This window comes from Sus scrofa, chromosome 13, assembly GCF_000003025.6.
Source record: "Sus scrofa isolate TJ Tabasco breed Duroc chromosome 13, Sscrofa11.1, whole genome shotgun sequence".
NCBI lineage: Eukaryota > Metazoa > Chordata > Mammalia > Artiodactyla > Suidae > Sus > Sus scrofa.
Window position 1 is genome coordinate 203,383,700 of NC_010455.5, and position 144,179 is coordinate 203,527,878.

Below are 144,179 nucleotides of genomic sequence, written 5' to 3' on the forward strand. Positions count from 1 at the left end.
CTTCGATCAAAGCCGAGGAGTCGGTCAATAAACACTTACTGACTTTCCAAGGTTCCTTAGGACGCGGAGAATAAGATACAGTCCATATCGAGTTTTCAGGTCATTGGTTTGTCAAAGTCTTGTTTTAAGGTTGATGGCCACGTGCAATAGTCTCCCTGTGGCCTGTCTTTGTGTTCTAGCATGAGCTAACACTGCCTGAGAGGGAAAAACATCTTTGCTTCTTGGGTCTGTCTACTATGTATTTCTTCAAAGACTGGCTCTATCATAGCCAGGGCTTTTTGAGGCATTAGGGAAATTTTCAGATGACCCAAAGTTTTGTCACTGAACAAAATAGGCTCATAAATATCAAGAGAAGAATCTATTATAGTTCTATAAATGTCTTCAAAGACATGAATATGCTCACTTAAAATTATATGTGTGGCTCGATACAAGCATTTGCAGTATCTATGTGAAAAGATGTCTTTAATATGAAAGATGTACAATTTCATTAAAGGTCACTATTAGCAGATGGGGAAAAAAGGCTCATAAATTCGGTTACCTCCTCACCCAATTTCCCGACTGCACACATAGTAAAATTGAGGGGGGAGGCGAGTTTAAGTCTGAGACTCTCTGCCACCCCAACCCCTACCCCCCCCGCCACAGGAAGGTGATTCCAGGGGCCAGGAATTAGGGGTCAGGGATCAGGGATCAGGGAGAGGGAGGCAGGGAAGGGGAAAAGCCAACGTGTGGGCACGGATGTCACCAATCTCATTTATAAAATCAGCTAGGGTGCTGGCTGCTCCAGGCGGGGCTCCAGCCTGGGAGCTCCTTTGTGGACCATGGAGCATCCAGAAAGGGTCCCCTGAAGCATGGGAGGCTGCATCTCTCCTTTACCTGCTCCAGCCCCATGATGAGGACATCAATTTCCTCCTCCTTTCCTTGCAGCTACTGAGAAGACCCTGGAGCAGAAACAGGAAGAGACTCAAGGTGGCTGCCTGTGCTGGGGATGGGGGTGCAAAGTGCAAGATGAATCTAAGGGGCCCCCTGAACCCTCACACCCGTGCACAGTGGGTCCAGGCACTGCAAGGCATCTGCTTCAAGGAGCCTCATCTTCCTTTACCTTTTCCTGTCCATCCATTGACTGTACAATCAAACAAGCCATGCTCAAAAAGAAAAGAGGAGGACTGAAAAAAAATCTCAGCTTTGATGACTACAACTCTGATACCCAGGGCTGAACACTAACTCTTTCGGCTTTATTGGCAAACCGTGGAGAAATTGTGCAGAGCTTGCAGCTGCTCTTTGATTATGATAATTACAAGGAAACAAATTAAAGAAGACGTTGGGGGTATTGACGAGTATGCGTCCCTTGTCACCCATGTGATGTGTTTTCTCAAAGGCCTGTGGGAGTTACTAGATTTAACAATTAATGAATGTAACAGGCTTTAAACTCATCTATGGTTTCAATGTGGATAGGTGCAAGAGCCATCTGCAAAATGCGCAATTTGGATCCGCTCCTTGGAAAATGCTCGACTATATATTTTTTTTTCATTTTACAGCCACACCTGCGGCATCTGGAAATTCCTGAGCCAGAAGTTGAATTGGAGCTGCAGCTGAGGTCCACACCACCGCCATGGCAACACTGAATCTGAGCTGCCTCTGCGACCTACGCTGCAGCTTAGGCAACACCGGATCCCTAACCCACGGAGCAAGGCTGGGGATGGAAACTGCCATCTCACAGAGATAGCATGGGGTCCCCAACCCACTGAGTCACAACAGGAACTCCCAAAATGCACACCTCTGGGCTTCAATGACCAATGGCAGATTGCGGCAAGAGAGTCTTGGCTACAGTGGGCCATGTGGTAGGAGAGCCCCAATGAACTTGACTTTTTATTTGTCATTAAGATAAAAATACTTAACATCTGTCTGAATGTGACACTGCATGACATAAAGATGTGATTTACACCTTCTTAAAATCTTACCTCAGGGACTTCTCACATTTAGAAAAAGATAATGAGAAGAGAGGGGGTCAAGGGTAGCTGGATTGGGCCCCTAAAAGGCATCCGGAGATGGAACTGTGACCAGTGGTCCACTATACATGATTTCCCGAGAAGAACGTATCCTTTAGGCAATTTAGAAAGAGTTGATGTCAGAGGGGAGGCCGTTAATCATGCCCAGTGGATGAGTGGAGAGCTGGTGTGTGACGTGGGGAAGCCCATTGACAGAGACAGTGAGGCAGTGGGGTCTGCAGTGATTCACGGATGGAGGGCTGCAGGGGAGAAAGAGCCGGGAGAGGAAGAAGTGTACCAGTGGGTCAGGGTGCAGCCAAGAGATGCTCTAGCCACCGACAGCTGGTCCAGGGAGGAGCGGCTGCCACTGAGGAGCAGGAAGGAACCCAGAACGAGAAATCAGGAAACATTACAAAGGACCTGCCTTTGGGCTGGGTCTGCGGTGATTCATGGGGGCTGGGTTACCAAGGATCTTCTCAGGAAGGTGTTTTTTGTTTTTTTTAGTTTTTATTTTATTTTTTTTTTGTCTTTTTAGTGCCTCTCCCATGGCCTGTGGAGGTTCCCAGGCTAGGGGGTCCAATCGGAGCTGAAGCTGCTGGCCTACACCACAGCCACAGCAGTGTGGGATCCGAGCCACATCTGCAACCTACACCATAGCCCACTGCAACACCAGATCCTTAACCCACTGAGCGAGGCCAGGGATTGAACCTGTGTCCTCATGGATACCAGTCAGATTCGTTTGTGCTGAGCCATGACGGGAACTCCTGCAGTCATGTTCTTAACCCACTGTGCCACAGTAGGAACTTGCTACCTTATTTTTTTGACTTCAGTAGGCACGCCTACCCCTATGCCACGTGTTGACGTACCTACCGACGGGCACATCACGCTGCTGACTGCTTGGCATACTTGTTTTCATTGGTCAACTTTGTTTCCATCTCAGAGCCTTTGTACTTGCTGGTCCTCTGCCTTGAACATGGTTCCCATGCATCTTCCCATCATTCAAGTCTCAGATTTATGTCACCTCTTCCGCCGGGCCTTCCTTGCCGGGTGGGGAAGCTGGGGCCCAGAGAGGTCCCAGCACTCATGTGAGGTTGCTTCTCTGGGGATGAACACATGTGAGATCTGAGCGCTGGTGGTGGAACTCCACACCCTGTGTATTGCCCACTGTCTTCTCTTGTCTTTTGCTTTTGTTTTTTAGGGCTGAACCTACAGCATATGGAAATTCCCAGGCCGAGGGTTGAATCAGAGCTCGTGGGGCCCGAGCTGCCTCTGAGACCTATTCCTCAGCTCACAGCAATGCTGGATCCTTGACCCACTGAGCGAGGCCAGGGATCAAACCTGCCTTCTCATGGATCGTAGTTGGATTCTTTTCCACTGCGCCACAACAGGAAGTCCTGTCTTTTCTGTCTTTATTCTTTCATACTAGGAACAAGAGGCTTAGAAAGATGGTAATTACATAAACACATTGAGGCACCAGCATGACCTTCAGAGCTTGTTCTGAGTTTCGGGGTGTCCTCCCCAAGGTCATGTCCCTTTAGAACCTGTGAATGTGACCTTGTCTGGAAGTCACAGATATTATAGAGTTAAAATGAGGTCATTAGAATGCGCTCTAAACCCAATATGACCAAGTGTCCTTACCAAAGGGAACACTCAGACATGGAGAAACACACACATGGGGAGAAAGCCTTGTAAAGACAGACGAAGGGATTGGGGCGATGCATCTAAAAGTCAAGAAACATCAACAACTGCAGGGGACCCCCAGAAGCCAGAGGAGTCAGAAAAACCCTCCCCCCAGGGTCTTCAGAGAGTGCATGGCTCTGCCAATATTTTCATTTCAGACATCTGGGCTCTAGAACAGCTAATTTCTGTTTTTGCAAACATCCAGGTTTTGGTAATCTGTGACAGGAGCCCCAGGAAACCAATACAGAGCATCTAAATAACTGGACATCATCTGATGCTCAAAGAAGTAAAAAATATCTCATAATTACTTTTTTGGGGGGAGCGGTTGTTGAAATAGCTTATTTTTATTTGAAAAAGTGGCTTCTAGAAATCAAAGTAATGAGACAATGCATTTGCGTCGTTGTCAATAAAAACCGAAACAGGAAAGCATGAAAAGCCCCCCTCCTCCCCCTGCCCCCCTTTCCTTCTCTACTGGCAACAATTTTTACAGTTAGTTTCTCGTGTAATCTTCCAGGAGGAGTTTTGGTGCATCTACAACCAATTCAAGGGCATAGCCTCCCTCCTGTTTTAAAAGCAAACTATAGTATATTACACACTCCGCTCGGCACTTTTTTTCCCCACTCAATTATTTATCTTGGAAAGCTTTCCATACGAGTATGTAAAGAGCATCTTATTCATTTTTACAGTTGCAAAATTTTCCATTGCATGCTTGGGAAGATGATGTATTCAGCTGGTCCTGTCATGATGGCCATTTTTTTGATGTCTTTCAGCATTTTGCTGTTAGGAATAATGCTGCAAAAAGATAACTTTAGACAACTGTTTCATGCATTTTTGACCATATATGCAGGATAAAGGCCACTAAAGTAAAAGAGCATGATCCTGAGGGCCTGTGTACTTATTGGTTTTCAAAATTATTTATTTTACTGTGGTAAAACGTACATGACATAAAAGGTACTATTTTTCATTAAACATTACCCTTTTCCACGTTTTCCCCTTCTCCTAGCTCCTGGCAACGACCATCCTCCTTTTTCTATGAATTTGACCTCTCTAGATACCTTGTACAAGGGGAGTCATATAATATTGTCCCTTTGGAGTTCCTGCTGTGGCACAGTGGGTTAAGAATCTGGCTGCAACATCTCTGGTTGCTGCAGAGGCTCAGGTTCGATCCCTGGCCTCGGAACTTGCATATGCCATGGGTGCATCCATAAACAAACAAAAAAGCAAAAAAAAAAATTGTCCTTTCGAGTCTAGTGTAATTCACGTAACATGATGTCCTCAAGGTTTTTTCATTGTTAGAGCATGTGTCAGAATTTCCTTTCTTTTTAAGGCTGAAAAGATATTGCATTGTATGTACATATCACATTTTGTGTATTCATTCATCCATGAATGGGTGTTTGGGTTGTTTTCACCTCTGGTTATTGGAGATGCTGCTGTGAGCATCGGCACACAAATATGTGTTTACATACATGCGCCCCATCTCTGTTTTCAATTATTTTGGGTGTACACTCAGAAGTAGGATTACCTATGTTTAATTTTTTGAGGAAATGATATATTGTTTCCAGAGAAGCTACACCAATTTCTTTTTTCATTTTTGGCTGCCCCCATGGCCTATGAAGCTCCCAGGCCAGGGATCAAATCCGAGCTGCAGCTGTGACCTATGCTACAGCTGTGGCAATGCTGGAACCTTAATCCACTGCATCACAGTGAGAACGCCCAGTGGCACCATTTGCATTCCCAGCAACACTGCACAAGAGTTCCAGTTTCTCCACATCCTCGCCAGCACCTAATTATTTTCTGAATTTTTTTTTATAATGCCATCTTAGGGGTGATTAGTGATATTAAGCATCTTTCTATGTGCTTATTGGCTGTTCGTATATCTTCTTTGAAGAAACATATTTTCAAGTTCTTTGCCCACTCTTTAATTGGGTTTTAAATTTTTTTGTCCAGTTCCCTGTAATTGCATTTATAAATTAAACTTTGCAATATTATTATGCTCTTTTTGACAAAAAAAAAACATAACAGACAGTAGTTACAACATAACCACTTTTCAGTTCATTTATTTAATAACATTTCATAAGAACCTGGTATGGAGCAGGCACTATTCTTGGGGTTGATGAAAGAAAAATGAATTCGAAATCATCACTGTCTTTGCAGAACTTCCAGGTAAATAAACGAATGATTCTAACAGTGTTTGTTAAGGGCTGTCTGTCATGGGGGAACACAAGGAATTTTCTTGGGCATAAATTAAATCAAGAATGTCTTGGGGTTTACTCCATGAGTCCAGTAGAAAAAAATTACTCAGTGCAGCAGAAATGAATCCCTCTAGGAAGCATGAGGTTGCAGGTTCGATCCCTGGTCTCACACAGTGTGTTAAGGATCTGGCATTGCCATGGAGCTGTTGGAACCAAGGCCATTTGCAATGTCTCCATCCCAAAGTTCTCACCTTCCTATAGACGCTTCTGCTACAAAATGGCACAGAAAGTGTGGTATGAACCTCACCGAGTGAGCTCCTAGAGTAGAGACTTATCAATTGAATTAAATTTTCCTTGAGCACTTACTGTATGCCCAAAACTGTGCTCAGGTAGGGTCAGAGAAATGCTCCTCTGATCCTCTCCATGTTCCCATCCTAAGACAGGACTGACAAAAAGATGGCAAAGGACTGCCATGGTACCCACTGCATCACTAATTAATGGTGGCCTTTTTCTGCTTGGCATGTGGCCTCCATGTTTCCAAGCAAGACCCTGCCAGCCATTGGAAGTTGACACTCTAAACTAAACCCATATGCTATTTGGTTGTTGAGGGAAATAGGAAATTGGGGTGGGGGGGATATATATGCTGCTTGGATGGCAGAAAAATTGGGAGTCATAGAGAGTGAAAATCAGAGATCCTGTTCTCTCTGAGCCGAGATATTCGTGCGTCAAGGCAGCCACCTATTTTGCTTTTCTTCCTAAGTTTATAATTCCTCTGTTTTCATGTTGTATGTTAAGAGTGAAAAATGCCATGGCTTTACTCCCCGAAAGAAGTCATTGGTAGGCAGGCTTTGATTTGACCAATGAATTTACATGTTGGTTTGCATCTTGTTTATCTTTCTATCCCTAGTTCCTGCCCAGCACCTGGGACAAGACAGGGGCTCACAGAACATCAGCTGCATGAATGGCTGAATTTATGGGGAGTGTGGAGCCTCCCCATTCAGCAAAATAAACAATGTCTGCGCAAGAGGAAACCCCTGAGACACAGCAACGGCTCTTGGGGAACCATCGTGCATGCGTGCAAGCGTGCATTCATTCCACAAATGTTTACCCTCTAGACTGAGGCTAAAGGACCCAGCCCTGTGGATCCTCCAGTCCAGCGCTGGAGGCATACCTTAGATAAATAAACACAGAGCTATAATAAACCGATCAATGCCAGGAAAGAGAATGCAGGAAGGACACAGAGGAGGTGGTTCCAGAATTGGCTGGTGCAGAGGTGGGGCAGCCTCTGTACTCAGCCACTCACCTTGCTGACACAGGTCCCCAAAGGGAAGGACTAAGGGGCACGGTGGCCAGCTGACCGCAGTGCATTAGAGGCCCCGGGTTCTTAGCACAAACTGCTTTCTGCCAGTGAGAGGTCTGTTATCTAACACAGTCCACGGGCTTGGCTCGTGGTGACAACGGGGTTTTCCAACACCATTAAAATTTTATCTGCTGAGACTTCTGTTCTGGAGAGGCAATGAACTAAATATTTAAGAGAGTGCCGAATTAAAATTGACAGACCCAAAGAAGTCTCCTACTTTGTAATTATAAAAATTAGCATACTCGCCCCTTCATAAAAACGTACACTTACAGACTTTCTTGGTTTTCATTTTATGGTGGCGGAGCTAAATCTGAGCCCTTGGAGTTTGGATTTTTCAAAATTTCATGAAAATAGTGACTTCATTCTCTTCTTTTTAAAGCTCTAATTTCTTCTCTCCTTTTTTATGAAACGATGGCCAGTTTCCAAATTCTCATAAGACTGTGGGATGCTTATTCTGTTCTATTGGGCTTCCTTTTCCGAATGTTCTCTCTCTGCAAAATATAAAATTGGAAGCCTAAAATAAAACCCCTAAAATTAAACCCTAAAAAAAAAAAAAAATCAGAACCTGAATTCTCTTTACTAGCACATTCCATAAACTCTTTGGTGGGTTAGACAAAGGGGATCATTTAAAGCCCTCCCAAGCAATAAGGATATTATAAAGACAAAGAAGGTTTCAAGATTTAATTGTCAGTAAGGCTCCCTTCACGTGACCGTAACAATGATTTCAAGGACGCCAGTGTCGTCAGTTTTCCATCGCTGTTGTGGGGTTTGCCCAGCATCTATTTTTCCCCCCTGGTCTCTGACCTTTGCGGCCCCTCTTTGCTTCACTGTCTTCAGACAGTGTTTCCTGAATGTTCCCCACAGTTTGCTCTTTGCAGCAGAGAGAGTTGTGCATCCCCGTGGTTCTGGAGGATAACCCAGAATGACTTCCCGCAAGGACAGAATTTCTGTGTGATCTCCTGTTTTAGTTTCCCCTTGACCTCTGCAGTTTACACTCTTGGCATATCCCCACTTGTTTTAATATAAAAGTGTCTATTTTTCCAAACCCTCGAGTCATATGGCTGCTTGGGGATGCTGTGTCCAGCACGCCTGCCCTACGGCGGTGCGACTGAGGGACCGGATGGTGGGCCAGCAGAATGCACAGCTGACTGCAGGTGTATTGAGCTTTCCACGTAGCTGGGTGAAGACCAGAGCCAGACCTTCACTCGTGGTCCCAAGACGCCAGCAACTGGTTGTCCTGAGAGCTTTTTCAATCTCCTTTTGCATCTCCAAATGCCACGTCCTTCCTGAGGCCTCCTTTATGATCCTAGCTGGGGCAGAATCTCCCCCTCCCCCTTTAAATTCATGTGGTGAAAGCAGACAGAACAAAAGGAGGAGGCAGAATGTGATGGAAAATGATGGCAGGAGAAAAATCCTTATTTTGCCATTATCACTGTAACGAGTCGGGTGAAAGTCATGGGGCGGAAGGTGCTGGGGAACAGGAGAGCCACATGCCTCAGAGTTACACGCCCTGGATTATTCATTAATACGAGAGGAAACTTCCCGTGCCTGCCCCGCGGTCTGTCAGCACCAGGGTCACGGGAGAAGCTGACGTCATGAGCTCTTGCTCTGATGCAAGAGGAAAGGCACCACATCAAATATTTAGCATCCGGCCCAAATCGTTTTAACCTGACTCTAACGCCGAGGACACGGTCAGACCAAATCTGACCCTAGGACCGTCTATGAGAAAACTGGCCTGGATTCCAAAAATGTGTCGGCATCAAAACTAATAAAAACATAGGCAAGGGGGTTCCCATTGTGGTGCAGTAGAAATGTATCTGATTAGTATCCATGAGGATGTGTGTTCAATCCCTGGCTTTGCTCAGTGGGTTAAGGATCTGGCATTGCCATGAGCTGTGGTGTAGGTCGCAGACGCAGCTTGGATCCCGCGTTGCTGTGGCTGTGGGTATAGGCCAGCAGCTGCAGCTCTAATTTAACTCCTAGCCTGGGAACTTCCATATAATGCCGGTGTAGCCCTAAAAAGCAAAGCAAAAAAAAAAAAAAATAGGCAAAGGATCTGTTCTAGGTAAGTCAGGGCTAGAGGGGTCTGATGTTTAAACATATTGCCTGATCTTTGATGGGGTCTTGGATGACTGAGACATTTCAGTGGGGACTATTTATTTTATAATATTATTTTTCAGTGTTAAATTTCTTGGATGTGACCATAAGATTCAAGTTATGTAGGATGATATCATTTTGCTCAGATGAAATATTTGGGAATAAAACATCTGGGAATGAGGCATTATAATGACTTCAACTTACTCACAAACAATAGATAAATGGGGAGAGAGAAGGAGAGAGAGGACTCAAATGTTAGGAACATCGAATTGGTCAGTGGTGGCAAAAGTGTGTATATAGTTGTCGGTTGTAATCTTTGACTTTTTTTCTCTGTAGATTTGAAGTTTTGCAAGCTTCTGCAGAAAAGAAATCCATATAGCAACACATCCACCTACAACTCTCAATTTGGCAATCTTAACAGTGTGCGCTCCTTGTTTGTGGGGGTTCCACTGTCCCTAATGAGGTGATGAGATGTTGACTTTTTTGGGGGTGGTTTTAATAAAAAAAAAAACTTTTAGCTCATTCTAAGTAATTTATAAAACAAGCAATAGAATGGAAGGTTCTAGAAGATTTGAACACTTCCAGTCAACTTAAATTATTTCACATAAGAAGCCACCTAACTGTGTTGTAGAATAGAGGTTCCTTTCAACTGTGAGGTGTTGCCTTTCCTAGGATGAAGTCCCATCTCGTACATTCTATGGGCCCTGACAGAGGCTAACACCTGGCTTTCCACGCAATACGTGTTCAGCATAAGCATCACCATGAGAGAGCAGAGTACTGATTCCTTGTGCACTGAATGAATGAATGAACCTCTCTGCCACCCACCCTAGGGCACTAAAATGGTTCCGTCTTTGCAGCAGAGGGAAGGAGTTTTATTTTATTTATTTTTAAAATTTTTGTTATAGCTGATTAACAATGTTCTGTCAATTTCTGCTGTACAGAAAAGTGACCCAGTTTCATATACTCATAGTACTTACTAATATTAATAAGTATTTACTCGTATTATCTTCTACCATGTTCTATCACCAGTGATTGGATATGGCTCTCTGTGCTCTAAAGCAGGACCTCATTGCCTATCCATTCCAAATGGAATAGTTTGCACCTTCTAACCCCAAACTCCCCGCCCTTCCCACTCCCTCCCCCTCCCCTTTGGCAACCCCAAGTCTCTTCTCTATGTTCATGAGTTTGTTTCTGTTCTGTAGATAGGTTCCTCTGTGCCGTATTTTTATTATTTATTTATTTATTTATTTTATTTTTTTAGGGCCATACATATGGCATATGGAAGTTCCCAGGCTAGGGCTCGAATCGGAGCTGCAGCTGCCGGCCTACACCACAGCCATAGCAATGCCAGATCTGAGCCATGTCTGTGACCTTCACTGCAGCTCACAGAAATGCAGGATCCTTAACCCACGGAGCAATGCCAGGGATCAAACCCACATCCTTATGGATACTAGTCAGGTTCGGAACTCCTGTGCCATATTTTAGATTCCACATATAAGTGATATCATATGGTATTTATCTTTCTCTTTCTGACTTACTTCACTTAGTATGAGACTCTCTAGTTCTATCCATTGTTGCCGCAGATGGCATTATTGTGTTCTTTTTTATGGCTGAGTAGTATTCCATTGTGTACATGTACCACATTTCAATCCATTCATCTGTCTGTGGACATTTAGGTTGTTTCCATGTCTTGGTTGTTGTGAATAGTGCTGTAGTGAACATACAGGTGCATGTGTCTTTTTGAATGAAAGTTTTTTGCCTGGATGTATGCCCAGGAGTGGGATTGCTGGATCATCTGGTGGTTCTATATTTAGTTTTCTGAAAAACCACCATACTGTTTTCCATAGTGGTTGTACCAATTTACATTCCTACTGACAGTATAGGAGAGTTCGCATTTTTCCACAGAAGGTAAGGAATTTTAATCTTCATGGGTCACGAGGAGGTTGTGAGTGCTTCCAGGGTGCAAGCCCCACCTTTAGGATGCTGGATTTATTGGCCTTGAAAGCCTGGCCTTCATCTGTACAGATGATGGGACTCGTGTGTGTGTGTGTGTGTGTGTGTGTTGGGTTAGGGAACTGCCCAAATAAGTTGAGAGCTATGCAGCAATAATGCTTTTATAATCAAAGAGGATGGTCACAAAGTTTCAGATGATAAAGTTTTCATGAAGTGATGTTTTAAGGATTTAGGGCATGAACAAAAGAGAGGGAATGCATATTTAAGTTCGAGCAAACACACTTCCCAGAATTATGTATTTATCCAAGGTTTGGGAACGCTGTGAATTTTTCTCATGTTCAGTTGATGAGGGAAGCCCTGTTTTGTCTTCCAGAGGCGTCCAGGCCTTCACTTGGAGTTTACTGTGTTTTACTGAACCCATCCTGGATGGAGACGGAGGCACTGAAGGGTCTGGGCAATTTCCAGGGACTGAACCCTCTCCTTTAGAGGCTGGTTTTCTTCAGTGTGGTCCCTTCATGAGGCTTGGATGCTGAGAGCCTCGGGGTTGGTCTGGATGCTGGTGGAGACTATTTCTGCTGGTTCGGTCTGACCACCAGCCAGCCGGCCAGTTGACCTCCTTCCCAGCTCGCCGCAAAGCCAGCACCTTGCCAAGGTGAGTGTGTCGCTTCCTGGAAGATCACACAGCTGGTCTCACCCAGTGAAAACCTGTCTCTCCTATTGCATGACCTTGTCATCACCCCTTGCAAAACAATAAGCCCTGGCATCATTGTGCCCAGGATTGTTTGGCTTCTTCCCAGGACCAGCTCCTGTAACAGGTGCCTCCTCACTGGCCGTGAACCGGTCTGTCTTTGCCCAGAGGGAAGAAGACACTGTTCCAAAGAGATTGTTTGACATTCGTATCTTCCCCAGGGATTGTGCAGGGGCGGTGGGAGGGGATATAATAAAGGGAGACCCTAACCCCACACTATGTACCACTCTTTGCTTTTGGTTTTCCATTCTGGTCCCATTTGGATGTTTTGATTCTACTCCGGGCCCCAGAAATCTTCCTCCCTTCCCCACCCCTTTTGAGAACCAATAGCGGGAAAGGCGCAGGGGAGTGTGATTCCACATATGACACTCCCGTCTCTTTTATTCTGAGTCCTGTTGTGTCTCAATGATTGACTTACTTGAATATTTAAATTTTACTTCATGTCAGTAAATTTGAACAGGAAATGCATTTGTGTAACTTGAATGTCAAAGCAATAGCGAAGGGGTATGTTGAGATTTCTCCACCCGCCCGTTCCATGCCTTCCACTTGCCTCAGTGGCCACTCTCCACCCACCCTCTTCCACCTGCTCAGCCTGGAAGCTGCCCCATGGAGCAAGTGACCAGGCTTCTTGGCTCCATTTTGCCAGACAGAGAAGCTGATGGAGCTTCCTGAAATTGCTGGTCCTGGGTGATTAACTTCCTCTGCTGCTTCCTTCATCCTGTCTCCACGTGGGCACGTCGTCTCTACATTAAATCCTTTTCTCTTAAACCCACCTGAGTGGACCAACACCTTGAGTCAGACCCACCTGGACTAAAGGGAGCGAGAACAGGGCTCAATTCTCAAAGCCACACAGCAGACTTGTGGCACACAGGGCCCTGCTAGGGACGGAATGTGTCTGCCCTCATCCCCAATTCCTATGTTGAAGCCCAAACCCCACTGGGATGGTCTTGGGAGGTGGGGCCTTTGGGAGCTGATCAGGGTTAGGTGAGGTCATGAGGATGGGGCCCTGTGATGAGATCAGTGCCCTTGGAAGAAGAGGAAGACATTTGAGCTCACTCTCCACAGGCACGCATGGAGCGGAGGCCACAAGAGGATGTGAGAAGGAGGTGGGTCTGCACGCCAGGAAGAAGTTCTCACCAGAACAGAATTTGTCACCTCCTTGATCTTGAACTTCCAGCCCCCAGAACCATGAGGAATGAACATCTGTGGTTTAAGCCCACGAGTCTGGGGTAATTTGTTATAGTGACCCCAGGGATTAACGCAGTCCCCAAAGCCAGGAAGCCCTGTCATTTGCCTGACTTAGGACCCTCTGTCTTCCTGAGGAGGGCAGTGGACTCACCAGGGGCTTGGGGTTCAGAGTGAGAAGCTCTACAATCAGGAAGAAGCCCTCAGTCTGGCGGTGGCTCCGTGGAGAGGTGAGGATGTTGGCAGCAGGTTGCAAGGCAGATCCTCGGAGGAGGCAGCAGTGGAGGAGGTGGGGGGACCCCCGGGCGGGGCTTGAGAACAGCTGGACCAGGCTGGGGGCCGGCCCCAGGCTGAGGGACCCACTCATGGGCCTGGGTGAGGGTCTGTTTGGACGTGCGTTTTTCTGAGGAACAAGTGCCTTTGACCGTGGTCGAGGGACGCTCTTTGGCTTCAGCTTCGCAATGCTTCCTCCTCCGCCCTTTGTTCTGCAAGGCTCAAGCCCTGCGGGGGCGGGGGGGGGGCCTCAGTTCTGTGACCTCAAAATGTGCTGGGGGTCCAGCGTGAGGAGCTAAAAAAAAGTGACCTGCATTGGAGTCTCTCAAATGAAACAAAAAATGTTTTTGCTCTATTTGACCCAGGTTTTAACTGATGCACAGGGTGGCCGGCCCCCCAGCATGCTGCCCATCGGATATCGCCTCCTGGCAGGAGCTGAAAGCCTTTGAGCCCCTTCTGCTCTCTATTCGCAGTGACTTCCTCTTGTGGAGTAAAATTTAGCAGTTCAATTTTCCTCCCAAGGAAAGAAAGAGAGAAAAGAAAAGGCCAGTTCGGGGCTGGGGGAACGGAAGAGCACTTCAGAAGGAAATTTGGGAGAGAGAAAAAAAAATCATGTTATAAATAACTCAGGAAGAACAGTGAAGGCGTTTCCGTTGTGGCTTAATGGGTTAAGAACAACACTAGTATCCATGAGGATGCAGGTTCAATCCCTGGCCTCGCTCAGTGAGTTAAGGATCTGGCATAGTTGCTGCAGAGCTGAGGTGTAGGTTGCAGATGCGGCTCAGATCGGGTATACCTGTGGCAGTGTAGGGTGGCAGCTGCAGCTTTTATTCGCCCCCTAGCCTGGGCACTTCCATATGCTGCAGGTACGGCCCTAAAAAGGAAAAAAAAGGAAGAGCAGTAGAAAAGCACTATGTTTTTCTGTGACGTGAAATCTGGAAGGTGATGAGAGGAGAAATCTCATTTGCCTCCCTGGGGATGTTTTTCTTTGGGCTCTAGCAGTTTCTGAAGGGGGAGAAAATCCATCTTGATGTGTGGCGTTCCTTCCTGCATTTAGAAAGCCAAGCTCTGCAGGGGGTGAAGCAGGAATAAACTTGAGCTTGGTCTGGAGCGGGGTCTAGGGCAGGACCAACTTCCAAAGGTGACCAGCGCACCAACCGCTTCCCTCTCTGCTGGGGCAGTGCCCTTCCCCCTGACGTCACCTGTCACGAGGCCTGTGTGACTCTCCAGCCCTCCCATGGGGCTTGGTTTGGCCGCCCTGACATTCAAGTGTCCTGAAATCGAAAGGGAGGAGCGGGGGCAGAGGCGTCCTTTAATCATCACCCCTTTTCTAAGCGGCAAGAAATAATTATCGAGAACTTTTTGCAACATATTAATTCCCTTGTCTGAATAGAGATTGAAATTTGTTAACTGATAATTAATGTCTTGTTTACCTTTTAATTAAAAGTTAACTGCCAGTGGAAAGTGCCAAGGAAAATTCTCGGCCTGCACGCAGGGCAATTCAGGCTCCATGGGCGTTGCTGACCTGCCATCCAGTCGGAGGGCTGGCCAGCAGGTGGCTTGGGTGGGCAAGTGATTAGGGACTCGGGGACCTTGAAAGAGAAGTTACTTCTATTGTGCAAACTCATGCCCTAGGTAAGGCTGAAATGATTAAGAACAGAAATCATCTCCAAAGCCACTACCCCGTCAGCTGCCAACCCCAGCTCCACTTTGCTTCTGGAGAGGAGAGGAAGGCTTTGTTTTGTCTTTCTGGGGAAGGCTGGTGAATCATCGCAGATAATAGCTTTTTCCCAGGTCCTTCCATAAACGGAGGACAGCTGGCCACCAGGCTTTAAAGGCTCCGCTGGGATGGGTGCCTCCTTTCCGCTCTTCCGATTGGCATGCGCTGTCACAGATGGCGTTTAACTAAAATTTCCCCAAAGGAACCTTTCTTCCCAACATGGTTCGTACCTCAGTCCATGGCGTGTGTTAGGTTTTGTCCAAGTTGCAGGGGGCGGAGGGGGGCAGGTAAAAATAGTTTTACCAAGAAATTTTTTTAATTGTATTTTGCCCAAGTTTAACATCCATCCTTGTAGGATACATAGTGCCCATTTATTGAAATACTATTATGTGCCAGGCACTGTGCCTGAGTTTGGAGGTGTTGGTCTGAAGGCTATGAAATTTAGACATTCAATCGCAATTTGCCCTCCCCAACCCGACATTGCCCATGGCTTCACCTAATACCTAATTGTGCTTAATCCTCACACTCGGCCTATGGGGGGAGCATCATTTAATTAATTTTTTGGATGATGAGGCCCCGGAATTCAGGGATGTTAGGGTATTTGCTTAATCTTGCAGAGCCGGCAGGCAGGCAGAGACAGCTGTCTTAGGCTAAATAGCTTTTGCTACTTGGCGCCTTACTCGGGGCTTGGGAGCCTTATCTCTGTGTTTCAAGAAGTCTGGACTAAACCTCAGTGCTATTCATCAGGGGGTGGTGCTGTGCTCTGAAGGGGCACTTAAAGTGCGAAGGTTCAGAGTCACAGTGACTGGGGAGGGGACCCCTTTGGCACCTGCTGGGTGGGCCAGAGGTGCTAGGAATCCGGCAAAGTGTGGGGACATCCTGACCAGCCACCAGGCATTTTGTTCCAAGGGCCAGCAGCCTCCTCTTTAGGAATACAGGCTTGGGTGAACCCCAGGTTTCTTTGGCAATAGAATCCAATCATTCTGAGGCGTCAGACAGAGCGTTTCTTTCTGGGAATAGCTGACGGCTGCCCCTTTATGAGGATGTGCTGGTCCTGCCAGGCTCAGGGCAGAGGCTCCAGGGGAGCCTGGTTCTGGTATGTGACCACCTCCCAGGCATAGTCCATTCATTCCGGAGTGGACACCACGCTGGACTGATGTCTGGGAAACCTGATCACAAGTACACACGCAGACCCCATGTGGCTAGAGTCACGGCATGTGAACTTGGGCTTGTGGTGGTCATCTTCCATCCACATGGGCCTTGAGCATCGGGAAGCCCATTTGCAGTGAAAGAAGCAAGCATGCGTGCTTCCTGGTTCCCTAGCAACCGCCAGCCCTCGCATCCAGCCTTCCCTGTCCATCACCTGCCTTCTTGTCCTTGGCTTCTAGGGGGCAGCTTGCTTCCCTACAATCAATCCTCTTTGGCTTCAGCCAGTTGGATATGGGTACTGTTTTTCAAAACCAAAATAAGCCTAAGCAAGAGCCCTCTGTGGTCTACCTTTGCACACATGGTGTGTGTGTGTGTGTGTGTGTGTGTGTGTGTGTGTGTGTGTGAGAAAGATGAGAAAATAAAGTTAAACTTTATGAAAATGTGAAGATGCTGATCTTAATTTGACTCTATAGGAGGTTAATATTTTTAGAGTAGAAAAACGTAGCTTTCACGGACTGAGGTGAATTTTCCATTATTAAAAAGGCAAATTACCTGTGAAACAGAAAGCTGTTATTTATGAAAACAATTTATAAAGGGACAATTCTGATTTCCTAACTTAAACCCGTGTTTTTCCCCTTGAAATCCTTCTTTGACATCGGTCTTTTTATTTGTCTGGAAATGGATTCAATATTCATCTCTTTATTGTGGAGCTAATTTTAATAAAATGGACAAGCATTATTATAGTTTAACTACAGTTCGAAGTAAGAATACGTGCTTATTTCCACATCAAATAACTATTACCTGTGACGGGATGCTTGCTTTTTTCCTTTTTACGACTGCACTGCGGCATATGCAACTTCCCAGGCCAGGGATAAAATCAGAGCTGCAGCTGCCAGCCTACAGCACAGCCATAGCAACATGGGATCCCAGCCGCATCTCCAAGCTACACAACTTATGTGGATACCGGGATCCTTAACACACTGAGCCAGGCCGGGGATCCAACCTGTCCTCGCACAGACAATATTGGGTACTTACCCTGCTGAGCCACAATGGGAACTCTAACCTATGAATGCTTTTCATCTGTTGATTTTTTTGGCCACGCTCACAGCATGTGGACGTTCCTGGGCCAGGGATTGAACCTGCGTCCCAGCAGTGACCCAAGCCCCTGCAGTGACAATGCCACATCTTCAACCTGCTGCGCCACCAGGGAATTCCACCATCCTGTCAATTTCTTGTGGGCCCCTGGAGCAGTTATTTCCTTGTATTCAGATTACTACTGCCTAAGTTTTCCAGCTTAATTATCATCAAGGTTTTATCTTCATAAAAGTCACTGTACTACTTGGAAACAATCGTTTCAACGTCAATGAATACAATTGCATGTGAAAAAATTCCCTCCTGAGCTGCTGAGAGGTATGATGACAGCAGCAGGCAGCCACACCACACTTCTTTTATTTTCATAATTATAAGAGCCCATCATTATGAAAAATCATGTACTTGGTGTATTTTTTAAAAAATGCATTGTACCTGTTACACAATGGGAATCAGATTCTCAGGCATCAGACACTTTGGGAAATTCTTTGAGTTGTGAGAATTTTCTGGAACTTTTTTCCCAGAGGTGACTTCAAGCCCAAGCATCAGCATTCCAGATAACATCTAGAGTTTGGGAACCACACTCAGCTCCCGCAGAGACCCCGGCTCTACTCCAGGCCTTGGTCAGGGTCATTCACGTCTGAGTCCACATCATTCGTTTATTTCTCCTGAATCCTTGAGGGGTGGAGGGAGTTCGAGTCTGAACTTGTCACTTGTCACCTCATGATCGCAGCAGCTATAGGAAACACCAGGAAACCAACACAGACAGTCACTTCAATTCCCTGAGCCTCAGTAGTACTCATATTTATAATGGGCTATTTCTGCCTAGGTCAGGGTGGCATTCAATGTCGTAAGGCAGGTGAATATGCTTTAGAAGCTAAAATAACTCATCAGCCATTTGGCAGCTCAAACCTTGGCAATGCAATCTGTCTGTGACGTGAAGGGGCCGTCGGGGAGTGACCATGGAGTTAACGCAGGGGCTGTCCCTTGCTCGACTTCTGGTTCCCACACAGATGCCATCCCTTTGGTTTTGTGGGGCTCACCCTACTTTCAGAAGCCAAGCAGGTGAGGACAAGGGCTAGCACAGGCCCACAGACTATGGACATGAGACTGGCTGGCTGCCAAGGCCCCTGGGCTTAGGCAAAGTCACACGGCGGTGACTTAAGGCTTTGGAACAGACTGCTTGAAACCGACACCTGCTGGCTCTGGGGCCACGGGCTGTGCTCTGCGGTGGCGAGCCTCGTCTTTCTACCCTATGGTGCCACCCCCCTCATTAGGGTGTGCGGAGAGTAAATGGGAGTCTAGCAAATGCAGTGCAGGGGCCCAGCATGGGAGCTTGCCATCAATACCCACCCTGCCTAACTCCCGCTCCCTGGAACAACCTGCCACTCCCACCCTGGCCCAGATTACCTCGGGGGTGGGTGGGGGTTCGAGGGGGGGACTGTTTGGGTGGGAGATTCCTTTCCTCTGCTCTGCAAACTGTACTCTGCTGTTCCTGACTTCTGGAGGTGCGCGACCCCAGCCCTGTCCTGGCCCAATCCGATAACCGTCCATGCTTTCAAGTGGAAGGGCACAAGGGCTGGTAACAGAAAATGCCTTCCCAATGGGTGTCTACTGGGTCAGCGCTAAGGCAACCAGTATTTAGGACCCATGAATTCCCTCCCGGGCAACCCCTTAGATCAGCCCAGTTTTTATCTGCAAGCTTTCTTCACGCAGCAGAGGACAACCCAAGAGCTCCTAAAACCTCAGCTCCAGAATTGCCTCCCTTCTCTGTCTGGCATTGCAACCTGGCCGCCTGACTCCACGGGGCAGCCCTCACTGGCCCTGCCTAACTCCTCTCGTCTGAAGCACGATGCGCTTACACATAACCCGGACAATTCCCATTCCTTGGCTCTGCGCCCCCTTGCTCTCCCCCGAAGTCAGCGATTCTCTGGGAGACCCCTGGGGGAACTTCCGCTGGCTCCTCCCTTCCTGTGTCCTGACTCCTCCCCCTCCATCTCCCCATCTTTGGTTCTCCAGGATGAACTTTACAGGTGATGTGTGCCTCAGAGCCACGCCCCCTCCCACGCTGAGCCCCTCCCCTCTCCCAAGGGTAAAGCCCCTTCCTATAGCCCTTCAGCTGGTCCGCGTAGCTCTACCCACCTGGGCTTGTATCTCACAGGTTTCTGGCTGCTCTTGCAGTGGTTCCAGTACCTCGTGAAATTTTAAGTATTTTTTCCGTGGCCCTAGAGGTCCAAGGATGCACAGGCAGTACCTGGAGGTTTTCCTGGGGATCTTACTAAAGGAATTGCCATTATATGAAAGAGGGTGTGTTTATGAGGGGGAGCTGAGCAGCGAGGTCTTCCACATTTTTTTTTTTTTTTGTCTTTTTGCCTTTTCTAGGGCCGCTCCCTCGGCATATGGAGGTTCCCAGGTTAGGGGTCCAATCGGAGCTGTAGCCACCGGCCTATACCACAGCCACAGCAACAGCCAGATCCGAGCTGCATCTGCGACCTACACCACAGCTCACGGCAACGCCAGATCCTTAACCCCCTGAGCAAGGCCAGGAATCAAACCCGCAACCTCATAGTTCCCAGTCGGGTTCATTACCCACTGCGCCACGATAGGAACTCCATTCCACATTTTAACATTTTGGGGAAAGATGTCGCCTTTGCTGACACTCTGGCCCTTAAACGCTTCAGGCCAAGAGAGGGCCACAGAATAGAATGTTATCACGCAGAATATTTTTGACTTGTAGGTACTTATTTGCAAAAGCTCTTTTTCAGAAGATATATAAAAGCTTTTTTTTTTTTTTTCTGGTTAATTTTTCTCCATGATGAAAATGGCCTTGCCTTTGGGGATCCAAGTATATGATGGCATTTATGCATTTTCAAGCTTGCTTCCCCATAATTATACCTGGTCAAACCTCTCATTTATGAGGCTAGTGACTCCGTGGTCACTCTGGGGAGCACTGTCCTCTCCCCCTCCTTCCAGCTGGGAATTCAGTCAGGGAATTAAAATTTTTCTAAAGACTTTATTTCACTGAATTTGACTAAATTTTTTTTCTAATTTTACTGTAGCACTAATACGTTCTGCAGCACGATTTAGTATTTGGAGTTATTTAAAGTATTCCTATTACATCGAATGAACTTATTACTTTTTAGGCTAATGCCTGGCAATCTAGAATGACTAACGTGACATAAAGATTTTGCAGGAGATCATATTTGGACATCACTTTCGCTTTCATTTTGCAAGATTTCAGCACAATTTCCCAGCATCTGTGGACATAGGCATTAAGCCCAGATAAATGGGAACCATATATAATTCTTTCAGGATCCATTTAAACGCTGTTCATTATAGAAAGTGCCCCTGGGAACGTGTTATGGTTGTTTACTTTCTGTCTTCTCCTTTCTCCAGCCCCCACCCGTGAGACATGCAGACACAGATACACACACACCCACACCCCAAATCTTATTCCCGTGGGTTGGATCAACAGAAGCCCGAGTATATGGACGGGACTCTACTAAGTTCCAGCGAACAAGGCAGTGGTGTCCACCGTGTTATATATCCAAGAGGAAAAACCATAGTCAACTTAAAAAATGTACTACCATAGAAATTATTATTTTTTCTTGAGGGTAAACAGTTGATTGTCTGAATTCAGGGAATTGAAACTTATGTGGTGGATGAGAAATACCTAAATCACCTGCTGCCCAGGTATTTTCACTTCTGGGTCACTTGGGATTTCTCACACAGATGCTGTCTGAAATGCATTGCTTGTTTCATCCTGTGTGACCCGTGTGGCTTCTCCTGGGTGCCCCTGTGATCACGCACTGACCACAAATCCTACTGACCCTCTGTGGCCCCTGGTGGGCATTTGCCCTGATACCAGCGAGTCTGGGATTGTTATCACATGGGCCACTAGACAGTCAAGCACACAGATTTTGGAGTCAGGCTGATTGTTTCTAAAAACCAGACTTTAGGGAGACCCCAGTGTGGCTCAGTGGGTTACAAACCCAACTCGTATCCATGAGGATGCAGGTTCAATGCCTGGCCCTGATCAGTGGGTTAAGGATCTGGCATTGCTGTGGCTGTAGCATAGGCCAGCAGTGGCAGCTCTTACTCAACCCCTAGCCTGGGTACTTCCATATGCTGTGGGTGTGGCTGTAGAGAGAAAAAAAAATTGAATAGAGGACAAGACAGGTCCACAGGACTGTGGGCAGGAGGACTTGACCTCCATGGGTCCAGGGCCTGTGTAACCCTCCTTTCTCTCCTACTGGTGGTACCTTTTATAAAGACAGTGTGACCTCACCCAAGGTCATGTGGGTGGAGGTTTGGATAAGTGAACACAGTTATTTCAGGTGAGAGAGAGACATGGGGGCAGAGAGAGAAGAGAGAGGTCAAAGATAATACCTTCCAGAAATAATCCAACGTACACATCCCTTGTCCAGGCAGCCGGGTAGGGGTGCCCTCCCGAGAGCAGAAGGGAGGAACAACGCGGGGTGAAGGACCAGGAGCAGCAAGACAGCTATTCGCTAAAAGTGTGCAAAGCCACAGTTGAATGTTTCTTTAATTTATTTTTCTTTAAAAAGGCAGCCATGGAGGTTTCAAACAGGTCAGTCTTGCCAGCAATTTTTTTTTAAATATTTTAAAAAGTTGGCTTAAAATCTGGCAGCAGAGAGACTTTTGAAATATCCTTTTTTTTTTTTTTCCCATTTTTGCAAGGGAAAATTCTTCTGTTAGCTTTGGAAAGTGAATCTAATTTTATAGATGAGAAGACTTTATATGGCAGTGTTCCCACTTGGTGACTGATAGAATGCTTATTTGTTCGAGGGCAGTCTGGGGAGCGAACTCTACTGGGCGTGGGCAGCGGAAGCGTAAATGGAGTGGTGTGGTTTCAGCCTCTTTTAAGAGGCGTAAAGTCCAGGAGGGACTAGCGCTGTGTAAAAACACACACAAGAAGGACACATCACAATAAATAAATGCTTCCAGGAGAGGTTTGTAGAATTAGGGTGTATTTGGACATTTATGGATACACCAGGGTAGCCTTCTGGCTTTGGGCCCTGTGATGTCCAGGGGTTGGCAGAGGGATGGCATCTTAGGAGGGATTGAAATTCAAGGTAGCAGGAAATGAGGTGGGGGATAAAGACAGGAACCTACTGCCCGCCTGTAGGGTGGGCAGTGCTGAGACCCAGGGGAGGGACGGTACCATCACAAAGGGACGAGAGTGGGCTTCTGGTTGGGAGCAGTGAAGGCAGAAGGCAGGGGCATACCAGCCACTGATGCTGGATCATGAACCCTCTGTTGCGGGGGCGGGGGGAGCAGCAACCACAGTCTCTGTCCAGAAGCATCTTCCATGATCAGGGGTTAGGACAGCGCTGTGGCTGCAAGTGGTGGCTACCAAGAGCCACAAAGGACAAAGAAGTAAATAAGCAAAGATGGAGAAATGAAAGAACAGGTGGGGTTTTTTTACGTCCCGCCATTGGACACAAATGATGCATTGGGTATGAAAGTCTGATGAAAGGCTTTAGGTCATCCAGATAGAGTGTCCTTTAAATAAGGCCAAAGATAGAGTTTGAAAGATTACCTGGTCCAATTCTGCACCTTCAGGCAGGCTTATGCTTCCCAGAAGATGAAAATAATCTATCCATATTATATATTTTTTCATAAATTATAGAACCACATGCCTGTATTTTAATATGGCAAGGCTGAAGAATTCCCCCAAATCTAATATATGAAGCTGTAGATCTAATTCTCCTGAAGTTCCCTCAGAATTTATTTCCCAGCTCAATATATTTGGTGTATATATTTTTGCTTAGGTTGGCAGATACAGGGTTTTAATATTTCTGGATTACCAGAGGAGAAAATGAGACGCTGAGGAATGGAGAGGCTTGGCCAAAATCTGAGGGAAAACAATTGCTCACGTCAAGGATTCAAGTTCTAAGCTTCTGGTTGGTGACTCTGTCTGCCATGTAATACGGTATTTGGCTGATTGGAGAAGAGTGTTGAGGCTGTTTAAGTAGGATTGGACATGGCAGAACTGGCCATGACCATGCAGATCTTAGCAGGAGGTAGGGGGAGTGGGGCAGGGGGCAAGAGAGAGCCTGGAAAGTTTGGAAGGAGTGAGTGGACTCTGTGTGTGTGTGTGTGTGTGTGTGTGTGTGTGTGTGTGTGTGTGTGTGTCTGTGTCTGTGTCTGTGTCTATGTGTGTCCTACCATCACTCTAAGCAGTGATTCTCGGGAGTTCCTGTCGTGGCGCAGTGGTTAATGAATCCGACTAGGAACCATAAGGTTGCAGGTTCGATCCCTGCCCTTGCTCAGTGGGTTAATGATCCGGCGTTGCCATAAGCTGTGGTGTAGGTCGCAGACGCAGCTCGGATCCCGCGTTGCTGTGGCTCTGGCGTAGGCTTGGCAGCTACAGCTCCGATTCGACCCCTAGCCTGTGAACCTCCCATATGCCATGGAAGCGGCCCAAGAAATGGCAAAAAGATTAAAAAAAAAAAAAAGCAGTGATTCTCTAAATTGTCTGCTTGTCAGAACCACCTGGCCAGGTTTAAAGACCATCCATTTATTACCCTTGTTCCTGGGGATTCTTCAAGACCAGGGAGCCATGGAGTCTTTGCCGTCCTTGGTCTGATGGCTGGTTATGTTGGAATGCCAGTGCCCCAAGAGCGAGGATGGGGCTGGCTGGGAACTGTGGTCCAAGAGCCTATCTTACGGGTGAAGGTGGCAGGGACCCATGGTGGTGGCCAGCGAGCATCTGGGGCGCACACTCAGATGTGTGTAGCCCGTGGGCACTGATTTCTCATGGGCAGCTTGGTCCTCCCTCTGTGGCCATCCTCAGCATTGGCCTTGTGTTTTCTAAAACAGGCACCACCCCACAGCTTGTGAACAAGAGGTGACTGTTTGACTGAAGATGCCCTGGGACAGGGATAGGGTTCAGTTGTGTGCCGCGTGGCAAACACCAATGAAATTCCTCTTGAGATGCATTGAGTCTTTCCCCCAAAGTCAGCTCCAAGTGCTTTCTAGGTCATTTATAATTTTCCTGGAGCCCCCATAACGAAGTACCAGAGGTCCGGGGGCTTAACCGACTGAAACTTATTTTCTTTCATTTCTGGACGTCTTCTTCCTGTGTCCCCGCATCTTCTTCCCTCTGTGATGGGACCAGGACCAAATTTCCTCTTACACGACCCCAGTCCTCCTGGATGTGGGCCTACCCCTGTAACCTCATTTTATCTGAATTACCTCTGTTAAGACTCTATGTCCAACTACAGTCACATTTGGAGGTTCGATGGGCTAGATCTTTAATACATGAGTTCTTTAGGGGGGAGGGGATAAAATTCAGTTCATTTATTTATTTGTTTTTTGTTTTTTAGGGCCACACCTGCGGGATATGGAGGTTCCCAGGCTAGGGGTGGAATCAGAGCTATAGCTGCCGGCCTCCACCACAGCCACAGCAATGCTAGATCTGAGTAGTTTGCGACCTATAGCTTAGGGCAACCCCGGATCCTTAACCCGCTGAACCTGTGTCCTCATGGACACTGGTCGGGTTCATTACCACTGAACCACAATGGGAATGTCTGATACAATTCAGTTTATATCATCGTTCATCCTCTTTTTTTTATGGGTATAATACTACTTTATTAACACTTAAATTGCAAAAACAATGAGGGCCATACCTCCTGTTCAGATTCTTGAAAAGAAGACATACGGACAGGGCTTTCAGGATGCAGCATTAAACACAGCATCCTATGCTGACACAGTCTAAGGGGTGGTACGACTGTACCTTAGTCCACAAGTTTAGGGACAAGCCCTGCAATTGGAAAGGCCTGAGACTGAACAGAGAGGTCCCTGGTTGCAGGCAGAACCTCCCCCAACTTCAGACTTGAGACAAACCAAGGAGTCGGTCAGTTGACCAAAACCGCGGACTTCAGGACACACAGTAACAGGATAGACTGGACAGAGCCAGTTCAGATTGTGGGGGCCTGTCTGAAGTGAGCCAGTTCAGCTGGATGGAGCCTGTTGCAGGTCCAGGATCTGTATTAGAGCAGGTCCACGGACAGAAAGGTTCTTGTATTCTTCCGAAATCGCTTGTTTCCAAACAAGTGCATGAGCTGCTTTCCCACACAGCACATCTATCCTCTTTTCCATAAGCTTTATGCCCCCTGATTTGTCCTGAATGATTGCACGCTCTACTCGGCAAAAGCCCAGCCAACAATCCCAGCTCCTCTTCTTGGAAATTCCAGCACCACTGTTCTTACTGTTCCCCAACCCCAAGCTGTTGTGATGCTATTTGTGTGTCTGTGGTTAGAGAATATTCCTGTCTGCATCGGATCCAGGGCAGCAGAGCATAGAGGCTGGTTCTCAGTGTCCTTTCTCCTGTCCTCTGCCTGAACAGTCTGCAAAACCACAGGACTCCGTCAGCATTGCTGCTGGGAGCTCTGAGGCTCTACCTCCAGGCACTGGGTGCTCAGAATTCCCACCCACACAGACTCCCCTGCAGAGGTGAGGTTTTGCAGCTTAAGGGGAGCATGGAGACCTGCTGGCCCTCCCCTGGTCCGGGCTGCAGCCCCAGTTCTTGACTTTGACCTTCCTCTTCCTAACTCCCCTTTCTAACCACCTGGAGCATCCTAAGAGCATCCTGCCTGCTCTCCCATGGGTGAAGTTGGGGACAGGGGCCCCTGGGAGGGGAGTGAGAATTTAAGGAGCGTGCTGTCTGGATGTGCCAGTGGGCAGATGCTTTGAGAGTTTGCAAATGCTTTGTGTGGTTAGGCTATGTACGCAGTTGCATAATTTATACACTAAGTCCATTTCTGTTGCTCTGTGAAATATAAATTACTATAATGAATGCACCAATCTTCCCATCGAAGGGGCCCTTTCTGGAGTTCCCATCGTGGCTCAGTGGAAAAGAATCTGACTAGCATCCATGAGGATGCAGGTTCGATCCATGGCCTTGCTCACCGGGCAAGGATCCAGCATCACTGTGAGCTGTGATGTAGGTTGCAGACGTGGTTCGGATCTAGTGTTGTTGTGGCTGTAGTGTAGGCTGGCAGCTGCGGTTCTGATTCGACCCCTAGCCTGGGAACTTCCATATGCTGAAAGGGGCCTTTCTGTAGACACAATTCCTACATAAAGTGGCTATAAATTAAGAAGATGGATTCCCACAAGTCGTAGGAGACTCTCAATGCTTTGTGGTCCTGCTCACTGATGCCCAGATGAGGGCTCGGACCCAGAGCTTGCCTCTGCCTCCGCCTCCTCGGTCAGCCTATGCTTGTTGGTTTTCATTTTTTCTTTTTTGGGCACTGAACCTGCCATATATGGAAATTCCTGGGCCAGAGATTGAGTCTGAGCCCCCAGCTACAGCTATAGCCTATGCCTCAGCTGTAGCAATGCTGGCTCCTTAACCCACTGTACCATAGGAGGGACTCTGTGGTTCTCTTTGGTTTTGAAGTTTCCATCCAGGGCTCACACCATTGTTGATTGCACTGACCTGTCCTGGTTCCATCTTGAACTGTGCATTTTGGCTACAACATGCTACAAGAGCCATGTTCCAGCCTCTTCTTTGATGGCACCCAGAAGGGGCTTCTGTTCTTTCCCTTAGCAGGCTTTTGTTCTCTGGGATGAAGCTCACCAGCCCTCTCCTGGGAACTCAGGAGCTGCCAGCAAGGCCAGTACCAGGGTGGCACAATCCTGGCCCCTAGGGCCTACAATTTAAGGAGGCGCCAACTCTCAGGTTTGAGCAAGTGCAGCTTTGGCATTTGCATGAACCCAAGAATGAGTCCCTTCCTAAATCTTACCCCTGTTCTGCAGTCACCACTCCTCCTCTTCCCAACTCAGGGAAGTCACTTCTGTGGATCTGAGGGGTCAGGGTTTCAAATAGCAGGTCCCCCCGATAGTCCCAGGTCCCCCAGGGCATCTCCATCTCTTGGCAGCTGCGAGGCAGTGATGGTGGGACCCCATTCTGGAGCAGTGACTGTGGGCCACTCCTGGGCAGTGGGCAGACAATCAGGAAAGGACAGGGAACAGGGAGGCATTTGGAGTTGCCGGGACTGTTGGGGTGGGGGAGGTGTGGGTGCGGCTGGGGATAGGAGCCTGGAGAAGGAGGGTGTGGAGATGGCAGGAGAGCCCATGGGGTGTGGGGGAGAGAGGGCGGGGCCGTGAGGAGGAAACTGACAGGAGAGGCTGCCAAAGTGATGCCTGGGTAGAAGCCGAGGAGAAGGAGGAGGTCAGAGACAGGACCATGATTGTAATTACTGTTATTTCCTTGGCTGCTCCCACAGCATGGGGATGCTTCTGGGCCAGGGATGGTATGCACAGCACCCAGGTGCCCCGAGCCGCTGCAGTGACAACTCCAGATCCTTAACCCGCTGGGCCACCAGGGAACTCCCAGGGCTGTGCTCACCATCAATTCCACAAGCAGCCATTGATCCAGTGTCTGCGTGACAGGTGAGAGCATCTGAGGATCATATGTACCCAGTCCCTCAGTCACTTGTCCACACCAGCTATCCAGGAGCCACCACTTGGATGCGTTGGCATCTCCAGTTGGTCTTTGGCCCCTGAGGAGTGACTCTCATCCTTTGGAGTATTTGCCACCAGAGGACATCATTGTCGTCATGCTGAGGCTTCCGCTTGAATCTCGAAGCTGACAAGTTACACCCTGAGCAGCGACAGGCCAAGGAGACAGGCAGCCACACGCATCTCGATTCTGTGCACCGGCCCCATTCTGATGTGTGACGTCTGCCTCGTGAAGGTCAAGGGCTCTTCAAGATCCACGAATCCGAGGGGATCCAGAGGATCTCCATGGCCAGGTTGGACAGGCAGATTCCAGGATCCAAGCTGGGTCTTCCTCCCCGCGCTGGTGAGGCTGCGACACCCACGGGCAAAGTGGGGTGTGTGTGTGGGGGGGGCGTGCTCCTCTGAGATCACAGCGTGACCCTCCAAGTCCATGACTCCGACCTCTTACATCGTCCTGCCAGCAGAGGAGTCCCCAGGGTGCCAACAGGCTGGCAGAGTCGGGGTTGGAGGAGAAGGACTGGAAATGGCCAACTCTGAAGGTGGAAGCTTTGTGCTACAAAGGGGCGGTGGGGAACAGCAGCTCCTGAGCAAAAAAGGAGGCCAGCGAGACGCAGGTGCCCGTGTTTGCAGAATTGCTTTCCTTTGAAAAACAAACCTTCGGCTTTCAATGTCCACTGACATTGAAAATGCATTTCCCACATATCTAAACCCTGTGCCCCTTGGCATCATGACCTGTGGGCAATCTGAGATGATCTGTGTGCCTGCCTTCATCATGGCATCTGTGGTTTCCTTCTCTCCCTGGCAGGCTCGGAGCCCGCCTTCCTCCGATGCTCCACTAGGTGGCCCTGGGCGCTCTCAGATGCCTGCCAGGCGCGCAGACAGGTGAATGCATCTCATTGGCTCACAGGAGGCATGATGCCACCGGGCAGCCCTTTTTAAGAGAAAAGCCAGGACGGGGCGCAGCAATCCCAAGTAGTGCTCTCCGTGTGGCCGGTGGGGATCCCGGAGCTGCCGTTACAACATCATGAGTGAGGTGAGTGGGGCTTCCGCTCCGGGAGGGAAACTTGGGGATGAGAAGGGGCCCAGCCCCATCGTTAGGCTCAGAAAATGCAAAGGGTTTCCCGGTAGGGAGAGCATGTAAAGCCTGGATTGGTCTGCTTGGAGGATGGACCCTGTTCCTACCCAGGTTTGTGTGGCAAAGTGCAGAAACTGGTCAAGTTGGCAACTTTGAAAAAAATTCACCTTCAACAGAGAGAGGAATTCATCATTTGCTTCTGATTGAATTGTGACTTTGGAAAGTGCGTTGGGATTGAGAGCTCAGAAGAGGGAGCTGGGTGTTTTTAGTCACTTGGGAAGATCTGGGCCATTTGCAGCGTGCCTTCAGGGGTTCTTCTCCGTGGGGACCTTTCAGGATGGGGACAGGCAGGCCATCTGGCCAAAGTCAGCCTTGGAAGGGAAGGGGAGGAAAGGGTTGCATTGCGGGGCCGCGAGAAAGCCTTGCCTGTAAAACTGCAATTGCAGTTAATCAGAGTAAAGCCAGTGAGAGACGTGTACATCGGGTAAACCCCAAAATATCTGTGTGTGTGTGTGTGTGTGTGTATGTGTGTGTGTGTGTGTGTGTCTTGAAGATGGGAGAGACTCTGGCAGAAGACACTTTTCAGTGAAGAGTCACGTCTGTATCTGTTTATCCAGGAGATAGTTTGTTGGGGCGAGGTGATAGCTCACTGTTATTTTTTAAAAGATCATATTCTCTGTCTTTCTTCTCAAAAAGGCAGATTTAGGTTGTACCACGTCACCCTCTAGTTCCACCTGGTAACCAAGACAAACCTGCATTCATTTCCTGTTGGTTGGCATTTAAATAATGACTTTTTAAGATCGTTTATCTTCTCTGCCTTCTTTTTTTTTTGACACACAGGGATTTTTTTTTTTTGGAAATCTATAGTAAAATGAACAGCTTCAGAAATAAAATGCCTCTTCCCTGCTTTCATCTCTCTGCTGGGTTACTTCTGATGTACACATGACAGAGCAGGCAAAGACTTATGAAATTTAGAGACAGAGTCTGGGATGGAGCCAAGGGCTCAGGCGAGGAAGAGGGTGATGAGTTGGGGAGGAAATTCGAAGGCTGAAACCTTCCAGCAGCAACCAGGGTAGGCACCCCTGCCCAGCAGGGTGTCTAGTTACCTTAGCTGACCTTCCCCACAACCCCTGGGAGGTAGCGATCTGATTCTCCAGGTGACAGATGAGGAAACCGAGGCACAGAGACGTTCAAGGTGAGCTGGCTCAAAGCCGCCAGCTAGCGAAGGGCAGAGCCAAGACTTGGGTGGGTCTTGATGTCCGAATCGCCTATACATTCTCCGATCAGTGTCAACAGTGGATGCCAGGCCGAGGGCGGGAGGCGAGGGCAGGAACCTGGGGCCCTAGAGCAGAGGCAGGTCGATGAGGGCCAGGATGCTCAGAGGAGGGGCTTTCTGCAGGCTCCACGGAGAAGATTTCAGAAGCTTCTCTGTTAGTGGCAACTCACCTTGCTTGCAACTAGGAGGGAAGGCTGCGTGCAGCAGGTTTTTGTCTTTATACAACTTAACAGTTTCAGAGAGAGGAAGGACTTAAAACTAGGGTGGCCTAGAGGCCCCCTTTCTTCAGCCGAGTTCGCCAAAGGGGGCTCTTTGGTGGGGGCGGGGGCCTCCCGCTGGCTCTCCGCTCCGGCTGTCGCCCCATCTCCAGCACACGTCCTGCCCAGTGCCATCTCAGGAGCTGTCCCGAAGGCCTCGGCTTGGCAGGGTTCACGTCACTGTGGGTCCCCAGGGAGAGAGCAAGCCTCCCAGAGCCCACCCCGCATTAGGATCCCAACCTCATTTCTGCTGCACGCGTTAATTAGGGCAGCTCTGCCGCCCCGGCCCCGCCCCCAGCACCCAGATGCCTTCGCCGGCCCTTCTGGGAACTCGGCTCGCCGTTCTTTCCACGTTGCTAAAGCCCCGCAACACGAGCATCTCACACCTTTGCCTCCTTTTGCTTCCCCCCGCCCCGCCTCGCCCCGACCTCCCTTCGGCTCCCTCCACCCTTCCTCTCCTGTCCCTCTGCCCTCGTTGCCCCCTCATGTCACCTGCAACCCCGTGCTCTGGCCACCAGCTGGGTGACCAGCTCTTTGGCTCCTCTCTAGGTTTCTGAATACGGGTTCCTTGGAGAACGGGCATTTGTCCTTTTGACTCGAACTTAAATCTGCTTAAAACATTTAATAAAGTTGAACAGAGGCTCCTTTCTGGGTAGAGAACTGCCCCCCCAACCCCCCCCCCCCACGCCACGCACACAATTTTCCGTAATCTTTTTTTCCCGTTGGATGAATTCCCTGTGGCTTCTTGTTTAATAACTCTCAGGCAGGGAAGGATTTCAAATGATCATTTCCTTAGGCATCTAACTAATTACCCCCGAGGGCCAAAGCAATGGCTTTTTTCAGACTTTCCTCTGACTTCAGGATTTATTTGAGTCTGATGGGCAAGTGGCTGCTGCTCCAGCTGTTAGGGTTTAGTGACAGCAGCAGAAATTCCCAGGCTCCCAGGGCCCCCATGCTGCTTAGGGGGGGGATCTCTCTCTTGGAGTTCTTGGAGCCTTTGGTGGGGGGACTGAGCCTGGAGGTGGCTTTAAACCGGGTGACTTTATGACAACACAACGCCTTCTAAACCCTTTGACAATGCTTTTCGCAGGAGGGGATGGCATGTGTGATTGAAAAGAGCAGCTCACAAGTAGCGAGGAAAGTAAAGTCCAAATTTAGGGTGACGGGAGAGAGTGGAGGTGGTTTGTGGGGGTGTCTCATTTGCATTTCAGTATTAAAGTATGTCAGATGTGCCTGGAGCCATTTATGAGATGAGCTGAAAGATGATTTAGCAGGGATCCAGACGCAGGCTTTGGTGCCTTTGCTGGATCCAAAATCCTCACCACCCAGGTCAAAGTTTACAAAATGCATCCTCATCTCGTCCCACTGGACTCCCTACTCAAGAAGAAAAAGACTCCTTTTGTTGAGCAACCTAATACCATTTGGAAAAAAGTCCCACCAGCAATGATCACCAGTCCTGTTTGCTCACTCAGGTGTCTGTTTTCGAGTTGCTTTTCAAAAGAACTTTGTTTAGGAAAGCCGGCAACCAGATTTTCGTGCACAAAGGCACACATTTGGAGAGTGGATTTCAAAACTGACACCTTTCCTCTGACCTCAGGATTTATTTGAGTCTGATGGGCAACACCATCACCCTGTTTGTGAGGGGGTGCGGGGTTCCCACTTGCACAACGCACCCGTTGACAGCTGTTCATTAGACTGCAGACACCTCTGGGGACGCGTTCTTCTGATGCTTCTATGTTGCTGTCACAGCCTCTCTTCTTGCACCTGCTAGGATGGCTTGTTGCAAGTTGGTGCCATGGTTTTGGGTCTTTCTCTCATCCAGACGCTGGCCACCACAAAGGGACCACACCTGTCAAGAGGCATGGTTTGAACACACTGAGGCTATTTAGGGGCAGATCTTTAGACCTTAGCAGGGAATCAGAAGCTGCTTACCTGATACAGTCCATCCCTAAAGCAAGAAGAAAGCAGTGAACAGAATTGCTCTAGACAGAGATCTCAAGGAGAGGCTATGCCTTGCTTATATCTTGGAGTGGGGCATAGAAAAGACATGATTTTTTTTTTCTCTGAAAGTAGCCAATGGTTTAAAAATCACATATTACACTGGTTTAGGGCTTACCTAGTCAGCTCTCAGGGTAACCCTTTGGTGAGACAAATAGGAAGATGAAACAGACCTAAAATGAGAGTCATTATAGCTGTGTGCTTCCTATAATTAAGAGTGAGCTGAAACAAATGCTATCGGGGGGATAATAGGCTTGCAAGGAACCATAATTTAGACCAGTTAAGCACAGATTTTGAGGGTAACTGTGTAAAATGCAGATTTTGCAACTGGCCCAACGGGCTGAGCAAGAGAAGTTCAAACGGAAATTCAATTTCTTATGTAATTTAAACCTCCTTGGGCATGAGCTTGCAGTGGAGATACAGAAAGATCCAGCAAGATGCGTGTGGTTTCCTGGATCACATGATGATAGCTGTGGTCTCTACGCTCCCAGGGACTTTAGTTCTAGAAAGACACCGGTTACAGCTTGGGTTCGAAGTTCAACACTGCCGAAGAGGCAAGAGGCCCCTTGAAGCAAGAAAATGCGTTGCTAGGCTGATGAGGGCAGTAAGATGTCTTTTCACACTCCTGTTTTCATTAACGAATGCTATGGGTTTAAGCAGTCTCACTGTTTTTCTCTTTTGAATGCTAAGAATGACAGAATGCAAAATGTATTCTATTTTTTGGAGAGGAAAATTGAGTAAATGGCTCACAATTGATTTCGTTTGAGGTTTAGTGGAATAGCATGACCAAGATGGAGAGGAAGCCGGGGTTTTTGTAACGGGAAATGATGAACACATTCTTTGCTTTTTTGTTTTTTTGTCTTTTTTTTTTTTTTTTTTTTTTTTGCCATTTCTTGGGCCGCTCCTGCAGCATGTGGAGGTTCCCAGGCTAGGGGTCTAATCGGAGCTGTAGCCACTGGCTTACACCACAGCCACAGCAATGCGGAATCCGAGTTGCATCGGCGACCTACACCACATCTCACGGCAATGCTGGATCCATAACCCACTGAGCAAGGCCAGGGATCGAACCCGAAACCTCATGGTTCCTAGTCGGATTCTTTAACCACTACGCCACAATGGGAACTCCTCGTTTTCTTTTTCTTTTTTTTTTTTTTTTTTTTAAGGAAGTAAGAAAGTAGTTTTTATCCAGTCCTCTCTGCCCCTGCCCTTTCTGTGAAATTAAATCGGTAAATAAAGTTAAGACATTGAAAAGATGACATCATTATAGAATCATGAATAACAGTAGGGATTGATAGAGATATGAAGACAAAAAAATCAACACGTGGTTATACTAAAATGCTTACAAATCTCTAATACGTTTTTAGAATGAATTCTATTTGTAAAGAATGTTGTTCATCAAACCTGACCCTACATGATGCAGGAAATCTTAATTAAAAAAAAAAAGAGAACTGAAAAAACAATCTCTGTTCTTAAAATGTACCGTGTAGCTACCTACTCCTCAGTTAAAACATCAAGTTGGATTTTCTTCTTAATAAAAATTGCCATCCATTATTACATGTTGAATAGAATATGTGTCACAAAATTTTGACAGTTGCTTTTGGAAAAAACAAGTTAGGTGCATCTCGCGCAACTTTGAGCTTCTTTTTAAAAAGTTCTGCAAGAGAAAGTAACTTTTTTTGGTCTTTAGCAATTTTATTGAGGTGTAGTTGGTTTACAGTGTTGTGTTCATTTCTGCTGTGCAACAAAGCGATCCAGTTTTACATGTGCACACATCCATTCTTTTTCAGAGTCTCTTCCCATGTAAGTTATCACGGAATATTGAATAGAGTCCCCTGGGCTATACAGCAGGTCCCCACTGACCATTCATTCCAAATACAACACTGTGCATATCTGCTTTACTATTATGATTTTTTCTTCCTTGGCCACCCTGCAGCGTTTGGGGTTCCCAGGCCAGGGATCAGATCCAAGTCACAGCTGTGACCTACGTCCCACAGCTTTGGCAGTGCCAGATCCTTTAACCTACTGGGATCGAAACTTTTGACCTGGCACTGCAGAATGCCGCTGATCCCGTTGTGCCTGCATTTTTTTTTTTTTTTTTTAATGATAGTGGGAACTCCTGCCTTATTTTTTTAAATTCTAATTCTGCTCTCAGCGCTTTATCAGAGGTGTTGTCTTAGGTGGCAGGCATTCACAATTTGGGGTCTTCCTGTTCTTGGTCCACTGGGGCACATGGTACTGTTTGAACACCTGAATAATGTCATGAGCTCAAGCCAGGGACTTTCTTTAATTTAGAATGAATTTCTAGAAAGGACTTCATAGTGCAGGGAAAAGAAGAATTTTAGGTTTCTATTTGACTGATATTTTTATAAAACATGGCATTCAAGATCATGATGTTAACACATCATCTTACTCTGTCTGAGCTGCAATAACAAAGTACCAGAGACGGGGTGGCTTACAAACAATAGGAACGTGTTGCTCATAGTTCTGGAAGCTGGCAGTCCGAGATCAGGGTACAGCCTGGTCAGGTGATGGCTTGCTTCTGGGTTGCCAACGTCCTGCTGTATTCTGACCTTGTGGCAGGGGTGAGGGAGCTCGCTGGGGTCCCTTGATAAGGGCACTCGTCCTGTTCACGAGGGCTCCACTCCCACAACCTCATCACCTCCCAAAGGCCCCACCTCCTAATGGCATCTTCTTTGGGTGTGAGATTTCAGCATGTGTGTTGGGGGGATGGGGCGGGGGTGGGGTGGGCAAACATCTAGACCACAGCAAGTATTATGGATTGCCGTGTAGTTCTTAGAATTATCCTACCTAGACTGCGAACTTGTTGACATTGTCCACAGCCCTGGCTCTTGGTTTGACACTTGGTAATAACATCCAGGTACCAGATGGATCAAGAGATTTCCATACTGGATTTATCAGTTGACACATCAGTGGCCAGCAGACCGGCACTTTTCCTCTAAACGTTGAGATCTGGGTCTGGGTAGGAATGAGAGGCAAAGGTCTCTCTTTTGTTCTTTACCCCAGGTTTGAAAGCTGTGTTTGCCATTTAAAACCTTTTAGTTTAGTTTAGTTTAGTTTAGTTTTTAGTCTTTTGGGGGCCTCATGTGTGGCATATGGAAGTTCCTGGGCTCAGGGCTCTAATCAGAGCTGCAGCTGCCAGCCTACACCATAGTCACAGCAACATGAGACCTGAGCCGTGTCTGTGGCCTACACCACAGCTCACAGCCATGCCGGATCCTTAACCCACTGAGCGAGGCCATGGATCAAACCTGCGTCCTCATGGATACTAGTCAGGTTTGTTACTACTGAGCCACAATGGGAACTCCTAAATCCTTTTAAATTGGAAAGGGATGCCTCGTGATACGCACAGAATAAATGCTTTCACGACAGGCAAAGAAAAGGAGAAAAACTCAGAAGAATCTCAATAGAAAGAGCTCTTGACGTTTGGGAAAATGTCGAGGAAAATAGGGAGCTGATGGGGGGTGGAGAATTCTCGCATGCTTTAGTTTGGGGCTGTTCTCCACTGAGACACTTTTGTGTCAGGTAAGTTCTGTGAAAATCCAACCACAGGGACAGTAACCCTCGGGGCAGAGTCCATGATGACCTTGATAAACATTTGAAGTCGAAATCCAATTTGACCAGGGTTAGAGGCGAGTGGGAGAGAGTCCAAACTGAGCTTTAGAAAGTCAGCTCCACGGGCCCAATCATAGTCAGCCAAACTGCAAATTTTGGAGTATTATTATAGGCCCAATATATTTGGCAGGCAGAAAGCTAGTTGCATTTTTTTTTTTTCTTTGTAGGGCTGCCCCGTGGCATATGGAGGTTCCCAAGCTAGGGCTCAAAATTGGAGCTACAGCTGCCGGCCGACACCACAGCCACAGCAACACCAGATCTGAGCCTGGCAATGTCGGATCCTCAACCCACTGAGCAAGGCCAGGGATTGAACCTGCTTCTGCTGCGCCACAATGGGAACCCCCCAAGTTGCATATTTAAATGTTATAACTAATACTTAAAGGAGTTCCTGTTGTGGCACAGTGGGTTAGGAATCCGACTAGTATCCGTGAGGATGTGGGTTTGATCCCTGGCCTGAGGTTAAGGAGCCAGCGTTGCCGCAAACTGCAGTGTAGGTCGAAGATGCCACTTGGGCGGTGTTACTGTGGCTGTGGTGTAGGCCTGCAGCTGCACCTCGGATACGACCCCTACCCTGGGAACATCCATAGGCCCCAGGGACAGCCCTAAAAAGAAAAAAAAAAAAATAAACAACTTAAAAATGAAGCACCCAAGTTAATATTAATTAAAACAAATATTTTAATTATAGTCTCATATTAAAATATTATAATTAATAGAATATTAAGTAAAACAAATATTTATATTAGAGTTGCTTATTGAAATAGTTCAAATTAATTTATATTTGACATAGGATTATAGGACAATTCATATGCAAAAGGGCATGGATTCATATTTGTTCTCCTGGGAAATTGGACATTGATTGGCACATGCAGGCTGCTGTGAAGTCTAATGCGATCTTCTGCCTTCCTGCTATCCCCAGGCACAAACTATTTACCATTCTTCCAATCTTTGGAACAAAGAGAGGGATAAATAATGAATGGGAAAACATTTTCCATTCCATGTGGTACAGGTGCCTTTTGGGTACTTGGACATGAGAATGTTCTATAGCTCGTCGTTTTGTGTCATAAGCCAAGCAAGCTTGCCACACCCGTCTGTAGCCCAAACCTATAAATCCAGCTTCCATTTCTGGGCCGTCTTACATGAGCAATTTGCATCAGTGACACATTCCAGGCATCAATCTGCTTGAATATTGTTTGTGCCTTGCAAAGAGCCCTAAATTTATGCTTCAGAATCTCACTGAATGACTTCTCCTTTCATTTCTGAAAGGGAAATGCTTGGCCCCGTTTATAACATTGCCAGGGGAAAAAATCAATCACTCACTAAATGCTATTATTTTATATTTTACTCTTAAACTGCCATCTTATAAATAAAAGGAAGACAAATGAGAACCATAAAGTAGAAAGGCAATCACCCACCAATTGAAAATGCCCCTGCAGGACGTCTAAGGTGAAGAAGCCAAAAAGTGTGAGCTGGCAGAACTATTCAAATGAGACAATTTTCATATCATGACGGAGCTACCACAGAGAATGGGGTGGGGGTGGGGCTTTGCTCCACAGGTTTCTGCCTCCAGTTTGAGGACATTGGTGGACTCAAATAGCTCAAGTCACCCATACTTCAACCCTTCACCCAATGGCCTGGTTTGTCTTAAAAATTAGTTTTCAAATACTGTTTTATGACATTTTGATAATGGAGTTCGCGTCTAGATTGGCTTGAGATTATGCTTTTCCTACAATTATAACCCAAAGCTATTGTGGAGGTACAGGGCAAAAGAAGTAGTCATCCGTCCCCACAACACCACCCTGTGCTGTGGCCGAGGATCTAACAAAATGACGATTTTAATTTTATGCAATGACTGAAAAGAGGGTCCTGGCAATTGACGAAATCCATTGACACGGGTCTTAATCAAAGAAGAGAGTAAAAACGTAATAAGGAAATAAGTTCTCTCTTTTTCCCCCAAGGTCTTTTTTTTTTTTCTTTTCTTTTCTTTTTTTAGCCAATACGTTTTTCTGTCCATTATGTGGCTAAGTTCCAATATTTAACAATTAATTAAGAAATTACACTGTTTTAAAGTTTAAGACTTGTGTATATCGTTTCCTCATTAAGTAGTATCCATTGCTTCATCACGGTCGTTAGAAAAATATCGCTTAATTTTCTTGAGTCTGCCCACATTGCTAGTTGTACCTAGGCTTTGCTGTTTCACATTTCCCATGCTTGTTTGGTGTGCAAAAAGATCCCTGAAGCCATGAAGTGGTCAAATGGTGAGCCTGAGAGCACCCACTGTGATGCTCTCCTCATTTGGGAGAGGTGAGGGCTCATCAGGACGCTGGAGTGTTGACACAAACCTGCCCATATCTAAGATGACAGAGCGGGCGGAGCCCTCTTTGAAAATCCTGTCTCTTTGTGAGTCTCAAAGAGTTGTAAATGGAGATACAATAGGCAAAAAGTCAAACCATTATGCTGTAGGAACACCTCCTTGCAACAATTCAAAGTGGTTTGAAAAGATTCTGTTCCCTCTCTAGTGAAACTATCTCTGTCTTGACCCTTGCTTTCTTGGACTTTTTCACTATTAGCTGTCATTATTCTAATAATAACCATCCACGAGAATTTTAAAAACTGATTCAAAGCCTATCAACTTTGGGGGAAGCGTCTCCTCAGTTGTCCTGCAAATCCATGAAGAGCAATGGAATTGTGTTCACAGTGACCGTGGACATTGATCCTCAAGAAAAGTGGTCTTCAAAGGTGTTTGGGTTTTTTTTTGCTTTTTAGGGCTGCCCCGCGGCATATGGAAGTTTCCAAGTTTTCAGGCTAGGGGTCAAATTAGAGCTGCCATTGCCAGCCTATGCCACAGCCACAGCAATGTCAGATTCAACCAAGTCTGCGCCCTACACCACAGCTTAAGGCAACACCAGATCCTTAACCCACTGAGTGAGGCCAGGGATCGAACCCACATCCTCATGGATACTGGTCAGATTCGGTTCCACTGCGCCAAAACGGGAATTCCAGTCTTCAAGGTTTTTATAGTGCACCTTCTCAGGAGAAAAATTGGAGCATCCATGCACAATACTTTTTATTTTCTTATTTAAAAATTGTGTATACATGCTAATGTGCTCATATATTAAGTGCAGTTATAAAACATACAAAAAATAAACATTGAAAAGAACAAAAGAATGATGAAATAAACTATGCTTTAGATATCTTGCTAATTGGTATGGCGTTATTAACCCTAGTCAAAATTTCAAGGCACCGTATATACTTGTGAGAGGTAGTTGCTGATGGAAGAGCACAGAAATCTATAACTCCAATTGTTTTTGTAACTTGGCTTAAAAAAAACCAAATTTATGGCTACACCCACAGCCTTTAGAAGATTCCGGGCCAGAGACTAAATCAAAACCACAGCATTGACCTAGGCTACAGCTGTGGCAACACCAGGTCCTTTAACCCACTCTTCTGGACAGAGGATCAAACCTGCATCTCTGCAGCAACTTGAGCTGCTGCAGTGGGATTCTTAACCCATTGTGCTCTGGCCGGTGCTCTTGCACTTCTTTTTGAGCCAAATTTGTTGATTGTGGTTTTTAAGCTTTATCAGTGCTCCTGAAGGCAGTTTAATGGAAGAAGTGTTAAGAGGAATTCCATTGTTTTCTTGTTGTTTTGCTGGCAGTATTAGTACTATTTTCAATCCATGAAAATTTTATGCAGCAATTTTTTTATTCTTATAAAAAGGATATCATAAAATCTACCATCTTACTCATTTTAAAATGTGTCACTCAGTAGTGTTGTTTGTTTACTTTGATGTGAAACAGATCTCCAGAGCTTTTTAATCTTGCAAAACTGAAGTTCTATCCATTAAACAACAGTTCTCTTTTCCTCTGCTCCTGTCCCCTGCCAGCCGCCTTTCTGCTTTCTGTCTGGATGAATTTGACTACTTAGGTACCTCATGTAGGTCGAATTGTACAGTATTTCTCTTTTTGATGATGGTTTTGTTTTACATAGGATAATATCCTCCAGGTTTATCCATATGGTAACCTGTGACTATGCAGGAATGTTTTAGAGCCACTTAGCTACGGTGGGGAGTTAGGTTGGTTAAAGGTAGATTGTATGATCTATAACTCCTCTTAAAAGAGCACAAGGAGCTGCAGAGCAACACATAGTGATATTCTGAGAGCAAATTAAGAGTGAGTGTTATAGAAAACAAACTTATGGTTACCAAAGGGAAAGCAGGGGAGGTAAATTAAGAGTTTGGGATTAGCAGATACACACTACTATTTATAAAAGAGATAAACAGCAAGGATCATGCCTTGGGCATGGCCAAACAAAATTTTTGCCATAATAATATCACAGATCTCCGTGACAAAAATAATAATAATGAAAAAGTTGGAAGCATTGTGGAATTACCAAAATGTGACACAGAGATTCAAAGTGAGCAAACACTGCTGGAAAAGAGGAGCCAGTGGACTTGTTTGATTCAGGGCTGCTACAAAACTTGAATTTGTGAGAAATTCAATATTTGCAAAAAACGATAGAATGAAGTATGCCTGCAATCGGTCATCTTGTCAGTGACAGTTCAAAACAAAGACGGTCTTCCACACCTTTTCATCCCCCGGCACATACCCTTCAGCCCTCAGTGATGGAGAACACATTACATGCTGGACATTGTACTGGGTGAACCATCCCTACCCCTCAAAGAGCCCATAGGCTAGTGCGGGAGACAGAGTCATATCAAATGAACTGGAGGACAGGGTCTACACAGCATACAGGGCTACTCACTGTATAGGCCAAGTGCCAGGGAGTCATTGGTTAATGTCTTTGTGCAGGTGTGGCAAGGGGAAGAAGGAAGCCATCAGGAAAACCTTCCCAGAGTCAGTGCTTATGAAAGCAGGGGCTCAGGACATACTGGTTGAAGAATCACCACTGTAACTAATGGTTAACCTTAAAAGTCATATATTTTATTTATTTACTTATTTAAAAAAAATTTTTTTGGCTTTTTAGAGCCACACCTGCAGCATAAGGAAGTTCCCAGGCTAGGGGTCAAATTGGAGCTGCAGCTGCCAGCCTATGCCACAGCCACATCGATGTGGGATCCAGGCATTGTCTGTGAGCTACACCACAGCTCATGGCAACTCTGCATCCTTAACCCACTGGGTAAGGCCAGGGATCGAACCCATGCCCTCATGGATACTAGTCGGGTTTGTTACTGCTGAGCCACAATGGGAACTCCCAAAAGTCATATATTTTCTAACCACATGCAAATTTAGCAATCTTCAAGTCCAGTGAGTGGATACATATCAATTGGGACACTATTCAGTCATCTCTTGGGATCCAAGGGGTTGGGTTCCAGGACCACCCTGCCCATGGATGGGTACCAATCCAAAGATGCTAGAATGCCTTGTATAAAAGGGGATAGGAGTTCCCGTCGTGGCACAGTGGTTAACGAATCCAACTAAGAACCATGAGGTTGCGGGTTCGATCCCTGCCCTGTGGGTTAAGGATCTGGCATTGCCGTGAGCTGTGGTGTAGGTTGCAGACACAGCTCGGATCCCGAGTTGCTGTGGCTCTGGCGTAGGCTGGTGGCTACAGCTCCGATTAGACTCCTAGCCTGGGAATCTCCATATGCCGCGGGAGTGGCCCTAGAAAAGGCAAAAAGACAGAAAAACGGGGGATAATATTTGCATTTAACCTAAACATATCCTCCCATATACTTTAAATCATCCCTAGATTACTTGTAATGCCTAATACAATGTAAATGCTATGTAAATAGCTGTAAATAGAATGTAAATGTTATGTAAATATTTGCTGGCATGCAGCAAATTCAGATTTTGCTTTTTGGAAATTTCTGGAATTCTAAAAATTGTTTATGTATGTATTTACTTTTTTATGACCGCATCTGTGGTATATGGAAGTTCCCAGGTCAGGGATCAAATTGGAACTGCAGCTGCAGGCCTATGCTATAGCCATGGCAACACCAGATGCAAGCTGCATCTGTGACCTATGCTGCAGCTGCAACAATGCTGGATCCTTAACCTGCTGCGTGAGGCCAGGGATTGAACCCATATCCTCACAGAGACAACGTGGGGTCCTTAACCTGCTGAACCACAATGGGACCTCCTATTTTTAGAAATTTTTTGGCCACACCTGCGGCATGTGGAAGTTCCCCGGCTAGGGATAAAACCCACACCACAGCTGTGACCAGAGCCATATCTGTGGCAACATTGGATCCTTAACCAACTGTGCCACAGGGGAACCACCTGGAATTTTTTTTCTCTTAATATTTTTAATCTGCTGTTGGTTGAATCCCGGATTTGGAATAGTGGGATATGGAGGGTTGACCACAGTTGAGTTCTAAATCCTGCCTAGTGACATAAATTGCTTTAAACATGTCAAAAATTTCTCCATCCTTATCAATGAATAGCTGGGTTCCATTGACTTGTCATATCTTCCTTTGGAAGTGCTAAGTGAAAATAAATCTGTTCAGTACTTTGGAAACAGATTACATGAAGATAGACAATAAGATTTTTAGAACTGTGCATTGTGTTATTTTAAAATTTCTACATTCATGAGTTTCCGTCATGGCAGAGCAAAAATGTAGTACTAGGAACCATGAGGTTGTGGGTTTGATCCCTGGCCTTGCTCAATGTGTTAAGGATCTAGCGTTGCTGTGTGAGCTGTGGTGTAGGTCACAGACGTGGCTCGGATTTGGCGTTGCAATGGCTCTGACGTAGCCCGTTGGCTACAGCTCTGACTCAACCCTTAGCCTGGGAACCTCCATATTCCTCTGGTGCGGCCCTGAAAGGACAAAAGATGAAGTAAATAAATAAATAAATAAATAAATAAATAAATAAATAAATAAATAAATAAAAATAAAAGTTCTACATTCTAATTGTAAGAGATGCCTAAGTGAATTTAGAGATGCCTATAGCCTGCCTTCTGTGAGGCTATTAGCATTTGTCCCTGGCGGAATATCGTTGCACGCTCTGTGTCTCAGAGCCCCTGGTGGCTTCTTAGCCAATCTTATTATTTTCTCATTTTTGGAGTTTGTTCAAGGCAAGGGCTCATTCCTGTATTTATAGCTCAATTCCCACCTATGCATCAAGGCTGTCAAAATATCGAGATAATCCAGTGCCACATTGCAAATATTATTTCTGGCAATATTCTATATCTCAGAAACGTGGGTTATTTTACTTCTTCTTAAAGATATAATTTCTTAAAATAGATGTAACGATTTGTCAATTTATGCCTCCACCAAATACCTCCTGAAAGTGCTCTGTTATTTTTTCATCTAGATTTAATCTTTCCTGCCTTCAAAGCAGATTCGTATCATTTTGGGGTACTATCATGTGAATTTCCGTGTCATCATCTTTTTTTCCTTTTTGCTGAGTTCTTGCTGGGGGCCAGATTGGGCTGAGCTACCTGGGAGAGCTCCGCAGTTGAATTTTGGATGAGGATTTGGAATTCTCAGATGACAAAAATATAAGTGGTGATTCATATAACTACAGGGCTACAAGCAGTGCCCCCAGGGGACCTACTCTGCCCCGTGTTGCTTCAGTATTACAACCGGGAAGCAAACAGGAGCTGAAGAGTCAGGCTGGTCTCCATCAGAAATGAGGCAATTTAGAAACAAGCCACAGGGAGCTCCTGTCCTGGCTCAGCGGGTTGAGGACATGATGTTGTCTCCGTGAGGATGTGGGTTTGATCCCTGGCCTCGCTCAGTGGGTTAAGGATCCAACATTGCCGTGAGCTGTGGCGTAGGCTGGCAGCTGCAGCTCCGATTCGACCCCTAGCCTGGGAACCTGCATATGCTGCAGATTTGGCCATAAAAAGATAACAAACAAACAAAACCTCCCAAAGCCCCCAGACAACAGCTCTGTAATCTTTGGCTCCCACCCACCTCTGCCATAAACCTCCTTTTGAGGTGACACTCACTCAGAGTTGGGAAATCTCAGTGAGTCCACAGTTGGGTGGTGGGGTCAGGACCCGTGACACAATGTGGGGGGGACAGTGAAACATAGAAGTGTGACGTTCCATGTTGAACATGACTAAAAATTTCGAGAGCATGAAACCAAGTGTGGGCCCTTCTGAGCGAAGGACCTTGTATGACTGTGTGGGTCCCACGACTGCGAGGCTGGCCCGGGTCAGGTGGGGGCAGGGAGATGCCAAGGTGGGGGCTGCCTGATGGCTTTTTAGTGAAAAACAAACAAACAAACAAACACAGAGAGAGACAGAGCTGATGACACATATTTCCATGCCCCCTTCAACGCCTGCAGCCTTTTATATACGCGTCCACTGAAAAAAATGTACGGCCTAAAAGTCAGGAGGTTTGTTTTATTTGGTGGACATTCTCAGGACATCAAGCCCGGGACACAGCATCTCAGATAATGCAGAGAAACTCTTTCAAAGAAGCAAGGGAGAGTGGGAAGGAATCCGGGCTACATAGGAATTTTTTTTTTTTTTTTTTTTTTTTGTCTTTTTGCCATTTCTTGGGCCGCTCCCGAGGCATATGGAGGTTCCCAGGCGAGGGGTCTAATTGGAGCTGTAGCTGCCAGCCTATACCAGAGCCACAGCAACGCAGGATCCAAGCAGCGTCTGCAACCTACACCACAGCTCACGGCAACGCCGGATCCTTAACCCACTGAGCAAGGGCAGGAATCGAACTCGCAACCTCGTGGTTCCCAGTCGGATTCATTAACCACTGCGCCATGACGGGAACGCCTACATGGGAATTTTTGCAACAAAACATCAGGTAGTCAGAACATCAAAAGATTACTTAATCCAAGAAAACCAGACATCCCAAAGTGAATGAATCGAGGGCTTTTCTGTGTTTGGGAAGATGCAGTCTGGGCTCATTGAAAGCATGTCTTTGATGTCAGCTGTCTGGGGCCAGTATCCTGTGCTTTTTCGTCCTGAGTCCCCTCAAGATGCTCTGTTGGGGGTGGGCTGCAGCATTCTGTTTCTCTTCCCATCCTGAGTCACCTCCAAGCTCACTGTCCGGCAGCTGTACTGTGATGGCTGGATGGCTGGATGGCTGTCACCTCCTTGGTTTACTGATATGGCAGCAACATTTTTCACTCACGTATGTTTTTCCCTCTCCAATCGGAGGGTTCTGGAATAGCCCAGGCCTGACGGCAGCGGCAGGTGGCTCGAAGGTCTTAACTCACCAATTACATGGTGCTTTCAGGCCGGCTGGGAGGAAGGCCACCCAGTAACACATGCTTGACAAGGCATCAATGATGCTGGCTGACCCTGCAGGATGGTGCTGAGGGTGGCATAAGAAAATGGGTTCCAAAAACACCTGGAAAGCCTATATTCTTTAAAGGCCATGCAAAGGCAGCACCATAATCTCGAGGTGAAAAATTCTCCCAATTCGGATCCCAAGCATCTCTACTGAGTGTGGATGTTTAGTGGAAGAACATTTTAAGCCACCCACCTCATCCCGATCATTTTTCTACACGTAAACCTTCTTTCTGTTCTCACCCTTTTCTCCCTTGTGTGTGTGACATCAGGGGACACAAGACAGATGTGTTAGGCTTGTTCAATTCAAGAAACATTTCTGCTCTTGGGAAATAAAAGGTTCTTCCCCTAGTAACAAGCAGGTTCTGCATGTGCAGATATGAAACAGTTTGGTGGCGTGAGCTTCTGTTATTTGTAGCAACCCTGTCCCTAAAAGGCAACCTTTAAATTACCACTGACTTTGTCTTCTAGCAAATTAAGTCGTTCTGGATTTCAGAGGGATTCGAACATAAAATTTGGAGCAATATCGCTCGGGAAAGAGGCAGAGGCTTTAGACTGAGTTGGTCAGGGATGCTGGATGGTGCAGGGCTGTGTGTATTTTTTAATTTGTTTTTAGTTTTTCTTTATTGACCACACCCACAGCATAGAGAACTTGCCAGGCCAAGGATCAAATCCGAGCCGCAGCTTCGATCTACGCCACAGCTGCAATACCAGATCCTTAACCCACTGCGCTGCAGCGGGAACGCCTTGTGTATTTTGTTTTAAACAAAGAGAATGCTAGAATTTCCACTTCTAGGGATAGCTGATCAGATGGCCCCTCTAGCTCTTCTCCCGTCTTCTAATTTTTCTCAATTCCCTTCTTGAGCCGTGACAGTCAGGACAAAGCCTTCCCTCTCTTCTGAAAGTACACAACCTCAGACTTGCACTGTGTTCAGAAGCTATTTTTGTTTTCGTTGAGTGGGGGAAAAAACCTGGCTGCTTCTTTATGACCAAAAAAGAAAGTCCCTGGCTTCTGAAGCCTGGAACCCCCCTCCCCCAGAGAAGCACGTGGAGCGGTGCCTGGGGCCAAGTTACCATCTGTACTTCATCACGAGAAGTCAACGTTCGGGGGCCGGCCGAGCTTTGGCTTTTGTAGGCAGTGTGTTCCCACGGGAGCTCATGAAGCTGGTTAAACCTGAGAAGATAAATCAGGACACCCAGACAGAGGGAAGTACACAGAGAGCGTGAATGGCAGGGTCCCAGAGCCCTGTTCTGGCATCTTCCAGGTCCGCAGGGATTCCCAAGTCGACTGAGACCCGTTGAGTCAGCTGTGGCTGGATGCTGACCCACTCCTCCTTGACTCAATTTCCGACTCAGGGACAGTGTGCGGATTGGGTTAGAGGCACACAGGTGGTAAGGGGGTCCACCAGGTCCTTCTGCTTCCTCCCACCTTCCTCCTGGATCTACCCTCATCCTGCATCTTCTTTCTAGAAAAAAAAAAAAAAAAAAGCAGGGATTTATACCAAACACACAAATGCATCCACAGCAGAAAGAGAAGCCCAGAAAATTTCGACTGAAATTAACAACCACGAACAGTAGGGGCTGCATACGTGGGTCACGAATACTAATATTCGTGAGTCTCATCAAAAGCACGGGAGATCACGCTTAATATGAGTGTGTTCATTTCAATTCTCTACGAAGAAGAAAGTGAGCAGGTGACGAAGAAGCCAAGCGAAAGCCCTTCTTACGGGTCCTTCAGTCACAGGCGAGGGCTGGGCTTCCTCTTTCCGCAAAACCGCAGAGCCCAGGTCCCTCCTTTACCTTAACTGACTGCAAGTTGAATACGATGGAAAAGAAAGAGACATTCATCTTTTCAAGCCTCTCTTACCTTTACTTTGCAGCCTGAATTTTTCAAGGGACCACATCCAGGCAATGTGATTGTTTCTTTAGCTCCTTTAATTCTCACATGCTGATGAGGTAGGTGGCTTGTATCCTCATTTTTCACAAGTGGAAACTGAGGCTCAGAGAGGTTAAGTGTCCTGCACAAAGTCACACAGCTGCTGAGTGACAGAGCTGGAGACCCTGGACAGTCTCATCCCAGGACACTCTTTCTTTCCTTTCTTTCTTATTTTTTTAAGTCAGGTTTACTATGGTGTAATTTATACATAGTAAAAATGACCCTTTTTGGGTGCACTGTTGATGAGTTTCAAGACTTATAATTGAGACAGAAATGAGCTTTACGGTCGTTCAGTAAGATATTCAGACTAAAGCATAGAAAACAAAAGAAGGCAAGGTTAGCTGAATATTTTAAAATGAGTTCATGCAATTCAACACATTAATGGAATACCGGAGAATAATAATATGATCCATACAATACATGCAGAAAACACAGTTAATAAAAGTTTTAAAAAAAATCCTTGAGATAGAGACGATTCTATCAACCCTCCCCCAAGTTCTTTGGGGTCAGTCTTCTGACCCTTTGCGCCAGAACCCATATGGTCCACATCACACTTTAAATGAAAGTAAATCTGATTGGTGATGCAAAGCAGTTATATCGTCTAGAGAATCGCATGATCCCACAGGGTTGCAAATAAGTTAAGTCCTTGATGGTGACAGTTTCCAAACGGCGCTCTGGAGAGCTGAAGTGTAGAAGGTAGGAAAATGACCCAGGGGGCGGTGACCGTCCGGGGCAGCATCAGTCACCCAAGGGTCTCCCAGAGCAGACAGCTGGGCTGTAAAGTAAGGGGCCTCCGTTTCTGCACGGCAGCCCCAGCCCAGTCTCCACTCGAGTGTTTCTCATCCTCAAACTGACATTTAGCGAGATCACCCGATCTGGCTCATGGGGCTACTCAGCTGCATCCGGGAGACCGAGGGCTCCCGCCAGGCTCCAGTGGCCTGACAGTAACCAGTGCCGAGCTCCACCAGCAAGGTTCCTCTGCAGCCGCTCTGCCCTGCACCAAGCTCTGCCCTCGGGTAGCTGCAGAGAGAGGGGCGTGCCTGCCGCAGCTGGGAAAGCCGGGGGACCGGGATCCAGGACCCGCAGGGCAGTGCAGAGCTTTCTCTTACGTGCATCTGGTGCTCAACCCAAGCGGAGGGCTGGGTCCTTGGGTCCTTCCCCACGGTGCTCTCTGCATTATTTGTGCAGGGGCCGCCATAACTAACACCGAGGAGCAGGTGCATCAAACATAGAACTATACTCTTTCTCAATTCTGGAGGCCCCAAGTCTGAGATCCAGGTGTCCGCAGTTGGTTTTTACTAAGGCCGGTGCTGTGGGTCTCTGTCCTTGGCTTAGAGGACTGTCCCCCTGTGGCTTTCCTCCATGCATGTCTGTGTCTGAATTTCCCCTTCGTATAAGGACCCCCGCGTCCTGGAGGAGGTCTGGTCCTGATGACCTTGCTCTATCTCAACGACCTCTGTAAGGACCCCGTCTCCTAGGAAGCCTGCTTTCTGAGGTCCTGGGGTTAGGACTGCAATCCTGAGGACTCGCAGTTCAACAAGTACTGCTGTAAATGTAGTGTCGGCTCTCAGCTCATTTCAAGGACTGTTTAGAGGCTTCCGTGCTATTCATTTTCAAAGATAATTGACAGCCACATGTGTGTCATTGTGCCTCTTGGTTGAGCTAAGTGATTTTATTGGCATATTTGAGATCGGTGGATTTGAAACTTTAGAGGTATTTATTGTACGTGAACTTTTTAGGACCTGAACTCATCCTACAATGAACTCCAGGGACACTCGTCACATCTGTAAAATTAGAGGGTCCCACATGAAGCCATTAAAGAGAAACTATTTTTTGAACTGTGACATGTACCTGTGGTGAAACTGTGTGGGTGGCATAGACCACATTTATCAAAGAGCTGTGATTATGTGTGTCCACGCAGAAAAAAATAAGATGAAAGTATTTCTGAATAGTTCATGGAATATTAACCTGGATTAATTCTGACTAGTCGTGTTTTTTGCTTTCCTCCTTGTGTTTATTTTCCCAAATTTTCACCATGACCACATCCCACTTTTATAAATAGAAAGCAGTATTATTTAAAAAGAAAACTGGGAGTCCCTGCTGCGGCACATGGGTTGCGAATCCGACTGCAGTGGCTGGGATCACTGCAGAGGAGTGGGTTCCATCCCTGGCCTGGCACAGTGGGTTAAAGGATCCAGAGTTGCCACCACTGCAGAGTCCATCTCTGGCCCGGGAACCTCCATTAGCCGTGGGTGTGGCCATAAAAAAGACAAAGAAAAGAGAAAAATAAAAGTGGCATAGATAACTTTTTTAAGGGTAGAAAATAGTAATTTCAAATATGTGGCTATGGGATAAAATGGAAAGTGAATTTCAGTAAGACAAACCACACGGCTCGAAAAATGAGGGCTCTCTTATCGGTGGCCTGCCCCACTACAGCCGTGCTAATTACTTCTGTTACCATAAAGCAGGATAAAAATGCTAGGAGTTGAATATAGTATTTGAGGCAGAATTATTTGGGTCTTTCAGAGGTGAGGGCGGGAGGCAGAAGGCTTAGGAAGAATCGCAACGGTTAATGCATTCATCAGTGAAGGTCCCATCATTTTCTTTTAAACCAGCTTCTTTCCAGCTGAAGTTCTCTTCTGACAGTGGTTTCTCCACCTTTAGGAGTTAAATTAGTGGACTTTTTTAAATGCCCAGCTTTCGTAATCTTACTAGGAGAATTATCGACGATTTAATAATATCAGTGGCAAGAAATTAAACCTAGTCTGTCCTTATCACAAAATGTTGGCAGAAAAGTCTCTTCTGCTCTTCAGACAAATTCAGGGCCTTTGATTTGGAGGAGGGCTTTAAAGGTGTGCCTTTGATGTCACTGAGAAGCCACTAGTCTCATGATTGAGGTAGCCCCCAGCAACCCTCAGCTACCTGCTGGCTGACACAGCTGCTTATCCTGCTTCACGGGGCGACCGCTGTGGTTTCCCATCTCGGTTCATTTAAAGCCTGCCATTTCATCTAAGAGACTCACGGTCTTTCGTCAATAAAACATTAAAGATAATGCCATAGAAACACGCCTTAAGAGAATACCATAGAAACACGCCTTTTTGCTTCTTTATAAACACGGTGATCAAAAGCACAGGCGGGAAAAAAAAAAAAAAAAACCCTTAGAAGGATGGGCTGAGATCTCTGCTTGTCCATCATGACGTCTCTCCTGTGCAGGATGTTGATTTCGTGAAGGATATGCCATATCTGAACCTGCACGGTTCCTGAGTGCTGTCTACACCAAAGGCAGATTGGTATGTTTCCTTTTATTTATAACCCGTCTGAGGAAGCGCTTGTCACGATGTTACCGTTGCAGTGGCACCAGGATCCCCAAACCCATTAGCAATCTGAATATCAGGATGTAACAGCAGGAACGGAAGATAGAGCCACGGAGAAAAATAACTTAGAGAAAAATGCATCTCTAGGGGAGAGACGGCGAGGAGTCGTGCTTGCTGACAAGATCTTCCCAGCACCCCCCCCAAGGCTCCCCCAACCACAGGCATTTTTCTTTCTTTTGCCAGATCCCTGCAATGCTTTGAAGACAGAGGCCAGCAGAGGCCAGAAGTCAGGGGCAGAGGGGACAAGGCTAAAAAAAAGCCTTAAAACAAGAACTCTCCTTTCCTTTGTGCCATGCGCTTGATATTGCTAAATGATGCCTCTTCTGGACAAGGCTGTCATTGATGGGTAGGGGGGGCGCACACTTGCTGTGTGTCAGGTCCCTCTATGTGATCAGGAGAAGCCAGAGGTACCGCCTTTCCTTCTCAGGAGGGAGCAGAGACTCAAGGAGAGATTTCCCCAGCGGGGCACAGCTGGTGGGGGCGCTGTGACTCACGCTCCTCCCTCAAGACGCAGAAAACTTGCTTGAGCCCCGGCCTCCCCCGTGCGACTTGGGGTTCTTGTTGATGCACCTGATCTGGGCCATCTTGGGTCCAGCTCTTAGCCACCCAGTGTCTGACCCTGCAGGCTGTGAGCCAACCAAAGTCAGAAGATGTGTCCTTCTCCTGGGGACCCTCAGCCCCCCGCCCAGTCCCTGACGCATCCATTAGTCCAGGAGCGAGTCACGCCCCAGGTTGAGCCTGACACTCAGCCTTGGTCTGACACTGAATCCGTGACCTTCACCATGGATGGGTTTGCACATTGACAAACGCACCTCATTTTGCTAATCTGCTCTGGAAAAGAGTCTGAAAGTTCTCAGCCTGGGGGAGACTCTCAAAGCCCTCTAAGTGGGGAATTTTCCTTGTGCAGCCGTAGGGACAGGCTGGGCCTGGGACTGGGAGAAGCTTGTTCTCGTCCTCCCCTGCTGGCTTAGTAATAGGGCCGAGAAGAAATGTCTCTCTGAGCCTGGGCTTCTGTGAGACCCCCTGTCCTTTGTCCCCTGTGGACCCGGCTCCGTGAGGGCTGTCATCTTTTCTCCAGTGTGACAGCAGCAAACACATACAGAGAGGTCTTTCCGCAGTTGTGTGGCACAGGCAGCGAGTTGCCTGGGGAGATGCAGGGAGAAGGTGTGGAGAGTTGGGGGCTCTGGGGAGATGCTTACTGCTTCAAAGGCTCTTTGTTCCCCAGACCTGGGGGCCTTTGGAAGCAGTGACCCTCTTGTCGAGTCCTAGCTCAGAAAGTGAAGGACCAGGCCAAGTGCTTGTAGGGAAGGCTGGTTTAGCCCCTTAACTAGGACAAGTAAAGATTCAGAAAAATTTTTTTTTTCTTTCTTTCTTTCTTTCTTTTTTTTTTTTTTTAGTGGCCACACGTGTGGCATGTGCAAGTTCCAGGGCTAGGGGCCAAACTGGAGCTGCCACTATGGTCTACACTGCAGCCACAGCAACACCAGATCTGAGCTGTGACCTACACTGCTGTTCATGGCAACACTAGATCCTTAACCCACTGAGCAAGGCCAGGGATTGAACCTGCATCCTCACAAACACTATGTCAGGTTCTCAACCCGCTGAGCCACAACAGGAATGCCCAGAAAAAATTCTCGGACTGTCCTTTGTGCCCCAGATTTCACCTTCTGGAATTCATGTCACGTTTCATTCTCTCCATCCTTTTGGAATGAAAAGGAAATATCTTTTCATGGGAACCTGTGGTTTGTCCTAAAGATGAAACAGTGTGTCCTGACTGATTTTTCAAGTGCTTATGATCTGTCCAGAGTTCTGAGTCTGCTTTCACGAGGAAGCGGGCTTTTGTGATTCCACTTCCATCACGATGCATGATTGACATCCCCAATTTTACGGTGTCCGTGGCAAAGTATGGACGGTAGGTCCCTCCACTGCAGTGTTCTCAAAATCGTGCAATAAAAGCCCTCACAATGACAGCGCAGATTCATAGCCGACAGTCATGGCCCATGAGAAAGCAGCAGAGGAAAGGCTTCAAAGACCGTATTAGAGTAATTTTCCAGATCCTTGACACGACCCGACTTCTTGAATCTTTTACTTGCTTTAGGAAAACATGTGACCAGTGCCCGGGAGAGTCCCCAGGAGCCCAAGGGGGGAAGGAAATAGCGGTGACACAGTAGCTCTCTCATCTGTCTTGGTGAAAATGTTGGTATTTTGTTTCTCATGGCTTCTTGTAGTACTCTTGATTTTCTAAAGCATTGCATTAAAATATGATTTATCTTTTTTCCAACCTTACTGAGGTCTAACTGACAAATAAACCTGTAACATATGTAAATTGTAGAGCCGGATGAGCTGACCTATACGTACGTTGTGAAAAGATTCCCACCGCCAGGTTCATGACCAGAAGCATCACCTCCCGTATTTACCTTCTCGGTGGTGAAAGCCCTTAAGTTTCACTGTCGTGCAAATCTCAAATATACCACAGTATTGTCCACACGGCCATCAGGTTCACAGCCGAGCCTCAGGCCTTCCTCACAACCACACGTTTCGACACTCCCCAGCCCCTTCCGTTTCCCGCAGCCGGGCCCCCGCAACCACCGTTCTACCCTCTGCACCTGTGAGTCTCACTTTCTTTTTCTTCTTAAGATTCCACATATACGTGCTCCCAAGCAGCCTTTGTCTTTTTTTTTTTTTTTTTTTTTAGGTTTTATTGAAGTCTGGTTGATTTATAGTGTTGGGATAACTTCTGCTGTACAACAAAGTGATTCCGTTATCCATGTCCACATCCATTCTCCCAGATTCTTCCCCCACATAGATGATGACAGAATACCGGCTAGAGCTCTCTGTGCTGCACAGCAGGTCCCCACTGGCCAGTCCTTCCATGTACCTTAGGGTGTGTAGGCCAATCCCAAACCCTCCCCCTCCCTGTTCCCCTTTGGTAACCATAGTGTGTTTTCGAAGCCTGCGAGTGTTTCTAGTGTTTCTGTTCTGCACATAAGTTTATTTGTATCCTTTTTTTTTTCTCTTTGTAGAGCCACACCCCCGGCATATGGAAGTTCCCAGGCCAGCGATCAAATCAGAGCTACAGCTGCCAGCCTACGCCACAGCCATAGCAACTCCAGCTGCATCTGTGTCATACTCCACAGCTCATGGCAACACTGGATCCTTAACCTAATGAGCGAGACCAGGGATCGAACCCACATCCTCATGGATATTAGCTGTGTTCATTACCGCTGAGCCACAGCAGGAATTTCTGTATCCTTTTCTTTGTTCTTTTTTTAAAGATTCCACATATAGGTGATATCATGTGATGTTTGTCTTTCACTGTCTAACTTCACTTAGTATGATAATTTATAGGTCCAACCATGTTGCTTCAAATGGTATTATTTTGTTCTATTTTATGGCTGAGTAACGTTCTGTCATGTACGTGTACCACATCTTCTTTATCCACTCTTCCGTCAATGGACATTAAGGTTGTTTCCATGTCTTGGCTGTTGTCAATAGTGCTGCAATGCACATCGGGGTGCAAGTGTCTTTTTGAATGATGGTTTTGTCCAGATAGATGCTCAGGAGTGGGCTGGATCATATGGTAGTTCTATTTTTGTTTTTTTGCATTGGTCTTGATGAATGAGTTTCTTGCTGCCCTCTTTAGTTCTGTGCCGAGGTGAATGCCTCACTCGCTGTGCCCAAGAGAATACTCCAAGAACACTCACAGATTTTGTGATAGATTTCACAGGGAAGAAGAGCAGACTGGGAGGCAATGTAGTCACTCGTTTTCACAGGACGTGGAGACTTGTGGTGAACGTGCAGTAGGATTGTTTGTGTCTGTTTGCAATGGTCAGGACACCAACAAGCCTTCTATTCAAGCTGACAGTGTTAAGAGAGCTATTATGATGTCTATATGGCCCTAGAGACAGCCGAGAAGTGGTTGGACACATCATAATGCCTGTTCAGAGCTCAACACACAGGAAGTGGCTCCAAAGCCAGTTGTTTACCAGAAGACTGGTGTGGCCTATTCCAGTAGTGACGCATCTAATATGAAAGGATTGTCCGTGACTTTGCAACTTGGTTGAAAAGAGGCACCCAGCCAAACCTATGTGCTGAGTCAGACCCCTCTCTGGTGTCCCATCAGACCCTACCAGGGAGGCCTCTGTGGGTGGCTAGCTGGCATGGGCTCCGTAGCCTTCAGGCAGGTCTGAAGGGACAGCACATTGCCTCCTGCCTAAGCCATGTATCTCCGCCTCTTGCCCTGGGGCTTCCTCCTTTTCCCCCTGCAGGGGCCGGGTGGGAGATGTGGTCCTATCTAGAAGCTTCGGGAATTATGCTCTCTGGTGAACGTCTTGGGCCAGCAAGAGGCGGGAGCTAGTGGATCCCCTCCTTGACCCTGGGTCTGTCCTTGGACACGTTTGCACATCCCTGGGGGCGGTGCCAAAATGGGATTCTGGGTGCACCTGTCAGTGCCAGTGGGAGTTGTTGTGTGGGCTGTCTCGGCCCCACTCCCACCCTGGCCCCTCATTCTTGGCCCCTCCCTCTCCAACAAAGCTGTAGCACAGAGGGCTCTGCTTTTGGGAAACCAAACGAAGGCGTATTCCTGGTTACTTTCCAGTAGCCCTTGATGCAATGGGACTGTCGGGGTAAATTACTTCAAAAATCATACCTTTGGGGAGTTCCCGCTGCGGCTCAGTGAGTTAAGGATCTGGCACTGCTGCAGCTGAGGTATAGGTCGCAGCTGTAGCTTGGATTCAATCCCTGGCCCAGGAACATTTATGTGCTATGGATGTGGCCCAAAAAGAAATTTTTAAAAATCGTATCTTTAAGTACCAAGTCTGCCTTCTCACAAATAGTTGGCCCCTGCTGGATTATCAGAAGGAACTCTGTATGCTCACTCTTCATTTAGGCTCCTTTGAGTTGGGGTTTATCAAATGCTGAAATGCTGTCTTTTTATCAGTCCATATCACCGAGAAGGAAAACTCCGTCCTGAGACCCATGGGAGTTGCCAGGCAAGGGTTGAAGATCTGAGGGCCCAGAGGAGGCCACCCCCAGCGGGCTCTGTCTTGTCCCCTCTGATCTCCTTCCTGCTCCTCGGCAGTCTCCGCAGCATCACGAAGCCTCCGGCTTGTGCATCAGAAGACAGCGACCCCAAGGCTGTGATTTTAACTTTGTGCGCCATGTCCTTAGCTGGGGACCTAGCACTTTCTGAGGGTGAAGCGGGAAGTTAGAAGGAGGGGCTTTGGAGGACGGGCATCTGTGTTCTAAGGAGACCGGTGGTCCTCTCATCTGTGATAGCAAACGTAGGTTGAGTGGCGTACACTCCCTCACAGGACCCCCTGTCCTTTAAAGCGGTCCTGGGGACGGTGGCAGGGGTGCTGTCTTACACGTGTGGAGAGGAAACGCCAGTGTCCCGAGGATCACAGGCCCGGGGTTGGCTTGAGCAGTCGGCTGTCCCTCTTGACACTTAGCAAAGGAGGAAGACGGTTCTAGAAGCTTCCGAGACAGGAGGGTCCGTGGTGGGACAAGGAGTAGAGCAGGGTCCCCGCCCAGGACTCTTTAAGAACGTGTGACATCGTTAGGGCAGGGGTGGGGCTGAACTTGACTGGGAGTGGACCTGAAGGAGAACTTCTGTGCCAAGGGCCAGGATGAGGGTCAAGAACCACAGCCACGTTCCCCTGGGAGCCAAATCGTGAGGGGCTCTGGTCCAGTTTTGCTGTGATTAACATGGCTGCTGATTTTTTTTTTTTTTTTGCCTCAACTTTCTGCCCCGCTAAGGAAAAAATAAGCAAAAGCCCGTCTGTACCCACCACTACTGTTCTTGGTGGCCATGGACGATTGACTGTCCCAATGGGTCAGAAAACGTGGAAGCCAATTTCAGCTACTACACAGGCACTGCGGGCCCCTTGCAGGAAGCTCTTCAAAGACACCATGTTTGGGCTTCCAGATAATTTCCATGGTGTGTTTGACACATCTGTGTCTACCTGGTACTGGTGTATATCATCGGTCAGAGAGACCTTTTTCTGCCTTCTGCATGCACTAATCAACCAGGTTGTATTGAAAGGTAAACTAAGTGACGTAGTGGTGGTGTTGATGACGTCATGGATTTACTTCTGCAATTCCTAGGGAAGACCTGGGAATTCCAGGATTTCACATCAGGGTTTGCTCTGAAGACAATTTGCTTATGTTTTCCTTTCCTCCTTCTTCCTTCCTTCCTTCCTTCTTTTCTTTCACCACACCTGTAGCGTACTGAAGTTCCTGCGCTAGGGGGTCAAATTGGAGGTGCAGCTGTTGGTCTGCACCACAGCCACTGCAACGTGGGATCTGAGCTGCATCTATGACCTACACTGCAGCTTGCCGCAGCACTGAATCCTTAACCCACTGAGTGACACCAGGGATGGAACCCGCATCCTCATGGACACTACGTCAGGTTCTTAAGCTGCCGAGCCATGACAGGAATTCCATGTTCTATTCCTTGAACACTGGATCTTATTGTTAGTCTGATTAGAATAGATTCTGGTCTCTTGATGTGGCCACTTCTGTTCTTTGGGTAACACCGTTTCTCAGGGTGACGAACTCATGGCAGGGGCTAAGGATGGGGAGGTTGTCTTCTCTTGCTTTCGAACAAGAGTTGGTGTGGAGAAAGGGCAGCTTCTCCTCTCAGGGCCCTGATGTCCACCGTGAAAAGAACCTTCTCCTTACTGGTCTTTTGGAGAACAACATCCATCCAGTTGCTTATTTCGGCATAGCCTAGCCCCAAGTCCTTGTGTCATTTAAACGCTAGCAAAGCTCTAACAGCACTTCCACAATCAAGCCCTGGACTGTTGGTCTGCCTCAGCTTCTTCCCTAAGTCAAGTGTCCTTAAAACTCTTGCTTGGGGTGCTCACATAGTCACCCTGACCTCCACGCAGGCACCTCCCCACCTGTGGGGGCCTCAGAAGGATACTGGGAGATGCGAAACTGTGGTGGTTCAAAGGGAAACGCCAGAGCCAGCGCCTTGGGGTTGGAGCTCTGGCTCTGCCCCCTCCCAGCTGTGTGACCTTGAGCAAGTCCCTTGTGCCTTAGGATGCTGTCTGCAGAGTGATGCTGATGAGGACACTGATGGTATCTAGCCAGTCAGGGATGCAGCCAGAATTCAATGAACTGGTGATGCCCAGGACCACCTGTCTGGCCTCAGCATCCCAACACCCAGCCTGACCCAGACCCCCTCCAGGTACCAGTTCCTGGGCATTCTGGCCACCTCACCTGGTCATAAAACAAGCACAGATGAGGACTGCCATAGACCCCAGGAACAGGAAAGCTCTTGGATGGTTCTCCCACTGCTCTCAGCCTTGCCTTAAAAATGTCGCCGGGGAGGTCTGATTGCGGCACAGCAGAAACGAACCTGACTAGTATCCTTGAGGATGTGGGTTCAAACCCTGGCCTTGGTCAGTGGGTCGGGGATCTGGTGTTGCCATGAGCTGTGGTGTAGGTCCCGGATTCGGCTCAGATCCTGCATTGTTGTGGCTGTGGTGTAGGCTGGCAGCTGTAGCTCTGATTCGGCCCCTAGCTTGGGAACTTCCATATATGCCTTGGGCCCTAAAAAGCAAAAAAAAAAAAAAAAAAAAAAAGTCACCAGCTCTCAAAGATTTCTGAAGTTAGATGCTTTCAGTGACTAGCTCTTTTTGGTCGGGATAATCTTCCATCTGAGAAACCATCTCTTTATGACATCTAGCAGCTTCATTTTGCCTCCGGCAAATAAGACCTGACACAAAACCCCTGTCTTAGGAATCCTGCAAAAACGAGCCTCCTTTTCCCCTGTGCACATTTCATTTTGATTTTCTAAAGGTTTCTAGGAGGCGATCTTTCACGCCACGAAGTATAGAAGACATTTGAAAGGTGTCAGTGTTTAAGGAATTTAAAGATAATGGGGCTGAGTGCCTGTTTTGCACTTGTATCCTGCTTAATTTGACTTCATTCAAGTCTAAAACCCTATCATTCCATTCCATGGAATTTGCTTTGCTCTCTGAGTCATCCGTGAATTATGTGGGGAAGGATGGGGGGTTTAGACCCAGGACGGGGCTCAGCCTCCAGCGGTGGCTGCGTGCTGCTGGTTGAATGATCCGGTTTCCATCACAGGCAGTGAACTTACCAGTTTTGTGTTTGAAATGAGGGAACACAATAAGCCCAGGCAAGAAGAAAGTAGCCTTTTTTTTTTTTTTGCTTGCAAATTGACTGCATTTAGGAAATGTGTAATTTGGTTTTCATCAAGAGAAGAGGATGCAGGTTACAGGTTGAGGGCTTTTGATGGCGGGGCCACGATCTGGGGAGCTAGGTGGAGTTTATCAAAGAAGAGTCGATGGTTGGCTAGGGCTGCAGCCTCTGTGGGGAGGCGGGCAGGTCTGGATCCTGAAAACACAAGACCTTTCAAATTAAATAGGAAGGAGCCACTCACATTTATCGACTCTTTCCAATCTGTCACTTTCCCTTTCCCCTCTTGCCAGAGAGAAGTGCTTTTTCTTCTCTGAATGAAGCAACACACCCCCTGACCTGGGTGGGCGTTTGCACTTCATACTGACTGGGATGGGGTGTGTGTGTGTGTGTGTGTGTGTGTGTGTGTGTGTCTGTGTGTCTGTGTGTCTGTGTGTGTCTGTGTGTAGTGGGGTTGGTAATAAACGGAAAACTTGCGTTTGCCTCTTTTTCGAGTGACCATCTGCACCAGGCAGTAAGCGGGCACAGGCAAGATTAACTGTGTTCACTTAAGTCTATATCATGTATTCACTTACTTATTTACACTAATCAGATCTCAAAAGCAAGATTTTCCCCAGATGATCCAGCTGCTTAATCAAGGGTTGACGGAGGACCTGGGGATGTCTCACGACAACTTTGAGCAATAATGGGGACTGATGGTTATTATTATTGTTTTTCTTTTCTGGCCACCCTGTGGCCTATGGAAGTTCCCAGGCCAGGGGTCGAATCCGAGCCATAGTTGCAACCTACACCACACCTGCCGCAGTGCTGGATCCTTTAACCCACTGTGCTGGACCAGGGATGGAACTTGCATCCTGGCACTTCAGAGACACCACTGATCCCACTGAGCCACAATGGGAACTCCTTTTCTTTTTTGAAAGTTGAGAGTTAAGTTTTATTTGGGGCAAAATTAGGACTTAAGCCTGGGAGACAGTATCTCAGGTAGTCCTGAGAAATCTGCTCCCTCCACAGGGGGAACTCCTGATTATCATTTTTAGGTTGAATCCTTGAACTCAAATATAAATTTTAAGGGCACTCTGAACCCTGGTGGGTGTCACCTGTATTGATTTTCTCCTTCTTCAGTGCCTCGCTTCGCTTTCCAGGATCCTGTTCAGATGGTTTTGTGACAAAGATAATTTTTGCAAGACCAGCTTGGCAGGGAGATCCAGTCATCCGTCTAGACTCCGCCACCATCTAGCTATGTGACATTGGACAAGCGGGCTTCCTGCTCAGCTTCATTTCTTTCCCTGAGTGTTAGAAACTTGACAATGGCTTCATTTTTTTCCTCAACTTGAAGCATATTTTCTGATAATGACCAGAAAATTGGATTGACAAAGTATGTCTCTCCATGGACTAGAGCAATTCTGAACATCGTGTTATTTAAGGACAGTAGCTGGATAAGCTTTGAGGCAACGTGCTTCTATGTTTGCCCACATAATGTACTGCACACAGGTCCCCTGACACATAGCCAGAGACGCCTGCCCCAAGATTCAAAACTAACCATAAACAATTTATACTTCCGGTCAACCTGGTAAAATGAACATACAGAGGATAGGCACTAAAACAAACAGAAAAATAACTCAGCGATAGGAGAAACTCGACTATTGACCTAAGATATTTTTAGTTGATTAAAACGTATTTGAAGATAAGACATTGAGCATAGGAAAGGGATAAAAATAGAGCAGCGTAATCATTGACAAAAGTGACAGTTCTGATCTCGCGGTTGGCACAAACTCTTGGCTGATTCCCCTCTATTTTCGGTGACATTAGGCTCTATCAACAGTCTTCTGTCTGGTTTCTCTTGTGACCCGTGAACTGAGTCCAGGAGGGTGGTCTGGGGAATTTCAGCAGGTCCTTTCATGGGTTGATCTTTTCTTGGTCATCATGCTTTCCCCAGTTGAGCCAAAGTGACATGGAACTTGATACGATGCCAAGAGGTATCTGAAACAGTAAGGGCGATAAAAATAAATCCTGAAACGGTCTGATAACTGTTTCTTTCTCCCCCCCATGCCTTTAGCGACAAGGAGCTGGGGCCACCAATGGAAAAGACAAGACATCTGGCGAAAATGGTAAGACCCCCATGAATAGTCCCATTACGTACTTTTTTCTCATCTGCAGCCTTGGGCATGTGGCTTGTGTGGCTTCCATCCACATGGGCTACTCTCTATGCCTGCACTCAGCCTGAGAGTGGATTTTAGCAATTCCAAGCATCACTGTGGTCTGGTTTGACAAAGGCAACTGAGCTAAATGCAGTGATAAGAACAGTTCCTCTCCCAGAGGAGGACACCCGTTTTGGGCAAGATGATAATTACAGTGCAAATATAGTTCTCTGCTTTCTTCATTAGGGCTGGTGAGAATCCTCTGAGTTGTGGTGAGGATAACATGAGATCAAATGAGCAAAGTGCTTTGAAAACTGTGAAGCTCCAAGCTTCACGGGAAGGGAGGGCTTAATACCTGCTGTGAGCTGCCCCCCTCCCCAAACTCCCAGCCCCCATCCACAGAGCCCAGGGCTGGTCCCAAGGGAGGTCCTGGATCAGTGCCCCTGCGAGAGTCGCCAGCAGATAAACCTACTAGCGGAGACCAGAGCACTTGCGTCCCTGAGCCCAGTCTCCCCCGCAGCCTTCCACTGCAGGGACAAGCATCAGATTTTATGGATGGGGAAACAGCCTGGAAGTGGGGGTTGCTGGGATGAGGCCAGGAACGGGAAGGGCATGGACTCTGAAGGAGACAGAGCTGGGAGGAAGCCCAGCTGCCCCGTTTTAGAGGTTGTGATGGAGGATGTCTGGTAATGATAAAAAAATCCCCAGTAAGTGCCAAGGGTTCTGATGAGGCGAGGTTCTGGGCATCCTTATTTTTGGTTAATTGCAAAATGAACTCACTTTTTGTGGAAAGCTACTCTTGCTTCCTCCTGGATGAAATTCAGGCTGATGCCCACTCATCCAACTGCGAGTAAGGCCAGTCTCAAACATCAGCTGGGAAAATTCCTCAGGGGGCTGAAGACCACTTAGAATCCATGGCTGTGACTGAGTGGGGCCTGGGCAAGACCCATCCACCAGCTGGTGCCTTCAGCCCCGATCTGCTGACTCACCTACCCCTTTGGAGGCCTGCTGGGCAGGGTCTGGTTGGTGACCCCTGGGGTGCAAGGGTCATTGTGTCAATAAGCAGAGGTCTCAGTGCCTGAGAAAGTCCTGATCAGACCTGGGGGGTTGGGGAGGTAGGGAGGAAATAAGCTGTCGTAAGCCTTTCCCATCTTCTCTGTGTGTTTGGGGGCAGGGGGTGGCGTGGGCTATTAGCCAGGAGGTCAGAGAGCAGAGGAGGAGCAAAAGGAGAGCTCCTCAAACGCTCCTCTTGGCCAGGCTTCCAGATCTTCTGGGTTCACAGATTCACATCCCTCTTGGCATTGGAGTTCGTGTCACGGAACCTGCCAACTTTGGAATCTCTGAGAAGCTTCTCAGAGATCCCCTCCTGAAGCAGTTCTCAATTTCTTCTGCCCTCGCAACTTCATTCTTAAAAATTCTCAAAGACCCCAAGGGAATTTTGTTTTCCTCGATCTGTGATGCTCGTGTTAGAAATTAAAGTGGAGAAACTTTTGAAAGGTTTTCTTGTCCCTTCATTAGAAAAGAAGGTCAATCAAATAAAAATAAATAAGTACCTAAAAATAAAATAAAAATAACATACCTATGGCATATTAACATAAATAGCATTTTCAGAATAAAAAGTAATGATATTTTCCGAGACAGAAAATAATATTTAGTGAGTTTTGTAAAAAAAATTTTTTTAAGTTTTATTTTGATTAAAGTATAGTTGATTTGGAGTGTTGTGCTTGTTGTGCAGCATAATGACCCAGTCATACATATATATATATATACATTATATATAAGCATTCTTTTTTCTCATACTATCTGCCATCATGTTCTATTCCAAGAGATTGGACAGAGTTCCCTGTGCTGTACAGCAGGACCTTGTGGCTTATCCATTCTAAATGGAACCGTTTGCATCTACCACCCCCAGAGAAAGAGTTTTATGTTTCTGCAAATCACTTTCATGTCTGGCTGCAGAGATGACAGCTCCTTCTACATTCAGTCTGAGATAAAATCACGTGCTGTGTAGCCTCTGGAAAATTCTACTCAGCCCCTCTGAGAGGGTGAGACTTAAAAACGCAAATAGTACCTTAGCACGATGAAAAAATAATTTTGACCTTTGTGGGCTCCCTCGAAGGAAGGACATGCTCCCAGGATACCTGGTCTACGCTTTGAGAGCCGCTGATCCAGGTAACTCCAGGGCCGTGCAGGAGGAGCCGGGAGTCTGGGGTCAGGCAGGATGGTGGCCATGGCAGGACCAGGTCCCTTGTGTTTCCAGCCTGTCCGCCCGGCTTCACCCTGGAAGTCACAGGTCTTTCAAAGCACGTCTACACGCTCTGTGCTTTGCACCAGAGGGAATTGTCAGCTGTTACACGAGACACCGCTATCTTTTACATAAAAACCGATCCACTCTATTGAAAATTGCTTGTGTCTTTTGGGGAGGTATAAAAATTAACAGAAAGGAAACAATTCACGGTGCCATGGATAAAGCTTTTCTTTAATTCTAGATATTAGAAGGCTTTCACTTTTGAGTAGAAAAAGGTAGAGATTGCTTGATATAGACTCATGGTGTTGTGTAAATTCAAATTGTTGACATGTTCCATCTTAATTTTAGATAAAAGTGCTCATATGTGATATACATACATAGCGTTTTATTATAATATTAAGTTTGTGCTTTTGCCTCTAATCGTGGACGAAGCCAAAAGTTGATAACAACCCAAGAAAGATTGGGGTAAAGATTTCTAGAAGTGGTCTAACAGATGCTTCTCTAAACATCTAAGTGGCTTCACTCCTTGTTCTTAAATTCATAATATGAGAAGATCATCTTAGAGTGTCTATTTCAACATAAAATTACATTCCATTGAAAATTTAGGTTATTACCCTCTGTCATCATGGGCATCCTGAGAGATCTTTTATCTTCAGGTCTATTTCCTATTAATACAAATTAAGCTGCCTGCATATAAGGAACAGGGCCTCATGATAATAGAGCTCTGAGGCACAGACTATCAAAATGTTAGGAGGCTTGGATAGTCGTCTATTAATCATAAAATGAACATCCCCAAACTTCATGAGTTCACCACAAGTCTAAGTGTTTTTATTTTAAATATTGTAAATTTAGTTGAGGCCTCTCTGTAACACGAAGCAAGGAAGACAATGGGAGTGAATTACAGGTGCCTTGAGATTCTAACTTGGATCTCAGAGGACATAAGTCAGATACATTAAAACACCAGAGGGATCTAAATTCCGGGGATCTGCTAAATTATTGTCATATTAAGTATTTTCTCAAGACGGCCATCGGCTGGGCGTGTAGATTCTTCTACGATTTATTTTTGTGGCCTTGTTGTTGCCGCGGCATTTATTGATGTGCCATTTGAAATTTGACCTATATCCACCCCATCATATCCAGAACAACCTTAAAATGGTCTTACTCTCCAGAGCACCAACCTCTGGATTCACCACCCAGCAAATCCAGATGTTTCTCATCTGCAGTGTGAAGATAGCCCCCTCCCCACCCCGAAATACTAGGGTTATACTTATTTTTTAAATTAAAAAGACAAATTCATTAGAAGCTTGCTGTTTCAGAGTTTTTCATCCCTATAAGAACACAGTATAGGAGGTCCTGTCATGGTGCAGCGGAAATGAATCCGACTAGGAACCATGAGGTTGTGGGTTTGCTCCCTGGCCTTGCTCAGTGGGTTAAGGATCCGGCATTGCCGTGAGCTGTGGTGTAGGTTGCAGACATGGCTCGGATCCTGTGTTGCTGTGGCTGTGGTGTAGGCTGGCAGCTGCAGCTGCGATTAGACCCCTAGCCTGGGAACCTCCATATGCTGTGGGTGCAGCCCTAAAAGAAAAAAAAAAAAAAAAAAAAAAAGAACACAGTACATTTATGCTTTGATTAGTTTAGGCCGAGGACTTCATTTGTTTCTATTTTTTTATTTAAACTTTAATTAATTTTTTTATGGCTGAATCGGATGCATGTGGAAGTTCCTGGGCCAGGGATTGAATCTGAGCCACAGCTGTGACCCCGCGGCAGTGCTGGATCCTTTAACCACTGCACCGGGCCGGGGATTGAACCCACACCCCTGCACCCACCCAAGCGGCTGCAGTTGGATTCTTAGCCCACTGTGCCAGAGTGGGAACTCCCTATTTTTAGATATAATACACCTGAGTGAAACAACACTTCATAGCTCCTGCTACAATTTATCTGCCGCATTAAATTCAACTATGCTTATAAACAGACACAACCATCTGAATCTAGATTATTTATCACTGATTACCAGTTTGGACACCACCTAAAGATTTTTTTTGGGGAGCGGGGAGAAAATCATTTGGGCTATTTTGATCTGTCTGTTGATATCTATCGTCCAGAGAGACTCCAAGAGTTAGATTTCTTTATTTTCATACAAAAGCAGGAAAATATTGGAAAGAGATTGCCTGCTGGGAGACTTCCCATCCAAAGGAAAGATTTATGAGTAATACATCTCTGATGGAGCTTTCTTTCAGAGCTTGGACGCTTATCCCAGCTAAACTGAACTTCTCAAACTGGAATGGATTTCTCTTGACTTAGTGAGCTGTGATATATTTGTTCCCAAAAGTGTCTTTGGAGGTGAAAGACCTGTGGACACACCTGAGTTTGATAAGAGACTCCCCACCAGCCAATCCAGGATGTAGGTAGATGCCCAGAAGGAGGGTATCATTCTGAACTACCTGCAGGGCTCGCCGCAGTTTTCTTTCTTTTTTTTTTAAATTTTAAATACATTTCATTGGAGTATAGGACATTCAAGACTGTATCAGTCCCAGGTGTACAGCAAAGTGAATCACCCAACATATACATATATATATCCATTCTTTTTCAGATTCTTTCCCCATCTAGGCCATCTCAGAGAGTTGAATAGTTTTCCCCGAGCTAGGTAGTAGGTGTTTATTACAGATCGAATTTGTATATAGCAGCATGTATGTGCCAATCCCAGCTCCCAATTTGTCCCCCCCCCATGTTTCCCCTCAAACTTGGTTTTGAAATTTTTGCCTCTGTTTCTGTTTTGTGGATAAGATCTTTTGTATAATTTTTTATTAGCTTTCACATATTAGTGATCTCATTTCATATTTGTCTTTCTCTGTCTGACTTACTTCACTTGGTAGGATAATCTCTAGGCCCATCCATGTTGCTGCAAATGGCATTATCTTGTTCTTTTTAGTGGCTGAATAATATTCCATGGAGCAGCCCCCTGCCCTTAGGGTTACAGAGAGTGCGCCCTAGAGCTGCCAAACAAAGGGAGTAATGGGGCTCGGGGGAAGGCCCCTGCCCCCCATGGCGGCTACAAAGAGCCTCCTGGCAAAGGGAGGGACTGCAGGAGCAGCTGCTGACGTGGCCAGCTGTAGAAAATGGTCCTGTGAGCTGCTTGGTAGCAGGAGGGGTCACAGGAGCTACTACTGCTTTGCTCCCCCCACCACACACATTACAAGACTGAGAAATTGTAGTTTCTTTGAGGTGTAAGTAGCTACTCAGGCACCATCCTTGAACAGGTGCCTCTTCTTTGCAAAAGAGGTCGTGTCTTGAGAAATTTCTGGAAGGTGTGGGAATATGCTGGAAGCACCTAAGATTTAGCTTGCTTTGGTAGGATTATGCAATTACTAACAATGAATAAGATCAAATATTATATTGGGTACTCTCCTTGTTTTGTAAAAAAAAAAACCCAAATCATTAACATTTAAGTTTATCTCACCTTCGGATTTGAGGGAACACACAAACACAGTAATTTTACTCATTTTTCTGTCAAGTAGGTGGAGACAGGGATAAAGACCTGCATTCATAGACAAATAGATACACTTACCATTGATCTGAGCCTGGCTTCTCAAATAAAAAATAAACTTCAAGTATGTACTCCCAAAGCGCTTTACCACCGCCTCCCCCCCTCCCAGATCACCCAGCATGTACCCAAAGATTAAGTGCTCTCCTTAATCTTTCCACGCCCACACATCGCCTCCGGCACCTTTTGCCTGGGATGCATTTCATCTATCACCTGTCCTTGGTTTGGGAAGGCGCGTGGGGTGAGGTCTTGCGTGCAGGGGTGGAGAGCAGCCTGGAGTAAAAAGGGACCGCCTTTGGGGCCAGGTGCAAAAGGGGGCTGTGCATTTTCAACCGCACCCAAAAGAGAGGGTCGGTTCTGGCAGGAGGTGCGGTGGGGCTGATCTAGCTCCTGCTTACAAGAAGGTTGGGATGGAACGAGGAGGAGGAAAAGCAATTTCCAGAAAGTCCGCGGGGAGATCACGCTCTGTAACTGCATACAGAGCAGGTGGAGATGCGACTCCGTGTCCCTTCATATATGGGAGGCGGTGGATCAGCCTGGAGAGCATTTGTGCCCTTTCTGTAGGCTGGTGTGTGCAGGCGCCTGGAAGCCGGGCGCCGGGTGGAGCAGCGGGGAAGCTGCGCTCCACACGGGGGCTGTCATACACGCATCCTGCGTGACTCTCAATAGGAGTCCGGGTGGAAACGCCACGCTGGGTCTCTAAGCCTCTTCCATCGGGGAAAACGGGAACTTCGAATGTTGAGCTGCCATGCGACTCAGAAACGCGCTGTATAGACGTGCAGAGACTGCACCTGGCTGGTGGGAAAAGCATCTTCCTCAAGTAATCAATTTGTAAGTCATGCAACGATTCCCAGGCTGGAAAGCTCTCAGTCTCTTTCACGCTTCGAGCCATAAAGCCTGCGCCAAGCCGCGATTTCGCCCGTGCTGCTCTATTGCGTGCGCTGCCCTGAATGCCACAGACACACGGAGCTTTCAAGCTGAAAAATCAAAAGGCTCTGGTCTCCATTGGGGGCCGCTTGGCCCTCCTCTCCCTCTTTTTCTGGGTCTGATGTAGCCAGGAAAAAAACAAAATTGGAAACAAGAATGGGTAACATACTAACCCAGCTTTATTAGCTGGATGCGCCCTTTGAAAGGCACTAAAGAATCTCTATTCCAGAAGGAAGCAGTGGATACACACAAGGCTGCTTCTGATATTGATCCAGGTGGGGAAGGGGTGGGGAGGCTTGGAACTGCTTATGGAACCAGGCCTTTAAGCCATCAGGGTCTCCACACAAACCTGGTCAATGGGTAATATTTTTCAACAAGTGGACGGCTTCTTGGGATGGGTATTTTAGGGGTGAGTGCTGACAGGGTATTTATTACTGCCAATCTCAGTTGTAAGATTTAGGTCGAGCAGGGCCATAACGTCAGTGTGCTGATAATACCTTGGGGTTAATCAAGGATTCTAATTGGATCTGTCTTTAACTCAACACGGTTGAAGCGTTGTGCAAAGAAGTGGAGCTTTTCGCCTGATGCTGGTTTTAATTCTCTACATCTGTATGTGTTTGCAAAGTTCAAAACGTTCTCACGCACAACCGATTCTGCGGCAGCCTTGGGTGGCTGGGGCCGTGTCAGGCCACGCTCCTTGGGAAGTCAGGTGATAGGCTTGACATACATCGGAGGAAAGATGGGGTCTTCTGGCTTTCGGTCCAGACACAGCGGCTTGTCCCCTGACCGGGGGTCTCCGTTGGAAACTGGCAGTCAGGGCGGGCTGTGGTCTGAGCTCATAGAACTGAAGAGGTAACAGGAAACCATAATGCCCACATCACCATCCTCTCATGGTGAACCAGCCTCTGGCAGGTGGGTGTGCTCTCAGACCCACCGCAGCCACAGCCCTGTTCACTTTCCAAACTCCAATATTGAAGCACTATTCTGATTTGTGGGCTTAGCAGTGTTTTCTCTGTCCTTCCCTCCTTGCTTCCTTTGCTTCTTTGTTTTTGAGGTTAAACAGTAGGTGGCTTTAAACCAACTGACGTGGAATTTTCCTCCGCATCACATGGAGAAGGCCCGTGTGCTTTCGTGGAAAAACGAAGTTATGCTAAAAGAATTGCCACTTGGAGTTCCCTGGGGGCTCCGTGGGTTAAGGATCTGGCATTGTTACTGCTGTGGCTCGGGTTGGTGCTGTGGCTGGAGTTCCAGCCCTGGCCCAGAAATTTATACATGCCCCCCCCACCAAAGAATTGCCACTTAAGATCTTTTTAAGCCTATGCAGTGGCTTGTTCCAGGAAAGTGGTGATCCTTCTAGACTTTGCCCCAATCAATAGATAGGAATGTTTCCTATTATAATTATCACTTATTTGCATGGAGGTAATACCTCTCAAGTGCTTAAAAAAACTTCATTCTTTTTTTTTTTTCTTTTTAGGGCCACACCCACAACATATAGAAGTTCCCAGGCTAGGGGTCAAATCAGAGTTACAGCTGCCGGCCTACACCATGGCCACAGCAACGTGGGATCTGAGCCACGTCTGCAACCTATGCCATAGCTCACGGCAATGCTGGGTCCCCGACCCACTGAGTGAGGCCAGGGATCAAACCCATATCCTCATGGATACTAATCAGATTCTTTTCCACTGCACCAGAGTGGGAACTCCAAAACCTCATTCTTTTAAGGAGGTGATAATGCATAATTCTATAAATAACTTAATTTCACGGCAGGCAGCCTTTCAGAAGAGAGAATCGACTTGAATTTCAGCCTGAGCTGCATAGTAAGATGGCTTACATGTGTAGGGTTCTTATTAGTGGGGTGCATCTGTGGATACACTGGTACAGAGAAATCCCCTTTTCCCTTTTGAGAAAGAATGTTTTCAAGCAACAGAGTGGGCTGAATTGTCTTCAGAAGCTGGACTTTCTCTTAGACTGGACTCTGCTTTCGTATCTGGGTTGAGCAGGAAACGGAAGCCTCCGAGACCCTGTGAGTGCTTCCAGGCATCCTTGGCGCAACTGCAGACCTGGCACAAACCCGAGGGCCTTGGAGAAGCTCCCTGCCAGGGCTTCTAGAACACAGCTTTGGGGAGAGCACGCGGGGATGGTTGTGAGCTTAGGCAAATGCCACACAACACTGTGGATTGGTTTCTGCCAAAATTCTTAGTCAGTAAGCAGCTGGACTTTCCCATACTAATTAAAGGTGAAGATTTGGTTCAATTTGCACAATTCAGTCAAGAAATGGCACTATTTCATTCCAGGTACAAGTTTTTATTCCCTCTATTGAGCTCCTTGTGACTCCTTTTCCTAAACTTGGACAAATTGGGAACAGACGGGCTCTGAATCCTTTTTTTTTTTTTTTAAAGAATATTTTTATTGAAGTATACCTGGAGTATAATATTAGATAAGCTACAGGTGTACATTATAGCAATTCACATTTTTAAAGGTTTGACTCCATTTATCGTTGTAAACTAATGGCTATATTCCTACAATATATCCTTATAGCTTCATTTATACTTAACAGTTTTCACCTCTTAATTCTGTACCCCTGTCTTACCCCTCCCCGCTTGCTTCTCCCTGCTGGTAAACACTGGTTTGTTCTCTATATCACTGAGTCTGCTTCTTTCTTGTTATATTCACTAGTTTGTTCTATTTTTTAGATTCCACTTATAAGTGACATTATATAGTATTTGTCCTTCTCTGACTTATTTCATTTTGCATAATGCCCTCCAAGTCCATCCATGTTTCTGCAAATGGCAAAATTTCATTCTTTTTTTATGGCTGAGTAGTATTCCATTGTGTGTGTATCTCTATCTACCTAACTATCTATCTATCTATCTATCATCAATCATCTATCTCACATCTTCTTTATCCAGAACCCTCTTTTTAAGAGTGACTTCGCATCGTGGTGCAGCAGAAACAAATCCAACTAGGAACCATGAGGTTGTGGGTTCAATCCCTGGCCTCGCTCCATGGGTTAAGGATCCGGTGTTGCCATGAAATGTGGTGTAGGTCTCAGACATGGCTTGAATCCTGTGTTGCTGTGGGCCAGCAGCTGTAGCTCTGATTCATCCCCTAGCCTGGGAACCTCCATATGCCATGGGGGTGGCCCTAAAAAAGCATACACACACACACACACACACACAAAGAGTGACTTCGAAATGCAATAGGGAGTTTTGTAGGCCCTGCACTGAAATCTAGTCTAGTGGGCTGGCTGCATCAGTGCAGTGCGGCTTTGACTCATGGAAGCAGGTGCTTCCTTTTGGGGGAGGAGTCAGGAGAACAAAGGCTGTGGGTTGCCACACAGCAGAATTTGTCTTGAGGTTGGCACAGCGTCACCCAGCCATAGGTTCTTGAAGACTAGCCCCTATAAGCTTATCCTGAGCTGTTCTTTGATTTTCCCCTCACCTCTTTCCTCCTCTATGGAGGACGAGGTTGGCTGTATCAGTCGTAGGGTCCAGGGAAAATGGAAAACATGAGCTCCTATTAAAAATTTGTTTTGTCTTTTTTGTTTGTTTGTTTGTTTTTTGTTTTTTTTTCCTAGGGCCGCACCTGTGGCACATGGAGGTTCCCAGGCTAGGGGTCTAATCAGAGCTACAGCTGCTGGCCTAAACCACAGCCACAGCAATGTGGGATCCGAGCTGTGTCTGCGACCTACACCACAGCTCACGGCAACACCAGATCCTTAACCCACTGAGCAAGGCCAGGGATCAAACCCGCAGCCTCATTGTTCCTAGTCAGACTTGTTAACCGCTGAGCCACGACGGGAACTCCCTCCTGTTAAAAATTGTGAAGGAGAGCATTCAATCAAGCCCAGGCCCTTCCTCACACATGCAGCCGGCTTGAGGGTGACACATACAAACGCCTTTTTAAAAAACAATTCAGGGAGTTCCTGCCATGGTGCAGCAGAAATGAATCCGACTAGTATCCATGAGGATGCAGGTTCCATCCCTGGCCTCCATCAGTGGGTCATCAGTCTGCTGTTGCCGTGAGCTGAGGTCTAGTTCGTAGATGTGGCTCGGATCCCCTGTGGCTGTGGTGTAGGCTGGCAGCTGTAGCTGCAATTCAGCCCCTAGCCTCGGAACTTCCATATGTCACGGCTGCAGCCCTAAAAAGCAAAACAAAAAACAAACAAAAAAAAACCCAATGGACCAAAAAAAAAAAAAAAATTCAAAATATATCAACTCCTTTCACAGTGCTCCCTGCCCCCTAGCACTTTCTAATCTGCTTCTCTTAATCTGGAACTTTTTGGTATGAGAATTAATTTGCATTATTAATTTTCCAAGTCAGGCCCATGAAACTTCCTTTCTCTTTATCTCTTTCCTTACTTTTAAAGGACCGCGGCAAATACTCCTGGATCACTTTGTATACTAGTAGTGATTTTGTATGATTTCTGGTTTGGGGTCGGATGTCAAAGAGGATTAAAGGTGGCTGCAGAGTCTTTGGCTGGACAGGGAGTTCTAAGTGCCCTCTTCTTATTCAGGGCAGCTGGGACTGTCAGGCCAACAGCACACAGCAGAGGGGACCCCTGTGGATTTCTGGGCTTGGACCTTAAGAAGCTTTTCCCCTCTGGGAATGCTCGCCATGGGAGAAGTCAGTTGCCACTAAGACGTCCCAATACCTTGAGCTGCCATGCTGTGAGGAAGCCCGGCCATCCCTCAGGGGGGCCCCCATTTGCAGAGGTGCCCACACAGCCAGTGGCTGTGCCAGCTCCCCCAGCCTGGCTGGCAGACATGTGGGTGAAGGTCCTAGGGTGCGTCCGGCGCTTGGGCTACCTTGCTGCATCTGAGAGGGAGATTCCACCCAAGTGGTGCCCAGCTGAGCCCACCAACCTGCAAAACTAGGGGAGGGCATACTCAGTTCTGGTGTTGACACTGCTCATTGGGGGTGGTTCGTTCTGCAGGAATGGTTAACTGGGACACATAGAAACCATTGTCTTGGCTAACCGGTTGGTTAGCCGTTGGTTGTTTTCCATTCGTTCCCTCCACCCTCCTTCAAGAGCGTCCTGGGTTGTTTTCTAGTCTTTGCTGGTAAGAATGGAATCCCTTCAGGATGCAGAGCTTTGGGTCCTTAATAATCAGGAAAGGGATGCTGCAAAACGCTCTGGGCTCTAGCTTGGTTTTGTTTCCTTGTTCATTCATTCAGAAAATACGTGCTAAACACCTAACATGTGCTGGAGCTGGCTCTCAGAGCTGAGGATGGACTACTCTAGACGAGCACCGCTGGGGGAGTGAAGGTCTTTAGTGGCCAACGTATTAGCCATGGTCCTGGGAGGAGCTGGAGGGCATCTTCCCAGGGTTATTCAAGGAGAATTAAGGACAAAAGGACCATTTGCAAAGGTGCGTGCAGGGTTTAGGGGACCTGCAAAGAACACCGTAGTGCCTCAAACTAGCAATGGCAGGGCCTGCAGGGAGGCGCCAGAGTCCAGAGAAGGTGCTGGGTGGAGGGGCAGCCTAATGGGGGTACTGTTTTCCATTGGAGGACATTGCTGACCTTTGGGCAATTTGTCAACTTTTAGGGTTGACATATATAGCAAATAAAAATTCAGAATGACCAGTTAAATTACAGTGTCAGATAAACAAACAAATAAACAAAAATTAGTGTAAGTATATCCCATGGAGTATTTGGGCTATACTTATACTAAACGTTTGCGGTTTATCTGGAAATCAGATTTAACTGAACAATCTGTGTTTTATCTGACAACATTAGCAGAGAGGGAGGCAAAGGAATAAATAGCCTGATCTCTTTCATTTTGCCTTCCGATTGTTTCTCGTACTACCCATGGGAAGAATCCCACCAAATACACAGCACAGCGGCTGGGGAAAGGGTGGAGAGCGACTCAGGAGGGCCAAGAGGTGAGGAACTGCCTTGCATCTGGCCCCTGCACTTCTCTCCCTGGGCTCTGGGCCAGGTCACCCCTGCCTCTCACGGTCCTCCTTAATTAAAAATGTAGCCCATTATACTGTAAGTGATAGCAGCTTTGCAAAGACAGAGCAGGCATGATTTTTGTACCCCGGTTCTAGATTGGTTTCAGAAAAAAAAAAAAAAAAGGAAGACAGGAAAGCAGTCCATCAATATCATCCTTTAATTTTTATTGTAGTGTCATTGGTTGGCCTAATATTTTTCAAGGAAGGCAAACTGTCAGACCTTTTGGGAAAGATGACATATTTGACATTCTCAGAGCAATTAGGCTGTCCCTGTAAAGGTTAATGTGTGTTCCTGCAGTCAGTTTTAGTCCCCCCCTCACCTGCCCCAGTCCAACTCAGATGACATTCAGGAGCCAGGGGAGGTGGCCAGAGATGGGGGGTACTTGATAGACGGGATGCAGGTGAGGGTGGATGCCGGGCTGTGTACATCTCTGCCCGGGATGAAGGGAAACCCTGAGGGAGACAAAACAGCCAGGGAAGGGGGTGGGGGGCAGAGCAGGCTGGTTGCCCCCGAAGTCAGGTTTACTGGAGCAGGAGGGTGACAATGGCAGCTTCTAGCCCCCTGAGATTGGGACTACCCGGGACCAAACACGGTCATCATTGTCCACTCTAGTGAGCTGGGAGCTGGAGCCAGCCCCCCACATGTTGTGGGCTTCCAGCAAAAACGCTTTGGGGGGGGCACCGTGTCTGGGGACTCTCCTCCTGCCACCCTCCATCACAGGAAAGGTGGGGAGAAGGGGATTCACCAGGATGCCAGGAGTCCCCTGGGGCAGCCTGGACCAGCGGCTGCCTGGCGCCGGACAGAGCTGCCGGTCGGGGATGAACTGTTCAGTGCTCTTCCAGCCAAGGTCGCAGATAAGAGATGCCACCCTTGGCTTTCTCTGTCGTGGGGGTGAGGGCATCAGGGAGCAGATGCTTTTATTTTGCTTTTATTTGGGACCCTCTTGGATTCCTGGGTCTCCGAACTTTTAATTAAACTTCAGACTGTGACTTCGAGATCAACTGCTTTTAAAAAAAAGATGAGCCATGACCACCTCTTTTTTTTAGCTAAGTGCAAACCAGAACTCAAGTCTTTAACCGTCTCCTTCCCCCACCACCAGGGGAACTGTTCTTTCTGGCACCATGATAAAGATACTTCCCAAAGAAATGAGGATTTGAGTCCCTTTAACATAAGCCATCCTCTTGCAAGTTCAAGCGAAAAGAAGACTAACCAGGACTGTGGGGCCATTCAAATGTAATTATGAACTTTGCTTTTCCCAGCATTAATGTGGAGTATTTATTATTATTACCAATAGTATCATCAGCATTATTTTATAGAAATTGCCACTTGTCCTGCATGAAAAGGCTGATTATTTGTATATTACTAGATTTAATTTAATGAGACATTTAAAAAAATATATGCTTTTGATGATTAGCCCCTTTCTCTCAAAAAGCTAACTAAAGTGTAGGTACTTTTCTTACCAAACCTCTAGGCATCTTTTGGGTTCTTGCACAGCCATCCTGTTCCAGCTGCCACTTGCCTTCTTCCTGTTGGCATCTGGAATGGCATGGACCAAGAATCCGCTGAAATACGTCTTAACTCGATAGACGCAGATGGGTAGGCGTGCAGGAGAAGAACAGAAAATGGGCAATGAGATGGCCTCCTTCACAGTGTCTCTGAGGACACACCTTCCAGAAAGAGACGATTATGTGAAACGGAAGCTTGCTGCTGTTTTTGTGCTTGGCAAGGGGCTTCTTCAGTATTTCCAAAACACCTTCTTCTCTCTCTCCCCATCCCCCATCCCAGACCCTGAAGAGAACCGAAAACTGAACTGTGCCCTAGCATTCATTTAGAAAGCTACGTCTACCTGACCCCCTTGCTGTACAGTGGGAAAATTAAAAAAAAAAAAAAAAAAAAAAAAAAAAAAAAGAAAGCCACGTCTCAGTGAACATTGTAAATCAACTATACGTTAATAAAAAATTTTTTAAAAATAGATCATGGAGACAAGAAACACTCAAAATTGTCTTTTTAAAAAATCTAGACTACAGAGGATGCATAAACAAAGGAATTAAAAACATGAAAACAAAAAAGAAAGCCGAATTTCCCCTCATGTCAGAGAGATGCTTTAGTGGTTCTGGGCTGAAGTGAGTGGCGACATTCCCCTTAGACGCATCCAGTCCAGGCACGATTGGCTCACAGACCTGAGCCCAGCAGGCACAGCATCCTGCAGGGCCAAACCCCTTTCCCAGGGCACAGGGATAGCTAATTGTGCTCATCCCAGTGAGAAGGCGCCTGGTCCTGCCTCCAACCTTTTTTGGCCTTCACGGTTTTGGAGTTTCAGGGCAAACACAAACCTCTTGGCTGTTTGAATTGACATGGATGCTCCAAAAGTCCATTTCCCACCAGTCCATAAAGACTTTTTTTTTTTCTCCTAATAGTGCATTTTCCAAAGGGGCTGGGACAGCAGAAACAGCCCCTGAAGGTGCCTGCTGTGGGGCATAATGTGTTTTCTGGCCAAGAAAAGAGCACAAAATATTCCTCCTAGTTAGTTGCATCCAATACTTGTTTCCTAGAAATTTCAAAAGGAAATAGAGACATGTTTTAGCACCAGATTTTTTCTGGGTCTGTCCACGGAATAGCTGAAACCACACGGCTTCCACCGCAGTGCTTTTTTTTCGTTTTGGTGGATTGTTTTAAGGTTCTCTACGTTTTAGCCACCTTCCCCCCACCCCCTGGCGGCAGCGCCTCTGAGCCTGGCTTGGCTGCGTGATCTGTCCAGAAAACCCCTCCTGATGCTGGGTTTCCTTGTGAAGGGGTGGGGAATAGGTGACCCCCAATTTTCTGGTCCCTTCCACTCTGTGGTTTGACCATTGGCTGGCAGTTCACTCACGGAGAATCATTTCACTATTTTGATTCTTATGTCCTCTTTGTGGGACGTTGCTGTCTTTCAATTCTTGTCTGATTGAGACATTGTCGGATTCTGTTTCTCTCCTGGGACACTATAGGATGTTGGACTTGTTTTTGCTCTTGCTTTTTGGTTTGTTTTTGCTTTTTAGGGCAGGATTTGCAATATCGGGAAGTCCCCAGGCTAGGGGTCAAATCAGAGCTGCAGCTGCTGTCCTACACCACAGCCACAGCAACATGGAATCCGATTCTCATCTGCTACCTGCACCATAGCTCACAGCAAAGCCAAATCCTTAACCCCTGATCGAGGCCAGGGGTCGAACTCGCATCCTCATGGATACTCATCAGTATCCTCACGGATACTCGTAACCCACTGAGCTACGAGGGCAACTCCGTGGACTTCCTCTGATTTGACTTTCCTTACACATCAAAGGAATGGTCAAAGGAGAAATGAGACAGATGCTTTTTCTTGGAGGAGGCCATGGAGAGGAAAGAAGGTGCCATGGACCGAATCTGCTGTACACATGTGATAGCAAATGTTGTAACTATTTGGACAAAATGGGTGAAAGTGGAAAAATACGGGTTTTTATCTGGACAAAGTGCCTTTCCAGCTAGCTGACTGCTCAACGTGGAAGGAAAGCTTATTTCACTGGATGTTTCCATGGTGTGCATTCAGGCTGACAATGAGACTGCCCGGCAAGGTGTAGAAAACCATCCATGCATGTGTCAGGGACAAAAGAGGTGGGTGGCCTCCTAGGGCCGGAGTGGGCACATGTGTGCCCATAAAGAGGCTGCTCTCGGCGCTCCCTGTACCCCGCCAATTAAACTATTACTGTGATTTCGCAGCCAGAAGGGATTCCAATCTTCTTTTGAAACTTTATAACCACGTCCCTTGAGGGTCCAGGCAACACCACCAGGTGCATCATTGGGGTCAACCGTGAGCTTGCCAGCGGGTACACTCTCCAGCCCGGCAGCTACTTCTAGAAAATGTCTCATTGCGTTTTCTATAAATCCAGCCCACTGACATCCTAAATGACAGCCAGGCATGTAGGAGCGACACTGTAATTTTGAAATTATGAGCCAGATTAGTGTCGGGAAGGCTAGAGAAGGTCTCCGAAGACATGGTGAATGACCTTAAGATGTTTAGTCTTTTTCTGTTCACACACCTCAAATGTGAACAAAACAAAAACATATCCTGCCAATTACCTAGCTGGGCTGGAAGCAGCCTGTTAGGTGGCTCTGGCCATTCACAGCTGGAAAAACAGAGAAACTCCTGCTGTGTGGTTCCTCAGCTCAGCTTAAAATGACTTTAGCAAAAGGTCAGATGTTCCGGCTCTGGGGAGCCCTTCCGTTCTCTGACGGACTGGTGTTCTACGGTTTTTTCCCCTAACACTCTATCTAAATTGGTTTTCCTCATCACTCTTGTCATCAGCCTCTATTTAATGCTCCCTTGAGCTGCCGCAACCCAAAATGGATATTTTATCACTGCTTCAATTTTTGCTCTAGACAGTAATGCTTCTACGACCTCTGTTGATAATCAGAATCCTTCAAGGGGCGCTCTTTCAGGAGTTGTGGTGTGGCTCCGCGGGTTAAGGATCCGGCGTTGTTTGTCACGGCAGCGGTGCAAGGGGGCTTCTCTGGTTCAGGTTCGATCCCTGGCCTGGGAACTTGCACATGCTGTGGGTGCTGCCAAAAATAAAGGGCCGGGGGAGGGGGGGATGCTATTTCAATGCTGGTCCTTTAAATTATGTTTTATTAAAAAATTATTTCACAAGGAGTTCCCGTCGTGGCGCAGTGGTTAACGAATCCGACTGGGAACCATGAGGTTGCGGGTTCGATCCCTGGCCTTGCTCAGTGGGTTAAGGATCCGGCGTTGCCGTGAGCTGTGGTGTAGGTCGCAGACGCGGCTCGGATCCCGCGTTGCTGTGGCTCTGGCGTAGGCCGGTGGCTACAGCTCCGATTCAACCCCTAGCCTGGGAACCTCCATATGCCGCTGGAGCGGCCCAAGAAATAACTAAAAAGACAAAAAAAAAAAAAAAATTATTTCACAATGGAATAATACTTGTTGATCCTGTGGCCTGACACTGGAAATTACTTGGGGGAATTCTCGAAATACTTTGCTTTATTTTTAGTCTGGATAGGGGGCTTGATGGCCTGTACAAAGTATAGGGCTTCGTTCTCTTGTCACAGTGTCACATAAAGGCTCTGGTTAAACAGTCCTGATGGCTCGTGGGACCACGCACAGCCCACATCCAGATCCTTCCCAGGTGTTTTTCACCTGAACCAACAGGAGTCTGGAGCTCCAGTGCTTCTTCAGTGCTTACTGGAAAAGCACTGCTTATTCTGTTTCTTTTTGGATTAGTTGTCAGAATATTTTTATTAAATGATGCTTAAAACCAAAGCCCCAACTCTACTGGGAGCTAGTCCTCCCGAATCTGAGGTGCCCTCTGTGTTTGAGCTACCTGGCCCAGAAACCACATAATTTTATTCTTTCTTAGAAATGTATTTTATTCTCTTTTTACAAACATGTGAAGCCATTTTCCTGGTAGGTAGAGTAATAAAACCCAAAGCTTAAAATGACTCCTCTCTAAAAAGTTTTTGCCAACAAACCAGTGTGTCCTTGGCCCTGGGTTCTTCTTCTTCTTCTTCTTTTTCATGGCTGTACCTGCAGTTTACAGAAGTTCCTGGGCTAGGGGTCAAGCTGTAGCTGCTGGCCTATGCCACAGCCATGGTAATGCTGGATCCAAGCTGCATCTGCAACCCACACTGAAGCTTGTAGCAACACTGATCCTTAACCCACTGAGCAAGGCCAGGGATTGAACCTGCATCCTTACAGAGACAATGTCAGTTTCCTAACCCAATGAGCCACAGTGGGAACTCCAGGTAGTGTCACTTTAAAAAGCAATAGAAAAAAAAAGCAATGGAGAAGTTCCTGTTGTGGCTTAGTGGGTTAAGGACCTGATGTTGTCCCTGTGAGGATTTGGGTTTGATCCCTGGATTCACTTAGGGGGTTAAGGGTCTGGCTTGCTGCAAGCTTCAGTGTAGGCCACAGCTGCAGATCTGATTTAACCCCTGGCCTGGGAACTTCCATGTACTGCAGGTGCAGCCATTAAAAAATAATAATAACAAAAAAAGCAACAGAAGAGATGTGTTTTTGCCTGAAACCTACAAAAAGGAATGTAGAGAGAAGACCGAGGCAGAGGGGCAAGGGACCAGAGGGTGTGGAGTTGAAGCCCCCGGGCCGGCAGTTCCTGGAGCTAAGTGCATGTCTTTGTTGACATGTAAAGACATTTACGAGCAGAGGCACCCACCTCCGTGAAGAGCCCGTCCCTGGTTTTGGGACACTCATGAAGCGTAGGATGCGAGACCAGATGGGGAATCAAAGCTGACCAGACGGCCGCCTCGGGTTTGAGATGGTGGGCAGTAGCAGGCTTCCACCAGCCCGGCGGCAGCGGGGTCTGATTTTTGACCCCCTTTCAAAACGTCAGAGCTTTGCACCCAAAGTCAAATTCTATCTACACAATGAGCACATTTGCCCTATAGTCTTGGGTGTCTAAGAAAGCTTCTAATCCCTGAAAATCCGCAAAGGCAGACACCTGTCTGCCTAGATTAGAGGCGCAGGGCTGAAGAGCGGAGCAGGATGTGTCTGGTGAGATGGTGCAGCCCCTCAGCTCAGCTGCTGGTGGGGGGCTGGGAAGGATGCACAAGAGCCTGCCACGCTGCTGGAGAAAGGCATCTCTAATGCGGTGCCTGCTGCAGAGAGCAGAGAGGAGGAGAGGGGGCCCGTGGCCCCTGGAGTCGCCAAACAGCTTTGGTCTCTTTCTGGCATCTGTGTGATGGTTTTTCACCCCATGTCACTGTTTGCTTTCTGCGTCACTCACAGAGCTTGACTAATTCCACGAGAGCCTTAAGGCTTGTCTGGCCTTCCTTCTTCTCAGCCTTTCTCCTCCTGCACTGAGTCCTGGAAGACATTCCATCTGCCTTGGCTCCTACCTTCCCCTTAAAGTCAAATTGTCTAGAATGATACCATGAGGGGGGTTCAAAACTCAATGGGCTCAGGTTAGGTTTCTATATATATGCCACACCCAAGGCATACGGAAGTTCCAGGGCCAGGGGTCGAATCCGAGCCACAGCTGCAAGAACCCCGGGGTCCTTTAAACCACTGTGCCACCAGGGGAACACCTCAAGTCAATTTTTTTATATTAATAAGGTGAACTAATGCTCCTTTGAGGCTGCTTGAACCTGTCTTGTGATTACGATTGCATTTGACTTTTCTCTTTCAAATAGGGAACTTTAGAAAATCCTCTGTGGTGGTGGAATTTTCAGTGTTGAATCCTTTCAAACTGGTATTTTGAAGTTTAGAAGTGGGAGCAAAAATGAGTTTGAGAAGGTTTCACTCAAACCTTCTGGTAAAACCAAATAACATAAAAGAAAGGGAAACATTCAAATTATTCCAAAGCTTTGAAAGGAAGGAAAAAATGGACCTGGGGCAGGGACCCAGGAGGAGTGGGCTAAACACGATTGGGGAAAATACCTTCCCAGGAGCCTCACCCAGCTCACATTTACTTTCTAAATTTTCAAGCACTTGAAAAGCTATATATGGAGTTCCCATCATGGCTCAGTGGTTAATGAACCTGACTAGTATCCATGATACTAGTATCCACGGGTTCCATCCCTGGCCTTGCTCAGTGGGTTAAGGATCTGGCGTTGCCATGGTACAGGTTGCAGATACGGCTCTGATTCCCACTGCTGTGGCTGTGGTGAAGGCCGGTAGCTGTAGCTCTGATTTGACTCCTAGCCTGGGAACTTCCATCTGCAGCAGGTGCGGCCCTATAAGAAAAAAAAAAAAAGAATAAAACCTGTTTAAATCAAGAACTCAGACCTTGAAATGGAGAGAGATTGAATCTTCATAGCCCTTTGCCCCCAAATCATATGGTCATCTTTTTATAGGTGGAGCATCTGGAATTTTCAATAATTAAAAGACAGCTTGAGAGTTCCCATCGTGGCGCAGTGGAAACGAATCTGACTGGGAACCATGAGGTTGTGGGTTCGATCGCTGGCCTCGATCAGTGGGTTTAGGATCCGGCATTGCTGTGAGCTGGGGTGTAGGTTGCAGACACAGCTTGGATCCTGCGTTGCTGTGGCTGTGATGTAGCCTGGCAGCTGTAGCTCTGATTTGACCCCTAGCCTGGGAACCTCCATATGCCACGGGTGCAGCGCTAAAAAGACAGGGGGAAAAAAAAAAGCTACATATTTTCAAAAACTGGAAGGAGAAGGGTGTGGCAGAGAAGATCCCCCCTGCTCAGGAGAAAAAGGATAAATAATGAAGCAGGGAAGCCTGAGAGAGATGGTTAGCAAAAGTTACCACATATGCAAGCAATATATCTGTAAAAAAAGAAAAACCACTGAAGTTTTTAAAGGATTAAGTGCTATAAAAGAAATGGCCATCCATAACAGGAATTGGTCAGATGTATATATCAGGAGAAAAAGCACATAGTTAAGTGAGGACAATGAAGACACACTATGCACAGGGATGTATATTTGAATTTCAATTATCAGCTTGAAACAAAATGGTTTCAAGTGAACTATACACATATGCCTAAGTAGATAAGGTTTATCTATAAGAAGTTGACACTGTTAAATTGTACTGCTTAAGCCATAATGTTTATTCCTCTCTGATATAAAAGATGTCTGGAGGTAGGTAGTTGAGAGCAGTCAGGATAATTTCAAGGAGAATCAATAAGACTTAGAATAAGACTATTGTCCAACATGGCTGCCTAAGCACCAGCCATTGCATCTGCATCTGCAAAGGGTTCGCTTTCTTTCTTTCTACCCACATTGTACCGATCAGATCCTAGGTCACTCAAAAAGCAAAGAGGATGGAAACCTTGTTTTGGGTAACCTTGTGCTCAGCCCCAAATGAGGGGTTTCGTAACAAAGAAAAAGAAGATAAACTGAAGTAAGAAATTGACTCAGCAGCAACACATTTCTGCTAATGAAGTTTCTCAAGTACTTACATCCCTGGCTGGCTTGCAAGGAGAGCAGGTCTCAGTTGTCAGAACTTATTTATTCATCATCCCACCAACTAGCTTGAAGTCGTCAGACTATGAAGGAGGGCAAACTGTGGTTTTTATGAGTGGTTTGCTGTCAAGGAAGTTAGCTGCTGATTCCTGGGAAGGCATTTTCATTCTTTCCATGTGCTTCAAAGGGGAAAGAGACATCCAATGAGTTATCCTCACATCGGAAAGTGTTCTTATTTACCTGATTTCGCTCAAGTTATTCTCCAGCAAGTATCAAAGAATTTTATATGCAAAGAAAATAAAAGACTGTTATCTGATCCCCAGGCACATGGGGTCATCGCTTTCTTACATAGGGTCCCTCTCCCCCACTGTCCCCTGTAAGCTAGGTGTGCCTACAGGTGATAGTGGCAGAGACAACAGAAGCCACCCCTGCCGGATTCAGCTGAAAGGGGTTTATTGCAGCCTATCCAAGCCTTATAGCCTTTCTTGGAGGCAGAGAACCCAGCCTGGGCTGTGCACAGCCAGGAACAATGGAGCTGGAAATTCTCAAGGAGTTCCCATCGTGGCTCAGCGGAAATGAATCTGACTAGTAACCAAGAGGACACAGATTCGATCCCTGGCCTCACTCAGTAGGTTAAGGATCCCGTGTTGCCATGAGCTGTGGTGTAGTTTGTAGATGCGGCTCAGATCTGGCGTTGCTGTGGCTGTGATGCAGGCAGGTGGCTACAGCTCCAATTTGACCCATAGCCTGGGAACTACCACATGCTGAGGGTGCAGCCTAAAAAGACAAAAAGAAAATAAGATAGAAATTAACATTTATCCCATGGCATGTTGTTCCAGCAGAAGCCCCAGTGCTGTTGCTGCTGCCTGGCCCGTGGCCCCAGGCATAGGACAATGGACATCCACTGGCCGCCCTGGAGAAACCCTATCCATGCCTCTGCCTCTGTGCCTGCCAGACGTGGGCTCTTCCTGTTCGGTTGCCTCCCCTGGCGCTCACTTTCTTCTTCTCAGATGCTGTCATGGTGCACCTGTTTGGCTGGCCTTATACCTGGGCAACCGCATCCTATTCCCAGGTGGAGGAAGACGGTGTTATGAGTGGGTTCCTGGCCAGCCAGTCTGTCAGCCCCATCTATTCCCCCCAGGGACTAGCCCTGCCTCTGTAATTTCTCTTTACAGCCAATGTCCACTCTCTCCCAGCGTCTCTAAAGACAGGAGCAAGGCTCCATTCGTTACCACCCATATCTCAAACACAGGGGAGGACCGTGAACCTCAGAGAGGCAGATCTCACCCCAGGACTCCAATCTGAGCCTTCTCTAGTGAAGCTGTTTCTCATCAAACTTCATTAGCCTATTTTTTTTTTTTTACCTCAAAAATGTAAGAATTTTGGCAGTTCCTGTTGTGGCGCAGCAGAAACAAATCCAACTAGGAACCATAAGGTTGCAGGCTCGATCCCTAGCCTCGCTCAGTGGGTTCAGGATCCGGCATTGCTGTGAGTTGTGGTGTAGGTCACAGATGGGGCTCCTCAGATCTGGCATTGCTGTGGCTGTGATGCAGGCTGGCAGCTGTAGCTACAATGAGACCCCTAGCCTGGGAGCCTCCATGTGTCTTAGGTGTGGCCCTGAAAAGAAAAAAAAAAAAGTAAGCATTTTGGCTAGCGTGGTGGACTAAATGGTGTCCTCTAAAATTCATCTGTTGAAGCCCTAACCCATAGCGCTTTGGAATGTGACTGTATTTAGAAATATGGCCTTTAGGAGTTCCCTCGTGGCTCAGCAGGTTAAGGATCTGGCATAGTGGCTGTGGCTTGGGTTGCTGCTGTGGCATGGGTTTGATCCCTGGCCTGGGAACTTCCACAAAATGAGGTCATTAGGGTGGGCCTTAATCCAAGGTGCCTGGTGTCCTGATAAGAAGCAATCAAGATGCACACACAGAAGGAAGAGTGGCTGAAGACACAGGAAGAAGGCAGATGCCTGTTGGCACACCAAGGAGCGAGGCCTCGGAGGAACCAAGCCTGCTGCCACCTTGACTTTGGACTTCCAGCCCCCAGCACTGTGAGCAAATAAACATCTTCTGTTGAAGCCCCACAGCTTCTGGTGGTTCGTTAAAGCAGCCTCACAGGCGAATACAACAGGAACCAGTTTTGCTTTTCCAATGGAAAACCCACTTTTTTTTTTTTCAGTTATTTACATCTATCTTTTTATTTTATTTTTTTGGTCCTCTTCCTAGACTTAATGAGTTTGGGGAAGATTTTGATCTCACAGTCAAGTTGATTCATTTGATTACCTAAATGCCACAGCTGGGTAGTCACCTTCTCTGAGCAAGGTGTATCCACGTAGGGATAATAGGAGACGAGGATTTGCATCCACCATAACCCAAGGTGACCAGCGGAGAGTGTGGGTTTTAGGGCGCCTCTATTTTAGGACAAAGAGAATTTCTCTCTCTTAGGGGGAAAAAAACCCTCTAACTATGAAAAGGGTGCTAACGTGGTAAATGGGAGAAATGGGAAATATGTTTTCATTTGCGGCCAGAGAGAACGTGGTGGAGGCAGAAAGCCCCCTTGCCTGCGGCCGCTAATGCCTGACCCTTGCTCATTAATCTCTGCCGCTTAGCAGAGGCTGGAAAATTGCAATTCTCCGCACCAGTAGCCTCCGTTCAATAAATCCCCAGCCAGCAGGCAGGAGCAAGAAACGGCCCGGAGCTCAGAGCTCAGAGCTGACTTGCTGGGATCCACACTCCCGCCCGGCAAAGGAGGCGGTTTTAACAAGGGAACAACTGGCTGAGGGTGCTGTGGCCTCTGCGTGTTCATTTCCAGCTTTTTCAAGGACGTGCTGCCTTTGTTTTTACTGGCGTTTCATTAGAGGGATGCTTTGTGCCAGCATCCGTTATGAACCGGGGGTACCAATTTATTTTTATTATTTTTTTTCTCGAGAGGAACTGACCTTTTCCTAACACTAGATGCCTTGTTCTCTGGGTGTGTTTTGATCCAACATGAGGCTTAAGGGATAAAAATTCCAACTCTAGCTTTTCTTATTTGTCCCTTCGCTTTCCCTGCCTGGAGGGCTGGGTTTGGGTCCTTTGGAGGGAAGCCACCCTGGCTGTCGTTGGCCGTTCAGTGGCCCTGGTGCCCGAGAGGGCTGGGGAGCCCCAGTGCTCTGTGTCAGCTAGCTTTCATTATCAAGGGCGGATCAACGGACAGATGTTAATTCTTTCCCAGTTAACACTGTCCTTTGAAAGACAGTAGGACATGCTAAGAAACACGGCATTCAAACGCCCTGTTGGCAAGGCATACTTAAGTTAAATGACTGTTATTTCTTGATGGCGTGCTAGCATTTAGGTCCTTTCATAGCATGCCTGGGTTTCGCCTCCTCATCCAGGCAAACTCCTACTCAGACAATTAAATCCCAGTTTACTGCTTATGTGCAAATTTCGGATCCATGGGAGCAGGCCTGAGGAGGTAATTTGTTTCTATAAAATAAACCTTAAAATATGGAGCATTGTAAATGTGTAAACAAAAGCCTTTACCTCTGTGTGTGTGTGTGTGTGTGCGTGCGCGTGTGCATGTGTGTGTGTGTGCACGCACAGACCCCTGTGTTCACAAATTATTGCCAGAATCTCTAGGCAGTGACTTCGCATCATTGTTAAACTCAGCGAAAAATAGATTTAAGAGTTCCTTTGACCAAGCATGGGGGTTACTATGCTATATTTTGGAATGATGCTAAATTTCAAACCCTTTATTTATTTTAGTCTTTTTAGAGCCGAACTTATGGTACATGGAAGTTCCCAGGCTAGGTGTTGAAACAGAGCTACAGCTGCCGGCCTACACCACAGCCACAGCCATGCCAGATCCAAGCTTCGTCTGTGACCTGCACCACAGCTCATGGCAATGCTGGATCCTTAACCTACAGAGCGAGTCTATGGATCAAACCTGCGTCCTCATGGATGCTAGTGGGTACGTTACCACTGAGCCACCGCAGGAGCGCCAAGCTTTTAAAATCATATTCTGAGCTGGTTGCCAGAGCCACGCATAGCTCTGTGATACCCTAGGTGACTACATGTCTGTGCATTTCTGAAGAATTTACGCTCATTCTTCCAAGCCTGCTGCTTCGATTGTGACTGCGTGGATGAAGACGGCTTTTTCAACAAGTGAAGAATAATTTTTCGGAAAGTGTGGTTTCTCCTCTACGAAGGGCCCCTGCCGCCCCTCTTGTCCAGGCAGGTGGGTCTGAGGCTTGCCTTGGGGCAGGGTCTCCGGGCCACCCTGTCCCCTTCCCAGAGGCCTCACCTGACCACCTTAAAGCCTGCACTCTCTCTCCCCTGCCCAGAACCTGGCTTTATTTTTGCAATTTCTGGAATTCTAGGACTTCTGCAAGCATCTGCCTTTTTATGTGCTCTTTCCCCAGAGAGCAGTGTCCTCTGCTTGTCCTCTGCTTTCTTTCGGCTCCTAGAACAGTGACGGGCCCCTACGAGGCCTTCGAGACCACCGAGTCCCATGTTTAGACTCAGACTATTGAAGATTCCGCCCCCTTCCCCACTGAGCAATGTTAACTGGTCCATGCAGAAGGCTGTCACTTGGCCCCTGTCTAAGGATGTGAAAGCAAAGACATACCAGGGAATTAAAGCAAATGTTTGGAGCGAGATGTGGATTCTGAACCAGCCCTTGGCCAGCACCCACTGGGTGCTCGCGGGCAAGGCTCGTTTCGGTCTCTGGGACTTTGTAGGATGGAAAGAGCGGGTGTTTCCTGCCGCTCTCAGAAACAGTCTCGGAAGCCAGACAAGGCAAAGCTACGTTAAAACCTAAAAAGCCTCAAAGTTAGGCGAGGTTTTGTTGGGATGGTGGCGTTGAGAGAAACCGAGTCTGGAGCAGTGGGATCGCAAGCAGGTTGACTGCCCGGCAGAGGGGCCGGGAGCCCTGAGCAGAGAGAACTCAGGCTCCCCGCTAATGGGGGCAAGGGCTTTTTTATAGTTAGGGTTTCATGTGATAGGTCACGTGGCCTCAAGGAGAAAGGGGACGCGGGCTTGGGACACAGCGAAGGAGGGTTGAGGTCCTTGAGTGTGAATCTGAACCATCCTTTTGGCTCTGTTTCTTTTGAGGTTTAACAGCTCCTTAGATTTTCTTGGTCCTGGGGCCTTGACCCGTGCTGGAGTCTGTTCGGCCTCTTTGTCTGGTCAGCTGAAATTGTGTCCAGAGCCTGGGTGGGATCTAGGTGGTGTGCTTGCTTTACCTCCCCTGTTGGTGTCTCCCTCTTACCGACACCCCCTGGCCGCTTTACGATGGGCTGAAGGCCCTTCCTCCAGATTCACATGCTGAAGCCCTGAACCCCAGTCCCTCAGAATGCTGACTGGATTGGGCTCTAGGGACTTTAAAGAGGTGATACAGTTAAAATGAATTAGGTCATGGGAGTTCCCGTCCTGGTGCAGTGGAAACGAATCCAACTAGGAACCATGAGGTTGCGGGTTCGATCCCTGGCCTTGCTCAGTGGGTTAAGGATCCGGTGTTGCCGTGAGCTGTGGTGTAGGTCGAAGATGCGGCTCGGATTTGGCATTGCTGTGGCTGTGGTGTAGGCTGGCAGCTGTAGCTCTGATTCCACTCCTGGCCTGGGAACCTCCCTATGCTGCCAGCGTGGCCCTAAAAAGCAAAAAAAAAAAAAAAAAAAAAAAAAAAAGGCAAAGAAATGAATTAGGTCATTAGGCTGGGTTGTAATCCAGTCTGACTGGTGTCCTTAGACATGAGGAAGAGACAGCAGACTTTGTGAGGACTTAGCAAGAAGGCGGCTGTCTGCAAGCCAAAGAGGGGAGGCCTCAGGAGAAACCACACCCTCTGATGCCTGGTCTTCTCCAAAACTGTGAGAAGATAAATATCTTCTGTTTAAGGCACCTGGTCAGTGGCATTTTGTGACGGCCACCCTACAGGTTATACAGGTTAATGCAGGTGCTCAGTAAGAACCTGTATGGGCTATAGGGCTGATCTGATACCTCCTCCTTCTCCAGATAGACTTTGTGTTTTCTTGGCATAGATTCATGCAATGGGGCTTTAGTCTATCCAAGCCTTTTCCCATTCGATGGATTTCCATGACACTATCAGGCCCTTGTAATATCCATTTGGGATTGCTTTCACCTAGTAATGGTGTGTTCCTTCTATATTTATGCTGTTCTATTTCCCATTTGCCATCAAATGACCTGTAAAAGAAAATCCAGGGAGGATCGGTTTAATGCTCAGCGGAGACTGGTTCTGATCACAACGACGTCTTTGAGAAGGGCTTTCTCCTATGACATCATCAAATGCAGAATAGCAAGCCCTTTCCCGTCCCAGTTTCTGCAAGGGAAAGGCAGTGTTTCAGGGAAACAGCCTACGAAATAGCTGGAGCCGAGCACAGAGTAGATCTGCGTAGGAACGGGTTCCTTCCTGGGGGGCGGTCCCTGCAGCACAGATCCCCAGGGAGCACCGTTTCTTCGCCAGGCTGGGGCCATCGGCAGTGCGCTGAGCTGCGCCCTGGTGGGTTGATGGAATATCTGCCCAGGAGAAAAGTCTAATTGCTTGGGACCATTTTGCAGTTGCGCCCTTGGTTCTGAGAGAGAAGATGGCTGGAGACGTGGGCAGCTGGGTAACAGAGAGGTAGCCAGATAAGGTGGTGCGTGGTGCCAGCTGCCCCGCCTGGCAGATTTCCATTCTCACCTCCTCAGACTGCCAGGTGCTCCTGTGCATGGACTCGCCAGCTTCGGGTGAATCTGAAGGGCTTATGCAGGGCGCCTGGCCCGTCTGTTTTGCAGTTACAGGGTCCTGCTCACACCTCTAGAGGTATAGATTCAGCAAGTTGGTTTTCCTCTCATTCTCTGGGGGAGCTGGTAGTCACTTTTTTTTTTAAGGGCTGCACCTGCAGCATATGGAAGTTCCCAGGCTAGACGGTGAGAAGGAGCTGCAGCTGCTGGCCTACACTATAGCCACAACAAGGTGGGATCTGAGCCAAGCAACAACCTACACCACAGTTGACAGCAACTCCAGACCCTTAACCCACTGAGCAAGGCCAGGTATCGAACCCGCATCCTCAGGGATCCTAGCTGGGTTCGTTACTGCTGAGCCACAGTGGGAACTCCCGTAATCACCATTTTTCTTTTTTTTTTTGTCTTTTGTCTTTTGTTGTTGTTGTTGTTGTTGTTGTTGTTGCTATTTCTTGGGCCGCTCCCGCAGCATATGGAGGTTCCCAGGCTAGGGGTTGAATCAGAGCTGTAGCCACCGGCCTACGCCAGAGGCACAGCAACTCGGGATCCGAGCCGCGTCTGCAACCTACACCACAGCTCACGGCAACGCCGGATCGTTAACCCACTGAGCAAGGGCAGGGATTGAACCCGCAACCTCATGGTTCCTAGTCAGATTCGTTAACCACTGCGCCACGACGGGAACTCCCATTTTTTATATTAAACCAGCTGGTGGGGTTGAATAATCTCTTGACCATCTGCCTGGTCAGCTCCTCCTTCATGGGGGAACATGCAGAAATGAGAAAATTCCAGGACCCCAGACAGTTACAAACGATATCAACCGAGCAACCCTGGCCAGTTTACAACGTGCTCTGGTGAAATGCTGCCCATGCAGGCTCAAAAGCCACTGCAGAGAAGCACATGCCAATACACTTTGTCTGCTTCAGACAGCAGGATCCTGAATAAAAATGTCAGGTGCAGCCCCCTCTCAGGGCTGATAGGAGCCGGCCGGTATCTTCATGAAGTGGTGGCAGAGGACACAGGCTTGGCTGCAGGAGGACCTGCAAGTGAGGACAGCTTGTGCCCCTGCACAGCTCACTTAGATCTTCTGTCCCTTCAGCCAGAGAAGCTGTGCAGAGCCTGGCACCCTCGGGGCCTTGCAGCTGTGGAGGCGGGCACTCCCCTTCCCTTGTGCTGCCCCGGTAGATGTTCCCAGGCTCTGGGAGCCGTGGGCTGTGCCCGTCTTTAGGTGTAGGCACCTCTGTGCCTGGTGCTGCTGAGTGGGGGCCACGCTGATGCCAGCCTAGCAAATGCCACCTGCCACGCAAGAGGTGTGTGAGGCTGGGTTTGATGGCTGCATGGCCAGCCCTACAGGAAAGCATTCCCTTCCCATGGGCCCAAGCATCAGTGAGTCTCACCTCTGAGCAGGTGCAGGGCCCGGGCTGGGCCGGAGAACCACATGACTGCCCATATCCTTCTCCCACACCCCACCCACCTGGGTTTAACTTAAGCAGTAGCCTTGAGCTGCCCACGATGCTCATGGCTAAGTGGAGCAGGCTTTTAAAAACAGTTTCCAAAAAACAAAAACAAACAAAACAAAACAAAAAAACCCCACTACTTCATTAAAAAAAAAAAAACCACCAACCAAACAAAAAGAACGGTTTCCCTTTTCACTTTTGAGATGAGCAGATTGAGACTCAGAGAAGCTCGCCGGAACCTCCCCAAGAGCCACAGAGCAGGCGGAGACCCCCGGTCCGCCCTCACCTGGACCCACATCCTGGCCCTCACCTGGGGCGGGAGGGTCTGAGGGTTGGGAGGGGGTCAGCCCTCTCCCAGGAGGCGGGAGGGCGCTGTCTGCCTGACATGAGGCCGGTTTATTCCATGGCCTGGTGCTGGCGGCAGGAGCTCCTCTAGGCTTGAAGAGGCTTAAAAGCCCACCCGGACCTCCCTGGTGGGAGAAGCCACCACCAGTAGCCACCATCAGTGCCAGCGTCTGAAGGTGCCCACCTCTGCGTGCCTGGGTCACCCTTCTCCCCACCAGGGCCCTGACCGCTCCCTGCATTTCTTTAGACGACACGGCCTGACGTCATTCTAAGTGGCCACGTTTCCATCTGGGGAAGAAATCTCCCATCTTCTTCACCGGTGACCCATGGAGGCTTAGCCCTGGTGCCTCCTGGCCTGATCCTTTAGAGGCCTGGTGGTAGAAGAGGGGCTGCGTGTCCCCTATACACAGAAATGAGCTGGGTACCACCCAGAGTGACCGATTTTTTGTGGTCCTCTGGATAAAGGCCCGCACTGCACAGCTGCCTGTGTTACTAAAGCACGGGCTCATTTGCAACCCACGTTCACTCACTGAACACCTACTATGTGCCCTGCGTGAGCTGCTGGAACAAGACAGAGAAATCCTCACCCTTACAGAGCAGTGGGGTGATGGACCACACACCAGGAGGAGAGCAGGACACGGAATAAGACAGCCATCGCCCCATGGAGAGCCGTGATGGGGGGGGCACACTCCCCCCACAGGGAGCACACCCTCCCAGGACCCGTTCTGTCCCCAGCGGCATGGCTGAGGTCCTCTCTCTTGGTTTTAGCTGCTGCTGCCAGTGAGCATCCTGCCTCTGCCCTGGAGGCTCAGCTTTCATACAGCCACCCTGCACCCCTCCGTTGTCACCACCACGCAGGTGATGGGAAGGGAGCCTTGGCAGGCAGCTGGGTGTCTGGGATTCCTGCAGGGTCCAGGGCTCCGGACACCAGCTGTCGTCCTCTGCCTGCTCTCCTCCACCGTCCCTTCGCTCCTACTGAGTCTGGGGTGCTCAGGGCAGGACCACATGGAGCCGTCTCCAGGACTCACATTGTTTGCATTGAACCCTGTGCCACTGAATTTAATTCGTTGTCTCCACCGCAATCCAGGTCCCCTCCTGCTTTGCACATCCCTGGTCAGCTCAGCAGAAGAGGTAACCATGGCAGACCTTCCCCAAGAAATGCTTGACTCCACAAAGTAAAAGGAAAGTAACGATTCCTGAATGATTAGTGGTTTCTTTTTTAAACACTGGACTATTTTCCAAACGAGGGAGGAATCTATAAATCACCTTAGGCTGAAGATAGGAGTTTAAGACCTAATTGTGAAATTCATTTTTATGACCTGTCCTTACAGTCTCATTATATATTCCCGAAATATACATAATTTTCTGCATCTTCATTCATCAAGTGTCGAGAAATAATATTGCTGTTTTCTTCCATTATTGGAAAAGGAGAAAGAGGAGCCAGGCTGTTCAAAAACTTCAGACTGCAGCAACATTTAAATCTGAAAGCGAGATCTCCCATCTTCTTTTGAATCAGGGCTCGTTTCTCCCTTTGCATTCACGGTCCAGTAGATGCAAGGCTTCCTCTGGCAGGAAAAGGACATGGGACTCCAAACTCTCTTAGGGTAGTTCTTGGTGCAGAAGCTGCTGCTCTTCCTCCTGTCGTGGGCTGGTGAGCTGGAGTCATCTGCATTTCGGGTTTGCCAGATCCTCATGCTCTAGTCCCGGGCTCACGGGATAACCTTAGTGAAACATTTTCAAAGGATGAACTTGAGCCTTAGGAAACTCCCAGCCCTCCTGATGGCCTTGCCTCTTTTTTCCCCTTTTCTTTCTTTTCTTTTTTGTCTTTTTAGGGCCACACCTGAGGCATATGTAAGTTCCCAGGCTATGGGTTGCATTGGAGCTGTAGCTGCCAGCCTACACCACAGCTATAGCAACTTGGGCTCCAAACCACATCTTCAACCTACACCACAGCTCACGGCAATGCTGGATTCTTAGCACACTTCACCAGGCCAGGGGTTAAACCTGCGTCCTCATGGATACTAGTCGGGTTCTTTACCGCTGAGCCACAACGAGAACTCCGGCCTTGCCTCTTAGAGACTCTCTGAAGAAAGGGCCCTGCTGTGTGGATTACAGTGGGAACAGGAATCCGATGCAGCAAGAGACAAGCCCACTCTCCAAGTCATCTGGGCTCTCATGGGTTAAAAAAGATTGCCCCCAAATTGTCTCTGGACCTCAGTGCCTTCAAAATCTCTATGTTTATGGGCTGTGACAGTCCACCTGGGATAGAGGGAAATAATTCTACCAATTTAGGTCACGGACCAATCAGTCGGGCAAGGCTTACAAAACCAGCGTCCTCTCCACCCAGCTGGAGGTGGGATCAGAGGGCCCCAGGCAGAACCTGCTTAGTCTCTGGGAAAACTGCGGGAAGCCTGCCAAAGGATGTGCAAAGGCAATGTCATGCAACCAGATGCATCTAGAGAGAGAGGGAGCGAGAGAACAGGACAGAGTAAGCAGGAGAGACGGCACCTGCCTACTTGCAGGTGATCTCAAGGTCCACAACCCTCTGAATGGAGCACAGATGGGTTAAGGGATGAACTCAGCTGCTTGGTCACAAGGTCAGGGGTAGAGCCCTGTCCTTGCTCCCTGGCTGGGGCTTCTCCTGTCCCCAGTGCCCCAGATTCTCCCATCCCCCAGCTGGACACGCTCCTCACCCTGTCCGGCCCCTCTGCTCCAGGCACAAGCCCAAGCTGGCAGGAATGCTCATGACCCTGGTGCTAAGTGGCGCCTTCTGCCCCCAGTTCCCCCAGGAATTTACCCCAGGACCTTGTTAGCTACTCCATCCAAAGCCAAGTCGCTAGATCTCCACTCCAGCTGCATCTTGGAATCACCTGAGAGTCTTTTTGAAAAAGCAGGGCTGTCCAGCCTACCCCCAGTGATGCTGATTTGTCCAGCTTGGTCTCGCTCTCAGAACCCTTCCCGCTGTGGCCATGCCAAGACGCAGCTCCGAGTCTGCATTAAATAGAAACCTTTAATGATTCTGATGATCAGCTTCACTGGACTGAAGGAGTTTTAAAGATTCTTCCCTTCTGTGACAAGAGGGCTTTGTTGATTTGTTTCTAGGGCTTGGCTGCAAAGGTACACAGCACAAAGGGACAATCCGTCCATGTGGCCACTTCACTTTGGCTTGTATCCTATTTTCAATGATCTAAACCGAATGAGTTCAATCCTCTATCTTAGCAAACAAATGCTAAGCCTACCTCATTAGAACAAAACATTTAAGACTCGTGAAAGTCCAGCCTAATTGTGAAGGTCAAATGGTGTCACCCGTTTATGACAATGATAAAAACAGAAGCCCTCATTCGATAAGAAGCTCTCCTTGGGAACAGAAGTGTGTACGCATCGAAACTCAATGATTCCGTGAACTCGAGCTGTTCTGAGCATCAGGTACCATTGGGTCCCTGTCTGGAGCACTATTTAAATTACACTGACGTAAGAAACTAGGGGAAGTTAATAGCACTGCTAGCATTAAATTTTTTTATTGAAGTATAGTTAATTCACAATGTCGTGTTAGTTTCAAGTGTATAGCAAAGTGATTCAGTATATACATATATATTCTTTCAGATTCTATTCCATTATAGGTTATTACAAGATATCGAGTGTAGTTCCCTGTTCTATACAAGTAGGTCCTTGTTGTTTATCTCCTTTATATCTAGTAGTGTGTATCCAGTCATCCTAATATTAAACGGAGCCATGAGAAACAGAAAATCATGCACAGAAAATATCTGAGGTTGAGACTGGGTCTTTGAGTTTCACTGTCTCTCTCAGCAGGTGGAGAGCCTAGGCATTCAAAAGACATCTGCTTCTGAGCTCTGATGAGGCTCAGGACATGCTCCACTGGCTTGTACTTTGCAAACTAGGTCTTGGGCTGGGGGTGGTACCACGTGGTGCCCCGGCGGCTTGGTCGATCCAGAGCTGCTGTCTGTCTGCCTGCACGCAGCTCAGTGATTGCCTTGTGTCTGTGTTTTCTTGCTCCAGATGGGCAGAAGAAGGTTCAGGAGGAATTTGACATCGACATGGATGCGCCCGAGACAGAACGCGCGGCGGTGGCCATTCAGTCTCAATTCAGAAAATTCCAGAAGAAAAAGGCTGGGTCCCAGTCCTAGCGGGAGAGCCCCTTCCTAGTCTGCCGGGAGACATCATGTCCAACCATCATCTGTCAAAAAATTAAAAAAAGCAACACCCTTGAGAGAAATGACCTGCACACTATTCCCACACGCACAGCCGTCCCGCAATGCATGTACAGAGACCGTGCTATTTATACCCTGGTAGGAAGGTGTAGACGATGCAACCGTGAGTGGCTTCATCTCTGTTTACCTCCACTGTCACTCCCCCTGCAACGAATTATTTTCCTTGACGTTGGAATAAAATGTGGTTAAGATGTGTGATTAAAGTGTCCGCCTCCATCTCTCCCTGTATGTGAACTTGGGAAGTTACCACTGTTGGAAGTGACTGCAGGCCAGATGTCTATTTTCTTCTCCCTCTAAGCGTTAGAGCAGGAACCTGGTACCTTCTGTGAGGAACCTTCCTGCTGAGAATAGGAGCTGCGTGCTCCCTGTGCCCAGCTCATTTGGAGAGTACTAACTACTGACTGGAGATGGTGATACATTTTCTTCTAATGATGGGATTAGATCTGGGATCCTGGGGTGCCAAAGACTCTCTTACCCAGGAGAACAAGAAAGGGAAGGGTGATGCATCTGTGTGGAGGGCTTCAGCCAGCAGCAGGTGCGTTTCAGAGCTCCGTGGAGGATGTCTCACTATTGAGGGCCTCCACCGCTCACCTGCAGCTTTCCACACCTGTGGGGCTCCAGGGCCAGGTGGTTCTCTGTTCCCCCCTTCCCCTGCCCCAGCTCCTCACACTCCGCAGGCAGTGATTTGTCACCTGTTAGGATTATTTAGCACATCTTGCAATTTGGAGAATCTGCAGGTTTCTCCCACCCCATCTCTTTCCCTGCAAACCCCACAGGTAAATTGCTTTCCACACCTCAAAAATTAGGCAGCGAGGTGAGGTCTGTCACATCGAGGATGCTCTTCCAAGACCTGCAGGGCTGAGTACTTGCCTGCCTTGGGGACCCACGTGGCAGGAGCCACAAGCTCCCAAGTTTGGCTGTGATCTGAGCTTTGCTGCATGAAAGCCTGATGAGGAAGCTGCATCTCGCCTTCATCCTGAGATGCTCTAGGTACCGCTGTGGGGAAACTGCTTTCTTTCCTTTGCCAGCAATTCATCAGCAACCAAGGCAGAACATGAAGAATGTGGAAAGAGGAGGGAGCTGCTGTGTGTGTGTGTGTGTGTTTGCATGTGTGTGTGTGCTCACACCTGCCTAAGGATGGGGTTGTAAACCCTGGAGGAAGCAAGCAGCAGGTAAGGCCATGACTTGCTGCTCTTCTGGTGGGGCCCCGTTCACTGTCCCGAGGGTACAGACTGAGGAGGACTGGGAGCCTTGGGAGGATTAACTGTCAAAACGTCCACCTGAAAATGTGTTCATTGACTTGAGGGAGAAAATCCCTTTTATGAGACGATTCTCTGGGGCTGCTAGGAACAGGGGAAACTCTGACTCTCCTGATGGGTGTCCAATCAGAAAAGTACTTGATAGGAGGGTGATGGCACTAGCAATCAGATGGGGCTCCTCGGGGCTCTTGAAAGGAGGACATTAGGTTGAGGGGACCCTCCATAGAAAGTGTCATGGGACAGCGGGGTGTGAATGTGATGTAGTCTTTGCAGTTCCCTGGAGCAGCCATGTAAAGAAAGCTGAGAAGAGAGCAAACGGTTATGTAATTCAGAAGAATTCCTTCCAAGCCCCACCCCCTGCTCCCAGCAACCCGCTGCTCCCTGATTCTCTGAATATTTCACATAGAGGAAGTGGGCTTCCCCCTTACTGGATGTGTCTGGACCTGATGGCCAGCACGGGTCTCTTCTGGCTCGGACAAACCTGGAAACAAATCTGGTTTTGTCCTGAGGATGCTCCCTACAAAGGAATCTCTCTGCAAATCGGGGAGTCCCAGGGAGGGGTTCTCCCCAGTGCTCTAAGAGACAGGACATCCTCCCTCACTGACAAACCCCAGGGGGGCAAAGGAGGGGAGTGAGGTGAGGACTGAGACGTTTGGAGATGCTCCTCAGCCATTCTTTTTCGTTTTCTCTTTCTGGCCATTCCTGTGGGACGTGGAAGTTCCAGGCCAGGGACTGAACTCACACCCCAACTGCAACCAAAGCCACTGCAGTGACAATGCCAGATCCTTAACCTGCTGCACCATAAGGGAACTCCCTTTCTCTCTCTCTTTTTCTTTCTCTTTCTTTTTCTTCCTTCCTTCCTTCCTTTCTTCCTTCCTTTCTTTCTCTTTCTTTCTTTCTCTCTTTCTCTCTTTCTTTCTTCCTTCCTTCCTTCTTTCTCTTTTCCTCTTAGCAACTCTGATACACCTTCCTGGTTCCAATCACAAGACAAAGAATCTGACTTCCTATGAGCCACAGGGATGGGTTTAATTTTTAACTTCCCAGCTGGGTTCATGAGAGTTTTAGACTCTCCAGCCAACAGCAACAGAGAAACTCCAAATGTGCCCCCCTCTGCATGGGAACTGGGTGTGTTGAGTCTATGGTCTCATCAGCCTAAAGAAGGAGCAGTGGCTCACAGCTCCAGCCTTTGGAGGGCCTTTCTGTTCCCCTGGGCTTCAGGGTTCATCGAAGAGGGAAGGAGGGCACTTCTCTCCCCAAGGTGTACACAAGCTGGGCTGCACATGGCATCAATTTCACTTCATGCATATTTACTAAACTATTAGGTCAATGAACCTGGTGTATGGTGCTGGCAGGTTGGTGCAGAAGAGGCACCAATAAACAGACAGTAAAAGGGGGAGATTCGTGCTGTGGTGGAACAGCGTGGGAGGCAGCTCATCCAGGCTTAGAAAATCACTCAAGTCTTTCAGAGGAATGGCCACCCTCAGCAACAATCTGAAAGTTGGTGAGAGTTATCAGTAATGAGCATGAATGGTTGGCCCAGGAGAGTCTGGGAAAGGCCCAGAAGGACATGCTTAGCTCTGCAGACCCAGAGGAACAATATATCAGCACATTCTAGCCTGGGGGCAAGGCTCTGCTACCCCAACTTGGGCAGGCCAGGGGACAGGACCTCAGCACTTGAAACTTGGAACTGGTTTTGTGTTTGACCTACAGGTCACCCAAGTGATCAGAAAGAGGTTATCTACCTTGAGCAGCTGGTTTCCTTATCATCGAGGTGATGACAAAATCTACCTGGCACGGTGGATGGGAAAATGTTAGGGGTTTAAAACGGCTCAAGGTGGATGTCTGATAAATGGAAGATTATTAATGGTAGACCCCCGAGGTAAAGCGCCAATCCTTGCCTCCCTCCCCAACACCCTTTTCCTTGACTCCACCCAACCCCCAGGACTCTGCTTCTCTTGGTTGCAGCCACCCTGGCCAGTGGTGGACACCTGACCCAAGAGGAGCGTTCTGCCAATCAGAAGCTTTTCCTGGAGTTCCCGTCGTGGCGCAGTGGTTAACGAATCTGACTAGGAACCATGAGGTTGCGGGTTCGGTCCCTGCCCTTGCTCAGTGGGTTAAGGATCCGGTGTTGCAGTGAGCTGTGGTGTAGGCCGGTGGCTGCAGCTCCAATTCGACCCCTAGCCTGGGAACCTCCATATGCCGCGGGAGCGGCCCAAGAAATGGCAAAAAAGACAAAAAAAAAAAAAAAGAAGAAGCTTTTCCTTGTGAGTCTGAACCAGTAGCCATTGGAACTGAGGCAGTTGGTGGGAGGGAGTTGTTGATAGATGCTAAAGCTGGTATTCAGGCTGGATAAAGCTATAAAAAAGCTTAAAACAGAGAAAGAAACGTCTTGGGTTTTGTTTGCTTGCTTATTTATTTATTTATTTTTGCTTTTGGGGGCCACACCCATGGAATATGGAAGTTCCCAGGCTAGGGGTTGAGTTGGAGCTGCAGATGCTGGCCTACACCACAGCCACAGCAACTCGGGATCCGAGCCACACAGCTCACTGGCAATGCTGGATCCCCGACTCACTGAGCAAGGCCAGGGATCAAACCCGCATCCTCATGGATCCTAGTTGGATTCATTTCTGCTGTGCTATGACAGGAATTCTCCAAACAATTTCTTTTTTCAAGAAGCTGCAAAATTTCACTTGGAGAGAGATGCAGGAGAAGCATGAGAGGATCCAAGCCTGAGATGCATGGGCCCATGAGAGACAGAATGGCAGCCCAGGTTGAGCTGGTCATTTGGTTACAATGAGCTGAAACCCATGCACATGAACTAAAAACAGAAAATAATTCAGGTCTCATGGACCTATCCAGGAAGAAAACATCCAAGATATTCCAGAAAAGATAGAACTCCACAGGTAGGCAGAATATGTTAAATTTATAGCTAAACTTGGGTACATTGAGGGAAGAATTTTTTTTTTTTTTGGTCTTTTTGCCTTTTCTAGGGCTGCTCCTGCGGCATATGGAGGTTCCCAGGCTAGGGATCTAATCGGAGCTGCAGCCGCCAGCATACACCACAGCCCCAGCAACGCGGGATCCAAGCCGCCTCTGTGACCTACACCACAGCTCACAGCAACACCAGGTCCTTAACCCACTGAGCAAAGCCAGGGATCGAACCCGCAACCTCATGGTTCCTAGTTGAATTCGTTAACCACTGCACCACGACGGGAACTCCAAGGAATACTTGATATCTTTATAGCATTATCTTTATGGCATTTTATGACTTTCAGTCAAGTTTGATAGTTTTCTTTGTATAGGTCTTGGACATTTCTTTTGGTTCTATTTCTAGGTATTACGTAGTTTTTATTGTCCTTCCAAATAGGCTCCCAAAACACACACTCCTTCTTTTCCCTCTTTGCTAAGAAAACAACTGATATCTGTATATTTAACTTGCTAACTACTCATCTTACTGAACAGCATAATATCTGGTTCAGTGGGTTCTTTAAGATTTCCAGGTAGTGGTTCTATCATTGATAAAGAACAATAATTTTGTCTCTATGTTCCTCCTGTTTTTAGCTCCTTTCATTGTTGTTGTGTTCTTGCCTTGTCTTTCTTACACTCCATCCTTGGGATTTGAAGGAGCCATAAGGATTGTTTCATCTCAAATGACAGTGAGAGACTATCTCACGCACGAAGCAGCCATTTCCAGAATTCACCTATTTTGGGTGGCTTGACTCTTTTCTTGGGGCATTAAGAGCTATTTGTTATTTTATTTTTTACGAAATTTATTAAAGTATAGTTGATTTACAATGTTGTGTTAATTTCCGCTGTACAGCAAAGTGACTCAATTATGCGTTTATATATTCTTTTTCAGATTCTTTTCCACTGTGGCTTATCACAGGGTGTTGAATAGAGTCTCCTGTGCTGTACAGTAGGACCTTGCTGTTTATCCATTCTGCGTACACTAGTTTGCATCTTCTAATCCCAAACTCCCTATCCTTCCCTCCCCCACACCCTCCCCCTTGGCATGGGTTTCTTGATGTCAACGTCACAGGGCCATTGTTCCTCAAGTCTTGCAAGCTCTTCTGGTACCTTTGAATGCACATGTTTTATATACCCCAAGTTGAACCTTGATGAAATACTGTAACTGCAAAGGGAGACCAGAGAGGGAGAAAGAGTGTAGGATTAGAACTTATCCAGGGATTGTGCTTTGGGTGAGGATTCACATTTATGGCATGTTTTCACTTGACTCTGACTCTGCTTCAAATCATGGATGATCCAGGTGGGGTCTTTGGTCCCTGGGCAATGTCCACCATCTTAGCTTGGGCTGCTAAAACATGATACCACCAGCTGGGGGCTTAAGGATAGATATTTACTTCTCACAGTTCTGGAGGCTGGAAGTCCAAAATCAAGGTGCTGGCAGATTCGGTTCCTCATTGAGGGCACTCTTTCTGGTTTGCAGATGGCCTCCCTCCTGCTTTGTCCTTGCATGGTGAGGAGAAGGCTCTGCTGTCTCTTCTTCCTATAGGAGCACCAGTCCCATTGTGGGGGTCCACTTTTAGGACCTCCTCTAAGCCTGGTTACCCCTCAAAGGCCCCATCTCCCAATACCATCATGTTGGGAGTTCAGGTTTTACCCTACAAATTTTTGGGGGACACAAGTATTCAGTTCACAATATCCACCTTCTCAGGAGCAGGGCTACCAGTTCTCTGGAAGTCACTTACTATAACGTGAGCAGACTGAAGAACACCCCGGACTTGCTCCCCGGCACCTCCAGCTTACCACACACCTGGCTCTGAGGTGTTGTCACCGCCCTTGTTTCCTCTCAATGACTGCTTTGATGTTGGCTCCGTTTTCCTCACTGCTGTGACAGTGGACTCCGTTAAGTGCCACGTTGCCCTTCTTGAAATAATTTGTTCCTTTGCTAACAGATGCTTCATTGAATAAGAATGAATGCTGCTATGCTGTATGAGACTTCCCTGGGCATCAGGGGTTTGCAGGGCAGGGATAATGATGGGTTTGGTCAGGCTTTATGGACAAAACAGCCAGAGGATTGTCAAAAGTACAACCACTGAACTTGTTCCATCTCTGCCCCTTGCCCTGTAAAGCCCATTTGAATGTGGAGATTTTGAACACCTGCCCCCTCGGCATTCTCTATTTCTATATGTCAGCACAGGTCTCTGTCCAGGGCAGCCCTAAAAAAGAGTAAAGAAAAAAACAGAATTTGAATCTGATTGTGTCAACTTCTCCTTGCCTTCCCGCCTCCACACTGAAAACCTTGCCCTGGCTCCCTGTGCTCTTAGGAGAAAGCCAGTGGCCTTGATGTGTCCTGAGAAGACCCGTCCTCTCTCCACCCTTTCTGGATGTCTTGGTTCTTCACCTGTCCTTGCCTCCCTCCCACATCAGGGCGGTCGGGTCTGCCCCTCATTTGCATCTGGTCATCTCCTACCACGCTTCAGATCCAAGCTGACACATTACCTTCTGAAGTGGCTGAGATAAAACTTAGGGCTGGAAGTGTTCAGCCCTCCATTCCCATAGGCTGCACCCAATAGAAGCTTCTTTGTCACTTAGAGCAGAGCCTGATACACACGTTCTGAGTCACAGCTATTCTCCACGGGGAGGATGGCTTGAAAGGTTTGTATGGGTCAGGCCTGGAGTGACCAAGAGAGCAGTTCCACTGGCCTGCATGCATTTTAAAGATGAGAAAACATTCCACGCCCCATGGTCCCCTCTCATCTAACTCTTCCCCTTCACACGTCCTCCCCCAGCACTCTCCCTCTTTCCTCCTTCTCAGATGGAGACAACCACCTCCTTGAAGCCCCCCATGATTAAGCTGACCAGTATTTATTTACATATTTATTTATTTTTTTTTTACAGCTGCACCCATGACATATGCAAGTTCTGGGCTAGGGGTTGAGTCTGACCTGCATCTGCCGGCTTCCACCACAACCACAGCAATACAGGATCGGAGCCTCATCTGTGACCTATGCTGCAGTCACACCGGATCCTTACCCCAGTGAGTGAGGCCAGGAATCCAACATGCATCCTCAGAAACACTGTGTCAGGTTCCTAACTTGCTGAGCCACGACGGGAACCGAACGTCCTCTTATTACAGCTTCAATTTCACCCGCAGCTCCGTGAGGCCAGGGGCATCCGCTTTATGGCAGGTTGGTTGCTGGGTAAATATTTGCAGGGAGAATGAATGAATAAACACAGGTCTACGTTCTACATGCACTTTGCAGCAATCAGCCCCCAACATACTCGAGGGCATGGAGCCCCGTATTTGAGAGACAAAGTAACTCTGTGATGTTCATTCGGTAAACAGCCAAGCAAGCCCCTGATGTGGTCAGAGTTTAAAGTCAGCCTGTGCTCTTTGCTTTCCTTTCTTAGGAGGGTCTTAGAAAGGCAGCCCTGTTGTGGATTTTTCTCGTCATCCCAGTTGATGATGGCTTGACAGTCAGTGAATCAGCACAGATGAGCACCAAGGCATGTGCATTTCTAGGCCACCTCCTTTGGGGTAGGGGGGAAAGCCAACTTATCCCCGAGGCTGTGGTGGCTGCAAGGACAGCAGGTGTCTGAACACTGCAAATCCAGGATCCCCCTTTGCACACATTTTTGTCATTCCTTCCATGTGGAATGGAGCCCCTTCTTTCAACCTACCCTCCCTGGGGTCGGGGAGAAGATCGCCCAGTACCTGGGGGCAGTAGAACCAGGCTTTGGCCCCGACTCAGTCACTTCCACCGGCGTTGTCTTTGGCTGAGCCTGCAGAACCTCAATGGGAACTTGATTTTCTTTTTTTTTTAATTTTATTTCTGTTAGAGTATAGTTGATTTACAGTGTTGTGTCGATTTCTGCTGTACAGCAACGTGACCCAGTATACATACATATACATTCTTTTTCTCATATTCTCTCCCATCATGGTCTATCCCAAGAGACTGGATAGAGGTCCCTGAGCTGTACAGCAGGACCTCATTGCTTATCCACTTAAATGTAATAGTTTGCATCTACTAACCCTGAATTCCACATCCATCCCACTCCCTCCCCCTTTGCAACTACAAGTCTGTGAGTCTGTTTCTGTTCTGTAGATAGGTTCATTTGTGCCGTATTATAGATTCCACATACAAGTGATATCATCTGGTATTTGTCTTTCTCTTTCTGACTTAGTTCCCTTAGTATGAGCATCTCTAGTTGCATCCGTGTTGTTGCAAATGGCATTATTTTGTTCTTTTTTTATGTCTGAGCAGTATTCCATTGTATATATGTGCCACCAACTCACTGCAGACTCCTAACCTGCACAATAGTAAATCTGTGTTGTTTCAAGGTACGAGTTTGCGGCGATTTGTTGCAGCCGCAATGGGAGATTCACACAGTCACGTTTTCTGTGCCATGTCTCTTACACCTTCGCCCTTGGTCTGGTAACCTACTGCCATGTGTGTGGGTTGATTATCACCACCCTAGCTAGTGAAGAATCCCTTGGCAAGGGGCAAGCACAGTTTACTGGGCTCCATTAGGACAGTGCAGACACGGATGATGGCTGAGGAGGAATCCGTTGAGGTCCAAGGCCGTGGCCCCATGGTGAGGCTGTTACGATAACTGGCAGAACAGGCTCAGTCGCTGGAGATAGAAGCTAAAAACCATCATCACATCCGTTGGGACCTCCCCAGATGGAGGTGTTGATGTCTGACATGAGCCGGCAGCCTTATGGCATCTGCAGCTGCCGTGACCACACCATGGCTGGGTGAACGCCACACACAGAGGGCTTCTGCTGCAGAGGCTGGCCGGGGGCCAGCACTGGCTGTCACTGCAGATCTTCTCATGGTTCAAGTGTAGCTCAGGCTCTTCTGCATGTGATTTGCTTGCAGCCCAGCCAGCCAGCAGCCTCCGCAGCACCAGGGCACTGAGCCAAGCCACGGAAGGCAGGAGCTGCAGAGCTGCAGGTGGGGAGGAGGCAGAGCAGGCGCTGGGCAGCTGTAACGCTCCTCCTGCATCACCTCCCAAGGCAGACGGCTCCAAGCACATCTCCTGGCGGAGGTGAACGGTGGGTGGGGAAGCAGGAATCGGGAGACTTTATTAATTTGATAACCTCTGACGTGGGTTGTGATGGTGACTCCAGGGAGCCGTTTGTGGAGTGGCTTTTGCGACTGTCTGGGTTGAAACGAACTACCAGGGCCTCCGTCCAATACTCCCTCACCTGGTACTCTCACCCCCATCCACAGCTTTCCTTCTGTGTCTGCCTGTTCATAAATCAAAGAGCGGTCAGAGCTGCAAGCCGCCACAGGGAGCTCATCCACCCCTGCATTTCATAAACAAATAAAGCAGAGGCTCAGAGAGGTGGAGGGGCTGGTCCATGGCCACATGACCAGGACTCAACCTGGAGATTTTCAGGGCCAGTATGTCTCCTGAAGAAGCTCAACCCACAAACAGGGCTGGTGTCACCCATCCCTGCCTCTCCATCAGAGACATGAGGCTGTGCTTTTTGCCAGCCAGGCTCCAAGAGGCCCCTCGCTGGCCAGGTTGCACAAGCTTTTGCTAAAATTCCCTGGGAATGGAAGTGGAAGAAAGGTCAGAAGCAAACAGAGCTGGGGCCACTCCATTGCTGTTCTTGTCCAAATCTCAGAAGGGGATGGGAGGGAGTGGCGATCAGGATTTAAGCTCAGCTGCTCTAACCAACATCTCCAATAACAGTGGCTCCAGCAAGAGCTTCTTCTCACCCTGAGAGTCCAGATGAAGGCTTCCAGGGCTGGAAGAGCAGCTCCTGGCATCAGAAACATGCTCTTTTTTCCTTCATCCTTAGGTCCTGCCCTTTCCCTTCTGGTTGAAGATGGATCCCTGCGGTGTCCACGTTCCAGTTCCAGGAAAGGGACATGGGGACAGATCTCTGGGGGGAGGGATGGAGATGGAGGGAGGGCATGGCCTCTGCCATGAGGGTCATCTTTCGTGGCCCGACTATGGAGCAGGGCAGGTAGACGTCTCAAGTTCCCCAGACACGTGGCATCTGTCCACTCTCTCGGCCTGTGTGGCCTGGAGAGGTGTGATTAACGTGGAGAGACAGAAGCACGCCCTGCCTGCCTATACCTCCCACCTCTGGTCGCTCCACTGATGCCCATGGCCTCCCACTGCAGGCATCTGCGACTCCCCAGGGGTTCCTCCCAGCCTGCACGCAGACTGGGTGTGATAGGGCATCCCTGCTGCTCAAAGTGGTCCTCAGCTGATGCCTAAGGAGGTCTGGAAGGTACGCATTCTGGCTCCCTTGCTCTCAGGTGGGATCACTCAGAGGTTGTTCCGTCCCGCCTGCCAGACAAGGTGGGTCCCAAACCGAGACCCCCACTATTGGCTATGCTGGCTTTCTGCCTCACACCCCTGCTTCCCTGCTCGTGCTTCCTCAGATAACCTCCCAGACAAACCACTTGCATCCAAATCCTTGCCTCAAAGTTTGCTTCTGAGGGAATCCAACCCAAGACATATGGCAAGGGAGACGTGTGGGCATTTTTAGCCAAAACTCCAGGTTCTAAGAATGCTGGACCATATGGATGATATGTTTTGTTTATATCACATTTTCCACAATCTCCTTTTATTAAGAAATCAGCCTCTTAAGAATTACAAAAGGGAGTTCCTGTTATGGTGCAGTGGGTTAATGATCCAGCATTGCTGTGTCTGCGGTGTAGGTCTCAGCTGGATTCCTACTTTAGATCCCTTCGTAATAATAGTTCTGTTGCTCAGGGTAATTAGTGCTAGCTGCTGTAACAAACAACCCCGAATATCAGTGGTTCGGTACACAGAAGCGTGTTTCTCACCCCTCTACCGTTTGACGCGCATGGTTAGCTCTCTGGGGCAGCTCCCACCCAGATGGTGACTCCGAGATTCAGGCTCCATCTCTGGGGTCTCACTCCCTTTGGGTCATTTGCTTCCAAGAGAAAGTGCTTGAGGGACCACATGGTCTTAGTTTCCTAGGGCTCTCATAACAAGTTGATGCAACATGGGGGCATAAAACAACATAAATGCATCGTCTCTCAATTCCGGAGGCCAGAGTCCAAAGTCAAGGTGTTGACAGCATTGGTTTCTTCCAGAAGCACGAGGGAGAATCCATTCCATGCTTCTTAGGGTCTTGTGCTTCTGGCAACTCTTGAGTTCCCTTGGACTTGGACCTCTTCTCTGGTTTCTGTCTCTCTTCTCTTACAAGGATACATGTCATTGGATTTAGGGTCTATCTGAGATGCTCTCATGTCAAAATCTTTGACTTAATTCCATCTGCAAAGACCCCTTTTTCCAGATGAGGTCATCTTCACAGGTTCTGGGGGTTGGGCCTTGATCTATCTTTTTGTGAGCTACCATTCAGCCCAGTGCACATGTTTGTTTTCTTGTCAGGCACACAAGTTCCCCCACATTCCCCTGGCCAGAATTCATCATGCAGCACAGTCTTAGTTGCAAGGGAGCATGGGAAATATAGAGGGAGGAAGTGGAGGGGACGGGCATCCGGCCAGTCTCTGACATTAGCTCACACTCTGTGCCGGGTGCCCTGATAAGAACTTTGCAAGGACGATCTCATTTTAATTGTTTCAATCCTGACAAGAAACTTCTGAAATAAATGCTCTTAGTTACCCAAGTTTCAGATAAGTAAACAAAAACACAGGATCCTCAGGAAAATTTCCCTTGTCCTTTGTAAATGGGGAATTTCTATTTTCAACTGAGCAGGCTGTTTTCAGGGCCTGTGCCTTTAGCTTCTGCATGATGCGGCCTCTAACTGTCCTGACTCCAGGCTGTTGGTCTTTGGGGGGCACCATTGTTACCCTTCACCACATGTCCCCATCTGTTCTCAGAACTCCCTTTACTCATCACTGGGCACTGACCTGGCTGGAGAGAGGTGCTTATGCGTTGAAATGCTTTTTCCTTCCCTCTAGAAAGTTCTCATCTTTCTTCTCACAACGATTTGCTCAAGGACATCTCAATGGACAATAATGAAACAAACAAATCCTTACCTTCTAGATCTGTAACTGGGCCAATCAACAGGGATGACGATGCAGGTGTCCTAAGTTGAGCAGAGTATATGTTGGCAAGTTCATCTGCCAGAGAAGAAAAGCTGGCTAGTGGACCCTGATACACATAGCCCAAGCATAAGGATTGACTTTTGAGTGGATACCGCAAATTTATTTCCATTTTGGCTGCTCATGGAACTGCATTTCAGCAGCTCTAGCGTAATCTACATCAAGCTACAAAACATCAACTGGCAGCTTGTTTGAAGGGGATCCAAACTACCATGTCTGGATAGAGCAATGTAGCATATTTATAAGCAAGATGGCTTTGAATTCATGGTGTTGTGGGGAAGAGGGGACCAGGGTTATTTTCTCTCTTTCTGCTGCCCCTTCTGTATGGAAAATTTTCTGCTGGCTTGCAGAAGTCCAAAGAGGGAAAAACACGCTTGTGTAATTTTGTACTTCATTACGATTATTGATCCAGATCTGTCTTTTCCACATAGAGACAAATAAACAGATGTTTTTCTTTAAGGAAATAAAGTTTAGGAGAAGAGTGAGGTTGGAGGAAGGGTAAGAAGAAGGAAGAAAATAATTGTCTTAACAAGGGAGAAAGGCAGGAAGGGAAGAGAAAAAATGAGAAAAAAAATAAATAGGAGGAAATAAAATAATTTCCCTCTAGCTTTGTTTTGAAGTAAGAGAAAATAATTGTCACCATGCCCTTGACTAGCACATAGAGGATCTGCCTGCTGAAAGTTCTGGCATATCTGCTCTCAGTGTCTGCAGATGCAGTAGATTTCGTCCTGGGAGCTGGAGTGCCATGGTCAGTCCAAGGATGGGGGAAGGGGCGCATGTGGGCAAGAGTAGGCACCACTCTACTCTGTACCTGCTATTTAAGGAGGCATCATATCAGTTCTATGGGGGCAGAAAGAGAATGATGTGTTTAGGTTCAAACAGTTCCTTCAGGTCTGCTTTGATTAAGCACACTGTTAAGACATGACAGTTGTCTGCAAGGAGCTTGATTTTTAATGGAGATGATAGACATGCCCACAAATAAGGTAAAAGTGGGACATGTTCATTGGCAGACAGATAGATGAAAAATGGGAAGGGAGTGAGATACATTTCAACCCACAGAATCAAGTACATGTCTTGAAGAAAGCACAGAAATTGAACATGTGGAGATAGGGAAAGGGACGTTCCAAGAAGGGCAGCCACAGAAGAAGGAAAACACTTTTTGGGATCATAGCAGTGATTCCAATTTGGGGAACGCATAGGGAGCTTGGAGTAGTGTGTGGGGTCAAAGCCTGAAGAGGTAGGTGAAGGCCAGGCTGGATTACACTGGGGTAGAGATGGCTGGCAGTTCACCAGCCTGTCTTCTCCTGTCTTGGGCACAAATCCAGGGTACTCTTCCCAGCCTTCTCACAGTTAGATGTGGTCATGAGACTGAATCCCAACCAACAAAATGAGCAGGAGACATCTGCCAGAGAAGAGGAGCAGAGGCCGAGGAAAGATGGAAGGTGAGTCTGTGCAACTGCATTGCCCCCTCTTACCATGCCACAACCTTCACCACTATCATCACCACCATAAACACCATCAATGCCTCCACCATCACCACCACCACCACCTTCAAAACCACCATCACCATCAACACCACCAGTCATCACCAACTCCGCCACCACCATTAATACTACCACCACCATCAATACTACCACCTACCATCACGCTCAAACCACAACACCACCAATCACTGCCATCACCACCACCACCACCACCCACCACCATCATCATCACCACCACCACCACCCACCACCATCACTCCACACCACCACCACCACCATCACCATATCCACGACCATCACTGTCATCACCACCACCAACACCATATCCACCACCATCACTGCATCACCACCACCACCACCACCACCATATCCACCACCATCACCACCACCACCACCACCACCACCATATCCACCACCATCACTGCCATCACCACACCACCACCACCACCATATCCACCACCATCACTGCCATCACCACCACCACCACCATATCCACCACCATCACTCATCACCACCACCACCACCATATCCACACCATCACTGCCATCACCACCACCACCACCACCACCATATCCACCACCATCACTGCATCACCACCACCACCACCACCACCACCACCACCACCACCACCACCCACCACCACCCACCACCACCACCATATCCACCACCATCACTTCATCACCACCACCACCACCACCACCATATCCACCACCATCACTGCCATCACCACCACCACCACCACCATATCCACCACCATCATCATCACCACCACACCACCATATCCACACCATCATATCACCACCACCACCACCACCACCACCATATCCACCACCATCACTATCACCACCACCACCACCACCATTCACCATACACCCACCACCACCACCCATCACCCACCACCCCACCACCACCACCATATCCACCACCATCACTGCCATCACCACCACCACCCCCCCCCCCCCCCCCCCCCCCCCCCCCCCCCCCCCCCCCCCCCCCCCCCCCCCCCCCCCCCCCCCCCCCCCCCCCCCCCCCCCCCCCCCCCCCCCCCCCCCCCCCCCCCCCCCCCCCCCCCCCCCCCCCCCCCCCCCCCCCCCCCCCCCCCCCCCCCCCACCACCATCCCTTTCACCCCCCCCACCACCACCATATCCACCACCATCACTGCCATCACCACCACCACCACCACCACCAACCACCACCATCACTCATCACCACCACCACCACCCATCCCACCATCACCATCACCAACCACCACCACCATCACCACCACCACCACCATATCCACCACCATCACTGTCATCACCACCACCACCACCACCACCATATCCACCACCATCACTCATCACCACCACCACCACCACCCCACCACCCCACCCATCACCACCCCACCACCCACCATATCCACCACCATCACTGCATCACCACCACCACCACCACCACCATATCCACCACCATCACTGCATCACCACCACCACCACCCCCCACCACCCCACCACCACCACCCCACACCACCACCCACCACCCCACCACCACCACCCCCCACCACCACCACCACCACCACCACCACCATATCCACCACCATCACTGCCATCACCACCACCACCACCACCACCACCATCATCCACCACCACCATCCAATCACCACCCACCACCACCCCACCACCATATCCACCACCATCACTGCATCACCACCACCACCACCACCACCATATCCACACCATCACTGCATCACCCACCACCACCACCCATATCCACCACCATCACTTCATCACCACCACCACCACCACCACCATATCCACCACCATCACTGCCATCACCACCACCACCCCACCACCACCACCATCACCCACCACCACCACCATATCCCACCATCACTGCATCACCACCACCACCACCACCATATCCACCACCATCACTGCCATCACCACCACCACCACCACCACCACCATATCCACTACCATCACTGTCATCACCACCACCACCACCACCCATATCCACCACCATCACTGCCATCACCACCACCACCACCACCATATCCACCACCATCACTGTCATCACCACCACCACCACCACCACCATATCCACCACCATCACTGCCATCACCACCACCACCACCACCACCACCATATCCACCACCATCACTGTCATCACCACCACCACCACCACCACCATATCCACCACCATCACTGTCATCACCACCACCACCACCACCACCATATCCACCACCATCACTGTCATCACCACCACCACCACCATATCCACCACCATCACTTCACCCCCCCCCCCCCCCACCCACCATCACCATCACCACCACCACAACTACTGCCATTACTGTTCACAGAAGTATCAAGCACACACACACTGTCCCAGGTATTGTTCTATGTATACTCACCTTTTATCCGGATATTGATCTTATGAGTGGGAACTGCGATCAGCTCCATTCTGAAGATATATTTAAAATCTTTGTTTGTGTTCTAGACCCCAGGGATTTTAACCTACCTGTGCTTTTGAAGTTCTTTATGGTCGATTTTGTAATATTAGTATTCAGGTAATAGTTTGAGCTTTGTTTTCCTAATCACACTCATCATGAGTCTTGCAGTCTTTCACTAATCTTGAATCATAGACCAGGGTATTCAAAACTAAGCACATTCACCTGCAGAGAATAGGAGAAAGGGAAGTTTGAGAAGGAGGTAAGTTCTCATATTCCATTTAGAAAGTCCACATGTAATATGTGAAACTGAAACACTAGGAGTTATATAAGCATTGTTCCAATCAGTTTTGGTATTTCCATGATTATGTCTCTGTTAGTATAATCCAGAGCCAAGTCCTTTAATGTACTATCATTGCATTTTCTTTCTCTGGAGTTAATAATTGTCTAATATTTTCTTTGCTTAGGTTTTATGTACTTACCACTACTTTAGTCCCAAACTTTCTACCAAAAGTGTATCTATCCTATTATATTCAAATTTTTCAAGTAATCTGTAGTTTCCTTCATTATTTTTTTGTAACATTGTCCCATCCTCTAGTCCAATAGAACTGTAGCACAGCTTTCATGCTGGAGAGTCTGTTTTTCTACCTCTAAGGCACTCACTTAACCTTTCTCCTGCGTTGGAGATCTTGTCTCCTGGTTCTCATATGTTACTCTTTCTTGGTTAACTTTTTCATGTTCATGGACCTGAACATGAGTTCCTACCAAGAAAGAGTATCAGAGGTATAGTTTTTGAGCCCATGACTTTTTGAAGATACACTTGTCTTAACTCTGACAACTGAATGATAGTTTGGCTAGCTATAACATTCTTGGCTGTGAATAATTATTTTCACATTCTTATTGTTTTTTTAGCCTCACCTTTACTGATACATAATTTACAGACAAAAAAAATTTATTCATTAAAGACATATAGTTTTATAATTGTGATAATTATGTATAATAGGGTAACTACCCCCATGACTGAGATATAGAACAGTTCTATCACTCTGAAAATTTGCCTCTCTATAGTCGATTCTCAGGAAACCATTGCCTTACTTTGTGTCATTATGGTTTTACTTTTTCCAAAATTTAATATTAATGGAATCATACAGTTTGTAGACTTTCGTGTTTATATTTTTCATCTAGCATAATGTTTTTGAGATTCATCCATTTTGCTATATGCATTAATAATTTTTCCCTTTTGCAGTTGATAAGTATCCCCCAGTATGAATATACTGCAGTTTGTCCCTTCACTAACTGGTGGACACCGTGATTGTATTAGCTTTAGGGATTTATTTTATTTTATTTATAATGATTTTTAATTTTTCATTTTAGCTGGTTTACAGTGTTCTGTCAATTTTCTACTGTACAGAAAGGTGACCCAGTCACACATACATGTATACATTCTTTTTTCTCACATTATCATGCTCCGTCAGAAGTGACTAGTTATAGTTCCCAGTGCTATACAGGATCTCATTGCTTATCCATTCCAAAGGCAATAATTTGCATCTATTAATCCCAAATTCCCAATTCATCCAACTCCCTCCCCCTTGGCAACCACAAGTCTGTTCTCCATATCCATGATTTTCTTTTCTGTGGAAACGTTCATTTGTGCCTTATATTGGATTCCAGATATAAGTAATATTATATGGTATTTGTCTTTCTATTTATGACTTACTTCACTTAGTATGAGAGTCTATAGTTCCATCCATGTTGCTGCAAATGGCATTATTTCATTTTTTATGGCTGAGTAGTATTCCATTGTGTATATATACACCACATCTTCCTAATCCAGTCATCTGTCGATGGACATTTGGGTTGATACCATGTCCTGGCTATTGTGAATAGTGCTGCAATGAACATGCGGGTGCATGTTTCTTTTTCCAGGAAAATTTTGTCTGGATACATGCCCAAGAGTGGGATTGCTGAGTCATATGGTAGTTCTATGTATAGTTTTCTAAGGTACCTCCATACTGTTTTCCATAGTGGTTGTACCAATTTACATTCCCACCAACAGTGCAGGAGGGTTCCCTTTTCTCCACACCCCCTCCAGCATTTGTTATTTGTGGATTTATTAATGATGGCCATTCTGACTGGTGTGAGGTGGTACCTCATGGTAGTTTTGATTTGCATTTCTCGTATAATCAGTGATGTTGAGCATTTTTTCATGTGCTTCTTGGCCATCTGTATATCCTCTTTGGAGAAATGTCTATTCAGGTCTTGTGACCATTTTTCCATTGGGTTGTTGACTTTTTTGCTGTTGAGTTGTATACGTTGTTCATGTATTTTAGAGATTAAGCCCTTGTCCGTTGCATCGTTTGAAACTATTTTCTCCCATTCTGTAAATTGTCTTTTTTTTTTTTTTTTTTGGTTTCCTTTGCTGTGCAAAAGCTTGTCAGTTTGATGAGGTCCCATGGGTTTATTTTTGCTTTTATTTCTGTTGCTTTGGGAGACTGACCTGAGAAAATATTCATGATGTTGATGTCAGAGATGTTTTGCCTATGTTCTCTTCTAGGAGTTTGATGGTATCTTGTCTTACACTTAAGTCTTTATGCCATTTTGAGTTTATTTTTGTGCATGATGTGAGGGTATGTTCCAGTTTCACTGATTTACAAGCACAGTGCAGGCTTCCCAGCACCACTTGCTGAAAAGACTGTCTTTTCCCCATTTTACTTGCTTGCCTCCTTTGTTAAAGATTAACTGACAGAAGGTGTCTGGATTTATTTCTGGGTTCTCTATTCTGTTCCATTGGTCTGTATGTCTCTTTTGGTACCAGTACCATACTATCTTGATTGCTGTAGCTTTATAGTATTGCCTGAAGACTGGAGAGTTATGCCTCCTGCTTGGTTTGTGTTCCTCAGGATTGCTTTGGCAGTTCTGGGTCTTTTGTGTTAGTTTTATGATTTTACTAATCATATTCAACAAATATTTGAATACATGTCTTTATATGAACATGTATTTTTATTTTGTTTCTTTCTCTATAATTGGGTAGTATTTCTGGGTCATATGGTAATTTTATGTTTCGGTTTATAAGGAATGGCCAAATGTTTTTTAAAGTGGCTCTGACATTTTGCATTCCCACTGGCAATGTACGGGAGCTCTACTAATTCAGATCCTTATCAACACTCCGTATTGTTTTTTAAGGCATTTTAAGGTGTTCCCTATTATTTTATAAGCTCTATTGTTGCTGAAAATATATCAAATACCATTATTATTTCCAAACTTTTGTCTGTGCCCCAATTTTTATTCTAGAGCTCTCTTTATCCCAGTTTTCTGAAAGTTTACAGTGATGTGCTTTGAGGTAAGTGTCTTTCATCTTCCTGCGCTGAATGTTTAAGGCCAACTTTCCAAGTGGAGTCTCATGTCTTCAGTTCCTGGAAGTGTTCTTATATTACTTATTTTGTAATTTATTCTACCCTATTTTCTTTGAGTTCATTTTCTAAAATATCTATTGTTTGGATGTTGGCTTTCTAGAACGATCCTTTCATTTAAAATTCTTTTTCTCTTCTATTTTTTCATTTCTCTATTATTTTTGTCTTACTCGCTGGCTCAAGTTCCATATAAGGCACACCTGGGGAAATAACCCTTTGATTTTAGATTATGTGGTCGGGGGAGATGGTAGTCAAAATACTGCAATGATGGTTGGAGACCCATGGGCAGAAGACAGCATGCTGTCTACCTGCTATTGTTTTTTTTTTTTTTATTTTCCCACTGTACAGCAAGGGGGTCAGGTTATCCTTACATGTATACATCACAATTACAGTTTTTCCCCCACCTATTTTTTTTTAAATTACAGTTGCTTTACAATGTTCTGTCAATTTCTGCTGTACAGCAAAGTGACCTGATTATACATTTTATACATTTTTTTTCACATTATCCTTCATCATGTCCCATCTATCTGCTATCATTCATTAATGAGCTTGTGACATTAATGGGACCTGGGACATGGGACCTTTTGCTGCAGTGCTTGAGCCTGGACAAATATCTCTTGAAGCAAGAAAATATAAAAGCAAAAATAAAAACAAAAACAAAAACAAAAAACAAGCTATAATGGACTAAAAATAACTGCACGCATTCACAGTTGAGGTAAATCACAGACAACAGATTAAAAAAATACCAAACACCCAACTGCCACTTCTGAAGAGCCAGAAGCAAAAGCAGGGGTACTCTACATGCCCCCTTCACACAACACCCAAAAAGGTGGGCAAACCACCTAAGCCACCCCTCTGATCTGAACCCTAAACCCATTCCTACCATCACCCCACATAAGGAACCAGCTCACAGCCCCTTCACAGTGAGCGAGCAAGGGAATCCCTTACTTGTTTTCATCTCTCTACCCACCCTGCTGCATCAGGGGCCCCAATAAAGCCTTCCCTGAATTTTCTAGTCTGGCATCTTACCTATTTCTATTGATTAAGGAGGCCAAGAACACTGGTCCTTAACAAGCTCACATCATCAAGTGAGAAAAATAGCCTTCCACCCCAGAAAAAAAATCAGTATTTCTACCCTTCTTCCACACTGAACCCTTACCTTACCCTGTTTTAATCTGGGAACTTTTACATACCTAAATGCTTCACATACTTCTGTTTCTCGAATTTACCCTAAAATTACATTTTTGTAGTTCATCTATAGCTAGATCAAAGAAATACGGTCTTTGATTCTTTATAAGCTCAACATGGAAGCATAGTTTTATTTATTCTGTGACCTGGTGCACAAAGGGGTTGGACAGACGTCCTCTGAAACCCACATTCACTCATGTACTCATTATGCTGCCCTTGGGTTAAGTCTTGTGGCTAAGGTTCTTGGCCTCAGCTCAAGCTGTAATCACCTGGGGCACTTCTGAAAAGCACCATTGTTCAGGCTCCACCCTAGACCAATTATGGGGCCTGGGCATCAATACTTTACCTCAGTATTTTTCGTGTGGTTCAAATGTGCTGCCAGCTCTGAGAGCCGCCATTCCAGTTGGTATTTTTCCTTCGCCCAAGCTTTGTTCGCTTTTGGCCAAGACTCCAGTCTTATTGTAGTAATTCTCCAACTTTAGAGTATTTTAGAATCCTCTCATGTGCTTATTAAGACAGGTTTCTGAGCCTTATCCTCAAAATTTCTGATTTAATAGGTTGGGGGGGGAGCAAGAATTTGCATTTCTAACAGATTCCAGGGCTGCTGATGCTGCTTGTCTGGGGACCACACTTTGAGAACCACTACCTGATTCTGCCTAAGGGGATGAGTTTTCTGACACCTGCTTCTCTGAGTTGAGGTAACCAGCTAGTTTCCATGTTAGCGCTAAAAGTCCTACATCTTGGGAAACTCCTCGGCTTCAGGAAAAATGAGACCACTGGTCACCATAAAGGTACATCCAGGCCCTAGCCCCTCGAGCTTGTGAATGAGCTCTCGTATTGAAAAGGGGTCTTTGCACATGTAATTAAGTTAAAGATCTCGAGATGAGACAGTCATAGTGGATGATCTCCATGGGCCCCAAAGCCAATGACCAGGGTTTTAAGAGAATGAGGCAGAGGGGGGATTATATAGACAGAAGAGGAGAAGGCTGTGTGGTCCCAGAGGCAGAGGAGGGACGGACCCCAAACAAGCCAAGTTGCTCCGGGAGCCACCAGAAGTTGGAAGAGGCGAGGAGAGGACTCACCCCTGAAGCCTGCACAGGGAGTGTGGCCATGTCGACATTCAATCTTGGACTTGGACTTCTCCAGAAATTTATCACAGCCGCCATAGGAAGTTCATAGTTGCTGAACCACTGCTCTTCTCCTGGGGGGTGTTTCTTGTCTCTTGTACACATCAAAATGGAGTTTTTCTGCAGTCATAACTGCAAGGAAAAGAATATGAAGAATATATATATGAACATATATATGGATATATATACACATTTATATCCTATGCATATACATTTGTGTGTGTGTATAACTGAGTCCCTTTGCTGACACCAGAAACTAACGCAATATTGTGAATCGACTATACTTCAATGTAAAAAGGGGGGGAGATGTTCTCCGATCATAAACCACAATGGAAAAGAATATAAAAAAGAATATATGGGAAAAAGAAAAAAAGAATATATGTGTGTGTACATACGTACATGTATATACCTGTGTGTGTGTAAAACGGAATCACTGCTGACACGAGACACTGACACAGCATTGTATACTTCAACTATACTTCAATTAACACATAAAAAGGGAGCAATTCTGAAAACACATTGCCTCACAAAGACTGGCTGATTGACTAATGAGTCTGTAAAAATGCTTCCCAGAAAGAATAGGCTAGAAACCAGTGGAGTACAACTAATCTGATATATTAAAAGTTCTGAAGATTATCTATAGCAGGTCATTAAGCAGCAAATGAGGTAACGAGAAAAGCTATTCATATGAAATGTGCCACTTTGTTATGCAGGATCCAGCAGCCCAACAGTAGTGGGCATCCTCTCATATGTACTGGAGCCCTTGTGCTTTGGGTACAAAGCAGAGAAGAATATCTGGGGGCTGGGTAGCCCTCCCGACCCCTGGGAAGACACTTCAGCCCCAGAGTCGGGTGTTGAAGGGTTTCCTGTGTTGTGAGCAGGTGCTGGCAACTTCCCATCACTGGGCCACACAGAGGCAGGGCCCTGGTGAAGGGCTGGGTGACCTTAAGGGCGGGCACACCTTGCCAACTCTAGGTCACTCCTGAGGCCATATGCTTGGAAAAGGAAGGTTAAAATCCACAGGAACAGCTCCAGAAATGGGAGGTTGCCCTGTAAAAATCTGAATTCTAGCCATGGGCTGGTTCTGCCCTGGAAAACCAGGTGTGGCTCTACCTGGGGCCGCCTGACCAGCATCCTCTGTGTTCTTCAGTTCCTGTGAGTTTTCTCCTGGCTGCTCCTCAGCAATGTCTGCTTCCACATCCCGGCTGAGGTCTGGGTCATGGTTTTCTCTCAAGATTCTAAGTCTGGACTATTCTGAACATAACACTAGGTGGATTCCCTTGTCCAGGCTACCTGTTCTTAGATGTCCAGCATATACTCTGACATGTTATACTTTTTCTTTTGTTTAAAATTGCTCATCAATGGTCTTTGGTACACTGAGATGTCTAAGTATTTAAAGACAAGCATCAGCAAGACTCTCCGCTTTCTCTTACTTTTTTTTTTTTTTTTTTTTTTGGCCACTTCTGTGACATGCAGAAGTTCCTGGGCCAGAGATCAAACCTACGACACAGGAGCAACCCCAGCCACAGCAATAACAATGCAGGATCCTTAACCTGCTGAGCCGCCAGGGAACTTCATGCCTTTTCTTACTTTTAAGACAAAACTTTTTAAGGTCTGGCGCTGGCACCCGGTAGGATCTTATCTGGTACAGGTGTATTCAGCATTTCCCACTGTTATTTTTATTATTCTTTGATCTATATATTAATAAAACCCTGGTTCAGCTGTGAATTGAATGGAGTCCCCTTGGATGGGCCTCAAAAAGGGCTAATGTTCCAGAATGTGAAGACAGAAGATCAACATAGCAGAGCTGGGAGAGGGTGCTGGGGCCGGGGCACAGCGCAGTGCCTGGCATCTTTGCAAACATTCAGTGGATGTTTGCTGAATGAGCACCGACCAAGGGAATCAGCTGTGTCCAACATCTTGTAATAGAGCAGCATCGGCCCACGGCATAGAATTCAAAATCCATTGCACGGTAACCTGCCGTTTTTGGAGTTTTCATATGTATTTTATCTTGGGGTGTTTCGCATCATAGAGAAAATTTATTTTGAAACCCACATTCTTCAAAGGCTATTCCTCTTGGACTCTGTTTTGGAGACCATAGAGGGGAAAACACAAAGTTAATTGTAAAGTCAAGTCCAGCCCAAGACATGACCCCTCGAAGGCCCAAATGTGTTTGAAAGCTGATGTCCTGGCCTAAAAATTCGCATGAATGTTTATTCTCTTCTCCAGTGTTGGCACTGTAAGTTTCCCATCAGGGAGTAAAATCAATCTTCAGTGAAGAAGCATCTCTTGTTTTACTTTATTTCCCACTCCTTCTGAAGCCTGTGCTCAGGGTTCTCATGCATGCCCCTCAAACATGCCTGGCTTCAGCTCCACCTCTAAGGAAGTGTGTTGATGTTAAAGAGGAAGGGATGAACGGAGTTTATAAAACATAGAGATGTTAGATCCAATACGTAGTTCTCCCAGCTCCCTCCACTGGGAATGATCTTAGAGAAAACTGAAAGTGCTCATTGCTAAAAATAGAAGCAACCTCTCAAGATGCAATGCGCTAGTGTAACAGGCTCCGAAACCCTTTCTCAAAAAAGCAGAATTGTTGGTAAGCAAAAATGCATTGGGATTTTAACTCACAGGTTTACTGTTGAGACTTTGAATTTAGGAAGGCCAACAAAAAATGCTTTGCTTGCAAAGCTATAAATAATGTAAGGGATGGCTTCTTTGGGACATAGTCACTGATTTTATTGAGACTTTGCAATGCGTGTAAGAAAGAGTGACTTTTTTTGTTTTTCTGTCTTCATCTTTCTGTTTTTTCAGGGCCACACCTGTGGCATGTGGAAGATCCCAGGCTAGGGGTCGAGCTGGAGCTGCAGGTGCCAGCCTATATCACAGCCATAGCAAGGTGGGATCCAAGCTGTGTCTGTGACTTACACCGCAGCTCACAGCAACACCGGATCCTTAACCCACTGAGCAAGGCCAGGGATTGAACCTGAGTCCTCATGGATATTAGTCAGGTTCATTACTGCTGAGCCACGACAGGAATGCCATAGTGACAGTTTTTGAATATTGTTGAAGTTACGCCACACAAAGTCTCTAAATTGGAGAAAGAAAAGCTTAAAGAGACCCCACAACAAGCTCTCTATCAACGTGGAGATAATAATTTCAGAAACTAAAAATCTTGAATCAGTCATTTTGGTGCCAAGTTAGGAGAACCTATGTTAGTCTTTGTAAATTTCCATTGTATCTGCTGTGGCACTTTGTTGCTAAGTCTGAAATCCAAAGGGAATTTTGTAAAATTAATTTATCATGCTAAAAAAGAAAAAGTGTATCCAAGGATAGTCAAGCTTCCTGTTGATAAAAACTGGCCATGTTCTCTCAGCTATTGTTCTAGGAACTATTTCTAGAAGCTTACTAATGTCTTTAAAACTCAGAATTGCAGGCCAATGTCATGGAAATGAAATTAAGCTTATGAAAAATTAGTTTCTTTCCAGTTTTAGCACTCTCAATAAACACTGCAAAATTGATTTTTTAAAAAAAGTTCTGACCTTGGGAGAGTTATGGTCCATGGTAGAATAAAACAAAATAGAAATAGTGTTTTAAAAAATTATGTGCCTCCACTAACTCTGTCCTTGGCTTTAAAGGTGAATTTGACCCAGAAGCACTCAATTTAAAGGGACCACAGTAGGAAAGGAAGTTTCATGAAAAGAAGTGACACATCTGAGTTTTTCAGAGTTAAGTTCATCTGAGGATGAAGACATTTCCATGAATGTGACTAAGTCATGGACCTTCATTTTATGAGGAACCTAAGATGTCTTGGAGAGTTAATGGCTCTAAGTGACCTACAACCATGAATCCGCAGAATGCGTCAAAACTAACGTTGTGCAAATTATTACCTGAAGCTCCATAGAGTATATTATACTATCAAGCAAACAGCAAGCATTAGCTCTTTTTTTTTTCCTTTCTTATTTTTTTAAATGGAAGTATATCATAAGCCTTAATAAAAGAATGAAATAATGCCATTTGCAGCAACATGGATGCAACTAGAGATTCTTATGCTACATGAAGTCATAAAGAGAAAGACAAATACCGTACGATATGACTTATATGTGGAACATAAAATATGGTACTAATGAATATATCTACAAAACAGAAACAGACTCACAGACACAGAGAATGGACTTGTGGTGGCCAAGGGGGAGGGGGAGGGAGTGGGATGGATGGGGAGTTTGCATTGGTAGATGCAAACTCTTCCATTTAGAATGGATAAGCAATGAGGTCCCGCTGTACAGCACAGGGACCTCTATCCAGTCTCTTGTTACAGAATGTGATGGATGATATTATGAGGAAAAAAAAACATATATATATGACTGGGTCACTTTGGGTACAGTAGAAATTGATACAACTGTAAATCAACTATAATAAAAATAAATTACAAATTAAAAATTGAAGTAGAGTTGATGTATGCTTTTATATAAGTTACAGGTGTCCAAAATAATGATTCACAATTTTTAAAGTTTATACTCCACTTTCAGTTATTGTAAAATATTGTTATATAATATATCCTTATAGCTTATTTTATACCCAATAGTTTGTACCTACCTCTCAATCCCCTATTCCTATATTGCCCTCTCCCCTCCCTACTGGTAAACATTGGTTTGTTCTCTATATCTGTGAGTTTGCCTTTTTTTTGTTATATTAATTAGTTTGGTGTAGTTTTTAGATTTGACATATAAGTGATATCATACAGTGATGATCTTTCTCTAGCTTATTTCACTTAGCAAAATGCCCTCCAAGTCAATCCGTGTTGCTTCAAATGGCAAAATTTCGTTCTTTTTTATGACTGAGTATTATTCCATTGTATATATGTACCACATCTGCCATATCCATTCATCTCTTGATGGACACTCAGGTTGCTACTTCCATAGCTTGGCTATTGCAAATAATGCTGATATGAACATTGGAGTGTATATGTCTTTTCAAATTAGTGTTCTTGTTGTTTTCAGATATATATCCAGGAGTGGAATTGCTGGGTCATGTGGTAGTCCTATTTTTAGCATTTTGAGTCACCTCCATGCTGTTTTCCACAGTGCGGGCAGCATTAAATGTTAAGATAGGGTAGAGGGGAGACCCTGGGACCGTGGGCACGGATACCATTGTGACATTTTCCAAGTCACCTTTTCTCTAAGTTGTCACAACATTTTGTTTCTATCCATGCTGACCTTTCATGGATAAGCTGAGCTGTCAGGTTGAGCTGGACGTTCTTACTTGTTTCTTTTTTGGAAACGGGCTGGCCTGATATTTTCCACCTCGAATTTTAAGAGCCAGGTGGGTTTTTTCAGAAGTTCAAATTCTGTAAGTTTGTATTGTTACCTTTAGCTGGGCCTCAAAAAGACATAGGTGAGTGTGTATAAAAAGGTGACTTCTCAAAGAATGCTACTTCTGTATTGATTTTTAACAGAGCAGACATTTAAAAAGACTGCTTCATGTCAGCAAGGAAGTTTGCAGGATGAAACTTTCCTTAAAAAATTAGAACTTAACTAAAAATCCCAGTAAAACATGACATTTTAGCTTTTACAGTAGGAAACTGTGCAGAGGAGATCAGTGCAGGGCAGAGTGTGTGGGTCTGACCTGGGTTCTTTCCTCAGATCTGGGAAGATGAAGCAACTATATAGTTTTTGAGTTGTTTGGCATCAACAATCTTCACTTCCATTGCATCTCAGAAACTGAGATTCATGGCCCTTTTTGGGGTCTTATAGCCACCCAGAGTTACTCCATCCTAAAGGAGGGAAAATTCCTCACTCTGGCTACACCATTTGATTTCTTCCACTGTCTCTCTATGAATGTCCTTTTCTTTTCCATCAAACCAGCAGTCTTGCAACCTTCCCCCAGTTCTCTCAGTCTATCAGTCTTTTCTGGGGCGGGGGGGGGGGGGCACGGGGGCGGGGGGAGGCTTGCACCTGCAGTGTATGGAAATTCTCAGGCTAGGTGTTGAATCAGAGCTGCAGCTGCTGGCCTACACCACAGCCAGCAACGTGGGATCCAAGCCATGTCTGAGACCTCTACCACAGTTCATGGCAATGCCAGGTCCTTGACCCACTGAGCAGGGCTAGAGATTGAACCCGCCGACCTCATGGATACTAGTCAGGTTCATTTCCACTGAGACACAACAGGAACTCCTCAATCTTTTTTTTTAAGTCTTACTTCCACAACTTGGTCTGGCTTAGATGATAATTTTCCACTTTAACTGTGGTCTCACTAGTGTCCTAAGATACAAAGTCTGTGCAATTTCTTCACCACGTGCTTTGTTTTTGCCTAATATTGATTAAATGTGTGTGTGTGTGTGCACATGCCTGTGTGCCTCTGAGTGTGCACATGTTTTTATGGTCTCGATGTTGAGCTTTAACATTTATTTATTTATTTATTTATTTATTTATTATTCTGTTACGGCTGCACCTGCAGCATATGGAAGTTCCCAGGCCAGGGATTGAATCCAAGCCACAATTGTGACCTACCCTTCAGCTGCAGCAACACAGGATCTTTTAACCCACTGCACCGAGTTGTGGATCAAACCTGCTCTTTCACGGTGACCCCAGCCACTGCAGTTGGATTCTTAACCCCCTGTGCCACAGGGGGAACTCTGATGTTGAGCTCTTAGGTGTTATTAGAAAAAGCCCATCATGTTCATTACCCTCATCACAAGACTATTTTTTATAGCCTCATCCGAGGCCTCCTTGCTACTTGTCTTGTCTTTTCATTTAATCCAGTTAATTCCCTAGGGAATTGCCCACAGTGGCTGATCTACTACTTCTCTGTTCTCTTCAAGATTCACACTTACTTCCTCAAACTGCTTCATTCTCTGAAGGTAAACCTGTATTCCGCTTTCCTGTGAAGATGTGACATCTTACAACTCAAGGTCAGAATTCCTCTTCATCCTCTCTTCTCTTCTGCTCATTAATATTTCAGAAGATAAAGTATCTCTCTTCCTTTTTCATTGCTGGAAAGTTCTCAGCCATTATCTATTACTACTGCTCAATTTTCCCTCTTTTTCTCCTCTTTGGTACACCAAACATACGTATGTTGGCCCTTCATGAAAATATCCAAAATGTCATATGCACTTGGACTTGTTTCTCCCACTATTTTTTTCCCTCCCTGGTCTGTGTGGTTTCTTCTTGCGTTTCTTCCAACTTAGTGTTCTGCATGTCCAGCCTGCTGTTAAACCTATCCACTATCACATCAACTTGAGATCCTATACATTTTTCAATTTTAGACTTGCATTTGCTTGTTTATGAACTTAAGTTCTTTGAAAAAATTCTTTGTCCTTTTGTCTATATTATGATTCTTTCCCTTCATTTTAAAGAAACATACTAACCTAGGTAAAATCCTTGTTTACTATCTCCAATATCAAGCTTATCTGTCTTTATGCTTCTTTTGAATGCTTTTTCTATTTATTATTAGTCATATGTTCTTCCTTCTTTGCAGATCTAATTTTTCAAATTCAAGTTATATATAAAAGAAGAGTAGAGGCTCCAGGCAATGTTATCTTTCACCAAAAAGACTTATTTTTTCCTTTGTTAGGCAGAGAAGAGACTGACCACCTTAGTGTGATCAAGATTGAGCTGAGTTAGGTGCTGAGCTGTGATTACAGTAAGACTCAGCTTATCTCTGGTTCACCACTATGTCAGGCTTTTGGTTGAGAGCCCAGAAAGTCTTCATCTCAGCCTTGAAAGATCAGAAAGTTCAGTTCAGCCCTTCACAAGTTTTCAGTTTTGCTCTTTTTTACATATATATTTGTTGTCTTCTACATAACTAATCACCCCAAACTTAGAGGCTTCAAACAACCAACATTATGATCTCAGTGTCTGGGGGTCATGAATTTGGGAGCGGCTTGGCCAGGTGACTTGGCTTAGGGTCTCTCACAAAGTTGCGGTCAGGATGTTTACCGGGGCCACCATCACAGTGAAAACCAGACTGGAGGTGGACCATCGCCTTGCACGTTTAGTTACTTGGCTGTTGACCCATGTCTTCTTTTTCTCTCTAACTGTTGGCCAGAGGCCTCATTTCCCCATCACACAGCCTCTCTAGAGGGCACTTGAGCATCCTTCTGTCATGGCAGGTAGTTTTCCCCAGAAGGAGTGATTCAAGAGAGAGAGAGCAAGGTGGAAGTCATAGGATTTAGGAGTGAGGATCAAAAGTCACATCCCATCACGTCTGCCACCTTCTATTCCCTACAACTGAGTCCTTAAGAGGGATCGGTTCCATTGAAGGGAAAAGCATCAAGGTATCTATGAACGTATGTTACACCGCCACACCCCCACATGTATGTTTCAAAATCTGGCAAACATCTTCAGGGAAGATCTGTCATTTGTTGGAGGGGGACCCTCCGAAAGGCCTTATCTTTTAAGCACCCAGAGGATGCGGAAAAAGTCACCCTGTTGTTCAGAGACCTTGGCCTGCGTCCCTGTTTCCCACATGGTTCCAGAACCCAGAGAGTATCTTAAAGTTCCTTTCATTTCCAGTTTGTCACAGCCGCCTCCTTTGCTCTTAGAAGTTTTGCTGGCTCTCTTTGTTCCAACAGAAGCCCTCTGCTTGTCCTGATCCCCAGCCCCACCAGGAACAGAAAGCCCCCCCAGGGAAACATGGATGGCCATCACCACCCATTTCACTAAGATTCCAACTGGGGGAAAATGAGTTTCTCCCAAGTTGGAATCTTAGTTCATCTGGCGCTTGCAGCTTCCACAGCTCTCTGATGCCTTGAAAACGTAATTCTATAATTTGTCCACCTTCTTGGGAGTGTTGCATTAGGAGTATTGGCCAGACTACATGCTACCCCAAGGCAAATGCAGACTCTTTTCCTTTTATTTTTATTTACTTTTGTTTATTCATTTATTTTTTATTGTTTTATGTTTAAAAATTTTATTGACGTATCATTGATTCACAATGTTGTGTTAATTTCTGGTCTACAGCCAAGTGATTATACATATACACGCCTCCACTGTTTTTCAGATTCTTTTTCCACATAGGGATATAGAGTTCGCTGTGCTGGACAGCAGGTCCCCACTGACCATCCACTCCTAACACAGTAGTGTGCATATGCCAATCCCAAACCCACCATCCATCCCTCCTTCTCCCCTGGACCTGTCCCCTTTCGTAACTGTAAGCTTGTTTTTGAAGTCTGTGAGTCTGTTTCTGTTTTGTAAAAAAGTTCATTTGTATCCTTTGCCTTTTAAAGGATATATCTCACTGGTTCTCCATGAAGCATGTACACATTCCCTGGAATCTCTCTTTGCTCCTATTCTGCTCCCTTGGTCTTTGCCCTTCTACACAAATCCATTATTTCTGTCAACACTGACAAACCCTTTAAAACCATCCTCCCTCTCCCTTGGCACGCTTTGCCTGTCCCCCGCTGTGTCCTTTACACTCTGGTTTCTGAAAGCTCCCTGTGAGGCCCTCAAGTGACCTCTTGACAAAATCCAGTGGCTTCTTTTTAGTTTTCTCCACACCTAGACATCCTGCTGTGTTTACTGTTAAAAACTCTCCCCAGGTTCTTTTCTTAGATGTTTCCCTTGAGGGTCCTTTTTTTCTTTTTAGGGCCACCCCTGCAGCATATGGAAATTCCTGGACTAAGGGTCCAATTGGAGCTGCATTTGTGACCTACACTGCAGCTCACAGCAACATGGAATCCTTAACCCACTGAAAGAGGCCAGGGATTGAACCTACATCCTCACAGATACGCTGTCAGGTCTTTAACCCACGGAGCCACAATAGGAACTCTGGAGGGATTATTTATAGCACATCTTTTGCCATTTGCTGTGCTCTTTTCTCCTGTTTCTGGATGTCGTCTCCTAATTTTGATAAAACCCAGGGTGTCGACCTCTACGTCTATTTGTGTGACCCCGGAATTATCAAGGGCTTATCAGACATCTTCATATGATTGAGACATTATCACCCTAAAATGATATTCTTCCCTGAAATGTTATGTTCATAATCTCCATTTATTCTTCAAGACTCAAGTCATGTTGCTCCGGCCCCCCAGGCTGCAAGGGGCAGGATGGGGACGGGGTTTCTCTGTGTGCTTCCATCATGCACTCACCTCTTGGCATTGCTTCATCTGCTGTCTCTCTGGCTCTTCTAGAACAGTAGTTCTCAACTGGGGGAGCTTGCACCACTATCTCCACCCAAGGGAATTTGACAATGTCTGGAGACATTTTATGTGGTGACTTTGGGGGATGGATAATGGCATCTGAGGTAGGAGGCAGTTGAGCCCCTGGGCTGTGAACAGCTGGGACATGTTAGGCTGAGTAAACTGGCCCTTGCTTCTCTTTGGCACCGTAAGGGGAATGTTAATGGCAGGAGCTGAGCTCTGCTGGAGTTAAAAAAAATATATAAGATGACCACATCCATCACCCATGGAGTGAAGGAGCGCTCCCCAAGTACACATGTGCAGAAAGACTCCTAGGGATTAGAAAGGGAGGGGCCCCAGGACGTAATAAATCCTGGTAACTGTCCACGACCCTTGGCTCTGGAAGCCATCTTGGCCAAAAGATGCTCTCGCAGATTGGGGAGGGGTCTGGGTCCAGTCAGGTGAGAGAAATAAAGCAAGATAATTGGCCAAAGGAAAACAAAGACCCAGAAGAACTGTCCTATACAAGTGATTTGAATCCCCTCTCTGGTGCGCTCCTCATTCAGGGGGACGCCCTCACCCTCACTCCTCCTTTGGGTGTGTATTGCTGCTTTGCCTCTGCCTTAGATAAATAGACTACTCCTCTGTGTGCTCCCCCACATGTTGTACTGTGTTTCTAACAATAACCTTTGTACTGTTTTCACAGTCTTTGCCTCCTTGAAACATTCTTGTTTTCAATCAAGGCAAGAATCAGGGAAACTCTTCTTTTAACCTCTAGCTGCTTTAGGGGCTAGGATTCCTCATTTTCATCCAGGCTGCCATTTCAATTCCTGAGCAGGGAATTAAGGTCTTGTTTCAAGCATCACTCACGGCTGTCTTTCTGAGATCATATCTAGTGAGTAGAGGCCAGGGATGCTGCTAAATATTTTATAATGCCCTGGCCCCAACAGCAAAGAATCATGCAGACCCTGACCCAGTTTCCAGTGCTGAGAAAAATTGCTCTAGACCACAAGCCTTTCAGAACATGTAGGTAGCATGTTTTCTCATCTGTGAATCTGCGATGATTGATCCAATATATATACTCCATAAACATCTATTAATAACCAACAAGGGCCTACTGTATAGCACAACGAACTATATTCAATATCTTGTAATAATATGTAAAGGAAAAGAATCTGAAAAAAGAAGATACAGTGCAGCAGGTTAAGGATCTAGTGTTGCCTCTGTGGTGGCAAGGGTTTGATCCCCAGCCCGGCACAGTGGGTTAAGGATCCGGCATTGCTGCAGCTGTGGCATAGGTTGCAGCTGTGGCTTGGATTCTATCTCTGGCCCAGGAACTTCCACATGCCTCAGGTGCAGCCCCAAAAAATAAGAATCTGGAAAAAGAATGTGTGTGTGTGTAAGTGAATCATTTTGCTGTACACCTGAAACTAATACAACATTGTAAATCAACTATACTTCAATTAAAAATAAAGGAGAAAAAAAAGAAATAACATCAATTCAGGCTTTTAAAAATTCTATGACATGTCTGAAAGAAAAGGAACGCATTAAATACACTCTCCTGCCTTACCTTCTTTTCTAGACTCTGTGATATCTTATTTCATCTTTGTTACAATCTTATGCATTCCTTATGATTCAGCTCAAATACTAGAAGTATTCTCGTGATTCCTGCTGAGTCCCTCTCTCCTCTGTGCTCCTACGTAATAATTGTTTTCCGCGTTTATCCCTTTTTCTGGAGAAGGATGCTATTTGCTTCCCTGGTAACCTCCCTCGGTAACTCCGACATCCCCCAGCAGCACTGTGGGTGAGCTGCTCTTTTTGGAACACCTCTCAGGGCCTCAGGAATGTGCCTCGGGATAGCAGGGATGTTTTTCATGGCTAATGAATTGGCTTCTCAGTCTTTCTTAATCCAGAGCACTTTCTGTGTACCAGGCTGTGGTGCCCCAGAAGGATGCAGGAACCAATGGATTATTTGAACATCCTGTTTGGTGTCATTTGCGATCGGATGATAAAGCCTAACTGAGGACTTCCGGTGGGCTGGTGATGCACCACAGCATTTGTTAAGGAAATTCCAATCCAAAAAACTTCCAGGAGTTTCCCTTGTGGTGCAGCAGGTTAAGGATCCAGTGTTGTCACAGCCCCAGTGCAGGTCACAGCTGCAGGGCATGTGGAACCCCTGGCCTGGGAACTTTCACATGCCAAGATTGCTGCCAACCCCCGCAAAAAAAACAAACAAAAATCAAAAGAAGACTTCCAGAAACATCTTAATAAGAGCATCGATGGAATTAATACATATTTTTCCATAAAGACAAATAATTTTTATTTCAATGTACAAATATGAGTATGGTTTAATACATTGAAATCAAAAAGAAATCAAGCCTATCACAAAGTAGCCCCACTTGGCTTATAGCATTGAAGGGGAGCAGAATATGCCAGCTCAAAATAGGCCACTTTGGCAGAAGGAGTACTTGGAGCCAAAGGTGTAGAAAAAGTTCTCTGCCTTCCCCTATTTGCCTAAAGACAGGACATTAATTTGCAAAGTTGTCCCCCCTTCACTCGCTGTCAGGAAGGACAGAAGTTAATCCTAGGAGACAAGGCTGAACTTTCAGCCCAGAGGTGGCCCCAGAGGAATCCACAGCACTAACTAGACCTTAATTTCCGTTAGATCCCCCAGATAGTCCCTTCTCAGATTTTTGCCTTCCTTAGAAGCTCAAAGGCCTTTTCCTTTGTCTTATCACCTCTCTAAAAATTTTTTTTTCTTTTAAGATGCTCTGCACACGAGAGTTCTAACCACCCCCTCGGGTTACTCTCTGTGTTATGTAAGCTGCATACATTCAATAAACTTCTGTTTTCCTCTGGTTGTCTGTTGTCAGTCTGATTTACAGGATTTCAGGCAATAGAATTAAGACGGTAGGGGGAAAAAAGCTCCCCCCTCCCCCTATAGCACACATCTGAAAACTTTTGGACAAGTTCAGAAGTAGGGCTGTTGATTTAACAAGTTCTGTGGGCTGGCACTGGGCATCTGGTGATAAACAATAAATTCTTTCAAAGACAGACCCTTTCTTCTCACTGTTGGGAAATCCATACTCTTTGATGGTGGATTTGAATTTCTGAAACTGCCTAAAATCTTTCAGAGTTGAGAATAGTGAATAAAGGACATTAGCCCTAGGCTTTCTCTGCAAGTTAAAAACCTGGTATAAATAAAAAATGTAAGCCAGTATTTCTTAAATCACTTAATAAACAAGTTCAGAAAGCCATTCCAACATGGCTTTATATGTTTCAGCATCACCGAAAGAGCTCCTGGAGACTCAAGGTGTATGACCTTGAGAAGGTCAGACTCATGTTCGTGTATAAATTCTGTCCGACGTCTTTTGTTCTTACTTGTTTTGAAAGTGTTTGCAAATACCTTGTGAAGCTGCAATGACTCCTATTCCACCGGGAAAGACTGGAACATTCCAAAGATGGGAGAAGAAGCTTTAACATCCTCCTCGTGAATGATCCCCTAACGTATTGTTACTGCTTTACGCCATGGCGCCTCTTTTCTGCCTCTGGCTAGGAAACTCCCAGGCATTTTAGATGAGGTTTTATGCGCTTCCACCACGAGCATGTCATTGGGGAGCCAAATTGCATTTGGAAGCTATATTTCTGTTTTGATGAGAGACTGCTGATTGACTTTGCACTCAAATTAATAGAGTGATCATCTTGCTCTCAGAATGGCTGTGACAGGCTCAGTGCCCTAGGCCATGAGCCAGAATCAAGATCCTGTAAAGAAAGTCATCAAGCTCTTTAAAGGAGAAAAGAAAGAATTTTGAACTCATTTCCACTTGGACTCCAACGTGAATCAATTGTTGTTTTTTTTCCCCAAAGTAGGGATACCGGTTTATACAAACCAATGGGCCCTAAATGACCAAAATACGTTGTTCGTTTGTATTGCAATTGGAAAGGAAGGGACTTCTACAGTTAGGGTTTTAATGTTAGACACTAAGTTCCATTTTCCTTTTCAAAATACACAGGCACACACAGACACACCCTCACTTACTCATTCACATCACGGCAAATTGCAATGATACCTTCCAGAACATCTAATTCTACTGTGTGGGGATTGGATTGCACTGGACATTGTGGTTCTATAAGGCCTCGTAATTTACAACACACATTTTGTGCTTTAGTTTATTTAATTTCCAAAAACGACCACTGGAGGCGAGGAAACCAACCAGAGATGAAAGGGAAGGACCCAGGACGAGAGAACAAGTCTTCTGACCCTGTTCGTCCATCTTCTTCTTTACAAGAGTGTTTCTCAAACTCAAGGACTGTATGGACCCCTTTGGAAGGGAAACAAGCCTTCATAGGGTACCCTGAGAGAAACACAAAAGTGAAATGTTGCCCATTTGGTGACTACACTGTTACCCCAAAACTGAGTTCACCTCTTGGTGGACATTGAGCCAAAAGACACACCTGAGCCCAACATTGGGAGAAGGAATGATTTATTATTACTGGATATCTTTCCTAGAGCAGAGCTGCCCAGAAAAACACAATTAGGGATGTTTTAAGTTAAGGGCACATGCATGTTCAGGAAGAGGCTTGGGTGGTCCACAGTGTCCAAGCTTTGATTGATGAAAGTCATGAGGGTCGGAAAAGGTCAGCAGCAGCATCTCTCAGGCTCCACTTGACCCGATGGTCAAACTTCAGGCTCATCCTCACTATTGAAACAGAACTGTAATATATCTTTACAACTGATATATTATCTTTGCTATTGTATCTTTGCCCCATAACAGTTGTTTTTTTCTTGCCTTCTTTTGTTCCCTCGTGATCATTAATTCTGGAGACTTGTTCAAGGACAGGCATTGTGACTTGGCTTAGATCACAACATGGTTGAGGCCAGAAATGGCTTCTCTTACGTCAAGAAAGTCAAGCCTGGCTCTCCTTCTCTAGGGACCCCCGACCCTACCTGGTTGCAACCTTGTCTAATGACATCACTAAGCCAGAGGCAAATTCAAACATCCAGGCTCTCAGATTTTGTTCACACTTTTAAAGGTTAGCATCCAAGTGGGAAAACGCAATGGAAAAGACCCTGCCGTTAGAGGGCGCAGTGTTCTCTGTGAGTTGGTGGATTCCAGTCTAAAAAACACTGCAACTTATGACAAAGAATATCTTTGAACTTTCCTGAGTGAAGATGTAGAATTTGCCATGTTTTATTGAAGCTTCTGCAGAAAGCGTGAGTCTCAATTCTCAAACCCAAGCATCAAAAATGTTTCATGTGTGTATAAACCCTAAGCTCCCACTAAACCATGGGAGTGAACAAGTCCTAGTTCATTAAACACAAGCACAGCCAGGTCAGGGGTCCTGGCAATTTAGGGCTTCTTCCTCTTCCCCAAATAGCAGTGAGTCCACTCAGGGGCTGTGAGTTTAAAAGTGCTGCAGCCTGAGTGGGAGGGGCGTCCCGTCCTTGGATGTCATTGTCTGCCCTTGCGACCTTTTGAGACCTCCGTGTTCCCATTTAATCAGAGGCCGCTGGTCCACCCAGATCTTTCTACCTGGAGCCCTTCCCTTGACAGGTGTCCCTGATCTCCCTTTCAGCATCCACTGAGCAATTTTCAGCAGGGAAGATGTGATGATTAATCTGCGTCTCAACTCCACGGGACTAAGGGATGCCCAGATAGCTAAAGGGGCTATTTCTGGGTGTGTCTGTGAGGGTGTTTCAGAAAGAGATTAGCATTTGAATCAGCAGACTCTTCTACCCCCACCGCCACCCCCTCCCAGTGTGGGCAGGCATCTCCCACTCCGTTGAGGACCCAAACTGAGCGAGGAGGTGCAAGAGGGGCAAATTCGCTCTCTTCTTGAGCCGAGACAAACATCTTCTGCCCATGACATCAAACCCCCCGCCCCGCCCGACCCTTTGGCTTTTGGACTCCAGAACTTACACCAGTGGCCCCCATTCTGTCTGATTCAGCCTGTGACTCTATTATACCAACAGATTTCCGGCTTTCCCGGCTTAGAGACAGCAGATAGCTGGGTTCTTCCTCCATAACTGCTTGAGCCAATTACGATAATACATCCCTGTCTATCTATGTATCTACCTCCTATTGGTCTATGGGTCCTGTTTCTCTAGGGAGCCCTGTCTGTTACAGAAGGTGAGGCAGAATAATAACTCAGGTCGTCAGTGTAGGAGCCTGGGCTTGGATGCTTTCTTTGATGTGGCCATGGATGAACATTTGTGGCTTAAGGGCTTCAGGGAGTAACATCCCCACAGGCCTTGTTTACTGTAGGGAGTGGACCTACGCCCAGATGGACATTAATCCCTATCCCCTGTGACTCAGTTTATGGGAAGAAAAGGGCAAAGGAACCATGAGACTTACAGGACATGTCCACCCCTAGGACCCTATTGGACAAGGACTGATAGAGGTAACTGGGCAAGGCCAGTGGGAGAAAACTACATCTTTCTGGACCCCATGTGCCTTTCCCGTCTTTACGGAAAAAAAATTCCTATAGGACAATAGAGAAGGGGGCTCTTCTCCCACTCCCAGCAATCCTGGGAGCTATTTGCTTTCCTTTAATAAAGACTTTGCTTGCTTGCTGCCTGTGTGTTCCCGAGTTCATTCTTCGACTGCCCTGAAAACAAGAACCCGGATTCTGGTATCATCTTTCCAGTATCAAAGATCTTGTGTGGCACTGTGTGGGGCTATCCCAGCCATCACTTCTTTGCATTAAACCACTGGGGTGGGTGAAAAACTGCAGATATTGGGCCTCAGTTAAGAAGCAAAGGCACAGGTGTTTCCATCATGGCTCAGCAGAAACAAATATGACTAGCATCCCTGAGGACAGAGGTTCCATCCCTGGCCTCACTCAGTGGGTTAAGGATCCCACTGTGTTGTGAGCTGTGCTGTAGTTTGCAGATGCAGCTGGGATCCCGAGTTGCTGTGGCTGTGAAGCCAGAAGCTGTAGCTCCTATTTGGCTTCTGGCCTGGGAACTATATGGCTGGGTGTGGCCCTAAAAATACCAAAAAAAAAAAAAAAAAAAAAGAAGAAGAAGAAGAAGAAGAAGCAAGGCACAAATCTACAAATCTCCTTTCCTCTTGGGCCCCCAAACTTCTCCAGGTGGGGAGGGGCACCTGTCACCCTGTTAGCGAAACTTGGCTTCTGTCTACTGGTGCTGAATTAAAAATGCAAAAACAGAGTTTTGGGCAAAGAAGAAAAGAGCTTTATTGCTTTGCCAGGCAGAGGAGGCCACTGCAGGCTGGTGCCCTAAAGACTGTGGCCCCTTTGGGAGAGAACAGGAAGGGGTCTTATAGTTTGGGGGAGTGGAAGACAGGGCCATAGATAAGGATCAGGGTAGATGCAAGCTGGCATTCTTCTCCTAAGATGGCCTCAGGGGGTCTAGGACAGGTTCCCATAGTCCTTGACCTTCTTTTTGGAATGAAGAATGCTTCATCAAGTAGTTAACTTCTTTCATTTGCTGGGGGTTTTAGTTCTGCAGAAGATCTCAAAGAAACTGTCACGTGTAGCTCTTGAGGGGAAACCAGGCACCTGCCCCAAGGCTGCACTATTGTCTCGCCTTTTGTATCAGTGCATCCCCTCCCTTGCCTGATCAGCAACTCTTTGAACCTGCCCTTTGGAGTTCAGGGAAGGTCATGGAAGCTGAAGGAGGCCTGTTTCCTACAGACCGGAAATGGGGGACACAGAAAGGCTTCCATGCTCAGGGACCCCATGGGGATCCTACTTGGTTTCAACCCCTGCCTTGTATTAGAGTTCGTCAAAGAAATAGAACCAATAGGATTTTTCTCTTCCTTTTCTCTTTGCTCTCACTCATCTGTCTACCTATCCATTGAGAGAGGAGAGAGCCAGAGAGATTTAAGTAATTGTCTCATGTGATCCTGTGTTTGTGAGGACAGGCCCATGGGAAATGTGTAGGTCAGACCCACAGGCTGGAAAATCCCGTGAGAGGTACTGTTACAGTTCTGAGTTCAAGTTGCACAGGGCAGCAGCCTGGAAGCTCAGGAAGGATTTCTGTGTTGTAGTCGCCAGCTGAATCCCTTCCTCTCTAGGAAAATTCAGTTTGGGTTCGTAAGGCCTTCCACTGATTAAACGAGACCCACCTGAATTCTGGAGGATAATCTGCTTTACTCAAAGTCTACTAAATTTTTTTTTAGGGCCAGCCACACTGGTGGCATATGGAAGTGCCCGGGCTAGGGGTTGAGTTGGAGCTACAGCTGCTGGCCTACACCACAGCCACAGCAATGCCAGATCTGAGCCATATCTGTGACCTACACCACAGCTCACAGCAACACCAGATCCTTAACCCACTGAGCAAGGCCAGGGATCGAACCTGCATCCTTATGGATACTAGTCGGGTTCATTGGTGCTAAGCCACAACGGTAACTCCAAAGTCTACTAATTTGAATCTTAGTCATATCTACAAAATACCTGCACAGCAACACCTAGGCTGGTGTTTGGCCACCCAGCTGGGCACCGTGGCCTCGGCAAGTTGACACACATTGACCATCACACTCTTCCCTGCATGATTTGGCTCCAGAGGACAGACCTGCCTGGGCCCCTTCTCAGGTCACCCACTGACCCTGAGCTGTCAGGCATCAGTTCCAAGGCTTCTTCATTCCAGCCTGAGGGTGATTAAAAACTGTCCCCTGGGGCAGGAAAATCTGGCTGTCACTTTATCTTATGTTCTTCCAAATCTGTTGTTTATATTTTTGTTTCGGTTTTGTTCTTTTTTGTTGTTGTTGTTCTGCAGCATATGGAAGTTCCCAGGCCAGGGGTCGAACGGGGCTGCAGCTTCTGGCTTACACCACAGCCACAGCATCTCAGGATCCTAGTCACATCTGTGACCTATAGCGCAGCTTGCAGCAACACCAGATCCTAACCCACTGAGCAAGTCCAGGGATTGAACCTGCATCCTCATAGACACTATCTTGGGTTCTTCACCCATTGAGCCACACTGGGAACTCTCAAATCTATTGCCCTGTGTCCTTCAGGGTTGTAGTTTCTGTGACTTAGATGGCTTTTCTTTAAGCCATGGTTTCCCCAGTGAGTTGCAATGGTTGTTTTTGAACCCCAAATCCTCTGAGGGTTGATGCCCTGCTTCTGCTGTGTCATTGAAGTAGGGATGGGTCACTCAGGGAAGGATCCTGTGAGGTCCACGCTGCCTCCTGCCCCAGGGGAAGCAGCAGAGGGCACAAGAAGGGTCCCTGGGAGAGAGAACACCAAAGTCGGTCCACCCCCATGTCCGAGGCTCTGTTCCAAGGACATAAGTCTGATTGCTGGTGTGTTAAGAGCACCTGGCCCAGAATCTCCATGGTGCATCTTATTCATCTGCCTTGACCGCAGTTAGAGTTCCCTGAAAAGAAATCAAATGGAACAGAAGGAAGCTTCCAATTTATCTTCACCTCTGCTGACTGAGTCAAGCTAGGGAATTTGAAACACTGGGATTCTTCCTCCTCTCTGGCCAGCTCTGTTCTCGAAAGGAGCTGAATGTGTTCACGGCCTCGGAGACCAAGGGCTGAATGAATTTGCACCCTGCTCTTCATAAAGCCCTCGCTGGGGGTTCAATTGTAAAGCTGAAACCCATCTATTTTGCCACTCGGATCAATTATGATAATTATGTTTTGAAAACCAAGACTTTGGAGGCACAGACCCAGAATGGAGAATTAACCGCCTCACTTAGAGTGCGTTCTCCGTGTCCTTGCGTGAGTTTCTAATCTGTCTCAGAAAGAGCTGGCTCTGTGAAATATGGCCTGTCTTTTCATTGCTGACAAAGACCTACATAAATCTAGGGCTCTATTTCTTTGTTCAAAAACACACCACCTTACAGAACGAGCATAGAGGCGGCACTCAGTATTATGCATTGAATGAAGGACCACATGTATACAAGTTAAGAGTATAGATGCTCATATAAAGTGTAAACAAGTCAGGGAGCCATGGGTTGGGGGGGGTGGGGCACGCATTCCCTTGAATGTGGCTTAAATCTCTAGGCATCATTGGCCCAGATGCGACCTTATCCATTTCCTGGTCTCCAGGGCCGTTTCCTCAGGGTGAAACCTCTAGGGTGAAGTGGAGAGGAATTCCCTGGAAGCTTCCAGAACTGAAGGGAAGGCTGAAGAATCTGACTCAGAGACAGGGCGAGGTCCAAAGTAGCCTCAGCAGCCTGGTTGGAGCCGAGGGCCCTCCTGTCTGATCACTGAAGGGCTGACACCGTGCCCTCCCTGGACAGCTAATGCCAAAGCTGACTTGCCTGGGGACAGAGGCCACCCTGGATGCCTCTCTCTGTGTGGTGGCCACTGTGAGCACCACAGTTGACTTTAAAAAATTGCTCAACCTGAAAGTTGAGAGTTAAGTTTAATTTTGGGGGCAAAATTAGGACTTAAGCTGGGGAGGCAGCATCTCAGGTAGCCCTGAGAACTTGCTCCATGGAGGAGGCAAGGGGGGAGCTGGGATATATTGAAGTTTTGCAACAAAGGGATGGAAGCAGGAACAAAAGAAGTCTGGGCTCACTGAAGTCATTCCTTTGATATGCACCCCCCACCTCTGCTCTCAGGGCCAGGATCCTGAGTTTTCACAGCCTGCAGGACTCACGGCTCTTACCCTGGGAGGTGGCCGCATTCACAGATGACCCTGCCATTCTTTGTTTTGTCCACCGAACGACAGAGAGAGCTCTGAAATACCACCCCAAAGAGGCAGGAGGAAAGAAGATCAGAGAAGACCATGCAGCCCTGAACACACTTGACAAGTGTGTTGCTGGTCTCCTGAAGGTCACTGCTGGTCACGAGGTGCAGACGTCCCCGTGAAGGATTTTAGTGCTTTTCTAGATGTGAGGAGATATAAGAATTGGGCTCATCATATCTCCTAAAAATCTCTATCTGAAGACCTGTTCTTCCAGTTTTCCCAGAGCACAGGGGGCTTCCTTCCTGATTTCCACCTGAGCTCTACTCGGAGTGTTGATCAGCAGCTGCAGTGGCTCACCATTAAATCCATGGTGGCAGGAGATGGCAGGTGCCAAACCCAGTTCACACTCACCACCCCAGCATCTTTGGGTCACCCGTTCCCAATGCAGAGGCTGGGATAGGAGCTCCTCGCTGGCCAGTGGGGGTCACATGCCCAGTCTGTAGCTGTCCCAGGAGCATGCTGGCCTTGGCATCCACCAAGACCACCCAACTGTGTTAAGACTCCCAGGAAGCGAAACCCCCAGCGATGTGCCCTGCTGCGTTGCAACCGAGTCGTAAACAAATCTAATTTTCTAAGAATGAAATCAGGCGTTCCCCGGTGGCTCAGTGGGTAATGATCTGATGTTGTCCTGCTGTGGCGTGGGTTTGATCCCTGGCCGGGGAACTTCGGCTTGCCTGGGGAGTGAGCCAGAGAAAAAAAAAAAAAAAAAAAAGCATCAGCATTAACACCTAGGAAAGCCACATTATAATTTGTATGGAGCCACTTAGCCCTGAGGAAGGCTTATAATAAACACTGGACAAACACTGTCTATTCTTGTTATTTTATAATTGTCATTACTAACTATATGGAATTATCCAGATTTAGAAAAGAGGAAATAGTTTGTGGGCTGGTCCTTGGTACAAGTGGGAAAGAGGGTTTGTTTCAGGCCTCCACTCCCTGCCTTTCCAACACTCTGCCTCCTTCCCAACCCCACTTTCTTTTCCTCCTTGTCTGGTCCTCTTTCCTAGTGCCCTTGGGTCTTATTTTTTGTGGATGGTCAACAAAGGTTTGTCAACATAGAAAATTCTGGGACTGGCTTCCATGCCAGCTCTGCGGAGGTATTTGTATTTATACCATGAGCTTGCAAAAATGTTAAAGCTTGCCAGTTCAAGTGTATGGATCTCTAATGGTGACACTTGCTGCTGAAGGAATAACTAGCACTCATTAAAGAAGCACTGACATGTTGGCATGTAAGCTAAGTGCTTTTAATTCTCACAATTAAACCCTTTGATTTAGTTACCGTTATTTACTATCACCCTGATTTCCAGATGGGAAAATTGAGGCTTAGCGTTAAGGCTTGAACCCAGTTTTGACGGATTTGCAGCACATCCTGGGGGCTAGAGATCAGACTACTTCACCATCAGCTGAATTTCACATACCCCCAGGGCTGCTTCTTGACACTATAATACATTCAAGAGATAAAGAAAATGACTTGAGGCATATTGAAGGGTCTCCTATTGGTCAGGGGTCACCAGAGATTGGAAAAAAAGTTGGCTCCTGTCATTCTGGAAGCTGGGAAGTCCCAAGGTGGGCAGCTACTAAGCTGGAGACACCAGAGTGTCAAGGGCATGGTTCAAGTCCAAGTCTGAGTCTGAAGACAGAAGACCAAGGCCCCAGCTCCAGGAGCTGGGCAGAGAGCAGCACCTTCCTACCCAGCCTGCTGACTCTACTGAGGCCTTCAACTGATTGGACAAGACCCACCCACATGGGGGGGAGGGCAATCTGCAATTCAAATATTCATCACACCCCAAAACACCCCACAGACACACCCAAAACTATATGGGACCAAATATAGTTCTGGGCACTCTCAGATCAACCCGAAGTTGACACATCAAATTCACCATCACAAATCCTAATTTTGGGAGTTCCCATTGTGGCTCAATGGGTTATGAACCCAATTAGTATCCATGAGGATGCAGGTTTAATCCCTGTCCTTGCTTAGTGGATTAAGGATGTGGCTTTGCCGTGAGCTGCAGTGTAGGTTGCAGACACAGCTCGGATGCAGTGTTGCCGTGGCTGTGGGGTAGGTCGGCAGCTGTAGCTCTGATGTGACCCCTAGCCCAGGAATTTCCATATGCTGTAGGTGCAGCCCTAAAAAGAAGATAAAAAAGAACAAACAAACAAAAAGAACTGATTTTCTAAAGTGTTTGGAGTGTCTTGAGGCCTAGGGCTAATTTTGACTCTTTCGAAATTTTTTGTTGTATGTTAATATTCGGCCCTGAGTGAGCTGAGTTGAATGCATCCACCCCAGACTCAGTTCCTGCACAGCAATGATCCCAGTGGCTCTGGTGGGGAAGCCTGAGCTCAGGGTGCAGGAGCCAGAAGTCTGGCTTCAAGTCTTGGGTCTGCCATCCATTGAATGAGGCTACACCCCCAGCCTCATTGTTTTCCCTGTGGGAGGGGGAGGGTCTATTTCCCAGGGTTGCTGTGAAGGTTAGAGAGGAGGCAGGGGACAGTGCCGGGCACACAGTAAGGCCACTGTAAGTGGGTGCCATTCTGCCTAAGAGAAGAGGAAACGGAAAGGAGGAATGATTAAAGGGGCAATGATCAAAGCCGGCAGGTTTTCACGTGCACCAAAGCAGTTTAGGGAGAGTAAAGGCGCCGTCCATCCACTGGCCATTTCAAGATTTTTCTCACCATCTATTCCGGATGGCTTCATTGAAAAGATACCCAGCATGCCTCCTTTTTAAAGATAAATCACTGAAAATATGACCTTTGTGTTCTAAAGCAGCTTTTATCTGTGCAAACAAAATTTTTGAAACACTGAGAAAGTCTTTTAAGTGAAGACTGACTGGCAGAGCCAGGGTGGATGGCCTTTTACCGGACGTTGCACTCGGCTCACAAAAATCAAGTTGAAAGTTAACTGGTCACATGACGTTCCTTTGAGTACAAGTTGGAAGCCATGGTTTCTTCCTTCCTAATAACAATATAGGGCTTTCCTTTCCTTTTTTTTTTTGCAAAGTATTTGCTCCCTCTTTAGGACCCCTCCGCACCCCCCAAGCATCAGTTGACATCTTCAATTCTCTGTGGGTCAGGACCTCTGCAGAGATAACTCAGAGGAACAGATTAGCCTCTGAGACTCACAAGGACTTACAAAAGGTTCTCAAAGAAGCAGAAGGACAACTACTGGGGTCTGCTGTTGCAGGTCACCGAAAATCCATTTTGGAGTTACTTACGGTGCTATGGAGCCTTCCTGCTGAATTCCCCTGGCTGAGTCCACGGTAAATTGTGGCTGTGTCGGGAAGGCTTGCCCCTCAGTCTTTGCAAAGCGAATGGAATAACCATTTAGGACCGATGGAATAACCATTTGTGTCTAAAGGCATTTCATTACTTGAAAGAGACTTTGACTTCCTCCTACTTGGTCAAGCCACCCATCGTGATTTGACGTTCTTCCTTTTTACAACCGCCCTTTCTGTGCCAGACTGCCCTAGGACCACAGACAGCTCTTCTGCAGCCCGCCCATGGTCTTAATGCCAAGGAGCTCATTCGATGGAGGAATTTTCTATCCTTTCGGGCACCATTATCTGTGCAAATATTCAGATCTGTTTTGTTATTGAGTGTGTGTTCTTTTTTTTTTAAAGTCCAACAGAATGCTTGGCTGTGTGGGTTTCTAGAATGTTTCATTTACCAATGCGTTTGTTACTCTAGTTCCACTTTCTGGGGGTCCTGGTGTGTCTCAACTACTCTGAGGCCCCGAGGACAGATGGCCTGAGGCTTGGCCAGCATCCTGGCTCGCTCCAAAGGCATGAACGCAGAATGTTTGCCCTTGGGGGCTACCTCTAGCATGAAGCTATGCCTTTGTTAAGCCCCAAATGCCCATGCTACCTCTCCCAGGAGAGGGTCAGCTTTCCTTCCGCCCTGTGTCGCCCTCCCTCCCGAGTGACCGACCTTGAGGCAGGGACACAACTGCCCTTTGTGACCCCGTGCCTCCACCCAAAGCACTCCTGACCCGGGAGGCCAGTCCCCAGACTTCTTCAGCCACTCCAAAGCGTGCACAGTCAACTTCAAACAGGAGGACATATTTCTTCAGCCACTCCAAAGCGTGCACAGTCAATTTCAAACAGGAGGAAATATTGCTGCAGCCCCTCGTATTTTTGGCTCAAGTTAGCTGAAAGCCATGAAATTGCTGATTTCTTCTTTTTGCCAGGAGCCCCTAGCTGCCTCTTTAAATTATTTCAGCTAACTTCCGTTGATGGTCTGTGGATAAACAGAAGTGCCAGCTGAACTGAACTTGGGGGGGCGATTTCACATAACAGAGGCAGGGCGTAAACTGGAGAACTGTACTGAGACCGTCTAATTAGGAAAACTGAACAACGGCCTCGGTAAATACCTCCCAGGGAGCTTGCTTCTGGGCTCCATGCATCAGTGGTATATTAAAGATTCATAGGTTTTATGAGTCATTAAAAACTATGTAACAATCTTAAGGCACATCCAGCTCTTGGGGAAAATGGAAGGTACAGTTTGGGGTTTGAAATCATTTGGGGTGTGTGTGTGTGTGACACAACAGTGTCCATGGGGGAATCTTTGTTTCACATGCCTCCATCCCTTGGCGCCTCCTCTAGAGTCGGCGTCTCCTACTTGGGAATTTCGTCCCCATAGGTTCTTATTTTGCTAGCTGTTAGGTTTGGAAAATTAATATCCACTAAGTTTTAAAATATTTTAAGCTAAAAAAATAAAATTAAAATAAAATTTTTTAAAAAAGGGAGTTCCCATCGTGGTGCAGTGGAAACGAATCCGACTAGGAACCACGAGGTTGCGGGTTCGATCCCTGGCCTTGCTCAGTGGGTTAAGGAGCCGTGGTGTAGGCCGATTAGACCCCTAGCCTGGGAACCTCCATATGCTGCAGGTGCGACCTTGAAAAAAAAAGAAAACTTTTCAGCAAACACATTTGAGTATAGAGCTTCTGAAAACTGGAAAACTTTCCAGACCCACAAGAGTCATGTCAAACATGGCAGGTGGGCCTCCTGAAGGGCTGACAGAAAGACGGCTGTGGTCAGGGGTGTCTTGGCCTCACCCAGTCTCTTAGTGTCCTAGGGCCACCGCAGTGGATGATCCCAAACTGCCTGGGTTACGTTGACAGAAATGTACTGTCTCAGCTCTGGAGAAGAAGTCCAGAATCAGCAGAGCCAACCTCCCTCTGAGGGACAGGTCCTTCCTGCCTCTTCATCTTCCGATGGCTTCCCTGGACTTGTGGCTGCTTTGCTCCAACCTCTGCCTCTGCCTCTGCAGCCACACAGCCTTCTCCTCTGTGCCTATCACCTCCCTCGCCTTCTGCTCCTCTCTCTCTCTCTTTTCCCCGGTCACGTCCACTGCATGTGAAAGTTCCTGGGCCAGGGATCCAACCTACGCCCATCAGTGACAATGCTGGATCCTTAACCCTCTGAGCCACCAGGGAACTCCCTCTCTTCTCCTCTCTTATGAGGGCCCCTATCACTGGATTTAGGATTCACCTGGATAATCTAAGATGATTTTGGCTTGAGATTCTTTTTTTTCTTTTGGCCACACCCACAGCATATGGAAGTTCCCAGGTGAGGGGTAGAATCTGAGCCACAGCTGTGACCTATGCCATAGCTGCAGCAATGTCTGATCCTTACCCCACTGTGCCACAGTGGAAATTCTGTGTGATTCTTAATTATCTGTACAAAAAATAAATCTTTTTTCCAAGTAAGGTCACGTGCATGGTTCCAAGTGGGCATATCTTTTGGGAGGAACACTAATCAACCCACCACCTCTCTCAAACCATAGGACACGATAGAGAAAAAGGCCACGACGCTGCTCTAACTCAATTTCCAGAACATATCTGCTGGAAAGTCAAGGCCAGCACCAGCAGGAGCACCTCTGTGTGGGTGCCAACTCTCTTTTTCTTCCCAAGCTGTTATTTGGAAACCCCCCTGCCTAATTCCTGGAGGGTGACACTTGGCACAGCTCCAGAACTTTTAGTATTTGTACATAAACATTGGGATTTGGGGCTAAATCCTTGAAATAGGTGGTACTTCTTAGACAATTTCTCACTTTAAAAAAGAGTTTTGAGGAGCATTAGTCTCAAGTAATGGCTCTTTCGCTCCCTCGGGCATGAATGAGGGGGATTGTCAGGGTCAGAGGTGACTTCTTGTTG

General features: G+C 46.9%; 1 protein-coding gene across 2 annotated transcripts; it reads left to right on the forward strand.

The window, feature by feature from the left end:
• PCP4 (Purkinje cell protein 4) lies at nt 28,780-95,517 on the forward strand. Of its 2 annotated transcripts, none has more exons than XM_021071000.1 (3): nt 28,780-28,955; nt 60,916-60,967; nt 95,108-95,517. In XM_021071000.1, exons 1-3 carry the CDS (start codon nt 28,947-28,949, stop codon nt 95,233-95,235), a joined length of 189 nt encoding a protein of 62 aa, XP_020926659.1. In that variant the 5' UTR covers nt 28,780-28,946; the 3' UTR covers nt 95,236-95,517. The 2 variants fall into 2 exon arrangements, with proteins under 2 accessions (XP_020926659.1, XP_020926660.1); XM_021071001.1 differs by lacking the exon at nt 28,780-28,955 and adding an exon at nt 50,190-50,213.

Coding starts and splice junctions, on each gene's coding strand:
- PCP4 (XM_021071000.1), top strand. Junction 60,968..95,107: donor CAAGACATCTGGCGAAAATG/GTAAGACCCCCA, acceptor TTCTTGCTCCAG/ATGGGCAGAAGAAGGTTCAG.